The sequence below is a fragment of the Oncorhynchus keta genome, chromosome 1, assembly GCF_023373465.1.
Source record: "Oncorhynchus keta strain PuntledgeMale-10-30-2019 chromosome 1, Oket_V2, whole genome shotgun sequence".
NCBI classification, from domain to species: domain Eukaryota; kingdom Metazoa; phylum Chordata; class Actinopteri; order Salmoniformes; family Salmonidae; genus Oncorhynchus; species Oncorhynchus keta.
Genome location: NC_068421.1, coordinates 40,136,269 through 40,279,431, shown reverse-complemented (window position 1 = coordinate 40,279,431; position 143,163 = coordinate 40,136,269). Strand labels below are relative to the sequence as shown.

General features: G+C 44.6%; 7 protein-coding genes and 1 non-coding gene across 18 annotated transcripts in view; 7 read left to right on the top strand and 1 right to left on the bottom strand.

Moving 5' to 3' along the window:
- Positions 1–19,105: 19,105 nt before the first annotated feature.
- On the top strand, positions 19,106–39,023 carry LOC118385001 (smoothelin-like protein 2). Of its 5 annotated transcripts, none has more exons than XM_052524823.1 (10): positions 19,106–19,250; positions 19,700–20,686; positions 34,321–34,402; positions 34,518–34,760; positions 34,841–34,903; positions 35,015–35,081; positions 35,225–35,368; positions 35,682–35,802; positions 36,917–37,068; positions 38,007–39,023. In XM_052524823.1, exons 2-10 carry the CDS (start codon positions 20,156–20,158, stop codon positions 38,131–38,133), a joined length of 1,530 nt encoding a protein of 509 aa, XP_052380783.1. In that variant the 5' UTR covers positions 19,106–19,250; positions 19,700–20,155; the 3' UTR covers positions 38,134–39,023. The 5 variants fall into 5 exon arrangements, with proteins under 5 accessions (XP_052380783.1, XP_052380738.1, XP_052380760.1 ...); XM_052524778.1 differs by having other exon boundaries at positions 35,679–35,802; XM_052524800.1 differs by having other exon boundaries at positions 19,118–19,250; positions 19,705–20,686; positions 35,679–35,802.
- An 8,040-nt stretch (positions 39,024–47,063) lies between these two features.
- On the bottom strand, positions 47,064–49,461 carry LOC118384995 (transmembrane protein 199-like). The gene is made up of 6 exons (XM_035771754.2): positions 48,862–49,461; positions 48,695–48,768; positions 48,528–48,617; positions 48,353–48,395; positions 48,116–48,228; positions 47,064–47,871 (listed from the first exon to the last, which is right to left on the bottom strand). Exons 1-6 carry the CDS (start codon positions 49,043–49,045, stop codon positions 47,776–47,778), a joined length of 600 nt encoding a protein of 199 aa, XP_035627647.1. The 5' UTR covers positions 49,046–49,461; the 3' UTR covers positions 47,064–47,775.
- An 11,945-nt stretch (positions 49,462–61,406) lies between these two features.
- LOC118384988 (polymerase delta-interacting protein 2-like) lies at positions 61,407–76,538 on the top strand. Of its 2 annotated transcripts, none has more exons than XM_052524747.1 (11): positions 61,407–61,832; positions 71,386–71,467; positions 71,604–71,701; positions 71,829–71,928; positions 72,044–72,119; positions 72,384–72,491; positions 73,233–73,378; positions 74,208–74,234; positions 74,390–74,515; positions 74,751–74,830; positions 75,209–76,538. In XM_052524747.1, the coding sequence occupies exons 1-11, from the start codon at positions 61,651–61,653 to the stop codon at positions 75,321–75,323; spliced, it is 1,140 nt and encodes a 379-aa protein (XP_052380707.1). In that variant the 5' UTR covers positions 61,407–61,650; the 3' UTR covers positions 75,324–76,538. The 2 variants fall into 2 exon arrangements, with proteins under 2 accessions (XP_052380707.1, XP_052380714.1); XM_052524754.1 differs by having other exon boundaries at positions 61,409–61,832; positions 71,392–71,467.
- Positions 76,539–77,705: 1,167 nt separating this feature from the next.
- LOC118384978 (leucine-rich repeat-containing protein 75A-like) lies at positions 77,706–107,060 on the top strand. 2 transcript variants are annotated; one of them, XM_035771728.2, is made up of 5 exons: positions 77,710–78,554; positions 79,052–79,291; positions 86,636–86,773; positions 97,135–97,247; positions 105,008–107,060. In XM_035771728.2, the coding sequence occupies exons 2-5, from the start codon at positions 79,148–79,150 to the stop codon at positions 105,837–105,839; spliced, it is 1,227 nt and encodes a 408-aa protein (XP_035627621.1). In that variant the 5' UTR covers positions 77,710–78,554; positions 79,052–79,147; the 3' UTR covers positions 105,840–107,060. The 2 variants fall into 2 exon arrangements, with proteins under 2 accessions (XP_035627612.1, XP_035627621.1); XM_035771719.2 differs by having other exon boundaries at positions 77,706–79,291.
- trnaa-ugc (transfer RNA alanine (anticodon UGC)) lies at positions 101,215–101,290 on the top strand. The gene has a single exon. It is a non-coding gene; the product is annotated as a tRNA-Ala (tRNA).
- Positions 107,061–115,405: 8,345 nt separating the features above from the next.
- LOC118384947 (adapter molecule crk-like) lies at positions 115,406–121,380 on the top strand. Its single transcript, XM_035771670.2, has 3 exons — positions 115,406–115,946; positions 116,281–116,843; positions 118,350–121,380. Exons 1-3 carry the CDS (start codon positions 115,727–115,729, stop codon positions 118,485–118,487), a joined length of 921 nt encoding a protein of 306 aa, XP_035627563.1. The 5' UTR covers positions 115,406–115,726; the 3' UTR covers positions 118,488–121,380.
- Positions 121,381–124,117: 2,737 nt separating this feature from the next.
- On the top strand, positions 124,118–129,795 carry LOC118384956 (14-3-3 protein epsilon-like). 4 transcript variants are annotated; one of them, XM_035771698.1, is made up of 7 exons: positions 124,118–124,407; positions 125,615–125,814; positions 126,074–126,180; positions 126,538–126,744; positions 126,890–127,026; positions 127,492–127,539; positions 128,802–129,795. In XM_035771698.1, the coding sequence occupies exons 1-6, from the start codon at positions 124,344–124,346 to the stop codon at positions 127,497–127,499; spliced, it is 723 nt and encodes a 240-aa protein (XP_035627591.1). In that variant the 5' UTR covers positions 124,118–124,343; the 3' UTR covers positions 127,500–127,539; positions 128,802–129,795. The 4 variants fall into 4 exon arrangements, with proteins under 4 accessions (XP_035627591.1, XP_035627599.1, XP_035627583.1 ...); XM_035771706.1 differs by having other exon boundaries at positions 128,799–129,795; XM_035771690.1 differs by lacking the exon at positions 127,492–127,539.
- Positions 129,796–142,715: 12,920 nt separating this feature from the next.
- LOC118396381 (unconventional myosin-Ic-like) overlaps positions 142,716–143,163 on the top strand; it is a 70,211-nt gene continuing 69,763 nt past the window's right edge. Inside the window, exon 1 of one of the 2 annotated variants that reach the window (XM_052524615.1) lies at positions 142,716–143,134. In XM_052524615.1, coding sequence (XP_052380575.1) covers positions 143,045–143,134 — 90 coding nt within the window. In that variant the 5' untranslated portion in view covers positions 142,716–143,044. The remainder of the gene's footprint in view (positions 143,135–143,163) is intronic. The other variant, XM_052524625.1, reaches the window with a different exon arrangement.

The window sequence follows — 143,163 nt, the reverse complement described above, 5'->3', positions numbered from 1 at the left end:
AAACAACTAATGGAACGGAGGGGACTGTGAGAGAGGACACATGCAAACACACACTGTTTTATTGTTTGTATTATTTGTTTGTTGCAACGTTTGTATATAATTGTATTTTAAATGTGTGTGACATTCCTTGTCTATCAATGCTTTGTTACTTGTCATGTTCTGTGTTTTATGTGGACCCCAGGAAGAGTAGCTGCTGCTTCTGCAAAAGCTAACGGGGATCCAAATAAACAGATAAGTATACAGAAGACAACACGACCGGAGGAGTCAGTCTGTCAGGTATAAACATTTGCCAGAAGGATAAACAGAGTTTAGATGGGACCAGATGGAAGGGCTGTTGAGTTGCCCTCATCCCTGGTCCCCTGTCTACAAACAGTCTACCATGGGGCCTCTCTGCTGTTACTGAAAGTGCGTGTGGTGTGGCCCCTGGCTTGATCACGTATGTCAATGGAAAACAAACGGCACAAGATCTCACTGGGAGGTGGAAGAAGGTAGATGGAGGCTTGAAAATGAAAGCTAAGGCAGAAGAAACGGTGCTCTTGTTTTCCAGTGCAGTGCCAGACTTGGCTTTTCTCCAAAGCAGCCACCTGTGAACCTGCTGGTGGAGGGTAAAGCTTGTTCTGGGAGAACAACACTAAGGTAAATGATGGTAAATGTGCTGGTAGAGTAGCTTTACCGGAGGGTGAAATCAAGGTTAAACAACAGCAAACAGGCCAATAGGAAGGGAACAGAAACAGTAGGAGTTGTGCCAGTTGGCTAGGATTAAACTGACTTCATTGAACATCACTTGGCCAGTTTTTTGAGATAAGGGCAAGTCAGGTCTAGTTTAAGTCCACAGGCACAGTAGCAGTTTCGCTTGAGCTCAGTTATGCTGCTTGTGCAATCCCTTCGAATGCACAGATGTTGTTACACTAAATAAACAATTTGCTCAGGATAAGACCTCAGTGTTTATAAGAGGCTGCAGACGTCATGTGTACAAAAAGCCACAGCATTTTTACCTCCCCTTATAAAATGAACTTGCTTCTAGTATCCTTAACTGTTTTCATACGTCTGGCCTGGCCATAGCCTTTGTCTCATTTCTGTCCCCTTGTGCCTTGGTCCCTATGTTTCTGTGTGTCTGACAGACTGACCGTCCTCTCCCTACCCTTCCATTGCCTTTGTCTCATTTCATCAACTTGTGTATGTTTGAACATCATGTCACACACAAGGTGCGCGTCTGCCCTCTATGTGACAGGTAGTGACCCTGTCGCCATGTTGTCTCCCTGCAGACCTATGGAAAGCTAGAATGGTGTAATGTTGAGGTGAAGACCAGGGAAAGGCCACTGAATGTCAGAACTCAAGAGACACCAGGAGTAGCTTACCAGGCCTTGTGACCAAATCGCAGTCCATACACTTTAACTGGCGCTAACTTAATCACCATCCATGCAGAGCAAGTGGAAAGATGTGTGTGTGTGCGCGCGTCCGTCGTCTCTGTCTGCCTGCGTTCATCTGTCTGTGGCTGTTCTCTTATAACCCAATACTCATTGCCCTCTCTCCCCACGAGTAATCCTGCGGTTTCCTATTCCCAACTCAACTTCCAGCCTGTGTCTGCTGGGACCATTTTCTACTCTTTACTGTATGTTCTAAATACAAAATAACATTGTGCTCTTATTATGCAGTCTATAGAAGATAGAGTGAACCTGGCTACCCTCAATGCCCCGGCCTAATTCAGTTTTCAGACCTGTTGTGAAGTTTCAGGATAGCATTGTTGGCCAGATATTGTGTAACACATAGAGATTTGAACACAGTCCCAGCCAAAGGATCCTCCTTTCCCAGTGCTGCTTATCCACACATCTCTGGGCTGGGTCATGTTGCCTGAACTGGCCTCACCCAGACCTGGGTTCAAATACTATTTGAAGTCTTTCCAATACTTAGTGTTTTGCTTTAGTCTGCCTGAAGTGCCAGATGGGTGGTTTTCACAGTTTTGCTACTGTTCTATTGGTTTCATTGCACCAGGCAAGCTCAATCAAAGGCGGCTAAATTAATTTAAAATATATCAAATTTGAATTGAACCCAGGTCTAGCCAAGCGTGGAATAAAAGGTATAAATACAAGCAGTAGCTTGGAAGAGATGACATCATGCGAAAGACACATGTATCTGGGCACCTCCGCAAACAAGACACAACTTATCACCGTCTCCCAAACTACAAGCACCTTCCCCCTTCTCTTTCCTCTGTGTTTGTCTTTCCCTCTGTTGTCTTCTCCCTTCTCTCATTTAACAACTAAATAAATCAGTGTAGAATCCTAGCACCACCAGGCCTGCGTTCCAGAGCTAGGCATGTCTAGTTGCGCTCTATCCCCTCTGTGCTCTGTTTAAACATCCGATCCTTACTCACTGCTAGTTGTTCAGCAGGATCCACTCTGAGTGTTCTGTAGATGTGGGAGTCCTTTACGGCCTGGAGTACCAGATGGGGCGGGTTTCACAGTTTTGTGACTGTTCTATTGGTTCCTTTTGCGCCATGCAAGCTCAATCAAAGGCAGCTAAAGTCATTTAAAATATATCCAATTATATTTGAACCCAGGTCTGACCTCACCAAGTGTGTAATGAAAGGTATAATTGCAAGCAGCAGCTTGGAAGAGATGATGTCATGTGAAAGACACATGCATGGACTTTTTTCCCCTCATGTTGAAACATTGTGTAAGTGGCTATGGTATGATTCATACGGCTTTCAACAGCTAAACATGACGTTTGATCATAAAAACAAGCGTCAGAGTATCGTTATGTTCTGTGGGCCAATGTGAGTAAGAGTATGAACTCTCAGCAGCAAGTTAGACCATAAGAGGCTTCAGTTTCTAAAGAGTTTTTTATTTTTATTTTTTTAACCTAGAAGTGAATGTCTTTTGTGCGGCTCTGAGGCCAGGCTGAGGAGTTAAACTGTTAAGTACACCATGATAGATGGAAAGTGGAGATGGTGAAGACAAGCATTTCGAAAGTTTCAAGTTGTTTTAACTCCTGAGACTTGAGATGCGCATTTCATGTTGGGTAACAATATAACTGTTTACATGTTTGTTTACATGGATACTGAAAGGGATACACCGTCTGTCTCTTATGGGACAGTCCCCCGAGATTGAGTGGTAATATAACTCCTGTGGGGGGTAGATGTCGGAGTCCTCATTAGTGGGCTATATTCATCCAGGATCCAGTGACAAAGAAGAGGCGTCCAGACAGACACCAGGGAGGAAGAGGGGCAAGCAGAGGGGTCACATTATAAACATTATCCTTGTAACCAGATCTTTGGTGCATGTTGTTGGCTTGGTTTATGTCTGAAATACCCCCCTATTCCCTATCCTCTGAGAGCACAAAATATTAGGAACACCTGCTATTTCCTTGACATAGACTGACCAGGTGAAAGCTATGATCCCTTATTGATGTCACTTGTTAAATCCACTTCAATCAGTGTAGATGAAGGGGGGAGACAGGTTAAAGAATGATTTTTAAGCCTTGAGACATTTGAGGCATGGATTGTGCATGTTCGCCATTCAGAGGGTGAATGGGCAAGACAAAAGATTGAAGTGCCTTTGAACGTGGTATGGTAGTTGGTGCCGGTTTGAATGTGTCAAGAACTGCAACGGTGCTGGGTTTTTCACGCTCAACAGTTTCCCATGTGTATCAAGAATGGTCCGCCACCCAAATGGTCCACCATCCAGCCAACTTGACACAACTGTGGGACGCATTGGAGTCAACATGGGCCAGCATCCCTGTGGAACACTTTTGACACCTTGTAGAGTCCATGCGATGACGAATTGAGGCCGTTCGGAGGGTAAAACAGGTGCTAAACAGGTAAGTATAGGGATGAAATAAGTATAACACAAACATGATAAATAGCTCCTACAGCCCCCTATTCCCTATATAATGCACAGGTCAAAAGGAGTTCACTGTGAATAGGGTGCCATTTGGGATGCATCCTACGTGCTCAGTCATCTCGCTGAGTCTGGCCTTGGCCTCCCGGGTACCTCTGTCATCTTCTCTGTTTGAAGAAGCCATTCGTAGTAATTACCGTCTGACCATTTTCATCAGTGCAGCTTTGCTGAGTACTGATGTGAAGTCATGGTCCATGTAGGAGTAGATTCTCCAAGGGTTTGCCAGGAAATGTGGCCAGGTTTTTCCTCACTCCTCGGCACATTGCACCGTTTTTAAAGGAGAAAGTTGTCCGCTGAAAATGTATCTTCTAAAACTAGCTTCACCCCCACAAGGTTGAGTAATGGCGTTTCAAAAAGGCATTTCCCTACATAGCCATACTATAATTTAAAGGCAGACATCAACAGGCAAATTACTATTTAAGATGAATTCATATTGAAGGATGATTTAAGCAACAATGGATAGAAGTTGGAAGTCTGATGTGATGACATTAAGTCATCGTCCTTAAAATCGCTGGAACTGTTATTGAGACAGAGTTGAGGTTCAGTTTTATAACTGGTATATAGATAGATGGAATGGAAAACATTATTAAAACCCCTCCAAATTGATTTAATTTGTTCGAGGGCCAATGTGGGAGTCACAGGTCAGGATCAGACCACCTCCCCTAAAGCATGATATGGGAAAGGTCAGGGGGGCAGATTCCCAGCCAGTAAAACACCCCAAGTGGAAATGTGTGTGTCCTCCTCTCCTCTACCCTCAGCGGGTTACTGTCTATCCATCCCCCCTCTGGCTGTAGCGACAGGAAGTGAGGTCATGCAGACAGGGTTTTATCAGGCCTTTAGGGAGCCAGTAAATCTGTGTGTGTGCGCGCGGGTTTGCACATGTCTAGTCAGGGCATGCGGTGCATGACCCCGAAGGGTACATTAAGCTCTATGTAAGTACTTTGTGTGTGTGAGAGTGTGGGCCTCTTAGCAGCAGAGATCAATCAGTTATGCAGTAGTATATGGGAGTCCTCTACTGTTCAACAGTGAATTATCTTGGCACCTCAGCAAACGACACAACTTCTCATCGTCGCCCAAAGTACCAGCACCTTCCTCTTCTCTTTCCTCTGTGTTTGTCTTTCCCTCTGTCTTCTCTCTTCTCTCATGAAGAGCTAACTAAATCAGTGTAGAATCCTAGCACCACTAGGCCTGCGTTCCAGAGCTAGGCATGTTGTTGTTCAGCAGTTTTCAGTCTTCCAGAGGCTAAACATGAACAAATCTGATGTTTCCACTCTTAAAGGAACATATAGGACCATATTTTGGGTTAAACAGAGGCTGGTTCAGGCTGCTCGGAGGCTGGCTGGGTTTCTTCCCCATCCCAAAGCCGGTATGGCTCCACTATTGTTGCCCGTTTTCTATTGACACTTTCGAGCACAATCAGAACCAAAATCCTGCTCAATCCACTAAAAAGTAGCCACATTTTAACAGCTTGGTCTGTGAGCTGGGTGGGCTGGGTTTGTTTTCTTGCATCCCATTTTTTGGGGGGGGTTTAAAAATAACCCAATCTGGCAACACTGAGCTCTACCTCAATGACCACCAGTGGTAGGGAGGGTCTGGGGGAGGGGATAGTAGAGAGGGGCCAGAGGTGGACATGGAGGGGAGTAAGCGGAGGTTGTTGTGGTTACTGGTGCTTCTTCATTTGAACAGAGGTGTGGTCTCCTTGATGGCTTTCTCACACTCCTCTCTGGACTGTTGAAGCACATTAGGCCCTGATCTCTCCCCCTGCCTTTCTTTTCACTCCTCCTCTCAGACCAACAGCCCTTCACCTCTGTGTTGGTCTTCTGCTGTGGCAGACACACAGAAGGGTGTCTCCCCTCCTCTAAAAGCTCAGACACACCGGTAGGATTGCCAAACGTTTGCCTGCCGACAGTACTTAGCACCTCTGAACAGAATGTCGGCAGTCAATCTCTTATGTGTCCACACAGCAAAGACCTTGGAAGTTGTCAGCCACTCAGCCTTGTTAAAATACTCCCAACCAGAAGGTGGCAGTAGCGTTGTTTAGAAATGCATATATGTACGTATTGCGTATGGTCTAGATTCCAAGCTATCTACGCTTAATGTTGCTATTTTGTAGAAAGCCCTTGTTGATAGTAGCCAGATGGCCACAACTAGATGACTACCAAGCAAGAGGACGAAGAAACAATATAATTCACTCTCCATAATCCCATATTGCCAGTGCCAGCCCATAGCCAAATGTTTAGCTAGCTAGTTAATGTTAGCATATTCGCTAGCTAGCACAACATAGCCAGCTAGCTATGGACACTGCACTGCACAACTCGGCAGCTAACACAGGCAGCTGTTTCATGGAAACTAGCTAATCCATTGTGATTTCATTATAATGTCAATACTAACTACAGTGGTTAGCAGGCTTGAAGGAAGTATTTAGTGTTGTGTGCATTGCATCTGTCCACTTAGCTAGCTGTCATCCCTTAGCTAGCTGTCATCCCTTAGCTAGCTGTCATCCCTTAGCCTACAATGGATATGAAGTGTGACAGGCTCATCCGTGGATGTACGCAGAAAATGCTCTCTTTTGAAAAATACCAAATTAATTGTTAGCTCCCCCACATGGGGGTTCGTGCTCTCCCACATGGGGGTTCGTGCTCTCCCACATGGGGGTTCGTGCTCTCCCACATGGGGGTTGGGCTCTCAAGTTGTTGGCCACTGACAAGCATTGCTATTCTACAAGTAGAATCAGTAAGTTCGTCGCTACTGGGTTGGCACGAAGCAGGTACCGTTTTTGTTCTAGCAAGAGAAGGAACGGCCTCCCACTGTCATGGCCCGGTCCTAAATTACTTTGTAGAGAGGTGTGATGAATCACACTTGGTCCTCAATACCAACAAGACCAAAGAGATGTGCATATACAGACTTCACGAAGCAAACAACACCCACCTCTGCAACAGCTATCAGTTGTCAGAACATTGTAGATGATTACAAATGTTGTAGAGGAATACAAATATCTGAGTGTCCTCTTGCATGTACAGAACAGATCTACAAAAATAGTCAGCAGGGACTGTACTTTCTCAAAAAGCTGGGACCTTTTGATGTTGACTGTACTATACCGACTCTGTTTTACTCTGATTTCATTGAGAGTATTAACTTTTTGCGTTGTTTGTTGGTTTGGCAATGCCACTGTCAGCCAGAACAATATGCTGAGAAGGATTATCACCACAGCAAACAAGGTGATGAGATCTTTAAAGTCAGAGCCCTCAGCAAGACTCACAAAATAATTTTAGACCAAAGCCACCCCCTGTACCTGAACTTTGAACTACTCCCCTCTGGGTGCAGGTAGGAAAGCTGCTAGGAAAGCTGCCGTTAGGAAAGCTGCCGTTACCGTCAATATTACTCGCCAACATGCAATCATTGGACAATAAACTAGACGAGGTAAGATCACAAACATCCTACCAAAGGGACATCAAAAACTGTAATATCCTATGCTTCGCAGAATCGTGGCTGAATGACGACATGGATATTCAGCTAGCAGGATACACTCTGCACCGGCAGGATAGAATAGCACACTCCGGTAAGATGAGGGGGGGTGGTCTGTGCATATTTCTAAACAACAGCTGGTGCACGACATCTAAGGAAGTCTCTAGATTTTGCTCGCCTGAAGTTGAGTATATTGTGATAAACTGCAGGCCACACTACTTGCCGAGAGAGTTCTCAGCTATACTTTTCGTGGCTGTTTATTTACCACCACAGACAGATGCTGGCAATAAGACCACACTCAGTCAGCTGTATAAGGAAATAAGCAAACAGGAAACCACTCACCCAGAGGCGGTGCTCCTAGTGGCCGGAGACTTTAATGCAGGGAAACTTAAATCAGTCTACCAAATCTCTATCAACATGTTAAATGTGCAAGCAGAGGGGGAAAAATTCTAGATCACCTGTACGCCACACACAGAGACGTGTACAAAGCTCTCCTCCCCCCATTTGGTAATTTCGACCACAACTCTATCCTCCTGATTCCTGCTTACAAGCAAAAATTAAAGCAGGAAGTACCAGTGACTCGGTCTATTAAAAAAATGGTCAGATGAAGCAGATGCTAAACTACAGGAATGCATTGCTATCACAGACTCGAACATGTTCCGGGATTCTTCCGATGACATTGAGGAATACACCACATCAGTCACTGACTTGATCAATAAGTGCATTGAGGACGTCGTCCTCACAGTGACTGTACGTACATACCCCAACCAGAAGCCATGGATTACAGGCAACATTCTCACTGAGCTAAAGGGTAGAGCTGTCGCTTTCAAGGTGCGGGACTCTAACCTGGAAGCTTACAATAAATCCCGCTATGCCCTGCGACGAACCATCAAACAGGCAAAGCGTCAATACGGGGCTAAGATTGAATCATACTACATCGGCTCCGACGCTCATCGGATGTGGCAGGGCTTGCAAACTATTACAGACTACAAAGGGAAGCACAGCCGCGAGCTGCCCAGTGACACGAGCGTACCAGACGAGTTAAATAACTTCTATGCTCGCTTCGAGGCAAGCAATACTGAGGCATGCATGAAAGCATTAGCTGTTCCAGACGACTGTGTGATCACGCTCTCCATAGCCGACGTGAGTAAGACCTTTAAGGTCAACATACACAAGGCTGCGGGGCCAGACGGATTACCAGGACGTATGCTCCGTGTGCTGACCAACTGGCAGGTGTCTTTACTGACATTTGAACATGTCCCTGATTGAGTCTGTAATACCAACATGCTTCAAGCTGGCCACCATAGTCCCAGTGCCCAAGAACACAAAGGCAACCTGCCTAAATGACTACAGACCCGAAGCACTCACGTCCGTAGCCATGAAGTGCTTTGAAAGGCTGGTAATGGCTCACATCAACATCATTATCCCAGAAACCCTAGACCCACTCCAATTTGAATACCACCCAAATAGATCCACAGATGATGCAATCTTTATTACACTGCCCTTTCCCACCTGGACAAAAGTAACACCTATGTGAGAATGCTGTTCATTGACTACAGCTCAGCGTTCAACACCATAGTACCCTCAAAGCTCATCACCAAGCTAAGGATCCTGGGACTAAACACCTCCCTCTGCAACTGGATCCTGGACTACCTGACAGGCCGCCCCCAGGTGGTGAAGGTAGGTAGCAACACATCTGCCATGCCGATCCTCAACACTGGAGCTCCCTAGGGGTGCGTGCTCAGTCCCCTCCTGTACTCCCTGTTCACCCACGACTGCATGGCCAGGCACGACTCCAACACCATCATTAAGTTTGCTGACGACACAACAGTGGTAGGCCTGATCACCGACAACGACGAGACAGCCTATAGGGAGGAGGTCAGAGACCTGGCCGGGTGGTGCCAGAATAACAACCTATCCCTCAATGTAACCAAGACTAAAGAGATGATTGTGGACTACATGAAAAGGTGCACCAAGCACGTCCCCATTCTCATCGACGGGGCTGTAGTGGAGCAGGTTGAGAGCTTCAAATTCCTTGGTGTCCACATCAACAACAAACTAGATTGGTCCAAACACACCGAGACAGTCGTGAAGAGGGCACGACAAAGCCTATTCCCCCTCAGGAAACTAAAAAGATTTGTCATGTGTCCTGAGATCCTCAAAAGGTTCCACAGCTGCAACATCGAGAGCATCCTGACCGGTTGCATCACTGCCTGGTACGCAATTGCTCGGCCTCCGACCGCAAGGCACTTCAGAGGGTAGTGCGTACGGCCCAGTACATCACTGGGGCAAAGCTGCCTGCCACCAGGACCTCTATACCAGGCGGTGTCAGAGGAAGGCCATTAAAATTGTCAAAGACCCTAGCCACCCCAGTCATAGACTGTTCTCTCTACTACCGCATGGCAAGCGGTACCGGAGTGCTCCCGCACATTGGCTAACCTGGCTATCTGCATTGTGTCCCACCACCCGCCAACCCCTCTTTTACGCTTCTGTTACTCACTGTTCATCGTATATGCACAGTCACTCTAACGATACCTACATGTACATACTACCTCAGTAAGCCTGACTAACAGGTGTCTGTATATAGCATTGCTACTCTTTTTTTCAAATGTCTTTCTACTGTTGTTTTATTTATTTTACTTACCCACGCACACACACATACCTTTTTTGGCACCATTGGTTAGAGCCTGTAAGTAAGCATTTCACTGTAAGGTTTACAGCTGTTGTAGTCGGCGCATATGACAAATAAACTTTGATTTGAGGAATATAGAACACTCCCTGGCAGGTAAAACAGAATTAGATAATCATTTCTGCCAGGTGTGATATCCCTCCTAAACAGTTCGGGCTAATATTCCTATCCACCAGTAAAGCCAGCAGGCTAGTCTCTTTCATTGGTATATACTGTATGTAACATTATGAATTTTGTATTGTCCATTTTTTTGTCTTAAAAAATGTACGATGGGCCCCCCGAGAGGCGCAGCCGTCTAAGGCACTGCATTGCGGTGCTTGAGGCGTCACTACAGACCCAGGTTCGATCCCAGGCTGTGCCGCGACCAGGAGACCCGTAAGGCGGCGCACAATTGGCCCAGCGTCATCCGGGTTAGAGGAGGGTTTGGCTGGCCGGGGTGTCCTTGTCCCATCTCGCTTTAGCGACTCCTTGTGGCGGGCCGGGCACATGCATGCTGACTTCGGGCGCCAGTTGTACGGTGTTTCCTCAGACACATTGGTGGGTTAAGCAAACAGTGTTTCAAGAAGCAGTGCGGCTTGGCATGTTCGTGTTTCGGAGGATGCACGTACGGGAGTTGCAGCGAGGGGACAAAGCTGTAACTACCAATTTGGATATCACGAAAAGGGTAAAAAGTACCAAAAAATGTAATGATAATGGGGACAATAAAGGCAGTGAGATTCTCAGTGTGTTTCATGCTTAACAGACCCACCATAGACACAGTGTCAACACTGCTGTCTGACCACTCAGCTTCATCTCTGTAGAAACATCTTATTCAGACCTAAGACATGGGCTGTGTTCATATACTCATACTAACCATACTAACCGTACTATTTGTGACGTAAATTGAGTACATAGTATGCTTATTGGTCATAGTATGGATATAGTTAGTATGCCAACAGTTCCCGGATGTCTCCCCACTTTCGACTAAATATGAAGTATACAAACAGTGGACATTATTTCCGTGGTTTTAGGGCTCATCATACAATACTTCAGAAAATTGCCGTGGCTTCACATTTTCAGATTTTAAGAAAATGTCGGAAAATATGCAGCCGAAGTCCGAGAGCGGATTCAAATTCATTGCTTTAACTAATTATGACAAATGTTAAGAAAATGTTGAGCAATGTAATAAAGTAATTACTTTTCAAATAACTTGCCTTACACATTATGCTGGCTGACAATTTGTTAGCTACGCTATCCTTACAAACCACATAGCATATCATTACAGCAGTTTGTACAGGTTTGTTAGCTAACTATCTAACATTAGTTGGCTACTAATACATCAAACTTGCCAGTATATTAGCTATATGCTATCTATCTAACCCCCCAAAGTTTATTGACTTGATTATTCCTGTCATTCTTAGCTAAGTGGTATAGTTGTTGTGCGTTCTCAATGGGCATTGTTTATTCTGGCTATCTACTCCGATTTCAGAGCACTCTGGTCTCGTCTGTCTGCCGGAGTGCAGAATAACATACATTTACGCTCAAAACCAACAAAATATCTGCGTAATTAAATTGTTGCGCACTCCAGATTGAAATGATGAACCCACCCAAAATCATAAAATGTCTGGCTAGTAATTTGTTATGCTAACAAACAAGCGAGAGGTTGCATATAGCAACAGCATCAACTGTAGACCGGTGAAGCGCTAGTACGCTCAACTGAAACGCTCATTTACAGTATACTAAAATTAACTAATAGTATGTAGATTGTGGTATATACTCATTAAGTATGTAGTATACAGTATGTTAGTATGGGTATTTGAACAAACACAGCTATGTAGAAAGCTCAGTGATGTGGCAGTAACCGGTAAAAACACATTCCTGTATTTCATTACAAACTGTAGTTTATTGTAACATTTCAACAGGAGCTCTCACCTGTGCCACAGACATATGTCATATGTTCACCATACCCCCTCCCCCACCACACACACACAAGCACACAGGTCAGCTGAGGCACATCTGTCTTACAGTAATCAATCTCCTCCTCAGCAACACTCATTAGGAGTTGGCAGAGGCAGTCTGCCTCATGTGCGAACACACACACACACACACACACACACACACAAACCGCTGGATTCACAGCAAATCAAAAGCCTTTTTTGGGGGTGTGAGTGAGGAGGGATCTTTGGGTTCTTTGCCTCTCCTAGCAGCCTGCCATTCATCACTCAAGCTGTTTCCTGACTCTGCTTCATGCATTGCCAAAAGAAGTAGCTATGTTTGTGCTCAGACAATCCTACATTTCACTCTCTCACACACACACACACACACCACTCACCTGCACTGCACAGGCCCCAGAAGCACTGAGAATACTGAGCCTCAATGGGCTCTGAGTCACTGCAGCAAATAGCTAACGCCATAATGAAAGGTTTTTAATTTGAGTAGCTGTTTCCCCCTGATGTAGCTTTGTCAAACTGTGGAAGTTTATTTAGTGGTGAAAGTCACGCTCGATCATTTTAAGGTTCAACTGCCTCGGTAATCGAACCAGCTTCTCTATGGTGAAGGGGTGTTTTATAATGACACCATCCGTTATATGGTGTGCAAGGACTGAACGCACATTGGTGCACTTCAGAAATGGACCGAGATAAAAAGAGAGATTGTGGGTGTCTTTATGCCAACAAGGGTGTGATTCCAGAGTTTCTACAGGGGTAAGTAGCCTTAGATAGGTCCTTAAAAGAACCGATCTTGTGTATCCTTGCCACAGCGCTACTGTGTCCTCAAGCAACTCCGAGAGAGGGAGGGTTTTTAAAGTGGACAACTTCAACGAAAAACCATTCTCCTTTTTCCCCCTGTGAATGCTCCAGTAGACAGACCTTCATTGCCAGGACAAATAGTGATGTTGTTTCCAAACCTCACTTCAGGGTCTTTAAGTGAAAAAAGTTTGTCTTTGACAGACGGACAACCTTTTATTGTCCTGCTCATCTTCTCTCTATGTCCGTGTGTGTGTGTGTGTGTGTGTGTGTGTATATGTGTGTGTTCTTAAGGGCCCTGTGGTCACAGAAAGGCGAGGGTGATGTCATGCTGAATCAGGGCCTGTCTGGCTGCCAGAGAGAGGCCTGGGAGAAGGTTGTGAGGTTTCGATATAGGAGAGGAGATTGTGGGGAACAATTGATGGATATGACAGAGATGTGTTTTGGCTCGGCCTGGGAGTATGACATCAGCACTGCTCACTTCCTTGACAATCCATCATCACTGAAGTATCCGTTTTTGTTGAAGCTGCACACAGACTGATAGCGTTTCAGCATGTGTGTTCCTGTGCGTGTGTTCCCTTGTGTGTATCATGGTCTTTCATATGCGCTCCAGCTCTCACAATTGCATCCAGCCTCTTGGAGACAGTACACTGTGTGTTGATAGTAGGGTTTAGTCTGTTTCCCCTTGTGCAGGCCCAAGGAGGTGACATTCATGATTTTCCACTGAGCCTGTGTGTCTGGTCATTGTCTTTTCCTGTCTCTGAGGATGTCTTAAACGTGATGTGTATTTGTATTAATTGTGCGTATGACAGAGCGACGTGTGTGTGTGTGTGTGTGTGTGTGTGTGTGTGTGTGTGTGTGTGTAATGGACATTGCGCTGACTGCTTAGCGAATACCACTTCCTCCTGATTCAGCTCACATCAAGGCTTGAACTCCCAGACCTCTGCCTTGCACTTCCGAAGCATTTTACCAGTCAGCCCCACCGAAAACGTAACAATTCAGCTGTTCAAGTGGCGACACTTCAAGCTGAGGAGTACGTTTTACACATCCCCATGCGCTACACGTGCATGTGTGCAATCTTGTGTTTTTGCTAGCATGTCAAATCAAATGAAATTTGTATTTGTCACCTGTACCGAATACAAGTGTAGACATTTTCTTGCGTGTGTGTTTGCGAGCATGTGTTTGCGTCAATGTGTGTGTCTGCATGTGTGTGGATACGGGCTCAGTCCATCCTGACTCTGGGAGCAGGGGGGGTGTAATTATCCGGAGTCAGTGATCTCAGGAGGTTGGCTGGGGTTTGTGCCCCCCCCACTTATTTCTCTCCTCCACACCTCCTCCACTTCTCATGGCATTTCTCTATGCTTAAGTTCTCCCAGACCACCGGTATCTCTCTGGTAGCATATAAGACAGTACTAGCCCACTTATCTTCAGGCTATGTATGGCGGATATGTGACAATATTTGCTATTTTAGATTAAGTTAAACTCCCCTATAGGGATCTGATTCTATTTGTCACCTTCTCATGCATTGCATACGGGGATGTTCAGTGTAGAGGTGTTTTACAAGGTTGGAGTTATGCATCCCATGCCGTATAATGGTAATCAGCCAACCTCTCAATCCAACTCATCACGGGATGTCTCTGCACCTAGCTCAGAAACCGTGCAATAAACATTCAACACTGGTAACATGAAATACATTTTATTAGCATACTTCTCTCTCTCTCTTTCTCACTCTTTCTATCTCTTTCTCTCTTCTCTACACTCTTAGAAAAAAGGGTTCCAAATGTTGTTTTTTTTTTTGCTGTCCCCAGAGGAGAACCCTTTTTGGTTCCAGGTAGAACTACATGGTACCCAAAAGAGTTCTACCTGGAACCAAAAAGGGTTATTCAAAGGGTTATCCTATGGGAACAGCAAAATAACCCTTTAAGGTTCTAGATAGCACCTTTTTCTGAGTGCATCTTTCTCTTTCTCTCTCTTGCTCTCTGTCTTGGCTCTATGTGCACTTAATTACATTTACTTTGATGTGACAATGACATCATCAGCTGCCTGTTATTATTTTTGGGCTGCAGGGTTCCCATGGAAACTCTGATGTCATCACATCCATGCAGGCTTATTTTCGGGGAAACCACAGCACAGCCAACATGGTAAAGAGAGAGGGCTTTTGTTTTGGAAGGATGGATCAGCAGGATCCAGTCTCTGTGGTCAAAATGCCAGCAGGTATTTTATCTTTTCCCAGGAGACAGGAGAGGCAGCCTGGGACATTCCTTCAGTCTCTTCCTCCCTACCTAGTGAGATTGCCCTGTCAATCCCTCAGTCAGACGTCTGGGGCACGTTCGGTAGGCAAACGTTATGGAACATTGCCGATTTAGAAATATCATGAATAGAGCTGACGTGATCCCTTACATATCAGAGAGGCATGTTTGTTCATATACAGTATTTGGGTCCGAACGTTCCACAATGTTGTTCCGTGCTGAGTGCATGCACCTCTAGGCCTGTATTCACAAAGCATTTCAGAGTAGGAATGCTGATCTAGCATCTGTTTTGCTCTGTAAATCATAATGAATAAAGGCTCTTGAGTGGCGCAGCGGTTTTAAGGCTCTGCATCTCAGTGCTACAGACACCCTGGTTCGAATCCAGGCTGTATCACAACCGGCTGTGATTGGGAGTCCCATAGGGAGGCGCACAATTGGCCCGGGTTTGGCCGGGGTGGGCCGTCATTGTAAATAAGAATTTGTTCTTAACTGACTTGCATAGTTAAATAAAGGTTACATTTATTTATTTTTAAATAAGAGGGGGGACCTGATTCTAGATCAGCACTCCTACCCTGCGACACTTCGTAAATACATGAAGACAAAGGGGTGCTTGCATGGCATTTTCTCTGGCTGAGGAGGGCTTGTCTAGTTCAGAGACTAGTGCTAGCCTCCATGTGGGCACTGGGAGTTTTAACGGGAGGTTGAGTGGAGGAAGAAAGAGAAAGAGAGTGGACAGACATGTTTGTGTACAGTTTTAATAGCGTAGTGACGCAGCCCTGCTCTGTGGGCGAGCTTCAGCGGTCCTCGTTAATGTTTACAGCTCAAAACCATCACTTAGAGGGGTGGGGGGAGGAGAAGGGAGGAGAAGTTACAGGGGACATAGGAATGGGGTTTAGCCTGGCACCCTCTGAAGAGATTGATAATGTTGACACTACACGCCAATTACTATACTTACTAACCTAATCTTAATGGGCAGACTACGTAATCATAAATGGTGCTGGAGATCTATCTTTATACTATGGCCACTGGTAGCTAACGAGCAGCAATAGTTCCGGTGCTTGGGTTTTTCTGTCACTGGTTATTTGATTTCGCTGGTGCTGGTGCTGGTGCAAGCATCTTTCGAATTTCAGAAGGGGAGGGGACAGTCGGCCCATAGACTTTCCCGCAAAGAGAGAGGGTGGAGATCCTCGTTCCGCTCCTCGTTCTAGCATCTCTTCATCTCTTCTTTGAACACGACTGGATCCAGAACTTAATTGAGCAGCTGCCGAATCACCTGAGACTTTAGTTATGGGTTAACCCGAGGTTATTACTAACTTAATGAATCGACCGTTGTGATATGTTGACTGATACATTGACGTGGTGATGTCAAGAATAGAATAAGCAAAGGTACTGTAGAAACTGACCTGCTTCCAGTACTCTGAGGTCAGAGATCATCATACTTTACCCCTCGAAACTCACAACCTCTTTCCTCTGTCCTCTCTCACGGATCCCCAGACTGACATGGAAATCGAAATCTTGACTGTTTCCGCTCATGCTACTGAATCCATGTTATGTTTCACTATTGTTACCCTAATAGTGTGGACTCGGTTAGGGTTCCAAGGCTAACAGAAACTCTGTATAAGACAGCGTGCAGCGCAGACACTATCTCCGGATCCCACCGTCTGGATAGCATCACCAGGAGTTGGTCACGAATGACACACGTTATACAGCAAGTGTCATCATGTCACATGGGGCCCAACATGATTCCCTGAAATGAAGCCAGTGCAGACTGTAGGAACAGGCGTGTGACTATGCATGCGTCACGTTTTTTTTTTTTTTGTCTCTCTGACTTCCTGCTTTTGTCTCACTACTACTGGATTGCGCAATACTGCTGGTTATCGCTATCGGGGATCTCGGTTTTACATCAAAGAGCCCTTTCTTCAGCAGCCCGGTGAGGTCCAGAGCTGAACCACAAACATCCGCGAGTTCATTTCGTCAAGCGCCATGCACCACTCGCAATGACTTCATTGGGCCCCTCTCTCTCTCCATACTACACTGATACGGCTGAAAGCAAGCAGAAGCACAGCAGACTAGAGGGTTAGGGGGATTCAGGTACGATAACAAACACTTGTCGTGGATAAGCAGAGCTCAACAAAGTTTGTGAACTCACCTGGTTCGTCCCACTAGTCCCGTCTGACATTTACGACCTGAGCAGAGCCGAGCGGCGCTGCAACAAAGCTGGCGTCCCCCCCCAGGAGCTCAGTCATATTTAGTAATTATGAAAACACCGTAAGAAACAGCTGCTCTTGGCCCAGCGACTCTTCGAATGAGACGCATTGTTTGGAGAATGGCAAGTGGATTTTGCTCATTAAATCAAATCAAATGTTATTTGTCAAATGCGTGGAATACAACAATATTTCACCTTAAAGTGAAATGCTTACTTACAAGCCCTTAACCAACAGTGCTTTAAGAAGTTAGGAAAAATAATAATAAGTTTTAAGTTAAAAATAGATAAGAAGAAAATAGAAAATAAAAGTAACAAATAATTAAACAGCAGCGGTAAAATAATAAGTGAGGCTATATACAGGGGGTACCGGTACACAGTCAATGTGGGGGGGGGGGCACTGGTTGGTCGAGGTAATTGACGTAATATGTACATGTAGGTAGAGTTAAAGTGACTGTGCATAAATTATAAACAGAGAGTAGCAACAGCGTAAAAGAGGGGTCTGGGTAGCCCTTTGATTAGCTGTTCAGGAGTCTTATGGCTTGGGGGAGGAAGCTGTTAAGAAGTCTTCTTCGACCTCGACTTGGCGCTCTGGTAACGCTTGCCGTGCAAAGCAGCCCACTAATTCATTTTAAAGGATCGGTGAAGTAAATGTATTTGCCATGATTTATCCAGATATTCAATTAACACACATTGACACTACAGGAGTTGTTGGGAGTTCTCTTCTTTCTCACCCCTGCAGATCTAGCCTGGATAAAGCACCCTGAATGCAGCACTCAAATGAAACAATGGTGAGCACCACATGCAGTCGTCTGGTTTAACCAGGCTACAGTAGACTGTGGTCCCTGTGGTGGCTGGCTGTTGTGTCTCAGCCAAGCAGACTTACATACTTTGGGTATGAAGGAGGGATGGAATTAGGGATGGAGGGATGTCCAGGGTGGACAGTCAGTCTGCCATCGTAAATCACCCCCCTCCCAAGCCACCTCTCCAACCCCCCCCTGTGTTTACAGTAAACAGTGGGGTGGAATGTAAAGTTATTTGTGTCTGTTCGTCTGCTCTCTTTGTGATGGTGGTGCAGGGCAGTGTTCGTCCCAGCCACCCATCCAGCCAGACCCCCACTCACTCACTCACTCACTCTCCAATCTGATATGGAATGTTTGCTCTGCTAGGGTCCTGTTACGTGGGGGAGGGGAAGAGAAGAGGGGTGCAGCCCTTCACCCTTCAGTCACCAGGCTCAAACCCAGTTACCCACTTTGACAATACAATTTGACAATTTGACAATCACACCACAATACAACTATACAATGGAATACTGACAGAGACAGGCATTTTCCACTACTTGGATGTTCTGTTTCACAGATTACCTGAAGTCAATCATTATCTTGCCCGTCAATCTCTCTCTCATTAAAGGTAATCTCACAAGTTTACTTGTCCTGTCTTATCTCTCTTATTTTGTCCACCCACCTATAATGATACAATTAGAGAGAGACAGAGAGAAAGGGAAGACAGAGGCATGGGGGGGGTCAGTTTCCCCCCTGATGTATGACAGCACTGCTAAAAGGGGGAGACAGCCAGCGTGATTGACAAGACTTGGAACCGAAAGAAATTAGGACAGAGAGAAAGATGGAGAGAGAGAGAGAATGCTGCTTGAACGTCCTGCTGTTAAAAGTTCACTCGTGAGAGAATGACACAAATACACTAGGAGGAGGAGGAGGAGGAGGATGGGGGAGAGGTGGGAAAGGCAACATCAACACAGATGATTCCTTCCAACAGTTCACCGAGTGCTGGGAGGGATAAAGAGGAAATCTAGCCCGCCTCCGTCTCTCTCTCTCTCCCTCCCTCCCTCTCACTTTGCCTCCCTCCTCTCTCCTCTGTGTGCCTGCTCCCTCCCCCTGACCAGTGGAGAAGAGGGAGATTAACCTGAGTGAGTGTGTGAGAGAGAGGAGTGTTTAAAGCTGGGCAGAACAGAGCAGACGCTCATAGTTGGCCAGCGCTGAGGGGGAATACTATATTGGAGCTCGAGAGGTGAACTTACGTATGGGTTACTACGATCTCTGTCTGTCTGTCTGTCTGTCTGTCTGTCTGTCTGTCTGTCTGTCTGTCTGTCTGTCTGTCTGTCTGTCTGTCTGTCTGTCTGTCTCTGTCTGTCTGTCTGTCTGTCTGTCTGTCTGTCTGTCTGTCTGTCTGTCTGTCTGTCTGTCTGTCTGTCTGTCTGTCTGTCTGTCTGTCTCAGACACACACACACTGTACACTCACGGAAACTAAGTTACAATTACCTCACTGGTTTAATTCTCAACAGCCTTGTCACATGCCTGGCTTCAACACAGATTGTGTCTTTTTACTTTTCTACTGATTCACTTCACGTCTTTCAGAGTCTGTCATGTTTGAGTAGTGTCTGCTTTTCGAGAGACCTCCTCCGTATGGTCATCCAGTGTGTCGGAGCAGGCTGATAAATGTGAGCTTTGACTCGGCAGGATAGAGGACACCCTGAGGGACCTCCTGGTGCGCATGGGACCTGACGGTTCAACTGCAGCTCACAAGACTGACTCCTCCCCAATCGCCATTCAAAGTGTGTGTGTCTGGGACACTCAGACAGGAGGAGGGAGCGGCCCCAGAGAGAGCAGAGAAGACCCAGAGAGAGCAGAGAAGACCCAGAGAGAGCAGGGAAGACCCAGAGAGAGCAGAGAAGACCCAGAGAGAGCAGAGAAGACCCAGAGAGAGCAGAGAAGACCCAGAGAGAGCAGAGAAGACCCAGAGAGAGCAGAGAAGACCCAGAGAGAGCAGAGAAGACCCAGAGAGAGCAGAGAAGACCCAGAGAGAGCAGAGAAGACCCAGAGAGAGCAGAGAAGACCCCGTGAGAGCAGAGAAGACCCAGAGAGAGCAGAGAAGACCCAGTAAGGAACACAGGAACTGGAGGCAGTGGAGCAGAGATGGATGCAGGTCCTCTGACAGCCGAGGGAGAGGGCTCCTCTCCGGAGGGCGAGACGGTGTGCTCCGCGCTCGCCCGCTACGAAGCCACACTGAGGGATGCCGTGCGTGAGATCCACGTGGACGTAAGCACCTTCAAGCAGAGCGTGGAGCGCCGTCTGGTGGAGGCGACGGCCCACGCCAGCGAGGGCCCCCTAGGCCTGGCTGTGGCCCAGCTGCAGCAGGAGAACCGGCAGCTCCGGAGCCAGCTGGAGGCCCTTAAACATCAGGTGGAGCTCCTCACTGGGATAGTGTGCGACAGAGGCGCCCTGATGACCAACAACAACCAGCACCAGCCAGCGTCCTTCCAGGCCCAGACACACAGCAGCAGCCAGGAGAGGGTGAGCCCCCAGTCCCCATCCACATCCCCCACCTGCCCTGCTGGTGGCCCCAGTATGGGAGCCCTGACCGGGTCAGCCTTGGGCTCGGCCTCCAGCCCCACTGCCACCCGCTTCTCCAGCCGAGCTACCTTCGCTGTGTCCAGCAAGACTAACGTGAGTTTTTTTTTAAATTGTTTTTTATTTCACCTTTATTTAACCTAGTAGGCCAGTTGAGAACAAGTTCTCATTTACAACTGTGACCTGGCCAAGATAAAGCAAAGCAGTGTGACAAATACAACACAGTTGCACATGGGCTCAACAAACGTACAGTCAAAAACACAATATAAAAATCTGTATACAGTGTGGGCAAATTAAGTAAGGAAGGTAAGGCAATACATAGGCCAATAATGGTGAAGTAATTACAATTTAGCAATTTACACTGGAGTGATATATGTGCAGATGAGGATGTGCAAGTATAAATACTGGTGTGCAAAAGAGCAGAAAAACAAAACAAATATGGGGATGTGGTAGGTAGTTGGTTGGATGGGCTATTTACAGATGGGCTGTGTACAGCTGCAGCGATCGGTAAACTGATCTGACAGCTGATGCTTAAAGTTAGTGAGGGAGATTTAAATCTCCAACTTCAGTGATTTTTACAATTCGTTCCAGTCATTGGCAGCAGAGAACTGGAAGGAAAGGCGGCCAAAGAGGTGTTGGCTTTGGGGATGACCAGTGAAATATACCTGCTGGAGCGCATGCTACGGGTGGGTGCTGCTATGGTGAACAGTGAGGCGGAGCTTTACCTAGCAAAGGCTTATAGATGACCTGGAGCCAGTGGGTTTGGCGATGAATATGTAGCGAGGACGAGCCAACGAGCATACAGGTCGCTGTGTTGTGTAGTATATGGGGTAGTATATGTAGACTGTATCCAATTTGCTGAGAAGTTTTGGAGGGTATTTTGTAAATGACATCGCCGAAAGTAAAGGATCGGTAGGATAGTCAGTTTATGAGGGTATGTTTGGCAGCATGAGTGAAGGAGGATTTGTTGCGAAATAGGAAGCTGATTCTAGATTTAACTTTTGGATTGGAGGTGTTTAATATGAGTCTGGAAGGTGAGTTTACAGTCTAGCCAGACAGCTAGGTACTTATAGTTGTCCATATATTCTAACTCAGAACCGTCCAGTGTAGTGATGCTAGTCAGGCGGGCGGGTGAGGGCAGCGATCGGTTGAAGAATATGCATTTAGTTTTACTATCATTTAAAAGCAGTTGTAGGCAACGGAAGGAGTGCTGTATGTTGTTGAAGCTCGTTTGGAGGTTTGCTAACACAGTGTCCAAAGAAGGGCCAGAAGTATACAGAATGGTGTCGTCTGCGTAGAGGTGGATCAGAGACTCACCAGCAGCAAGAGCGACATCATTGATATATACAGAGAAGAGAGTCGGCCCGAGAATTGAACCCTGTGGCACCCCCATAGAGACTGCCAGAGGTCCGGAAACAACAGGCCCTCCGATTTGACACACTGAACTCTCTCAGAAAAGTGGTCATTCAGCTTTATACACTGGGGAGACTGGGTTGGGGTTATGGCGAACATAGAGATACATTAGAGCAGTAGATTATTTGTGAACCTCCAGAAATCTAGAATGGGCTGATAATGGCAGCCATCTTGGCAGGGATAAATGAAAGGGTTGTATTTAATTATGTGGTGGTGACAGTATGTGGTTCTGAGAGACTGTCAAGATTGTGCAATGATTCATCCAGACTCCAGAGTGTGTTTATACTAAATCATGATATTGGGGGTTGAACAGACTTTCTTGGCCACTTCACAGAGATGATGTCAGAGCTTTGACAGCAGTGGGGAAACTCGGGTCATATTCAACTTAATATTTAAACACGCAAGCGGAGTAGATACCAGATGAAAGCAATCAGGATCATTTCCCATCGCTGAACATTTTTGGTAGAAGTAATTGCTTATATTAATGTCCGTCCAGCCTCTGCAGTCTGAGAAAGAAGCTGTTCTTGTAGTGTTAGATATTCTCTTTCCTGGGAGTGATAGATCATCGGAAGAATCTCTCTCTCTCTCTCTCTCTCTCTCTCTCTCTCTCTCTCTCTCTCTCTCTCTCTGTGTGATGAATGGTTCTTCTGCGCTCATATACTGCTATCATGCTGCTGACAACATGTCGCTGGAGAATCTTCTCCGGCTATTCTCTTTGTTGAGCTTACGCAACCTTTTTGAATGGACTCCATCGTGTCCTTCAGCTTTACGAGCAACAATAAACACAGTACATTGTTTCTCACTTACACGTATCCAGACATTCATTGGGACATTTGAGGGATTGAAAGACAAAACACGTGTACTTTGTTACAGTTGATGAAAAGCTAACGCTGTGGTAGTTGGTCAGTTCTAAGGTCCAGTACAGTTTGACACTTGTTGATGAGGTTTGGGTGGGAACTCAGTGATAAGTCTGGGAAAGTTACCATCTTAGTCCTTCGTGTAATTGTAAACCACAGTAGTGTCTGTTTGAAAAGTTTGAGGTTTCTTTTGACTGTATCCCAACACAAGGCCCTAAGACTATGCTGCTTTGGAAACTACAACAGTAACATTCACCCTTTTATAAGGTCAATATTCAGATTTTCTCTTTTATTTGATTCCAAATCTTTCCTCTTGGCTCAGAGGTTCTTTGTTGTGTCTTGGTTGTAAACTCACAGCTGCTTACTGCAAACTAACCCTTGACTGTCTGGCACTGAGGTTGACTGTTAACTGTGACTGCTCACCCACACAACAAACACACACAAGTACACAGCGTGTATGCAAATGACTGATGTCATGCACCTCATCTTAACAAAGCATGTTGTAAAGCATCAGAGGATTCTTATCTGATGTAAATATGTCGGTTAGTATGAAACAGAGGTTCTTTGTTTCTCATAACAGATTGTTGGACATCCCCCTTTTTTGTGGCCAAAACCTTTTTCTTCAAATTTCCAAACAACCAGACAGAGATTGGATCATAACACTGTAGAAAACTAATGTGAGTTCCTCATCTATTGATCCAATTCATTCATTCTAGTGAATATTTACATGTACCCGGAACTCAACAGGGAAACACTATCCTGTTCAGATTTCCCCTACAGCCCCATCAACACCTTTCAGCCTTAATATCCATGTCTACACTTGACACTTACATGCGACTTCTGCTATCAGAGTACGAAGATTGCATTGAAAAGACAGGTCTAGGCGGAGAAAAGTCGCATTAGGTCTCCCTAGCCACCTCAGGAGGTGGTCAGGGAAGCATTGTGTGCGCAAATCCTCGGTCTGGACGCAATCAGGCTACTGAAAACGCATACAGTGGGCGATGTCATCAGCTCTCCACCCACAAGTCTCCAGAAAAGAGGACACTTTTTCATTAAACGTTGGAGGAAATACATTCCTAGCATGTGAGGAACGTGTTTGCTGACCTCATAAATGCTAGCCAGACAAAAACGATGTTTTGCTAACGTGTTTGCCATCTCTTTAGCTTTGCTAGCTAGCTTGAGGTTAGCTTCAGTAGTTGGCTACTGCCATCCCAGTTGTTGTTGTTGTTATGTAATCAGATTTAGCCTGTTCCGCCGTTTGCAGAATGCAAACTGCATTTGAATATAGTGTGGGAAAAGGGAATCCGGACACAATGTGGACACAGTAGAGACACATTTAAATGTAGGTGTAGACGTGTTTGGAATTCCATGATCAGAATACAAAAGCTGCATGAACTGTCAAGTCTAGACACAGCCAATGAGAGTAGAGAAAGACTGTACAGTATGTTGACTTCGTAAAGTCCGATGGGGCTGTTTCAGCAGGTCTGAGGGAGGGAGTCGATTGCGCTGGGGACCTCCAGGCACATCTGAAGATGGTTTTGCAGCTCTGGAGTTAAGCGTTGCCCCACTGAGAGAGCACAGCCAATTGGGATGTGTGCGGGCCTGCACGTTCACTATAGGATTGGTTACAGTACATCTCCCCCTGTGCTTGACTGTGCCTTGGACACCTGACACTCTGATGCAGATAGATATGAGTCTCTCTCTCTCTCTCTCTTTCTGTGTTTTTATGCAGTCTTACGTGGCTGAACACGGTTCATCAGAAGTTCCCCTCAGTCCCTTTGAGCACACACCAGCTCCCCCAGAGTCTGAGGAGGACAGGCAGTGGGTTTCACTGGGATCATTTGATACTCTCAATAGAGAAACTATGAGCCTCTACCACTGTGTTGGTCAAGGCTGCTGCTCTGACAATACTAGACAGGAATCCTCCTCCCTCCTCTTGCTCATCCTCCACGGCCACCTACGTCAGTCAGTCTGTCCGGTCTCTGCCGAGGAGTCCCACAATGCTGCCTGTCGCCAATTACTCCACCATAGCTGCTGTCTGAAAGGGCTATTGTGTCGACATTCTGCCTCATTTGAAGTACATTGACCGAGGAGGGGATTTAGAGGAGAGGGTCACCCAGGACCCAGCCACCCCCAGACTCCACACTCTAGGCTTCAGGAATGAGTCAGTGCCCCCTCCAACACTCCCCCATTCCCTCCTCCCTTCCTCCCCTTCTCTCACAGACCTCTTCACCTCTGCTCCACTTGCAGCAGGCATCAGAATTCACTCAAGTACTCAGACACAGGCATACTTTCACAGACAGACCACACCTGCACACCTCCTACCTCACATTCGCTACATTCCTCAGTGTACTCCCTTTGAGGAGAGAGCTCCTGTTCCCTAATAGAAGATGATCTGGATAAATTCCGCCCAGGTCACAATGTTATCTTTGACAGTTAACGTAACTACATAACACAGGACCACAGTGTGAATCCTTAGGTCCTCACTGTCCTTGACTGTCCTCGCTGTGCTGTGTGTGTGTGTGTGTGTGTGTGTGTGTGTGTGTGTGTGTGTGTGTGTGTGTGTGTGTGTGTGTGTGTGTGTGTGTGTGTGTGTGTGTGTGTGTGTGTGTGTGTGTGTGTGTGTGTGTGTGTGTGTGTGTGTGTGTGTGTGTGTGTGTGTGTGTGCGTGCCTGGTTGCATGCATGTGTGTGTCTTCTCTCAGACTGAGGCATCTTCAGGGCATGTGAACCGATGGGGGGTGGACTTTATCAGTGGAAACTCCGTCAGAGCACGCTCACACTGTCACCGTGAGCAAACACAGACACACACCGCGCATGTACTGTACAAACAACCCCCACAGCGTCCTGCCCTCAACACACCTCCAACGGTAGGATCCCATTGCATACACTGAACACACTCATACTATTATACAGCACACACGGAGAGGACTTCTAAAGAGGAGCAGAGCACAGGTTGTATTATCAAAACGCCTCAAATCAGCTGAAAGCCAACGCTCCCTGTCACTGCTACACACACACACACACACGCAATACACCATCATCATATACTCTCTCCGCTCCTTACCATACAGGACCCCCGCCATTAACATTACTCAACCACCGTCTTCTGCACTGCTGCTCAAACATGCATTTACTAATGGACTGCTTGGTTTACCTTGCAGTGCCATAGGTGCGTGTGTTCGTCACAGTCTAGTATAGTCTGATGGATAGATTGTATGAATGGGGGGGAAGCATTCATCCTGCTCCATACCAAATGACTGTTTGTGATGGTTGGCTCACGATGTGCACCTATGCACACAGCAGTGAAGACTGCTGAGGGGAGGAAGGCTCATAATAATGAAATGGCATCAAACACATGGTAACCATGTGTTTCATGTATTTGATACCATTCCTCTCCACCTCACATCTCACACTCCTCACATTGATTTGGTGCTTGTTGTTCTCCTGATGAAGATCTGTGGACAATCGCAGGAGGTTGGTGACACCTTAATTGGGGAGGACGGGCCCGTGGTAATGGCTGGAGTGGAATGGTATCAAACACGTGGTTTCCATGGTTTCCATGTGTTTGATGCCATTCCATTCGCTCCATTCCAGCCATTATTATGAGTCATCCTCCCCTCAGCTACACTTCAACTATGACAGACAAAATGAGAGAAAAAAATCCAGAAAATCACATTGTAGGATTGTAATGAATTTATTTTCAAATTATGGTGGAAAATAAGTATTTGGTCACCTACAAACAAGCAAGATTTCTGGCTCTCACAGACCTGTACTTCTTCTTCAAGAGGCACCTCTGTCCTCCACTCGTTACCTGTATTAATGGCACCTGTTTGAACTTGTTATCAGTATAAAAGACACCTGTCCACAACCTCAAACAGTCACACTCCAAACTCCACTATGGCCAAGACCAAAGAGCTGTCAAAGGACACCAGAAACAGAATTGTAGACCTGCACCAGGCTGGGAAGACTGAATCTGCAATAGGTAAGCAGCTTGGTTTGAATAAATCAACTGTGGGAGCAATTATTAGGAAATGGAAGACATACAAGACCACTGATAATCTCCCTCGATCTGGGGCTCCATGCAAGATCTCACCCCGTGGGCTCAAAATGATCACAAGAACGGTGAGCAAATATCCCAGAACCACACGGGGGGACCTAGTGAATGACCTGCAGAGAGCTGGGACCAAAGTAACAAAGCCTACCATCAGTAACACACTACGCCGCCAGGGACTCAAATCCTGCAGTGCCAGACGTGTCCCCCTGCTTAAACCAGTACATGTCCAGGCCCGTCTGAAGTTTGCTAGAGAGCATTTGGATGATCCAGAAGAAGATTGGGAGAATGTAATATGGTCAGATGAAACTAAAATATAACTTTTTGGTAAAAACTCAACTCATCGTGTTTGGAGGACAAAGAATGCTGAGTTGCATCCAAAGAACACCATACCTACTGTGAAGCATGGGGGTGGAAACATCATGCTTGGGGGCTGTTTTTCTGCAAAGGGACCAGGACGACTGATCCGTGTAAAGGAAAGAATGAATGGGGCCATGTATCGTGAGATTTTCGTGAGATCAGCAAGGGCATTGAAGATGAAACTTGGCTGGGTCTTTCAGCATGACAATGATCCCAAACACACCGCCCGGGCAATGAAGGAGTGGCTTCTTAAGAAGCATTTCAAGGTCCTGGAGTGGCCTAGCCAGTCTCCAGATCTCAACCCCATAGAAAATCTTTGGAGGGAGTTGAAAGTCCGTGTTGCCCAACAACAGCCCCAAAACATCACTGCTTTAGAGGAGATCTGCATGGAGGAATGGGTCAAAATACCAGCAACAGTGTGTGAAAAACTTGTGAAGACTTACAGAAAACGTTTGACCTCTGTCATTGCCAACAAAGGGTATATAACAAAGTATTGAGATAAACTTTTGTTATTGACCAAATACTTATTTTCCACCATAATATGCAAATAAATTCATTAAAAATCCATCAATGTGATTTTCAGGATTTTTTTTTTCTCCTTTTGTCTGTCATAGTTGAAGTGTACCTATGATGAAAATTACAGGCCTTTTAAGTGGGAGAACTAGCACAATTGGTGGCTGACTAAATACTTTTTTGCCCCACTGTATATAGCAACGAATTGGCGAAGGCACTAGAACAGTCTGCAGCACTCGGCCTCACCCTACTAGAATCTGAAGTCAAATGTCTACTGTTTGCTGATGATCTGGTGCTTCTGTCCCCAACCAAGGAGGGCCTACAGCAGCACCTAGATCTTCTGCACTGTCAAAACTTGGGCCCTGGCAGGAAATCTCAGTAAGACAAAAATAATGGTGTTCCAAAAAAAAGTCCAGTTGCCAGGACCACAAATACAAATTCCATCTAGACACCATTGCCCTAGAGCACACAAACTATTCATACCTCGGCCTAAACATCAGCACCACAGGTAACTTCCACAAAGCTGTGAACGATCTGAGAGGCAAGGCAAGAAGGGCCTTCTATGCCATCAAAAGGAACATAAAATTTGACATACCAATTAAGATCTGGCTAAAAAATACCTGAATCAGTTATAGAACCCATTGCCCTCTAAACCTTTGTGAGGTCTGGGGTCCGCTCACCAACCAAGAATTCCCAAAATGGGACAAACACCAAATTAAGACTGCATGCAGAATTCTGCAAAAATATAAAACGTAAAACACCAAATAATGCATGCAGAGCAGAATTAGGCCGATACCTGTTAATGATCAAAATCCAGAAAAGAGACGTTAAATTCTACAACCACATAAAAGGAAGCGATTCCCAAACCTTCCATAACAAAGCCATCGCCTACAGAGAGATGAACCTGTAGAAGAGTCCCCTAAGCAAGCTGGTCCTGGGGCTCTGTTCACAAACAGACCCCACACAGCAACACCATTAGACCCAACCAAATCATGAGAAAACAAAAAGATAATTACTTGACACAATGGAAAGAATTAATAAAAGAACTGAGCAAACTAGAATGCTATTTGGCTCTAAACAGAGAGTACACAGTGGCAGAATACCTGACCACTGTGACTGACCCAAACTTAAGGAAAGCTTTGACTATGTACAGACTGAGAGCATAGCCTTGCTATTGAGAAAGGCCGCCATTGGCAGACCTGGCTCTCAAGAGAAGACAGGCTATGTGTACACTGCCCACAAAATGAGGTGGAAACTGAGCTGCACTTCCTGACCACTTGCCAAATGTATGACCATATTAGAGACACATATTCCCTCCGATTACACAGATACACAAAGAATTTGAAAACAAACCAAATTTTGATCAACTAGCATATATATATATATCCTTCCCCCCCCAATAGAGATATATATATATATATATTGGGGGGGGGAGAGAGAGAGAGAGAGAAAGAGACACACAGAGAGAGAAAGAGACACAGAGAGAGAGAGAGGTCAGGGGTGAAGGGGGCTTGAGAAAGGCATGTGAGCAGGGCTGGGCTGGCTTGACTGGCTGGCCGCTCCTCCCAGGCTGCCCCTGGCTCTCCTAATTACTTCCAGACAATGCCCTGTATTTCCCATCGCCGTGGTTACAGGTTCCACCGCCCTCTACATTCATTGTTGGCCGTGGGTCCCGTGGGGAGAGGGAGGGAGGGAGGGAGGGAGGGGGGAGGGACTCGGAAAGAGAGAGGGAGAGAGCGGGAGGGAGAGAGGGAGTACTCAGAGGGAGGGAGGACTCTGAGAGGGGGAGGGAGGACTCAGCGAGAGGGAGGGAGGGAAAGGGAGGACTCGGAAAGAAGGAGGGAGGGAGAATGAGGTAGGATTCGGAGAGAGAGGGAGGGAAGACTCGGAGGGAGGGAGAGGACTCGGGAGGGAGAGAGAGGGAAGGAGAGGGAGGGAGGACTCGGAGGGAGGGAGAGAGAGGGAGGACTCGGAGGGAGGGAGAGGGAGGGAGGACTCGGAGGGAGGGAGAGAGAGGGAGGACTCGGGGGGAGGGAGAGAGAGGGAGGCCTCGGGGAGGGAGGGAGGGAGGGAGGGGGAGGGAGGGAGGGAGGGAGGGAGGGAGGGGACTTGGCGGGAGAGAGAGGGAAATAGTGTTTGTTTTGTTATTATTATTTATTATATATATATATATTATATTTTTACATTTTCAAACAGACAGACAACAACAGCAAAAGTTTAGTGGGAATTAGTGTTTGTATTAGACTTGTTTGCACTGGTTTGACTCAACACTTTTCATGCAGCCATACTGTACGGACTAGAGGGTGTGCTGTTTTTCGGAGCACGTGTCCTCGCACCTCCTAACTTAGCTGATTGAATCATCAGACAGTCATGTCATATCACCAGGTTTTATCGATTTGTTTTGGTGTCGGGAGGCTGGGACACCGATGTCTTGCACAGCTGGTGCCTTGTAACCCGAAAGCAGACTACTAAACCTCTTGGATCTTGGAGATGTCGAAGTTATTGGGTGCCAACTGCTGTCCTGGGGAGTCGGTCCCATCTCCCTTCCCTCCCCTTACGCTCTCTCAATCTTACATGACCTTCCGCATCACACACACACACATCCTACATGTCTTTCTGCGGAACGCACGCACAATCTTACATGACCTTCCGCATCACACACACACACACACATCCTACATGTCTTTCTGCGGAACGCACGCACAATCTTACATGACCTTCCGCATCACACACACACACACACATCCTACATGTCTTTCTGCGGAACGCACGCACAATCTTACATGACCTTCCGCGTCACACACACACACATCCTACATGTCTTTCTGCGGAACGCACGCACAATCTTACATGACCTTCCGCGTCACACACACACACATCCTACATGTCTTTCTGCGGCACGTACGCACAAGCTTACATGACCTTCCACGTCACACACACACACATCCTACATGTCTTTCTGCGGAACACACGCACAATCTTACATGACCTTCCGCGTCACACACACACACACACATCCTACATGTCTTTCTGCAGCACGCACGCACAATCTTACATGACCTTCCACATCACACACACACACATCCTACATGTCTTTCTGCGGAACGCACAATCTTACATGACCTTCCGCGTCACACACACACACATCCTACATGTCTTTCTGCAGCACGCACGCACAATCTTACATGACCTTCCACATCACACACACACACATCCTACATGTCTTTCTGCAGCACTCACGCACAATCTTACATGACCTTCCACATCACACACACACACATCCTACATGTCTTTCTGCAGCACTCACGCACAATCTTACATGACCTTCCACATCACACACACACACACACACCCTACATGTCTTTCTGCAGCACGCACGCACAATCTTACATGACCTTCCGCGTCACACACACACACACACATCCTACATGTCTTTCTGCAGCACTCACGCACAATCTTACATGACCTTCCGCGTCACACACACACACACATCCTACATGTCTTTCTGCAGCACTCACGCACAATCTTACATGACCTACCGTGTCACACACACACACACACACATCCTACATGTCTTTCTGCAGCACTCACGCACAATCTTACATTGCCGCATGCGTCACACTCTCAACGGTACATGGTCTTCCGGGACATCCAGCCCCTGACCGGAACATAAGGTTATCTTATTTGTACGCCGGTGACATTGGGGTGTATCTATTCTAAACCTTTGACAGTGTTTTATGGACCCTGCCTTGTGACTGAAACCCTGGAAAATCCCAGTGAAAGAGGAGAGATCCTGAAGCAGGTTTATAGGGGGATTAGAGGTGGGAGGCTCTCTGAAGCCCTTGTGAAGGGTATGCGTGCCCAGTTAGTTTAATACAAGGGTGTGTGTGTGTGTGTGTGTGTGTGTGTGTGTGTGTGTGTGTGTGTGTGTGTGTGTGTGTGTGTGTGTGTGTGTGTGCGTGCTTGGCCAAACAGCCTCGCTCCCACTAACACCCATCAGATAAGGCAGGGGCCCCTGTAGTCAGGTGATGTAAAGAAAGTGTTCAAAGGGCCCCCCTCGTTTCTGTAGGACCAAGACGCCGACCAGGGTCTCCCTGTTAAATTGCAGGCTTTGTGGGTCTTTTGAAAGAACAGGTGGTTTTGTGTGTCTCTCCCTCCGTGAGGACTTACCTGTTCTACAAGGAAATTACAGAGCAAAGACCCCTTTTATAGACCTGTGATGAGAGGCCCACTATAACTGTACTGTCTGCTTGCTCTGAACAGCTCTGATGGATGTACCTTTTAGTCCCAATATATTTCTATCCCTCTAATTGTCTTCTTAAATTATCATGGTGGTACATTGGAGGCAGGTGTTTGCATGCTGTTCGCCATAGTCGACTGTAGCATTGTTTATTACATAGATATTTCCTCCTTATTGTGTTAAGAAACCGAGACCGCTATGCTGTTCATAGAACAACGTCCTGTATTGGAAAGGATTGGTATGTGATCAATGGAAAATGTCAATATTCCTATTAGTGAGGCTTATTGTATGGAAGGGTGGTGTTGTCCAGAAGAGCTGGCTATCTTTGTTTCTGTGACCAACACTGTGCCCAAAATCCCGAGTGACAGGATTTTGTCATACCCCCACCCCACTCAACCCCCCCAGCACAGTTCTCTCACAACATGCCCCCCATTGTCTTCATGTTCCATTCCGCAACCACTCAATACGCTGCACCCCTTCATTGAAACGTCATCGAAACTGCAAGACTCGCAATATAACAATCCACTTGGATTATCTTGTGTTTGCACATCAACATTTCTATGGCATGTTGCCAGGAGGGACATGGGAAAGCTGTGATATTTACACCCACATGAAAGTGCCATGTGCCTGGGAGAACCCACTGTCCCACTCTACTTCCACCACCACCTGTTACCATCTGTATTCAGCCTCATACCCTTGAATGCTGTGTTGGCCCTGATGCTTTTTGTCCGTACGCTGCTGAACCAGGTCGGAGAGAGGGAGAGGAAGAGGGGGAGGGGGGCGTATAGGAGTGGGGTTACAGTCCTGCTGAATGGGGAGATTCTAATGTAGTTATCCACTCTCAGGTCAGGTGTGCCTCCGCAGGGAGAAGAGAAAGTGGAGGCTCCTAGAAAGGCTACATTGTTGATCCAGTGTGCCCACTAGCTCTGCTTCTAAGACAATAAGGGCATAGAGACTGAGGAACTGAACACACAGGACAGGGAGTTTCATCTTTGAAGGCCAAGACTGACCAACCCCCCCTTTCTCTCGTGAGTCTGTGTAGCAGACTGAGGGCTTTTCCACATTCCCTACATCATTTCACGATTTCCTCCAAATACTTTATAGTTCCCCACTGATAATTCAATGACTCACTCCCAGGGACCGGGGGATTTGTTGTTCCAGTGTGGCGGAGAGAGGGGCTGTTGTGTGGTCCTGCCTGTGTTGTGTGGAGAATTGGTGTGCGTTGCTCTGTGGGGTGTCCCTTGACTCCTGGTCATCCTCTTAAATATAGATTTGAAAAGGGCCTTCCTACTATTTGACATTAACTTTGGTCCGAGATCAGATCAAACCGAGGGTACCCTCTACGTTCAATCGCTACTATCCTAAAAGATTTGCCTACTTTTATCTTCAGGCCCAGAGCACCACAGTCTCACACACACACATGTCTGGTGGCCCATTCAGACAGGAGGAGAAGCGTGGCTTAGTACAGAACGTTTCCAGGGCTGGGACACACCAAGACAGGAGGAGCTTGGGTTTCAGCCAGAGCATCAGGGTTGATCAGGGCTCAGGGGCTTCCATGGTTGACTGGGGGAAATTTGTCTCCCCCCATCACCTTCTCCCAGTGGGACAGTCAGCTGTTCCCAGCTCCCTTCGGCCCTTCTTAATGCAGTCTCACTCTCACTCTCTCTCTCACTCTCACTCTCACACACACACACAACCCAGCAGCAGCAGCATTCCTCTCTACTGAGGTCACCTGGCTCCTTTCTCTCCTACAGCTCAATTACTGACTTTATTTTCACTGGGAGGAATGTACCCTTTCTTTGATAATAACTGTATACAATAACTTGTATTGTATGTGCATACATGCATGTGTGAGAGCAAGAAAGAGCAAGTCAGAAACATTACACATCCTCCACAGACAAATCACACAACCCTCAGTCACTTCCTGGTTGTCTTCCTGAAAGGCCCCTCTGTGGATTGGCTGGTTAGTCAGGCACACAGTGTACTGAGCCCAGTCACGTACTAATGAAAGTAGTAGATGTGGTGCGGTAGTAACGTTGTGTGTGTGTGTGTGTGTGTGTGTGGGGGGTTAACGAGATAAAAATGGAACAATAATGTTCCTTGGCCATGGGAACTTGAAACATGTCAGCACTCTGAAATGACTTGATCTGACCATGTATCGGATAACATGCTTATTTTGGCATCCAAAAGTTGTTCACATGTTTTAAAGGGCCTGTCATCAAAATAGAAGACACTGTGACACCTGAGTAGTCTGGGGTGGGGTGTTCATGTGAATCTCTCTCTGTGTCCTGTAGAGTATTGAACGTGAGGAGCCAATAGAGGTGGATCCAGCCCCTGTATCCCCTGCACTGGAGAATGGACACTCTACTACCCCAGGTAATGACTGTTCTATTCTCTACCATCTCAGCTACAGTAGAAATACAGCCATACTTACCATCCCATGTACTGTATGAGGGGATGTACTGCATTTTCTCAATGCTTGTCCAATCAGAAAACTCGACTGTGTCACATGGAAAAAGCTCGCCAGCCAATAACAACGTCCCGTATGAAAGCACGGCCCCTGTTGCCATGCGGATGCCCCACCTACCCATCACCGCCACAACCAAAACGGCTGACCCCTCAATTATGAAGAGCGAATCTCCCACCAGTCCCGTACGTTCTCTGCCCTCGCCTGTATCAGAGCCTACTGACAACAACCAGCCTCAAACCATCCCAGAATCCCCCATTCAACCAGGTAAGAGGCACCAGACATCAGCTAAAAGCTCTGTAAGCCATAATATCCTTTGAAACACCTTTTGTCTTTTTTCTGTTTAGTGTCTTCTATGAAGACATGGACCCCCAGTCTCAGCCGAGGTCTGGGCTCTCCTCGCCTGTCAGGTAAGAGGGATCTATCAACTCGGCCCTGTTACTAGAACTGGAACTAACCAGACTCACACCATGTTTTATTCCCACAGTTTCCTTATCTGTTCTTGGATTTGTTATTTGCAGAAAAGTCCTTGTCCGCTCCCCCGAAGTCCGTGACTTACTCTGGCCTCATCCAACACAACACAGACGGGTGAGTGAACTATTCTTTACTCAGTCCTAGAGAAGTGAGATAGTCCATGCTTTAACCCACATGCCATAACCCACTTGCCATTTCGAATGTCCTCATTGTGGCCCAAGTTGATGTGTGACACTCCTCTGTCCTCCGACCCGCAGGGTGGAAGATGTGGGCGGGGTCCTGCCCTTTGGGAGGGGAGTTGAGCGGAGGCGGGAGCTGGTGAGGTCACAGACGTTGCCGCGCAACATTGGCGCTCAGGCCCGCTGGTCCATCTTTGAAAAGCTGGATTCTGAAGCCAGCAGGTACCACCGTCTCTCCTCCCACCATCATCTCTCTTTCTATGCCACCCGTCCCTAAACTGATAGGTCCTCTCCTTTTCCCTTGTATTATCCCTCCTTTCTCCTGGGTAATTCTTAACTCATACTTTGGTTGCGTCCCAATTCTCTACACACTCTCACTCTCTCTCTCTCTCTCTCTCTCATTTAACAATGGTGGAAAAACACCACTCAAACACGGGAAGTCTGCAAGTGTACACTTCGGGAGAGAATAGGGACACGACCTCTGTCATGTTTGCTGGCTCATCGTGTTGACCCCTGTCCCTGTTCCTCTCAGTAGGTCCAAGCCCATGGACTCCAAGCCCAAGCTGAAGCGTTCTCAGAGCTTTGGTGTGTCCAGTGCCAGCAGCATCAAGCAGATTCTTCTGGACTGGTGCCGTTCCAAAACCATAGGATACCAGGTGAGACCGTGGTGACAGAACACGGCTACACACCGGAACAGAGTCCTGGGCCGTATTCACAAAGCAAACTCAGAGTAGAGGCTGATCTAGGATCAGGTCCACCTGTTATGAATACACCTCTATAGTGGCCAGTAACAAAGATGATGAATATGGAACTGTCATCGGGTCACCTGAAATGTGTCCACTACACAGGATCAGTCTTTTGTCATTTTTGCTAGCTCCTGAAGAGGTCCTTAAAATAACTCTCCTGGTTTCTCCATGGGTTAAACCATTAGCACATAGCAGAGCGTTGATGTGTTAATGAGAAGCAACTTGCCATGGTTATGCTGCATACTGAACTAAGCGTACTATTGTAGTATTGTGTGTGTGTGTGTGTGTGTGTGTGTGTGTGTGTGTGTGTGTGTGTGTGTGTGTGTGTGTGTGTGTGTGTGTGTGTGTGTGTGTGTGTGTGTGTGTGTGTGTGTGTGTGTGTGTGTGTGTGTGTGAGAACATGCATATCCGTGTGTGTTTGAGTTACGACTCATTGCTTGGGCTGTTGGCTTCACTCTGCCATGCACTCTGCAGCAGCTGTGCCAGTCTGTCCATGTGGCTCTGGTTAAACAGAGAGCTGACACGGGCCAAGGCCGGCCCCGCAGAGCAAACAGCACCGGCCGATTCCCGCAGGCAGTTCCTCCTCACACTCAAATTAGAGACCTGACTGGCGCTCAACAAACATGACTAGTTGTATTTTCCCACCGACACACTGAGATTTTTATAGGCTAAAGGACACAAAAAACGTGAAATTACACAGTTCTGAAATCATGTCCAATTGGAGAGAAACTGAGCGAGACGCAGGTAGAGGAATTGAGGATAAAGAACCATTCAGGATTCCTCCTCTGTTTTCCACATTATGACAGCGGGGCCGACAGAGAAACCTGGGAGAGGTAATTTCATAAAGTTAGAATAGGTCGTTTTTTTTGTCTGTCTGGTTTATTCTTACGTCTCTTTTACGGTACCTCCGTATCCCCCTCCCCCCGCTAAACACATGTGCAAATACACCACGCACACTCAGAGACATTTACAGTCCAGACACACACACAACCACACACTCCTAACTCTGTCTCTCCGTCCCCAGAACATAGACATCCAGAACTTCTCGTCCAGTTGGAGTGACGGCATGGCCTTCTGTGCCCTGGTCCATTCCTTCTTCCCCACTGAGTTTGACTACAACGTGCTGACGCCTGCCGACCGCAAACACAACTTTGAGCTGGCCTTCGGGACAGCAGAGTACGTGACTTTTACATTGTCACACGCGTTATGTATACGTTCTGTATTTCTGAGCATTGTACACACACCCATATGCACCTCTGTCTTAAATAATGTTGGAACGATTCATCCATTCATTATGTCGGAACACTGTAAGATCATATCAGTGGGACAACACTTTATGTATCGGGCCTATTCATGTGCATTTCCAATGTCGCTCTCCTCTTGGTTTGGTGAAGCTATGGACACTACAGTGCTGTGCTTGATATGAAGGCGATCCCAAGTTACCTGTGTAGATACATTTAGAGTCCCAGTGTCCCTGGCCACCCACACAAGGAGAAATAACATGAATGGAATCACCTTCAGATTCCATTAATAGCGTTGATACGTGGAACATTGTAGCACTGAGATGACCTTACAATGTTTCTGTTGCATCTTGGTAAATAGTGTGTCCAGCCCACACGTTAAGCCAGCGAGGCAGCCGCTGCCAGAGAATACCCTCTCCCCTCCCCGGGTCCCCGCAGTAACCTCCTCTTCCCTCTGCTCTGCTTCCATCCGCTCCCCTCACATTCCTCCAGCCTGACCTCCCCACTGAGAACACAGCTGCTGCAGCACAGCGTCTCGTAGTCCTGCTGACACATGGATGCATGCAGAACACTGACACAGTATAGATCAAAACCATGTGTGCCTCTAGCCACATACAGAGAGAGTTCTAACACATGAGCTTCTGTACAATACCACAAATTAGTCAACATTGTTCCATGTGATCTATTTGCCTGGTTCCGGGTCTGTTTGTCTTGTCTTACCAACCACTCCGAATTATCATAAATATGAGTTGGGGAAAACAGTTGAAACAGATCTGGGACCAGGCTAATGAACGATCAGCCCCTTTAACTAAGGAATGACATAAATAGCCCTAGTCTCCTCCTTACTTGTGCCGTGCCCTCTGTCTGATTCAGGGAGAAGGCAGGCTGTGACCGGCTCATCGAGGTGGACGATATGATGGTGATGGGGCGCAAGCCGGACCCCATGTGTGTCTTTACCTACGTCCAGTCCATGTACAACCACCTGCGCAAGTTTGAGTGATGAACGATGACCTGGCAGCTACTCGACAACATCACTGCCCCACCACCACTACCACCACTCTCTTGCCTTCAGCGACAGCAGCAATGCACACTGAGAGACGACACTCCCCCCTGCTGTAACAGACAGAGTATTACATGTATTTCTCCAGTTTGAGAGATGTTTCACTCTGCCATGTTGAGTGCTCACAGCTATTTCACAAGTACAAAAGGCTGTGTTATCTCTGTTTATGTATGAGTGGCTGGGTAATTATTCGCTGAAAGTTCTGTGTTATGTTTCAGAGAGAGGGGAAGGATCTTTTCCCCCCTTTCTTTTGGTGACCGACCATGTTTAAGGCTTATATTGGCACAGTTGCTGTTTGAGAGAATGGGACAGGTTGCTGAATCAACTCTTCGCTGGGGAGAAAACCTAGTCCCTTTTGAAGAAGCTGCAAGATGACTTGAACAGTAGGCCTATAACACTGGACCAAGGACAAAGGACTGTGGATCCAGAGGATTGACCCTGTGGATCAGTCTACATCCGATGTTATCATCATTTGGTTCCTTCTAGAGTTGTATTTGTTCAGGCCTCATTTACTTTATTGTCCCACTGTGGTTTCTCAGACCTGAATGTGTCTACAAAAGGCCTTGCATTGCAGCACAATAGAGAAGCTATACCAAAGTGTGCCTTTACATCAGCCGAACAGAGGAACTAAAGTACACTCACTATAAAGTTGAAGGGTATGCCATTTAACGAGCTAGAACTGCAAAGATTAACTGCACATATGTACCCACTAGATGCAAATGTAAAACGGCCTATGTTCATAGTGTTATTGCTATGGTTGTGATTTTTATTTCATAGACAAAAAAAAGGACAAAGAAATCCTGAATAAATTGTTACTTGTTTCACACACACCTTTGTTTGGGTTGTCAGTTCATTAATTAACCTGAGTTAACTTTTTGTCATTTTAGTGCACAAAAAAAATGTATCATGATTATTCGTCTGAAAACATCCAAAATACATAATCTATATGTGTTAAAGAAAATGTGCTTTATCAATTTACCAGATTTTGAATACCATTACTTTGGACAAAATGTCAATTCAACTTGAACTCAACAAAACATTTCACCATTCGTTGGATTTAGGTCAAAAGTTAGGTGGAAAAAAATATGAAATGCCCTTACATTGATTACTTTTTGCAAATCCAGTCAGTTTTGCACAATATCATCACAGATTTTTTGGTTTGAAATGACTTGGTAACAACGTTAGTTCAACCACTTTTTTGCCCAGTAGGTTGTAATGCTTTTTGTACAAATACAAATCTTAAATTAGAGCTCCAATTAAGCAAATTAGGCATTTGTGATTAATCTGATTAATCGACAAATCCTGCAATTAACTTGATTAAATGTTTTTATTGTTTGACAGCCCTATTTAATATATATACAGTCCCTTGCGAAAGTATTCGGCCCCCTTGAACTTTGCGACCTTTTGCCACATTTCAGGCTTCAAACATAAAGATATAAAACTGTATTTTTTTGTGAAGAATCAACAACAAGTGGGACACAATCATGAAGTGGAACGACATTTATTGGATATTTCAAACTTTTAACAACTCAAAAACTAAAAAATTGGGAAAATTATTCAGCCCCCAAAATTATTCAGCCCCCTCAAGTTAATACTTTGTAGCGCCACCTTTTGCTGCGATTACAGCTGTAAGTCGCTTGGGGTATGTCTCTATCAGTTTTGCACATCGAGAGACTGACATTTTTTCCCATTCCTCCTTGCAAAACAGCTCGAGCTCAGTGAGGTTGGATGGAGAGCATTTGTGAACAGCAGTTTAGTTCTTTCCACAGATTCTCGATTGGATTCAGGTCTGGACTTTGACTTGGCCATTCTAACACCTGGATATGTTTATTTTTGAACCATTCCATTGTAGATTTTGCTTTATGTTTTGGATCATTGTCTTGTTGGAAGACAAATCTCCGTCCCAGTCTCAGGTCTTTTGCAGACTCCATCAGGTTTTCTTCCAGAATAGTTCTGTATTTGGCTCCATCCATCTTCCCATCAATTTTAACCATCTTCCCTGTCCCTGCTGAAGAAAAGCAGGCCCAAACCATGATGCTGCCACCACCATGTTTGACAGTGGGGATGGTGTGTTCAGGGTGATGAGCTGTGTTGCTTTTATGCCAAACATAACGTTTTGCATTGTTGCCAAAAAGTTCAATTTTGGTTTCATCTGACCAGAGCACCTTCTTCCACATGTTAGGTGTGTCTCCCAGGTGGCTTGTGGCAAACTTTAAACAACACTTTTTATGGATATCTTTAAGAAATGGCTTTCTTCTTGCCACTCTTCCATAAAGGCCAGATTTGTGCAATATACAACTGATTGTTGTCCTATGGACAGAGTGTCCCACCTCAGCTGTAGATCTCTGCAGTTCATCCAGAGTGATCATGGGCCTCTTGGCTGCATCTCTGATCAGTCTTCTCCTTGTATGAGCTGAAAGTTTAGAGGAACGGCCAGGTCTTGGTAGATTTGCAGTGGTCTGATACTCCTTCCATTTCAATATTATCGCTTGCACAGTGCTCCTTGGGATGTTTTAAAGCTTGGGAAATCTTTTTGTATCCAAATCCGGCTTTACACTTCTTCACAACAGTATCTCGGACCTGCCTGGTGTGTTCCTTGTTCTTCATGATGCTCTCTGCGCTTTTAACGGACCTCTGAGACTATCACAGTGCAGGTGCATTTATACGGAGACTTGATTACACACAGGTGGATTGTATTTATCATCATTAGTCATTTAGGTCAACATTGGATCATTCAGAGATCCTCACTGAACTTCTGGAGAGAGTTTGCTACACTGAAAGTAAAGGGGCTGAATAATTTTGCACGCCCAATTTTTCAGTTTTTGATTTGTTAAAAAAGTTTGAAATATCCAATAAATGTTGTTCCACTTCATGATTGTGTCCCACTTGTTGTTGATTCTTCACAAAAAAATACAGTTTTATATCTTTATGTTTGAAGCCTGAAATGTGGCAAAAGGTCGCAAAGTTCAAGGGCAATAAATGCACACATTTGAGGACCAAAATATGATTTGATTATTTTGCATGATCCCTTCACATAAAAGGGAAAAAGGAATGGGGTGGGCAAGTCAATTGATATCATTACTAATTGGCTCATTAAAAAATAAGATCTGGAGTTGGTTTTTTGTACAATGTGTATTCCTCTAAATCCTTCCAGCTTTGTTCAGAAATGTACATTTTAGGATTTGTGTACGTTGGTGTATTTAGAGTTTTTCTCAGAAGTTGTACGGCTGTTAATGGGAATAGAAAACGATCACTAGGCTAATTGACTTCAATACACAGGAAAAGAAAGTGTGAAACCAGCCTTTGAAGTTGCTAGGCTTTTTCCTGTATAAAATAATAGTTAGGCTATAGTAAACTACTTACTTTTACTTTTCGTTCATCCTAACAGCAAATGGAGGGCTAAATAACAAATATGACTCTCGCAGTGAACATGGTAGAATACATTAGGCCTGTACAGATTGACTCTGCTTGGTGCGTCCAACAAGGTCTGCCTGCCCTGCGGCTCTAACCTCCACGGGGTTCCTCTTAGCAGTCGATTGCCCTGGGATGAGATCTGACAGTCTGACACAGGGAGTGTCAGACAATAGCGACAGCGGAAACAGCGGGGTTATACACCATTGCTGCTTTCATCTGTTTCTTGTCAATTCGTGGCAACGTCACCATCTGCAATTCAGGATTAGAGAGGTGGGCACTAGGCTCCACTATAGGCCTATAACACCTGAACGTGCCCAGATTAATTTGGAGTGGACCGTGGGCGGTTTGTGATTGAGATGGGAGTTCCCGCTATAAGAGGGCACCGCTACCCAGCAGTGAGCGCATCATTTACGTATCAACAGACCGAGCTGTAGAATTATGTCTCTCTTCATCAATCATGAATTCACTGCACACAGACTGACTGACCAGAAAGAGATGGATTTTACAGCACATTTTGGAGACCAAGGTCAGTGTAAAGGTAGGCTATGTAAATAGTTTTCAAATGTTCAGGCTGTAGGCCTATGAGTAAAAGCTTACCATCAACGTAAAAAAAAAATGTTACAATAGTGACAGTTATATTTGTTTATCGACTTTTATAGTGTCCTTTATGATTATTTATTATGAATAGCATTTATTAATTAAATTGTCAATATTCTGTCTAGATGTAGCCTAAAATCAATAGAGCACAAAGAAACAAACAAAAACAAAGAATATCATAATATATAGAAAGATATCCATTGACATGAACAGGAATGCAGATGAAAACAAAACAAAAACATACGGTACATTTCTTTTAATAATTGTGTTGAATAATTTTATAACACTATACCGGTATTTTGGACTACTTAAATAATCATCTATGAACCATATGTTTGGCCAAATTTTAATTTCAATTTTCAATTCTCACATTTTTTGTTTTTGTTGTTGTTAAGACGTGAGGAATGACAATGGACTTTCATCACCTGAACCCGAGAGAAGCGCGTGTACAGAGGGCCAAAGGAAGCGCAAAAGAACCATCTTCAGTCACGCACAATTGTCTGAGTTGGAACAAGCTTTCGCGCGGACGCCGTACCCAGACATCACTCTCCGTGAACGCTTGGCCGCACATACGCATCTACCTGAAAGCAAGATACAGGTTTGTGCAGTGATTATAACTAAAAGTTAGTTATTGACAATTGATGTATATATCTATGCATTTAGGCTAGAACAACATATTTACCTGACTCTACTCATTGTTCATAGGTGTGGTTCCAAAACAGACGGGCAAGAAGTATCAAGAGTGGAAGACTCACCAAATCAACTCAGCCTACTTCTGGAAGAGGAGGTGCAACATGCCAACCTCTCCCAGTGGTTCCCTCCCCTGGTCCCTCCTTCACTCCAACCACAATGGGGGAGATGTTCCGACCAGACCAGATTCAGTGTGACGATGGTCAGCAGTTCTACTCCGACTGGATCCGTCTCTACAGCAACCCTGTCTCTCATCAGCCTACACCCGTCTCCCCAAACCTGGCAGAATCCCTACTGTGGGAGGAAGACTGCCGATCTCACCTGGGATCTCTTGCTACTACCACTGCACCCATTGGAAGGCAAGCACACGCCACACGGCCATACCGGGATGGGTTCAACCAGCCCTGTGTGGGCACCTCAGGGTATAGGAACTTTAATCTACAGACTCTAGCTGTCTCACAGGAAAGATATAGTCATCAAATCTCAGTGGACCAGGTTGTCACCTCCCATCCACAGCAGATGTATTGGGATGTGACTCAAGGACAGGGTCATCATCCTCAGGTGGGCCCCCAGACCTCCATCGGATACATCTCAGACCTGATCTATAATGCTGCTATTGTCACCAACTTCCTGGAGTTCTGATGTCCTGTCCCTGCTTACCTATAGCCTGATTGTCCCAGCTCTGGTGGTGCTGTCTTGCCATGAGGTGGCAAGACAACACAAACAGATGTGGGACCACTAGGCTATACCGCCTGCCCAATACAGTACCTTCTGAAAGTATTCACACCCCTTGACTTTTTCCACATTTTGTGTTTAAGCCTGAATTCAAAATGGATTCATTATTTTTCTCATCCATCGACACACGATACCCCACAACGACAAAGTGAAAACATGTTTTTAGACATTTAAGCAATTTTATTGAAAATGAAATACAGAAATATAACATTTACATAAGTATTCACACCCCTGAGTCAAAATACTGTAAACTCACCTTTGGCAAGGATTACAGCTGTCTTTCTGGGTAAGTCTCTTGAGTTTTGCACACCTGGATGGTACAATATTTGCACATTATTCTTTAAAAAAATCTTTAAACTCTATTCAATTGGTTGTTGATCAATGCTAGACAGCCATTTTCAAGTCTTGCCATAGATTTCCAAGACAATTTAAGTCAAAACTGTATCTATACCACTCAGGAACATTCAATGTCATCTTGATAAGCAACGTCAGTGTACATTTGGCCTTCTCCTGTGAATTTGTCTCCCAGGTCTGTTGGAAAGCAGACTGAACCAGGTTTCCCTTCAGGATTTTTCCTGTGCTTAACTCTATTTTGTTTTAAAAAAAATCCAACGTAAAACTCCCTAGTCCTTGCCGATGACAAGCATACCCATAACATGATGAAGCCATCACCATGCTTCAAAATATGAAGAGTGGGACTGAGTGATGTGTTGTGTTGGATTTGACCCAAACATAACGCTTTGTATTCAGGACATCAAGTACATTTCTTTGCCACATTATTTGCAGTTTTACTTTAGTGCCTTATTGCAAACAAATTCATGTTTTGAAATATTTTTATTGTCTAATGGCTTCCTTCTTTTCACTGTCATTTAGGTTAGTATTGAAGAGTACCTACAATGTTGTTGATCCATCATCAGTTTTATCCTATCACAGCCATTAAACTCTGTAACTGTTTTAAAGTCACCATTGGCTTCATGGTGAAATCCCTGAGCAGTTTCTTTCCTCTCCAGTAACTCAGTTAGGAAGGACACCTGTATCTTTGTTGTGACTGGGTCTATTGATACACCATCCAAAGTGTAATTAATAACTTCACCATGCTCAAAGTGATATTCAATGGCCGCTTTTTTTTTACCCATCTACCAATAGGTGCCCTTTTTTTCGAGGCATTGGAAAACCTCCCTGGTCTTTGTGGTTGAATCTGTGTTTGAAATTCACTGCTCAACTGAGGGACCTTACAGATAATTGTATGTGTGGGGTACAGAGATGAGGTAGTCATTTAAAAATCATGTTAAACACTATTATTGCACACAGAGTGAGTCCATGCAACTTATTATGTGACTGTTAAGCACATTTTTACTCCTGAACTTGAGGCTTGCCATACATAACAAAGGGGTTAAATGACTCAAGACATTTCAGCTTTTCATTTTTAATGAATTTGTACAAATTTCTAAAAACATAAATCCACTTTGACATTATGGGGTATTGTGTGTAGGCTGTAACACAACAACATGTGGAAAAGATTAAGGGGTGTGAATGCTTTCTGAAGGCACTGTATGTGTGTTGTCTGTCTCTCCACATTGGCAGAATCTGTGACCAATTGACCAATTTTGTTTGTTTTTATTTTGTTGTTAAATGTGTGAATCTTATGTCTGCCATTAGCTTGTGAATAATCGTAATAATCGTTTAATTCATCCAAAGAGGAATATATTGATGTATTTCACCATAGTAATGATTGATTAGAAGTTTTATATGACCTTTTTTAAGAGTTAAATAATATAATATATGGTTACAGAGATAGGATTACCTATAGGATAGCCCTCTCGTAGTTTTATTTTCTAGGGTCTTTGATGGACAAGCAGCTCTCTGTGGAGGACAAGAGGACCCATATGCATTACATACTGTAATGTTACATAGTTGTTTACGGAGGTATTTGTATTCTACCTGACATAGAATCAGGTCTCATAGATCCATTTGGTCTGTTATTCATTCGAGGCGGATTTGATTCAACATTTAATGTTTCCGGGAGTATTATCTTTCAAAATATCCTGATTAAAATGATTTCTTGTGTCAAGATACCATGACAGAAATAATTATTTTCCAAATAAAAACTTTTTTTTCTCCAATAATATGGGTTGGACAGAGAAAAAATGAATAATAAGAAATAAATTAAAACTGAAGCTCAGCGTCTATCAGCTTACCAGCTCTTTAATTCTAGCTGGGTTTAAGGTCTCCAGTGAAGTATTACATGTGAGTAATACAGTCAAGATAGGACAAGAGCACTATGACAGTTCACCCCGGCCTGCTGGACAGTGATCTCTCAATATCATAATCATCTTTAATACCAAATAATCTTTCAATAAACCCTTAATCTGGGTGTCAAATCTCAGATCTTTGAGATACTTTTTTGTATTCCAGATGTAGTTACATCCTTTAATCTTTCAACCGATAGGAAAGGAAATTGTCCAGAGATACAGTATAGGTGGGGGAAAAGTCCTAACACAAGCCAAAGTCAGATATCGTAGTAAAATGGTTGTGAATCATGAAAAGAGATACGTGTTGTCATGGAACAGATTTAAGTACTACACAGCTCCCAGGGTAACTATAATTGGTTTGTTTGTTTGTGGCCTGTAAAATCCATCTTGCTCTCTAATTCACCTCGAAACAGATAAGTGCCGATCGGCAGTTGAAGACAATACTGTCTGCCACATCTGGAAGCAGGATGCTAGAGCAGGGTTTCCCAAACTCGGTCCTGAGGCCTCCCCTAAGGGCACGTTTTGGTTTTTGCCCTAGCACTACACAGCTGATTCAAATAACCAATTCATAATCAAGCTTTGATTATTTGAATCAGGTTTGTAGTGCTAGGGCAAAAACCAAAAAAATTCACCCAGGGGGGCCCGTGCTAGAGAGCTGGCTGGAATAATAACTTCACTAGTCATAAACAACCGTATTCTCCAAAGACACTGCCTGTGAGTTTTTCTAGCCCAATTATAGGCTACTACTGGCATGAATAGAAGTGATAAGCCTTTCATAGTGTGAATGTGTTAACTGTACTCAGTCTGATGTGAGACAATTGTTACTCAAAGTTTACCACTTGCCTCAATTTACTGTAAATGGACAGGTACAATGGACAAAAACAACTTAATCTATTTTATTTCTAATAGAACATGGAATATCCTTAATATTACCAGGGCTAATACGGTCAATGTAAGGGTAGAGTGAGACAAGAATTGTTATGAAGCAGCTCAAAACTTCAATCCTAACCATAGAGGGGGGTTTGTGTACACACACACACACACACACACGTTTTTCAGTCAAAATAAAGAAAAACCTTTGAATGAGTAGGTGTGTCCAAACTTTGGACTGGTACTGAATGTATGTATGTATATATATATATATATTTTTTTTTTTACATTGAACCAAACTGATCTTAGAGGTTGTAATTACATGGCCGCTAACTTTATTGAGTAGACAAACAACCAATATTTACTACACAGAAACACACTGAAGGAGTGTAAAGTACAGTATGAATAAACTATTGTATGGAAAAATCCCTGATACATCCTAGTAGGAATTGATCCTACATTTTCTTTTAAATGGGGTTATTTTAACAGGCCCTATGAAAGCAAAATGGATGGAAATAAATAGCTAAATATCCCAACATGTTTAGTGCACATTAGTAAATAAACAAGTTGGGAAACACGGAGTCAACGTCATCATGATAGAGAAGAGATGGTAAAACACAAGCAACTTTTACATCTGGGTCACATTCAAGATCTTCACACTGATCTGTTTTCAATTCATGAATAATGTGGGACAATTCTTATCACTAGTTTTGGGGTTAAGTCAAAGCTGTACATCGACTTCCACTCAGGTAGCCTAGCGGTTATGAGGTTGGGCCAGCATCCAAAAGGTTTCTGGTTTCGATTCCCCGAGCTGACTAGGTTGAAACATTTGTTGATGTGCCCTTGAGCAAGGCACTTAAACCCAATCTGCTCCTGTAAGTCACTCTGGATAAGAATGTCTGCTAAATGACTAAAATGTCATGGAAATTTAACCCCTTTGATTTCCGTTTTTGAAGTCCACTGGTCGTTCAGGTAAGGGCATAGTTCTCCAGCAATGAGTTGTTGATAAGAACACTGACTGGTGCTATGGTTCTCCTAGCTCTCCCTCCATGGTCCGTACCAGAACATACAGCTCTGCCAGGCCGACGACGGACGCAGCAATCACTGCAGATATCACCCTCTGAAACACACATTCAAACATGTCAACAGAGATACTGATTCTTAAACGGGGTTTTGAAATGTACGTTTCTTCATGATTACATTTTCAAACAAGATTTTTGGTCATTTACAACACAATGCAGTACGAGCTGAATCATCGCTTATCACACAATCGAGGTTTAAGTGACACTATTAATCTCGTCAGGCAATAGGGGTGAACGCTTGCCCAGCTTGTACGAGTGAGGGATCTTCGTATGAATTCTTACCGCCGTTGTCTCTGTGAAGAGGTATTGACTGCCGAGATAGGAGCAGGCGAACGTCGCCACCACTGTCACTAGGAAGTTTAAGACAGTCACAACAGCAGCTTTGGCTGAGCGCACTAGAGACAGACCACACACACATGTCAACATTAGAGGAGGGAAGGTTGAGGAAAAGGTAGATGGAGACGATAGTGACAATCTTAAGAGATTGATTGCATGCAACTGTTTAAAACCCATAGTAACCTTCTTTCCCAAAGTCCGCCAATGTCTCACGACGATTCATTTGCTGGGGGAGAAGTACTCGCATGAATCAACAACAACCAAAACACTAAGCGCTATCATGTATTTAAGCTGGTGGCCATATGTCAATCCAATACGTACAGTAGGCTACATGCAGAGTGTGGACTGTGCAATTCACCTGAGTGTTTACATTCCGTGTGATCCTGTTGTATTCTTCATTGGCCAACTTGGCTCTGATTCGCTCCAGACGAGCCACGAGCACAGGGTTCTGTCACAAAGAGGGCATAACGCTTTAGTGTAGTCCTCATGATGGGTGTCAAATTAAGGGGTCGAGATCTCACTTACTCTGGGGGGCGTTTCAACCTCAGGCAGGTGCAATGAGCTGTCCTCCAACAACTCATTAAGGTAGAAGGGTTGGCCTGAGAGGAAGGTAAAGTACACATAGGCTAGTACTTCATTCGTGAAATGTAAGACCTGTGCCACTGTGCTTCTAGAACTATGTTCGTACATACCATTGTCGAGCAGACATTTATGAAGTTTCCTTGCAGTTCTGAAAGACAGAGTTGATGGCTGTTCCCGTTGAAGAATATCTTCCAATTCTTTCTGTAGTTCTGTTGGAACTGAAGCCTCATCCTTCTCCAGCAAGTCTCTTACCCTCTCTCGAAATGTATTTCCAATCACAAATGACGACGCCATTCTCTTTAGCTAACGTTAAGTGTCAGACTTATGTAGTTAGTTACAATGAAATGTGCTGACAAGTGGCTGGATTAGCTAGCTGTTGTTCGCCCGTAGCTGGCTGGGCAGAGTTAGCCAGCTGATCTAGCTAGCTTCAAGAAACTAATGCTCTGGCTTCATGTATAGCTAACAACGTTAGCAAGCAAACCTACGACCAGGAGCAAACGTTGGCAGTTTATAAAGATGATCCCTTCCCAATTCTTCCCAAATGGATACATTTAGTATTAATCTAATCATCGTATCAAGTACCCATTTTAAGTTGTTCCGATAACGATGAGAGTTTAGCTAATTTTACAAATCTAGAAATAAATACAACCGACAGAGAAAGCTGTCTTGGAAGCGTCTATGTTCACCTTGTGACAGGATCTGACGTACGTAGCTACTTCCACTAAAACATAATAAATAATACTGTGTTACTAAACCTTAATACATCCAAAATATTCACTATCAACAGAAGTGTACGGCCTTTTATTCCTTTCCGTAATGAAACGTGTATCCCTAGATATTCTGGATAATGTAAATCCTCATGGCTTATCCATTTTTAACAGAGAAATCAGAATGTCCCAACTGGCTGATGACACTACATTTTTTTTTTTAAGACAAAAGACCAGGTCGTCCATGCCCTTAATGCTATAACTGCATTCTCTATTGCAGCTGGATTAAAACGTTTCTAAATGTGAAATCGTATTTTTGTATGATTCTGATGATAAAGAAATAGACAAATATTCCTGTACAGGACTGTGTTAAATATTTAGGAATACATTTATAAAAAAAACACTTAGTCAGACAACATATGAATTTCTCTCTTAAAATGAAGAAAACCAAAAATATATTTAATACTTGGCTACAAAGAGATCTTTCTATACTTGTACTTCTGTCCAAGGCAGAGGGACTGTCTCGCTTTGTGTACCCCTCATTATCTTTATGTGTAAATCCCTCTACCTGTAAAGAGATCAACAAGACCTTTGACTTCATCTGGAAAAATAAGTCAGTCCTCTCAAATAAAAGAGCTGAAGGAGGTCTGGAAGTGTTGGATTTTGTTGACAAGATCAATTGGTTGAAAAGATGTTTGATCAATACAACATCAATTTGGTATTTCATTCCAAACGATGTTTTTAATAAGTTGGGAGGTCTTCAATTTTTACTGAAACGTAGTTATATTCCTGAACGATTACCCGCTAAATTGGCTTGGTTCCACCAACAAGCTTTAATGTCCTAGAAAATAGGTTTCCTGCACATTTTTTTCCCCACATAAAGCTTTTTTTTGTGTAATAATTCAGATATAACTGTAAGGAATAAGTCATTGTTCTACCCCAGCAGGCATGAGAGGAATATTGACTTTGTTCTTGATGTTTTTGACAATAGGTAATATTCTTGCATATCAACATTTTATAACATTGAATGAGATTCCAATACCTTTAAGAGAGTTTATTTCTGTTATCAAAGCCATTCCCAGTCGTCTAACTACACTAATGAAAACTCATCTTAGCTTTGGTGATGATCATTGTTTGGAAGGCGTGGACTTACTTGAGAAATCTTGTTGTAATAAATACAAAAGACAAATTTTCCATTCACGGAACCATCTGACATTGTCTGGAAAAAAGCTTGCTTGATGCCTTACAAATATTGTATACCAAGCAAATTTAAGGAAATGCACTTTAATATATATCCATGTAATTCTATGTTGTCCAAATTTGTGGCTACTGATGATATCTGCGTTTTCTACGAAAAAGAAGGCGAAAATCTGACTCATTTGTTCTATGAATGTCAATCTGTGATATATTTTGTGGAAAACCTTGCAGAACACTACCCATGTTTTTGACATGAAGGATATAATATATGTTAATATTGCAATGATAACAAGACCATTGAAATTATTGTGATTTTTTGTTAATTCTTGTTGCCAAATACTTTATACACAAACAAAAATTCCAGAATTCTATACCAAAATTACAAATATTTTTGATTGAATTTAATCATCTTGTTAAGACAATATCCTTAGTGAATAACAAAAATAATAACATCTTCCTGAATATTTTTTTCTGAGTGAATAAAATTGCACTAGAATTGTCGTTATTTTTTACACTTATTTCTCATATATATTTTTGGGGTTATTTATATATCTTATTTTTTATATATATTTATTATTTTCTTGTTTATACCTGTGTTTTGTTTTGTGAGACATGTTTGATGTAGGAATGTCAGTTGTAGATCATTTCTAATTATAAACAATAAAATATATATATATATATTACATAACAAAAAAATTTATGTGTGTGTGTGTATATGTATGTTTTTTTGCTGAAGTTTACTGAAACCGGTCATATTCCACAGGTGTTGCACGTTTGTAAATTCCTCAGTTATTCTGCGCTGTGGTACACTCAGACGAGATTGCTCTGAAATCGGAGTAGATAGCCAGAGTGAATTTATGAACGCACCCTTTACCAGGTAAAATTCCCTCCAACACCACTTCAAGTATCATCTGGTCTCCCATCCAGGGACTGACCAGGACCTATTTAGCTTCAAAGGCAAGCCAGCACTGGGGTGGTACATTCTGTTCTAACTGTTAAGAAAACTTTCTATTAAAAAAAACACAAGAAAACTTTAGTTAAGTTCAGAGAACATTCTAAATAATGTTATTTAAAAACATACAGATGTTATTCTCAGCATAAACAAAACTTTCTCTGGCCTCTTTCTCGTTAAGTGTTTTCAGGTGTGCTGGCCTCGCCACTAATTGGCTACACCTCATCTTAATAAGTTATTGTTTCCTTTGAAAAGAGGTCTGTTGGACAGACTAAAACGAACAGCATTGAATGAGTAAAGAAACAAGGCATGCTAGCTCCATCTTGGTGCCGCAGTGGACTAATTCCCAGTGGTGTAAGTTATTTAAGTCAACATACTGAAGTAGTTTGGGGGGTATCTGTACTTGACTATTTATATTTTGGACAACTTTTACTTTACTACATTGCTAAAGACAATAATGTAATTTTCACTCCATACATTATCCCTGACACCCAAAAGTACTCGTTACATTTTGAATGCTAAGCAGGACAGGAAAATGGTCCAATTCACACACTTATCAAGAGAACATCCCTGGTCATCCCTATTGCCTTTGATCTGGCGGACTCACTAAACACAAATGCTTAGTTTGTAAATTATGTCTGAGTGTTAGAGTGTGCCCCTGGCTATCAGTAAGTAAAATGGTACTGTCTGGTTTTCTTAATATTGGGAATTTGACATGATTTACACTTCTACTTTCAATACGAAGTATATTTTAACAATATTTACTTTTCATACTTGAGTATATTTAAAACCAAATACTTTTACTCAAGCAATATTTTACTGGGTGACTCACTTTTACTTCAGTAAAAGTAGACATACCTTAATTGAAAATTACTCAAGTATGACAATTGGGTACTTTTTCCACAACTGCTAATTCCATGGATAGACAGAAGATTATAGGTTCAAATTTCACAGATGCTGTCAAAATAAACAAATGTATTTGTTTTCATGATTCATGTCTAAGGAAAATAATTTCCATGTGTCCTATCTGTGCTTGGAGAAAAAGAAGAAGAGTTTGCCCAGAATAAGCTAGCAGTGTTATTAAAATACTTTTTGAAACATTTAGTGAAAGTTAAGGAAGTTATTAAAAAAACAAATAACCTATACATTTGTTCTCAGAGTGTTAATAAAACCTCCCAGCAAAATTTTAATAGAACCAGAGTAAAACATTTTCAGAACCTACCTGCAACCTAAAAATAAACGTTCCCAGAACAGGCAAAATGTTAACTTCTGTTCTTAGAACGTTCGGTTTTACTGGTACGGAAACTTCTGGCTTTGTTCCCAGAACCAATGGGAAACCAAAAACGTACATTCCCACAACTTCCAAGGAATCAAATTTGCTAGCTGGGTATCTTTTCAAGTTATTATTTTAGAACTCAAGCTCTGGAAGGTAGAACTTCTTCACATTAAAAGGTAGTTCTATTCTTATCCTTACAAAATATGGACTGATGTGACTGATGGTACTTTTAAAAAATTCTATGACATTTTCCATGATCAGACACTTTATCCAGATAATAAATGAAACACATCTGCACCAAAAACAATTATCAATTACATATGATAAGGACAGACAATCACAAGTAATATAATATTCATAAACAATAACTTTATTAAAATAATAAGGTTAGGGGAATATATTGTCTCATTCAAACCTGAAAACAAAGTGCATGTTAGGGCCTACATTACTATCATAACCATATCAGGCCCTACACCCAAACAAGGGCACTGCGTTCATCCACCTCTGGCCTGCTCGCCTCCCTACCACTGAGGAAGTACAGTTCCCGCTCAGCCCAGTCAAAACTGTTCGCTGCTCTGGCCCCCCAATGGTGGAACAAACTCCCTCACGACGCCAGGACAGCGGAGTCAATCACCACCTTCCGGAGACACCTGAAACCCCACCTCTTTAAGGAATACCTAGGATAGGATAAGTAATCCTTCTCACCCCCCCCCCCCCTTTTAAGATTTAGATGCACTATTGTAAAGTGACTGTTCCACTGGATGTCATAAGGTGAATGCACCAATTTGTAAGTCGCTCTGGATAAGAGCGTCTGCTAAATGACTTAAATGTAATGTAAATGTAATACATTAGGAGTTAGCAAGCCCAGGCGAGAGGGATCTGGGACCAGGCTAGAGCATTTTTACGACCTGCACCACCAGTTTAGCATGTGCAGTAGCCACCTCTGTCAGCATCAAACTAGAAGGGCTAGGGGGGAACTAGTTCAGCTGCTTCTCTGCCAGTCGATGTTCACCTGCCTGTCCTGTGTATGTGTGTCTGTGTCTCAATCGCATACTCTTTGTCCTCAAGTATCTCCTCCTTGTCATTTTGCAGGCCTTTCATCAGCGATGACCCTTTAGCACATAAGAAATGGGATCATGAATGTAAGGGAAATGTGTAGCTACAAGTTATCTGTTTGCAAGGTGACAAGTTACTTTTTAACCCCCCCCCCCACACACACACCATGATTTTTGTTTTACATTTTAATATCCGACAGTCCATAACTTAAATATTTATGCTCATGTATGCCTGTAAGTAGTAAAGTCACAAACCAACCAGCTAGACCAGGCAGTCATGTGATCTATTATCATAGGATTAGGCAGTACACAGACAAAATACCTGAAGTGCTGCCTGATTCACTGGTGAAGAAGAGGCAGGATATTTTTATGCTGAAAGACAAATTCCTGAAAAATAGGTTAGAGTTAAATATGTATTCATTCATTCATCTTCTGTAGCGAGTTATTGCCTGTTGACGGATGCAACAGTATTTCAATCGAGTATATACTTAACTGAATGAACAACAGAAACAGAATACAATATGGACATGTCTTAATGGGGTATAGCCACGTCTCCGATGAATGCTGATGACAGATGCTGGTAACCCTTTGCTGGGACACAGAGTAAAACGCTTAAGTTAAACGATTAAGTTAAATGACCAGCCTATCTGATTGAACTTTCGTAAACTACATTAAAATTCACCAGCTGAAAAAACAAGTCACGGAGGTTGCCTGATCAAGACGTAACCTGCTTCCAGCCGAACTAAGCACGGGCAATGCAGACACAACAAGATAACTAGCTAGATGAAAATAAAATAAATACTGTAGCGACCCGCACAGACAGCTGTGTGTTATGTGTTAGGCTAGGAGGTGATTGTGTTGTACTGACCAGTACCCGGTGTTCGCGGGGTCCGACATGTCAATCAACCTGCTATCTGCCAATCACGGGAATGCCTGGAATGTTCTGATGCCGGGCATCCTGGTGGTTGGCGGAGTGGCGTGGAGGGGGGTTGGGCAGGGGGGTGGAGCATTGGAAGTTAAGACCAGGTTCAGCCTTTGTTCTCTCTCTCTCTTACGTCTGGGCTTCACAAGAGAAGGTCACGATTGGCTTGTGGGTTATCTGTCATCTATTTGGCGTGTGCTACGGCCCAAACAGTAGCCTGTGTAAAGTTGGTTTAATAAACCGTCAATTCGCAAACTCAAACCTCTGTCTGGACAATTGTTCATTTATGATCTAGTCAGGTCATTACATTGGTGTCAGAAGTAAAAACGTTGATACAAGTTAGCCAGCTAGCTAGCTGACTTATGTGGCTAGCTACCGTAGGTGAGAACGGGGATTGAAAATGCTTCGAGGGAATCCGAAAGTGAAGGTGGAGGTAGGGGACGATTATGGCCAAGGAGGTGCGTGTGAATGGACGTCGGGGGCTCTGTCTGAGGAGATCGCCAGGGCGTCGGAGCGCAGAGGCCGCTTGAGGGAGGACGTTAGAGCGATGGCGGCTGAAGCGGGCATGAGTGCTTCGTCGACTGTATTTCGCGCGGATTCTGGTGGGCGGACCGAAGTGGTGACGTCGACGCGGCGTGGCGAGGAATCTGGGGCTCAGGATGTAAACAAACATGGCGGCGCCCAGTTCCCGGCTGCGTCCGTATCTGTTAAGACCCCGAAGTATTCCGGTAAGGCGGATTGGGAAGCTTTTCATGCTCAGTTTGAACTGTTAGCTCATTTTAGGGGGTGGTCGGATGAAGAAAGGGCACTGCAGTTGGCTTTATGCCTCACGGATGAAGCTCTGGCCTGTTTGATATTGATTAGCCCCGAGGACAGGCATGATTATGGTGCTTTAGTGGGAGCACTGAGGAGGCGCTATGGACAGTGTGTACAGCCCGGGCTACTGCGCTCCAAACTGAGTAATAGACGCAGGCAGCCTGGAGAGCCTCTACAGGTGCTAGCTAATGACATTGAGAGCCTCTCTCGGCGGGCATATGCTCACATGCCCCCCTCCGTGCAGAGCGAGCTAGCACGAGACCAGTTCATACAGGCGCTCTCTCCTACGGAGCTGCGCATACAGACCCAGCTGGCTCATCCTGAGTCATTGCAGACAGCCTTGGAGATGGCTTTGGAGAGGGAGCTGGTGTGGGCTGGGGCTTCAGCTGGGGCTTTGGTGGGGGTGCAGGGAGACACACCCTCTGTGCGAGCTGGGGGCAGAGCAGCCCGGAGCCGGAAAAGCCTGCTTGGGTGGCCGAAATGACAAAACTCATTCGTGCTGTGTCGCTATAGGCGGAACGAAACACACGCCCTGGTCCCAGGGTCTGCTGGGGTTGTGGCCAGCCAGGCCATCTGCGCCGAGATTGCCCCATGTCCCCCAGAGCTCAGGGAAACGGCTCGGGGTCCGCATAGACCGGGTAGTGCGGACCCCTGGCTTTCTATCCCAACCACCATCATCTTCAGGAGGAGCCCACCGGCACAGACGGGAAGCAAGGCTCCACTTCCCCCAGAAGCAGACGAGGGCAAGCGGATGGAGCCTGTTGTTGTGGTGGGCCGGACCTGTGTTGGGGACTTTTGTCATGTCCCTGTCACTGTGGAGGGGGTGCCCTGCTCCGCCCTGGTGGACACTGGGTCCACAGTAACCCTGGTGAGGCCAGATATTGTGCCAGGTTGGACTCAGTGTGAGCCTACAACTGTGCAGCTCCGCACAGTCACAGGTGAGCTGGCACCCATGAAAGGGAAGGGAATAATGACTCTGACAGTAGGGGGCAGGACTGTGCGTCATCCTGTGTGGGTGGCGGCTGTGCAGGACCCTTGTATCCTGGGGTTGGACTTTCTTAGGAGCACAGGCTGCCAGTTAGACCTAAATAGGGGCACACTGAGCTTCCAGGGAGGGACGGAAGTCACCATGGCCCCCCCTAATGTCACATTCACTCAACCCAACAAACCCTTTACTCCAACAGTTAAAGCAGCAGAGACTCATGGCTGCGCCCCCTCCCCCACAGCTGTGTGTGACTTTTCCCCAGTCCCCCTGTCACCTACGGCGGTGTGTTACATTCCCCCAGCTACCTCCATGACACAGCCCTCTGTGAGCCCGGGCCGCACCCCCAGCCCAGCTACCCCAGATGGGAGAGGAGAGGACACTGTCTGCAGTGAGGGAGATATGGGGAGGAACTGTGTTGGTCTTGACCCTGAGCAGCAGGAACGGTTGTGGCAGTTGCTGTTTGAATTCAGAGACAGCTTTGCGTTGAGTGAGGAAGAGGTGGGTCAGACTCATCTGGTGCAGCATGAGATCGACACAGGTGATGCTCGACCCATCAAGATGCGTCCCCGCCGTATCCCGCTGGCACGCCAGGAGGCGGCAGACAAGGCTGTGTTGAAGATGCAGCGGGCAGACTTCATTGAGCCCTCAGACAGCCCCTGGGCGGCGCCAGTCGTCATGGTTCCGAAGAAGGGGGGCAAGCTGAGGTTCTGTGCGGACTACAGGCGGCTGAATGAGGTAACCAGGAAGGACTCATACCCCATACCATGTATCGATGAGTCGCTGGACCTGGTTAGGGGGTCCTCCTGGTTCTCCTCACTAGACCTCCGCAGTGGCTACTGGCAGGTGCCCCTCTCCCCAGAGGCCAGAGCCAAAACTGCGTTCTCCACTAACAGAGGACACTGGCAGTTCAAGGTCCTGTGCTTTGGCCTGTGCAACGCTCCAGCTACTTTTGAGCGTTTGATGGACAGGGTGCTGGATGGCATCCCCCGACAGCAGTGTCTGGTAGACCTCGATGACATCCTGGCCCATGGCAGCTCCTTCCAGTCAGCCCTGGGGGCGCTACGGCGTGTGCTGGAGAGGGTGGCTGCCGCAGGTCTGAAGCTCCACCCCGAGAAGTGCCACTTCATGAGGAGAGAGGTGTCCTTCTTGGGCCACCGAGTGGGGAAGGAGGGGATCAGCACCATGGAGGACAAGGTAGGGGCTGTCAGAGACCGGCCCACCCCCACCGACCAGCGTCAGCTGAAGAGCTTCCTGGGCCTGGCCTCGTACTACAGGAGGTTTGTACGGGGCTTCTCAAGCGTTGCTGCTCCACTGAACCGCCTGCTGCCGAAGGACAAGGCTTTCACTTGGACAGTGGAGTGTGAGGAGGCGTTCAACACCCTCAAACGTGCACTGATCGAGGCCCCCGTGCTCGCCCCCTGACCTCACCTTGCCCTTTATCCTGGACACAGACGCGAGCAATGTGGGCATGGGTGGGGTGCTGGCCCAGGTGGGGCCAGAGGGGAGAGAGTGGTGGCGTACTTCAGCAAAACATTTGACAAACATGAGCGCCGCTACTGTGTCACCCGGCGGGAGCTCTTGGCTGTTGTGGCTTCCGTCAAACACTTCAAGTACTACCTGGGTGGTCTGCCCTTTACTGTAAGGACTGACCACTCTGCTCTCCAGTGGCTCATGTCTTTCAGAGAGCCAGAGGGGCAGGTGGCACGCTGGTTGGAGGAGCTTCAGCCGTATGACTTCACGGTGGTGCACAGGGCAGGGGCACGCCACTCCAACGCCGACGCCATGTCCCGTCGGCCCTGTACTGCAGACGGCTGCCGCCACTGTGAACGGAGAGAGGGACGGGAGAGAGAGCTGCGGGCAGAGGAGGGTGTCTGTGCCACAGTGTGTCGGGCGAGCGGGCCTGTCTGCTGTGAGCTGCAGACTGTCGACGTGGCTGAATGGCGGCAGCAGCAGGGACGGGACACAGACCTACAGCCAGTGCTACAGTGGGTAGAGGCGCAGGTGAGGCCACCATGGGAAGAGGTGACAGCGCTCTCACTCGCGACCAAAGGGTTGTGGTCGAAGTTTGAGAGACTGCGGCTGGCTGATGGCGTGCTACAGCGGGCATGGAAGGAGTCAGCTACGGGAGAGGAGAGGTGGCAGGTGGTGGTCCCAAAAGCATTGCGGGAGGCTGTGCTCCAGAGTACTCATGGGGGGTGGGGACTGGACACTTTGGGGTCACAAAAACACTGCGCCGTCTCCGTCAGGGCTTCTACTGGGGGCAGCACAAGAGGGATGTGGAGGACTTTTGTCGCCGCTGTGACAACTGCACAGCGAGAAAGGGCCCCCAGGCCGCTGTCATGCTCAGCTCCAACAGTTCCCAGTGGGGGCTCCCATGGAGAGGGTGGGAGTGGATGTAGTTGGGCCGTTCCCCACCACAGACAGTGGAAACCGCTGGGTGCTCACGGCCATGGACTATTTCACAAAATGGCCCGAGGCCTATGCTCTGCCTGACCAGGAGGCAGAGACCATCGTCGACGCCCTGACAGCGGGGATGTTCAGCAGGTTTGGAGCTGCAGAGTCCATCCACAGCGACCAAGGCAGAAACTTTGAGTCCCGTGTGTTCGCCACCATGTGTGAGAGGCTGGGTATGCACAAGACCCGCACTACTCCTCTCCATCCTCAAAGTGATGGCCTTGTGGAGCGCTTCAACAAAAAACGCTTGGACAGCAGCTGGCCATCGTCTCTTCCAAACACCAGCGTGACTGGGACAAGCACCTGCCTATGGTCCTCATGGCATGCCGCTCCGCTGTCCAAGACTCCACTTCCTGCACGCCTGCCCTCCTCATGCTGGGGAGAGAGATCCGCACCCCTGCGGAGATGGCGTTTGGTCGGCCCCTGGATAGCCCTCATGTTCCTCCGGGGCCGGAGTATGCCCGGAGACTCCAGGACCGCCTGGAGAAAGCCCACACCTTCGCCAGAGAGCAGCTGGTGAATGCAGGTGTGAGGCAGAAAGGAACTATGACGTGCACACCCGGGGAAGGCACTTTGTGGCTGGGGAGCTGGTCTGGGTCTACAGCCCCCTAAGGAAAAAAGGCAGATGCCCCAAGTTGGACAGTCACTGGGTGGGACCCTGCAGTGTCCTGGAGAGGGTAGGGGAGGTTGTGTACCGGGTGCAGCTTCCTCCCAGGGGGAGAAAGGTGGCACTGCACCGGGACAGGTTAGCCCCATACAGAGGGGCCTCTTCTCCCCAAACCCCAGGAACCCCCACAATTCCCCTCTCTGGCAATGACATTCTCCAGGCACCCACCCTCAGGTGCCGCAGACAAGGCTCCAGACAGCCCACTCCCCTGTCTCCCCCTGTGTCACCGCGTGGTTCCCAGAGCCACGGACTGTATTACCCGTTCCCGCTTCCTTGTCACCCATATCCCTGCCTTCATCCCCTGGGTCCCAGAGGGGCACTCTGCGACCATCACGGCCACGCAGGCAAAGGAGACCTCCGGGTCGCTTCAGAGACTTTGTTTGTTCCTCGGGGACGAGGGACTTTGTGGTGGGGGGCTGTGTAGCGACCCGCACAGACAGCTGTGTGTTATGTGTTAGGCTAGGAGGTGGTTGTGTTGTACTGACCAGTACCCGGTGTTCGCGGGGTCCGACATGTCAATCAACCTGCTATCTGCCAATCACGGGAATGCCTGGAATGTTCTGATGCCGGGCATCCTGGTGGTTGGCGGAGTGGCGTGGAGGGGGGTTGGGCAGGGGGGTGGAGCATTGGAAGTTAAGACCAGGTTCAGCCTTTGTTCTCTCTCTCTCTTACGTCTGGGCTTCACAAGAGAAGGTCACGATTGGCTTGTGGGTTATCTGTCATCTATTTGGCGTGTGCTACGGCCCAAACAGTAGCCTGTGTAAAGTTGGTTTAATAAACCGTCAATTCGCAAACTCAAGCCTCTGTCTGGACAATTGTTCATTTATGATCTAGTCAGGTCATTACAATACATATAACTTCATAATTACCAGTTAGCTGGATTTGAGTTGACTCACTGAGTATTGTGCATTGTGAATACGGAGTTAGCGTAACTATGCGTTCAAACAGGAAATGTTGAACATGAAAACGAATGGGCATACAATTCATTGTTAGCTTCAAGCTTTCAAGCAAGACATGGCAATGGACAAATAGTATCTGAGAAAAGCTGAAAGAACTGACCCCTTCTGGCGCAAACTTTATTTTTGTTCCGTGTTACAACATATCGTACGTAGTTTAATATAGAAAAACAGCGACCTAGCTCTACTTACTGTGTAGCCAATGTTGGCTAGTTAACGTTACAGTAATAATAGCCTGTTTGCAGTGGTAGAAAAAGTACCCAATTGTAAAAATAAAAAAAACTTGTAAAAGTCTCCTAGCAAAATACTACTTGAGTAAAAGTCAAAAAGCACTTGGTTTTAAATATACTTAAGTTTCAAAGGTAAATGTAATTCTCAAAATGAGTACATTGAGGTCGAAATAACACTCTGGAATTTTGTGACTGCACTGGGCCTTTAAATTGAGATACTTTAAACACAACAGAGTACCTGATGCTAAGGTTAAACTTTTTAGACCCAGTGCAGCCAAAAACATTATATGTATTAATATTTCCACACTGAGGTTGGCATACTACTGGGAAATTGCGAAAAGTATGATAGTGGTGGTATGGAGTTTTGGCCTGCCTGTTGACATCAATAGACCAATAAGAAAGATTTCCAAACCTCCGCCAAAAACAGCTAGTTTTCAAATTTTCCATCGCCACTCAGAACACTCCCAGACAATCCTAGCAAAATTTTTGCTTGAGAAATTTCTCTTTGCTAGGAATATTTTTTGACCATTTTAATTGAAAATAATTACAGTAAGGTACTTTGTTACCCAGAAAGTATTTGATATTTAGATAAAAACGGCTACATTGGACCTTTAAATCAACTTTTTAATTCGCCCGCTTTTATACACGTCAGCCTCGGCGTGCTTGTGCAGAAGTAGAAAAGATGGCTGCTTGTGCAATACGACGAGGCTTTCTGACTACCGTCAGTAAATACAACAGGAAACACACACATAGAATATTGAGTATTCTTGAAGGGAGTAGTGGACTTGAGGCGAAGAGACCCCGGTTGCCGTGTTTAGCATGTGGACTGCCCAACATTCAGCAGACGAGGTTTATGTCGTCACGGTAAGGGCTACCTTCTAAGCTAATGCGACCTAGCTAGCTAGCCAGTTCGCCCACTGTCTTGAATGCTGCCCAATGATGCATCAATAGCAGCCACGTTGTATTCCTTCTCGCTTCCATGCGCTCTCCTCCTCTCACCTCTTTCCTTCGCTTGTGGAGTTCTATGCATGTGACCAGGCGGGGGAAAAACGGCCTACATCGTTGTCACTATATTAGCTAAAGTAACGTCATAGTCAGCATAGCTAATATAACTAACGCGTTAGTAAACACTGTACAATCATACAGTAACGTTAGTGTACATTCAGTAAGCATTTACACCGGTGGGCCCCGGTGGAAATAAATACATGTGTAATACCAACAGCTTACCTTGACTTGGAAGACTTCCAGTGTGGTGTTGGAAAGTCGCAGCCAGCTAGCTAACATAACGTCCCCCTGTTTCTGTAGGCTAAACCAGCTAGCTACATTTGCTAAGTATGTGATGATTCTCCATCATTTTGGAAGTAATGTATTTGTTAAACTATTGTCTTTCTCTCTCTTTGAGTCAACTACTCAACATTTTATGCAGTGCTAGCTAGCTGTAGCTTATGCGTTTAGTACTAGGTTAATTCTCTGATCCTTTGTTTTGACGGACAACATGTCAGTTCAGGCAGCAAGAGTTCTGATGGGCTGTAGGATGTCCTCTGGAAGTTGTCATAATTATTGTGTTAGTCCATGGTAGGGGGTGAGAACCATGAGCCTCATATGTTTGGTATTGACGTAAATGTACCCAGAGGAGGACTGAAGCAAGCTGTCCTCAGGCTACATACACCATGGCGCTACCTAACAGAGTGCTGTTGAAGCTACTGTAGACCTTCTTTACAAAATAGTATGTTTTAATCAGTTATTTGGTGGTGTGATTAAATGTAGTATAGTTTTATCTAGAAAGTATACATTTAATATTTTAGCATTTTATTTTTATGAAATTCACTAAAGAGGGTCCTCCCCATCCTACTCTGAGGAGCCTCCACTGATATACACTACCATTCAAAAGTCTGTGGTCACTTAGAAATGTCCATGTTTTCCATGAAAACATACATGAAATGAGTTGCAAAATGAATAGGAAATAGTCAAGATGTTGACAAAGTTATAAATAATGATTTTTAATTGAAATTATTGTCCTTCAAACTTTGCTTTCATTAAAGAATCCTCCATTTGTAGCAATTACAGCCTTGTAGAACTTTGGCATTGTAGTTGTCAATTTGTTGAGGTAATCTGAAGAGATTTCACCCCATGCTTCCTGAAGCACCTCCCACAAATTGGCTTGATGGGCACTTCTTGCGTACCATACGGTCAAGCTGCTCCCACAACCGCTCAAAAAGGTCCCTCGGAGTGTGGTGTCAGGAAAATAACCTCACACTCAACGTCAACAAAACTAAGGAGATGATTGTGGACTTCAGGAAACAGCAGAGGGAACACCCCCCTATCCACATCGATGGAACAGTAGTGGAGAGGGTAGCAAGTTTTAAGTTCCTCGGCATACACATCACAGACAAACTGAATTGGTCCACTCACACTGACAGCGTCGTGAAGAAGGCGCAGCAGCGCCTCTACAACCTCAGGAGGCTGAAGAAATTCGGCTTGTCACCAAAAGCACTCACAAACTTCTACAGATGCACAATCGAGAGCATCCTGGCGGGCTGTATCACCGCCTGGTACGGCAACTGCTCCGCCCTCAACCGTAAGGTTCTCCAGAGGGTAGTGAGGTCTGCACAACGCATCACCGGGGGCAAACTACCTGCCCTCCAGGACACCTACACCACACGATGTTACAGGAAGGCCATAAAGATCATCAAGGACATCAACCACCCGAGCCACTGCCTGTTCACCCCGCTATCATCCAGAAGGCGAGGTCAGTACAGGTGCATCAAAGCTGGGACCGAGAGACTGAAAAACAGCATCTATCTCAAGGCCATCAGACTGTTAAACAGCCACCACTAACATTGAGTGGCTGCTGCCAACACACTCATTGACACTGACCCAACTCCAGCCACTTTAATAATGGGAATTGATGGGAAATGATGTAAATATATCACTAGCCACTTTAAACAATGCTACCTTATATAATGTTACTTACCCTACATTATTCATCTCATATGCATATGTATATACTGTACTCTATATCATCGACTGCATCCTTATGTAATACATGTATCACTAGCCACTTTAACTATGCCACTTTGTTTACTTTGTCTACATACTCATCTCATATGTATATACTGTACTCGATACCATCTACTGTATGCTGCCCTGTACCATCACTCATTCATATATCCTTATGTACATATTCTTTATCCCCTTACACTGTGTATAAGACAGTAGTTTTGGAATTGTTAGTTAGATTACTTGTTGGTTATCACTGCATTGTCGGAACTAGAAGCACAAGCATTTCGCTACACTCGCCATTAACATCTGCTAACCATGTGTATGTGACAAATAAAATTTGATTTGATATTTGATTTGAAAGGTTGAGATCCGGTGACTGTGCTGGCCTCTCCATTATAGACAGAATACCAGCTGACTGCTTCTTCCCTAAATAGTTATTGCATAGTTTGGAGCTGTGCTTTGGGTCATTGTCTTGTTGTAGGAGGAAATTGGCTCCAATTAAGCGGCGTCCACAAGGTATGGCGTGGTGTTGCAAAATTAAGTAATAGCCTTTCTTCTTCAAGATCCCTTTTACCCTGTACAAATCTACCACTTTACCACCACCGAAGCACCCCAGACCATCAGATTGCCGACGCCATACTTGACAGATGGCATCAAGCACTCCTCCAGCATCTTTTATTTTTTTATTTTCTAATGAATGTTGTTCTTTGTGATCCGAACACCTCAAACTTAGATTTGTCTGACCAGAACACCTTTTTCCAATCTTCCTCTGTCCAGTGTCTGTGTTCTTTCGCCCATCTTAATCTTTTTTTGTTGTTGTATTGGCTAGTCTGAGATATGGCTTTTTCTTTTCAACTCTGCCTAGAATCATAAAACACGGGACGAGATGTTAATGTTATGCATCCCGGAGTCACCTCTTCACTGTTGACGTTGAGACTGGTGTTTCGCCGGCACTATTTAATGAAGCTGCCAGTTGAGGACTTATGAAGTGTCTGTCTCAAACTATACACTAATGTACTTGTCCTCTTGCTCAGTTGTGCACCGGAGCCTCCCACTCCTTCTATTCTGGTTAGAGACAGTTTGCACTATTCTGTGAAGAGGGTAGTACACAGCGTTATACGAGATCTTATTTTTTTTTGGCAATTTCTGGCATGGAATAGCCTTCATTTCTCAGAACAAGAATAGACTGGCAGGGTTTCAGAAGTCTTTATTTCTGGCCATTTTGAGCCTGTAATCAAATCTATGGTGTACTTCCGACTTTAACCATACAGTCCCAGTCAAAAGTTTGGGCACCTCATTCAAGGGTTTTTCTTTATTTTTACTATTTTTCTACATTGCAGAATAATATTTAAGACAAACTGAAATAATGCCATGTAGTAACCAAATAAATGTTAAACAAATAAAAAATATATTTTAGATTCTTCAAAGTAGCCCACTCTTGCCTTGCCAAGAGTGTACAAAGCTGTCATTCTCTCAACCAGCTTCACCTGGAATGCTTTTCCAACATTCTTGAAGGAGTTCCCACACATGCTGAGCACTTGTTGGCTTCTTTTCCCTCACTGCTTTCCAACTCATCCCAAATCATCTCAATTGGTATGGGGTTGACTGATTGTGGAGGCCAGTTCATCTAATGCAGCTCGCCATCACTGTCCTTGGTCAAATAGCTCTTAAATAAAAAATAATAAATAAATATATGCCATTTAGCAGACGCTTTTATCCAAAGCGACTTACAGTCATGTGTGCATACATTCTACGTATGGGTGGTCCCGGGGATCGAACCCACTACCCTGGCGTTACAAGCGCCATGCTCTACCAACTGAGCCACAGAAGGACCACAGCCTGAAGGTGTGTTGGGTCATTGTCCTGTTGAAAAACAAATGATAGTCCCACTAATCGCAAACCAGGTGGGATGGTGTATTGCTGCAGAATGCTATGGTAGCCATGTTGGTTAAGTGTGCCTTGAATTCTAAATGAATCACAGACCGTGTCACCAGCAAAGCACCACCACACCACCTCCACGCTTCACGGTGGGAACCACACATGCAGCGATCATCTGTTCACCTACTCTGTGTCTCACAAAGACATGGCTGTTGGAACTAAAAATCTCAACTTTGACCGATCGACCGATCAATCGGACCGGCCGATATCAAGTTTTCATAACAATCAGAAATCGGTATTTCTGGACACCTATTTGGCAGATTATTATTATTTTTTTTTTTTTACACCTTTATTTAACTAGGCAAGTCTGTTAACCCACCGTTCCTAGGCCGTCATTGAAAATAAGAATGTGTTAACAGACTTGTTCAGGGGCAGAACGACAGTTTCACCTTGTCAGCTCGGGGGATCCAGTCTTGCAACAATACAGTTAACTAGTCCAACGCAAGTGTAGCATTAAACTTACCTTGTAAAAAAACAATCAATCATAATCACTAGTTAACTACACATGGTTGATATTACTAGATATTATCTAGTGTGTCCTGCGTTGAATATAATCTGACTTGAGCATACAAGTATCGAAGTATCTTACTGAGCGGTGGTAGGCAGAAGCAGGCGCGTATACATTCATTCAAACAGCATATTTGTGCGTTTTCCCAGCAGCTCTTCGTTGTGCGTCAAGCATTGCGCTGTTTATGAATTCAAGCCTATCAACTCCAGAGATGAGGCTGGTGTAACCGAAGTGAAATGGCTAGCTAGTTAGCGCGCGCTAATAGTGTTTCAAACATCACTCGCTCTGAGCCTCCACGTAGTTGTTCCCCTTGCTCTGCATGGGTAACGCTGCTTCGATGGTGGCTGTTGTCGTTGTGTTGCTGGTTCCAGCCCAGGGAGGAGAGGGACGGTAGCTATACCGTTACACTGGCAATACTAAAGTGCCTATAAGAACATCCAATAGTCAAAAGGTTAATGAAATACAAATGGTATAGAACGAAATAGTCCTATAACTACAACCTAAAACTTCTTACCTGGGAATATTGAAGACTCGTGTTAAAAGGAACCACCAGCTTTCATGTGTTCTGAGCAAGGAACTTAAACGTTAGCTTTCTTACATAGCACATATTGCACTTTTACTTCTCCAACACTTTTGTTTTTGCATTATTTAAACCAAATTGAACATGTTTCATTATTTACTCGAGGCTAAATTGATTTTATTGATGTGTTAAAATAAGTTCATTCGGTATTGTTGTAATTGTCATTATTACAAATACATTTGAAAAAATCTGCCTTTTATTTTTATTTTATCGGTATCGGTTGTTTTGGTCCTCCAATAATCGTTATTGGCGTTGAAAAATCCTAATCGGTCGACCTCTACTCTGAACAGTTGCTGTTAAGATGTTGGTTACTTGAACTTTATTTATTTGAGCTGCAATTTCTGAGGTGCAGTTAACGCTCGGCAGCAGAGGTAATTCTGGGTCTTCCTTTCCTGTGGCGGTCCTCATGAGAGCCAGTTTCATCATAGCGCTTGATGGTTTTTGCGACTGCAGATGAAACTTTACAAGTTCTTGAAATTTTCCGAATTGACTGACCTCCATTACTTAAAGTCATGATGGACTGTCGTTTCTCTTTGGTTATTTGAGCTGTTCTTGCCATAATATGGGCTTAGCCCTATTTGGTAAGATACCATATTCTGTATACCACCCCTTCCTTGTCACAACACAACTGATTGGCTCAAACGCATGAAGAAGGAAAGATATTCCACAAATGAACTTTTAACAAGGCACACCTGTTCATTGAAATTCATTCCTACTCATGAAGCTGGTTGAGAGAATGCCAGTAGTGTGCAAAGCTGTCAAGGAAAAGGGTGGCTACTTTGAAAACTAATACAAATATTTTTGAGATTTTTACACTCTTTGGGTTACTACATGATTCCATATGTCTTCACTATTATTCTACAATGTAGAAAATAGTAAAAAATAAAGACTGAGTAGGTTGATTGCTCAACACGTGTCAAGAACTCAGCTTGGATAGAAACTTGCAGAAATGGGAAGGTTCCTAGCTATTATCTATGATGGATAGATATTTTGGGAAGAGCTACAATGATTGGCACATTGCACAAGCTCCTGTTGTCAGACAAGTCAAGTTGATTTTAGTATATCCCAACTTACAAATCAAACAGTGCCATATGTTGGCACTTTGTTGCATTTGGTAACACACAGCTTATAGATGGAACTTAACTTGCAGGCAAATCTGTGCATATTTTCAGTGTTCATAACGAGACATACATTTTCAAGTTACAAGCCATCAGACTGCTGAACACTTGAACTGGACTGACCACCTGCTCTGACTCTGCACCTTAGCACACACAAACACATACTGTACATTCATGCTACACTCACATTGTGACTGTTCCTACCAGACTCTTATTATACTGCTCAATTTATACACTTGCCCCCCTTCCCCAATACACGTGTAAATATTGGATTCAAAATTGTGCCTTCCTGTATTATACGTATGCAAAAATTGTTTATTTTATTTCTCGTTGCATTGTCGAAGGACCCTGCAAGTAAGAATTTGGTTGGATGACGTATACCATGCGTATCTCCTACATACAACTAATAAAACTTAAAACAAGTGTTGTTTTCAATATCCAGGCAAGACATGGAAACTAGCCAAAGAAAATAACAAATGTTGTGGAATGTTACTATGTGCTGCAAGTAGGGCTGTCCCTGACAAAAAAAAACAAATCTGTAGAATTGTCTAAATTTGTAAAGAGATATTTCCATATATGTGTAAATCAAATAAATGATTTATACTGAGCTTCTCTGGTGCTTTCTTAAGTACAGTTTGAACTTAAGACACAAATGACTAGAGGGAGTCCGACCGCAATTGATTTGATTGTGCCAGGCCGGGCTCAGACTGCGCTGTGTAAAATGACAGCGGTTGACTGCGTGACTATCGCCCGTTGGTCTCTCCTCCATGTTGCAGGGACCACCACAGAACAGCAACCGTGTCTGTTGCTGAAGCTGCAACATAATTACAGCCATTTCTGACTGAAAAGTGCTGTTACCGAAATCCCTCATTTGTTTAGGGAAAAACATTCCATACTCCCTCGCAAGCAAAGATGAAATACTGCTGAATTTGAGAAATTGTTTAGCCGACTTGTTGTGAGGCTTGGTGCTCACGGAATCAGTAGGCTATTTAACAAACACTCACAGGCAACAGAAGCAGGATCTGTCTTATTTCTGTAGATGTATATGGATGATTTATAAAGCCAGGCACATTTTAACATTAGACTATTGGTTATAGATCTAATTTAAGTTGGCGTTTCCTCTCCTCACCTTTCTTAGACAATGAAGGCAAGGGCTGTTTTCTTGTCTCTAACTCCGCTCCTGCCTCCACCGCATTGTTCTCAACACCAATATGCTGGTTAACTTTGCTTCTATGGACATGGCAACATAGTCTAGGAAAAGGTGCCAATTCAACAGCGCACTGATGGGTTTCAGAACCACGGACAGCAACCGCTATCCAATGTGTGAGAGTGCATTTGTTAAATATTATTTGCACCATTTGTTCATATAACCATATACAATTTCACGAGCACGTCTTAGCTTAATGGACCGTGCCATCCTCACGGCCCCAACAATGGATCAGTCCACTCAGACCGATGTCTTGTATACCATGATTTATTTTTTGTTATTGATCGCCTAAAGAAATATCGGTCAACCAACAGCCTAGACCAGTTTACTAAATGGGGTCAGCCCTAGCTGCAAGTCTGGTTGTTTTCAGACCGGTCAAAGTGGGAGTTGTAGTAGAGGTCTTCTCATGTCCTAAAAGTTGGCCCCGGGACCCGAGAGCAATCGCACCCAAACTTGAATGCACCCGACCCGTACCCTTATGGGTCCGAGCCTAGACCAGACCCAATTACATTTATCAGCCCTGTTGCTTTTCTGGTTAATGAATAGATATTTTATGTTGGCTCGGCTTTCTGTAAGTCAATAAATTAACTTTTATTAGTGTAAAATACATATGCTATAGACCCAACGACAGCGCTGTATAGCCTATCAGCTGTAGATCCATAGTCCTAATGACAATCAAACAGGACCTGACCAGGACCCGAGGGGAAAAATTAGACATTTGGACCCGGGTCTCCGGTGTTCGGGTGAACCTGTGAAGACCTCGAGTGTCGACTTACATAGACACTAAGCCACCTATCGAGGAAAAAGTGACATTGAAACACTAGTAGGAAGTTGGCAACATATTTGACCTATTTTAGCTAGTTCACTTTTTGTCTGAGTGGAAGAACGTAGAGCACTTTGGACCCATCTAAAAAAGCCTGATCTGCTGTTGATTACATAAGGGTGCAGGTTGGCTTGAGCCAGCAGAGTAATGACTCCTATTTATTTGCCTCCCTCGTGCCAAGGGAATAAATGTAGAGTGGGTGGAGGGCTTGGGTTGACATGGACCCCACGATGTTAGCAATTGGAAGACCGATCCAGCACCAGCTTGTAATTCTGTCTATACTTTATGTAAATCTTGTAATGTATTGCTGTTCTTTCTCTCTTAATGATAACCTCCATGAAATGAGGAAACATTGTTACCGATCTGACTCTCCGTTTTTAACAATGTATTTGTTCTGGTATTTCACCAGCCTGGTTGTTGATTTCTTGTCAGCCACCGTATTATAATCCAAGGGTCAACCTCTGCCAGTAATCCCCAACATAGCTGATGAACACGCAAGCCTTTGGTCAGATCTCTTCCATATCATCTGCCAATAATATGGATATTTAGAGGAGCCACGCAAAACTAAATCCCCCATCAATATCACCCCCTCTATTTGAAAAATAGATCTGTCCAAGTATGAGTGACTTGAACACAGCCAGCTGTTCACAATACCTTGTTGATATAATACTGCAAAGGGATTGACAAAGATTAGACTTGGAATTTTTGTTTGTTGAACTTTGATAAATCTAGGTGTTTTATTCAATTTGTCTGATTTTTGAGATGAAGCTTTAGTCCAAGGGGGATGACTATGAGATGACATGTCATCTCCGTGCTCATGTTGCGTATTGTGTGCACTAGGTTCCATTTCCAAGCTGCTACAACAGTTGGCTAGGTGAGACTAATGTAGTTCTACAGTGTGATGTAGAGGTCTTCTTGGCTCCAAAAAGTTGGACCCGAAGACAATCCAACCCGAACGGACCCGTTCATAATCAAAAAAAATATTTAAAATAGGGGGACCCGAGAACAATCGGACCCGACTACAACCATACCTAGACCCAACCCATACACCAACGTGTCCACGTTTACACCAAACCCAATTGGACCCGAGTGAGAATGTTTGTCAGCCAAGTTGCTGTTCTGGTTAACAAATAGGATCTGGGTCGGATCTCAGGTATTCAGGTTCGGGTGGACCCGTGAAGAACTCTAGTGTGACGTGATTTTGTTCCTGGTTGTCATAGTGTGGCCTGTGTTTTGGCAGGAACAGGCCAGAGGGGAAGGTTCTGGAGACGGTGGGAGTGTTTGAGGCGCTGAAGCAGCATGGCAAATATGAAACAGGCCAGGTAAGATGGGCAGCGTTGTGCGGTTTACCCACCCAGACCAGAACTATTGGTCCTGCCCCCTAGCCTATACTGTAGTTGCCCTTGTCACAAAGGGTGTTTCCAACCTCAAGCCTGTTTCTCCATGTTCTCTCCTCAGCTCTTCCTTCATAGTGTGTTTGGCTACAGAGGGATTGTGTTGTTCCCCTGGCACGCCCATATCTATGACCGAGACGTCATTCCTCCCATGTCTGACAGGTGCATATTACATCTTAGTTTGTTTTTAATGGTTATATATATATATATATATATATATATATATATATATATATATATATATCATTTTAAAATATATATATATTTTACACCCATGTCCCGTCCTCAGCAAGCCAGAGCCTCCTGGTTCACACGGGTCAAAAGAGGTGAAGGGGAAAACTCATACCTACTACCAGGTCCTCATCGACACGCGGGATTGCCCTCACATAGTACGTAACCTCTGAACACAACCAATGCTATGCCATTGTTCTTACCGACTAGGCCTAAATGATGACGTATACCAGACTGCCAGTCTTCTAGTTGTTTCTCCTGTTGTGTTGACAGTCTCAGAGGTCTCAGACAGAAGCAGTGACGTTCCTGGCGAACCATGACGACAGCAGAGCCCTCTATGCCATCCCAGGTAAACAACACATGATCCGCTGCTCCCTGTGTAGTAAATGGCTACGTGCTTTGATATCTTTTCAAACGGACCATTTGAATTTTCCCACCACCCACAAAAATGCATTGAGTTCTTATCAGGAAATGGTACTGTCCGTGTGCGAATAATCTTGGCTGCCACGTGATTTTGTATAACTAACCTAGTTACTTCTTTGTACTATTTCTGTCACTGTCATCCTCCTGACTGACTGGGCATTTTGCCTGGCTGTCAATGTGTGTGTTTCAGGTCTGGACTATGTGAGTCATGAAGACATCCTCCCCTACAACTCCACAGAGCAGGTCCCCATCCAGCACGAGCTGTTTGAGCGCTTCCTCATGTTCAACCCTGACAAAAGTAAGCGCCAGCCACTCGCTGCTTTCCACTTTCCATGTGTCATTTCATTGTACAGCATAGTACACACTGAGTGTACAAAACATTAAGGACACCTTCCTTATATTGAGTTGCACCCCCCTTTGCCCTCAGAACAGCCCCTGTTGTTCGTGGTGTTGAAAGCGTTCCACATGGATGCTGGCCCATGTTGACTCCAATGATTCCCACAGTTGTCAAGTTGTCTGGATGTCCTTTGGGTGGTGCACCATTCTTGATACACAAGAGAAACGGTTGAGCGTGAAAAATCCAGTAGCGTTGCAGTTCTTGACACAAACCGGTGCGCCTGGTACCTACTGTAATACCCTGTTGAAAGACACTTAAATCTTTTGTCATGCCTATTCACCCTCTGAATGGCACACATACACAACAAAAATCATTCTTTAACCTGTCTCCTCCCCTTCATATACACGGATTGATGTGGATTTAAGAAGTGACATCAATAAGGGATCATAGCTTTCACCTGGTCAGTCTGTCATGGATAAGAGCCAGTGTCCTTTGTTTTCTACACTCTGTACATTTCCAGCCATTTTTTGGAACATTCACAAATTCCAACTTCTTCCAACTTAAACATTCAGTAGTACTATAAAGTGTTCAAAGATTTTTTTTTAATTCACAGGTACTGTAAAGTATACAATATATCCAGTTACTTTGTGGGCATTCACGTGTGTGTAACAACTGTGTAAACTGAGTATCCTGTGTGTCCAGCCACCCAAGCTCCCCCGTTCAGTGCGAGGGACACTCTGAAGGCATGGCAGGAGAAGAACCATCCCTGGCTGGAGCTGTCTGACGTGCACAGAGAGACGACTGAGAACATCAGGGTCACCGTCATCCCCTTCTACATGGGCATGAGGGTAAGGATGATGTCGCTGTTTGGACTATGAGGCTCTTTCTCAAAAATCTGCCCTCCTTGTAGCTTCTTCTTATTTGTTATTTTGTGATATCCAATTGGTAGTTAGTCTTGTCCCATCGCTGCAAATCGCGTACTGACTCAGGAGAGGCGAAGGTCAAGATCCATGCGTCCTCCGAAACACGATCCCGCCAAGCCGCACTTGACCTTCACACACTGCCCACTTAATCCGGAAGCCACCAGCACCAATGAGTTGGAGGAAACACCGTACAACTGGCGAGTGAGGTCAGCTTGCAGGCGCCCGGCCCACCACAAGGATTCACTAGAACGTGATGGGACAAGGACATCCCAGACGGCCAAACCCTCCCCTAACCCGGACAACGCTGGGCCAATTGTGCGCCACCTCATGGGTCTCCTGGTCGCGGCCGGCTGCGACACAGCCCGGGATTCAACCCGGGTCTGTAGTGACGCTTTTAGCGCTGCAGTGCCTTAGACCACTACGCCACTCGGGAGCTCCCCTTGCAGCTTCTTTTTTAGTGCTCTGATCTGAAAGAACTGACCAGGTTCTTCCACCATATTGTTTTCACCTAAAGTCTTTTTCAATCAGTGCAGGTGACTGGGAGGACAGGTTAAGACATTGAGAGAGCCTCTGTTTTTAATTGTCAGTTGCTATCAAATAAATATTATACAAGGTACTATGAGCTCTTTCCATAACTCAACCCTTTCAATAATGTTCTGCTCGTCCCTGAGTCCTCCCACTCTGTCGTGTGATACTTATGATGATCTTGAATCTGCCCGAGCACAAAAAATAAATACAGTATTTTCTTTCTCAGGATGCTCAAAATTCTCATGTGTACTGGGTAAGTAGCATTTACTTTTTACAATTCCCTGAAAAAGGACAAATAATTAGAACTTTTACCAATATATGATGTAGGTCTATCCAGTCAAGGGTACGAATGTAGACTGTAAGAACGGCAACATAATGTGTACCCGATGCTTATATGGCGTGTGTCAGTGGCGGTACTGCATCCGCCTGGAGAACATGGGCAGTGAGGTGGTGCAACTGAGGGAGAGACACTGGAGGATCTTCAGCCTGTCAGGCACCCTGGAGACGGTCCGAGGCCGGGGGGTCGTAGGTCGGGTCAGTAGTACAACCGCCACCACACAACGGAATTACAAACTCTCAATGCCTGTGTTTGAACCTTACTAAATGCCAAAACACTTAATTCCTCTGTCCTTGTATCCTCAATTCCTCTCTGAGCTCATTGGCTGAGAGGATCTATGGTCAGAGGAAGCATGTATTTGACACAGCCACTCATACAGTATGTTACTTCCACGACTGAGTCGAGGCTATAACCTATGGTTTTTGTCTCCAGGAGCCAGTCTTGTCCAAAGAGCAGCCAGCCTTCCAGTACAGCAGCCATGTTTCCCTTCAAGCACCCAGTGGACACATGTGGTAACTACTTCTACACAGAGTAACATGACGTTGGAGCTGCATTATTAACATGAGTTAAGAGTATTGCAGCAGACACAGCAGTACCTGAAATGCAGGTTTATGGATGTTCTGGTCTGAGAATTACTTAATAAACTCTTTTTTTTTTCTATTTGAACCTGGTCCTTGCCCGTGAACATAAGCTGGGGAAACATTAAAATATTAATTGACGTTTGAGTGAATCTTGCACAGATTTACAAGCAAGTAATCAAACGATCGAAAACAGACGGAAACGCAAGAGTAACTCAAGCTTTCCAATATCAAAAAAATAACATCAACCTTTCTCCCATTTTAGTACAGAGGTGTGATGGTCAAGATTCTAATGATGCTCTCTCTGTGCAGGGGGACGTTCCGCATCGAAAGGACGGACGGCTCCCACTTTGATGTTCGCATCCCCCCGTTCTCCCTGGAGAGCAACAAGGACGACAAGGCTCCCCCTGCTGGCTACACCTTCTGAAGCAACGCAGCAGCAGGGCCACGTCCCTCAGCGCAGTCGAACAGCCAAGCCATCCTTAGGAACGGATCAAAACCCTTCCTCTGCTACTTTTCCTCATTTGAGATTAAGAAACATATTTAATCGAGCACATTGAAGTTAGATTTTCAATGAAAGGGGACAAAACATGTCCTACCAACACTGTTGTAGCTAATGACAACTTCAGCTTTTTAGTGGAAAGGAGAAGGACAAGCGATCCGTCACAGAGGTTGTTGATTGAGATCGTTCTGCGTAGGCAGAATGGCTCGGTGAGCACTGATGGTATTAGCTTGTATTGTTATGAGTGGGAATAAAATATGCCAATTGTTTCTTTCAGCTGTATTTGCTTGACCCAGAGGTAGACGTCTGAAGCCAGTCTCCCTTGTATTTTATTGGTGTTTTTTAAGTAGCTCAAATTAGCGGACCCGGTGGGAAACCATTTGGAAGGACTTTACTAAATCCAAATAGAACGTGTCCAATAGTAGCCCTACTCTTTAAGAGTCTTCAGTCAAGTCTAGACCTCATGTTGCTCTCTGATCTATAGTGTTCTGCAAATTCCTCTGAGTGTTTGGCTTGTCTGTCACTTCTGTGAGCCTCCGGGATGGGGCCTGTGGTGAAACTTAGAAAAGGGAAAGAACCTGTGGCCGTGTCTCAAATGGCACCCTATTCCCTATAAAGTGCACGGGCCCTGGTCAAAGTGGTGCACTGTATAGGGAATAGGTTGCGGTTTGGGATGAAACCTTTGAATGTAATAAGAAAGTGAATACAGGAGAAATAGTGACCCACATTGATGTTACCAACTGTAGGTTTGGCTGATGTGAGGGCTGGGTTCAGAAGGGTGCAAATGGTCTGTTTCAGATAGAAATGTCATGCATAGAGCAGACATGGTTCCTCATTCTACATGAGAGAATCATGTCTGTTCCACACAATGCATTTATCGGAACATTTCATGTTGCACCCTACTGAATTTCACCATGGTGAGGAAGGTGGTGTCTGGGAGACTGACTGGCTGTGATGCTGTCCTAGTCTGTAGTGTCCATCCCTTGAGTCAGTTCTGTGGGTTGAAGTCTCAAACTTAGATTTTGCCTTGTTAAAGGAGCAAACTAACGTTTGGATGGGTGTTGTGAAATTACTGTCTAATGATTGAATGATGATCTGTAAAATAAAGTTGTAAAGAGAAATAAACATCCATTTCAAAGAGATTGTCCATTTGCTGATTGAGACCCGTGACTGTGTTAGTCTACCCCAGGTTTTTATTTTTTACTTGGTGCACGTTTTTGTTTTTTGCCCGAGCACTACACAGCTGATTCAAATAATCAACTACTCATCAAGCTTTGAAAAGTGGAATAAGTTGAATAGTGATGAGGCAAAAACCAAAACGTGCAAGGACAGAGTTGGGGAAATGCTGGTCTATCCTTGCAGGAGAGTGGGGCATTCGGCTGACGCTGCAGCTGAGAGAGCTGTGCGCACTCAGCGTGTTAGGATAGCACAAGGTCATTACGTCCCCCCTCCCCCACCCCTCTTGCTGTTCATCGAGAACTCATGTCAGAAATCTAGTTCCATAGTAACCAGTGGCAATCACTCGGATTTGAGTTTGAAGTCATCATGGGTCGACACAATGAAAGTTAAATTAATAGTTTCTAATGCATTTGAGTAGGGCAACCAGCTCAGCTGACGTATCACACATACTGTTGCTATACTTGTAGTTGCTTTCAAGGGAAGGTTCGAGTATACAGCTGGTGAATATTATTAGATTATGCTGAAGCACACTGCTCGACCAAACCCCTACAAACATGCCCCTATCTTTCCTGTTGTATCTGACCTGTAATTTTGTTCTTGCGCATCTCAATCATTATTGTGAGATCCGTTTTAATGACTGAACATGACATGACAATGTCATTTGATAATCAATATACTATAATTTTTACTCCCATTTCAAATCTAACTGATGACAGTGAGTATATTATTTTTAAATCTGAGAAATAGTCTAACATATTTACAGAAAAAAATACTATAGTTTAATATTACACTATAATGCTATAAAACAACACTGGCCCTAAAATAAAGTATGTCAATCCACGCCGCCAACACCAGAGGTCAATATAATGCAATTCAATGATTTGCACTTCCCGTGAACAGTCCAATGCAGCAGATTTATGTCATTTGAAATACTGCAATTACGAGACTAAAAGTTGCTGTTGAACTCGTTTTTGCAATGTGGTTAACGTACAAGCCAAGGTCATATTATCTACGTATTTGCATGTCATAGTACTGTGTTATTGAAGTGTTATTATAGGTTATTGTAGACTGCCTCTAAATTAGCCTACCCAATCCCCATTCACCGTTCAGAAGAAAAGGCAAAGGATGTTGACTTAGCTATAGTCCTTGCGATATCCTCTTAGCAGGACGTATTTGTAGTGGGGAGCAGTCTGCCCAACCCATTCTCAGTGCGAGGACTTGAGGAGAGAAGCGCTGTACACACCGCGCCTGCTCTGGTCGGCTCCTCCGACAGTGCGCAGCCTATATTCAGTCCCAACAAGAGACACCTTCAACCAGGTCGCGGACTCTACCTCGGCCACCGCCGAGGCCGTTCTAACAGGACGTGCTTCGAAGAGCGAATCATAGAATATAGGAACAACGAAGCCAATATCTTGCCAAGGAAAAGGTTGACATCACGTGTGAATGATTTGGAGAGGCAGAGGGGAATAAACAAACGGAGCAGATAAAGATGTAAACATTACCATGTCCTGTCTCCATCGCCACCACCACATACGTTTAGCTTCCCCTTCTTTTTCTGCACAGACGCAGAATGCGTGGCATTGTTGATTAAAAGGGAAGAGGAAGAGGAATCCAATGTGGACGGGAGGAGAGGAGGCACGCGCAACACTGACAGTCACATCAATTTAGTAGCGGCCCTTCAGAGGATAACTGTTCATATTTGAAGGACAGAAATGAAGTCGTCTCCAGGATAGCGCTGTGAGCGAATGCATCCGACCAGCAGTTTGCTGGCGATCTGCGGGACTGCTGCTCCCCTTATTTGCGGCCATGCTGCGGGAATCATCCTCCGAGCACTTCCCGACTTGAGGGGCTTTTACCAGCCGATTGTTAAAACAGTGCAGTCGTTAAAATGATTTCGTTGTCAAGAAGACGGATAACCCCAAGGCTTTTTTGCAACGTTTGTTTCATATTTTGCTAAAGAAACCTGCGCAGAGATAGGTGATCATATTTCACTTAGCTCTTTAGCTCTGCCAATTTTATCCTAACAAAATTCTGTGGAAAACATTTAATTATTTATAGGCTATGTTCCGCGAATTACATAACAAAAGTTTTGGGTTGTGTTCCGGGTTGAGTGCGTGTCTGTTTGTGTTTATAGTAGCACACGTAGCAGCCAATTCGCTCAAGCTTATTGTGCGAATTAGACATTTTATTCAAATCTGAACGCATGTGTTGGAGGTTGTTTCCCCAACTGGTATTGCACTCTTAACAGCTGGACAGTGCACCATTCACTAGAGGACAGGTGTGTTGTCCAACTGGTCAGGTGGGGAACGAACCCAGAGGTCCTACCCACTTTAAGGCCTCTTGACTTCGTGTACAAGGTTTTAATGTTTAGTTAAAAAGAAATATTTTTATGCAAGTCAGCCTTGCGTGACTGCCTGGGGGAGCAAGTCATTTCTTACAGCAGATTCTAACATCCAAACATGGGCACCAAACAGACCAAAGGTGTTGGGGGCCAAGAGGCTGGGCCCAGCCCACAGCACGGGTGGAAACGGACCCCTACCAAGGAGAGGGGTGACCTCTTCACCTCCTTCATGTTGAGGTCAGGGGACCGGCTGAGTCGTGGAGGGTCCCCTCCGCCCTACCAGCGCCGGATAGGCATGATCCAGGAGATGATGCTGATGGCCAAGCAAGGCAAACAGGACAAGGCCACAGAGATGCTGCAGACACTCCGGCAGGTATGTGTGTGTGTGTTTATATGTAAGTGTGTGTGTGTGTGTGTGTGTGTGTGTGTGTGTGTGTGTGTGTGTGTGTGCGTTTATGTGCGTGTTCTTGACTGTGTGTGTGTGTGTTTGTTTGTGCACCTGTGTGCTCGTGTTCATGTGTGTGTGTTTGCCTGTGTGTGCGTGTATTTGTGTGTGTGCATGTGCATGCACAGGTGTGTTTAATCTACTATAACCCCAAATCCCATGTCAGTTCACTGCAAATCCTAGTCTGAGTCTAGATTACATCAACTCTGATAGAAGTCCTTCACTAGGCCAGGAAGACACAGCTGGGAGGGAGGTGAGCTTCAGAGGACAGAGGAGGTGAGCTTCAGAGGACAGGGGAGGGTAGACAGATGGACTGATGCAGAGACAGACAGATGGACTGATGCAGAGACAGACAGATGGACTGATGCAGAGACAGACATATGGACTGATGCAGAGACAGACATATGGACTGATGCAGAGACAGACATATGGACTGATGCAGAGACAGACAGATGGACTGATGCAGAGACAGACAGATGGACCATCTGCCCCAGCACACAGGGACAGATAACTCGAGGGACTGGCTGTCTGAGTGAGGAGAGGATGTGAATACTAAGGACTGGGCAGAGGCAGAGACAGACAGATGGACTGAGGCAGAGACAGACAGATGGACTGATGCAGAGACAGACATATGGACTGATGCAGAGACAGACAGATGGACTGATGCAGAGACAGACAGATGGACTGATGCAGAGACAGACAGATGGACTGATGCAGAGACAGACAGATGGACTGAGGCAGAGACAGACAGATGGACTGAGGCAGAGACAGACAGATGGACTGAGGCAGAGACAGACAGATGGACTGAGGCAGAGACAGACAGATGGACTGAGGCAGAGACAGACAGATGGACTGAGGCAGAGACAGACAGATGGACTGATGCTGAGACAGGTAGAGAGGTGTGGTCATCAGAAAGCTGGTTGTGTGTTCTCTCAATTAGTTTGTGATTAGCTCGACCACTGACACACTGACACCATCTGCCCCAGCACACTTCACTTTAAGGGACTAACATAACTCGAGGGACTGGCTGTCTGAGTGAGGAGAGGATGTGAATACTAAGGAAGACCAACTCAAACTACACCTCCATTCTATGTCACTCCAGGGTTGTTTTCACTAGGCACGAAAATGAAGAAAATAGGAAGAAACGGGGAGGTGTGACCTGAACTTGTCCAATATGAAACAGTCCAATATGAAGTGTTTTTCTACGGTGTGCCCTGATGAATAGGACCCAGCATTTGAATACAGTCAAATGACCAAAGGATGTTAGATCAATTTAGATAGACATACATTTACACCAACAGCTATCTACAGTATCTGCTGTTGTTGTAATACCATAACAAGCAGATGAGATGCATCCTGCAACTCTCCCGTGTCCCGCACCTCCTTTCCCCCACTGTCCATGGTTTTTGTGAGAAAGTATAACTCATCCTGGGCTGTGACATGTTGTTGAAACAGATGCCCAGAGGCTCGTCTCGCCTTCACTGCTGCTGTAATTAGAGGAGTGGCAACAATTTATGGCACCTCCGTGATGCCATTCAGCCTGGCTCGATCGGCCTGTGGGAGGATGGAGAGAGAGGAGGAAAGAGAGGTGAGGAAAGGAGGGAGAGAGGTGAGGAAAGGAGGGAGAGAGAGGAGGAAAGGAGGGAGAGAGAGGAGGAAAGGAGGGAGAGAGGAGGAAAGGAGGGAGAGGATGAAACAAGGGGGGGAGTGGAGGAAATGAGGGGAAGAGAGGAGAAAGGAGAGAGATGAGGAAAGGAAGGAAAGAGAGAGAGGGGAAGGGGGTAGAGTGGATTAAAGAATAGCTAGAGAGGAGAAAAGAGGGAGGGAGGGAGGAAGGGAGGGAGGGAGGGAGGGAGTTTGGAACAAGAGCTACTCCTACTAATGTATTTTTACCTCATAACATTTATCTCCAGACCAAATTGAGAACGATAACTTAACTATGCATGCAACTTTGCGATGTAGTTTAGGCCCACATGAAGCTATATCCACCAGATCTATACACTTTATATTGAATATCGGACATGATTTCATCAATTGGTTCATTCCTTTTGTTGATATCACTCTCAAGGGTTATCGATTTTCATTACTAGGTATAATTTGTTACGATCAAATTAGTCTGTCATATTGTCACATTCCCTGTATACATTTTGAGCTTAGCCAAAATAGAAGCCTGGACATAGAGGCTATGTTCCAATCAATCCATCCATGTAGTATCCATTCTTAAAGGATGGAGGTTCCAGGCGCCGGCTGTGGAAGCTTACATCTTAAGGGTTATCCTGTGGGTCATAGTGGTGAGGTCAGACAATCCTCACCCTTTAATTTTTTCCATTATTTTACCAGGTAAGTTGACTGAGAACACGTTCTCATTTACAGCAACGACCTGGGGAATAGTTACAGGGGAGAGGAGGGGGGATGAATGAGCCAATTATTAGGTGACCGTGATGGTTTGAGGGCCAGATTGGGAATTTAGCCAGGATATTGGGGTTAACACCCTTACTCTTACAACAAGTTCCATGGGATCTTTAATGACCTCAGAGTCAGGACACCCGTTTAACGTCCCATCCGAAAGACGGCACCCTAGACAGGGCAGTGTCCCCAATCACTGCCCTGGGGCATTGGGATATTTCTTAGACCAGAAGAAAGAGTGCCTCCTACTGGCCCTCCAACACCACTTCCATCAGCACCTGGTCACCCATCCAGGAACTGACCAGTACCAACCCTGCTTAGCTTCGGAAGCAAGCCAGCAGTGGTATGCAGGGTGGTATGCTGCTGGCTTAATGTTGTTTGCTGCCCTCATTGATCGTGTCCCCGCTTATAAATATCTTGTCATCTGGATGGACAAAAAGCTATCTTTCAAAAAGCGTGTTGATGAGTTAGAAATGAAGAACTAAAATAAGCTTCCTCTTTAGGAACAAGTCTAGCAGAAAACATATAATTCAATCAACATTCATTCCGCTTATTGACCATACCTTGACGAGTTTAATAAAGGTTAAATCATAAGTCAAATATTGACTATGGCAATACAGTCTATGTGAATGCAGCTGCCACTGTATTGAAGCCATTGGCTGCAGTTCATCATAGCGCCTTGTGCTTTATTACGGGCGATAGGTTCCGTACGCATCATTGCATTTTGTATCGGAAAGTAGCCCGGCCCTCTTTGAAGTCTCCTATATCGATGCATTGAGCTCTTTTTGGCTATAAAGCCCTCTTGCATAAACGTCCACCATACCTTACCCCATTGTTAACCTTCAGATGTATAAGTTACCTGACCCAGACTCAGGGATGGCTAACCCGGAGATCCCTTCTTTCTCTAACGAGTTAAGTAAATCTGCTTTGAGTTTTTTTGCACCTCATGTGGAATGATACCCACAATTCCTTAAATATGTATAGTGTAATTGATGTGTTTATAGATATGTATAGTGTAATTGATGTGTTTATAGATATGTATAGTGTAATTGATGTGTTTATAGATATGTATAGTGTAATTGATGTGTATATAGATATGTATAGTGTAATTGATGTGTATATAGATATGTATAGTGTAATTGATGTGTTTATAGATATGTATAGTGTAATTGATGTGTTTATAGATATGTATAGTGTAATTGATGTGTTTATAGATATGTATAGTGTAATTGATGTGTATATAGATATGTATAGTGTAATTGATGTGTATATAGATATGTATAGTGTAATTGATGTGTTTATAGATATGTATAGTGTAATTGATATAGATGTATATAATTGATGTGTTTATAGATATGTATAGTGTAATTGATTTGTATATAGATATGTATAGTGTAATTGATGTGTATATAGATATGTATAGTGTAATTGATGTGTATATAGATATGTATAGTGTAATTGATGTGTTTATAGATATGTATAGTGTAATTGATGTGTTTATAGATATGTATAGTGTAATTGATGTGTTTATAGATATGTATAGTGTAATTGATGTGTTTATAGATATGTATAGTGTAATTGATGTGTTTATTGGTGTGTTCTGCGAAAGAGACTGGTCTCAGCATGACTCCCTGCTTAAATGTTTAGAAAAATCCCTGTTGGTTGTTGTTCTGAGATCAGAGCCTCTGTTTACAAAGCATCTCATAGTAGGAGTGCTGATCGAGAATCAGTTTTGTATTTTCGACCAGACTGAATTAGATTATATGGACAGGGGGGATCTGATTCTAGATCAGCACTCCTACTCTGAGACACTTTGTAAGTTTAGGCACTGGCTGAGCTTAGCTGAGATGAGGCCAGGGAGAGACAAACAGTGTATTATCATGTCATTATCAATCTTCCAGCTCTGGCTCTGCACTCTCAGAAAAAAATTGTTCCAAAACGGTTCCTCGGCTGTCCCCATAGGAGAACCCTTTTTGGTTCTCGATAGAACTCTTTTGGGTACCTTTTTTTTCTCAGAGTGCAGAGGGTTCTCCTAAGGGGACAGCCAAAAAACCTATTTAGGTTTGAGATATCTCCTTTTTTTCTAAGAGTTTGGCCCTCAGTTTCAACACACACCTGCACCACTTAGGTGATAATTCCCTCGAAGCCGGAGTTTGGAGGATATATTGGCACGGGTGTTGTTAGGCCCGAGACGAAGTCCAACCGTGCCAATATATTCTCCAAACACCGGCTTTGGGGGCATTATCACTTTTACACAACGGGTTACCAACATATTCAAATAATGATTGACATATTTTTGATAAAAAACACTTTTTATGAATTTATTTATACTGTTTCATCCTTCCGTGAGATATAGTCCCGACATAAATCTAGGGTTGCTACCCAAGCCGGCTAGTCGTTCGTTCTATTGGTTCGGTTGCCAGAGATGCGACCCTATCGTTAAGTATTTTTGTTCTGTATCTATGGATGCGACCAAGTCGTTTGTTCTAAGTTATCTACTGCCATACTGGCTGGCAACATTCTTATCCCTTTGCTTGCTAGCTAGCCAACTACGGCTAACTTACAGTCACGTCAAACAGTGCAGACAGAATAACAGCAAAGTAGCTGCATTTGCGTTTGTTTAAGCTGTTTTCTAGTGACATTTATTTGGAGACATCCATGACAAGGAGCTAAATGAGGTGCGATTTCGCCTGGTATAGAAAATGTGCTCACTCATCAGGACACTGTTGTTCAGAGGAGCTAGCCAACAACACAGCTAACACAATCACTTCAAACTGAAGCTGGAAAGACTGCATCTCGCTACATTTCGTTTAGTTTGACCTATATTCTATTGACATTCCTTGCTATATATATCCGTAAAAATGATGCCAGCTGATTCATGATTTCGAATGGCTGAGAAAAGCTCTCTGCCTTTCTGTCTCGTTCCGACACGTTCATTACTATGGGACAGCTGGAGATCGAATTTCTACATTGAAACAATGTTGCAAAGTGTCAGTGAAAAAGTCAGAAAGGTTTATACAAATCTCTGAGTATACAAATCATGCCCTGAGTCCACACAGCAACAGGTTGATTAGAAACTAAACTTTTAGTTCTGATACTGTTTGTCCTGCTAGTTGATTTGGGGGTAGACAGGGAGAGTGCCTGTTCTTCGAAAAAGACGGACAGACTGAGAGAAGCATCTCAGTTCTCTGGCAACCAGGTGCACCCCGTTGTTGCCCGGATACCATGAAAATTCACATTAAATGGGAATTGATGAATGAAGGGGCAGCTCTATTAACACCTAATGTATCCGAAAAAGTCTTCATTTCTCCTCCTGAGTCCATATTCAGTTTTTTTTTTTTAACATGGAGCACACTGCTTTGATGTTGAATGTGGCTGATTTATGTGGGAGGAATACTCCCGGATAAATTGAAAGACAATTATTGTCCTCACAACCCTCCCACTCACGGCCGCCATCATCACCAGCACTTTACAGTTCAAATAATTTTGGGACATGAGTTGTCATAGTCATTCATTTTTAATAACAGACTACTGACATAAAAAAAATGCAAGGCCTTTTCTTTACTAGAGGATATTGCTCCTCAAGTCGTTTATTTTTCCTGTCCTTTCTCTCTCTCCACCTCAAAGTGTCGTTCTGCCTTCACTATGTTGTCTTTACCTTGGCTCGAACCACCGCCCCTATCCCCCGCCAATTAGTGACCAATCTGGAACTGCTGTGTCCTGAAGATAACACTCAGAGATGGCAGATACATTTCCATTGAGAGGTAATCTATTTGCATAGCGGCTTGATTTCTCGAAGCTCGCTCGCCGGGCACGGGGAGAATTGGATCCCTCATGTCCTGTGACTCATCCAGCTGTCACGAACACATACACATGTTAGGGAACCTATAGGCAAATTGAAAGTCTTTGCATGAGTTGACAAAGACTTCCTGTGTCTGATGGAAAAGCTTCAGGCTTCTGACATACAGCAAGCACAGTCTCTTCCCAGGTGCCGAAATCTACTAGCTGTTAGTATTTGAGTCAACAGCAGATTTAAGTGTTACGTTTGCTTTAGCAGTGGTGCATTTGTGAGTGTTGACACTTCTGCTCATCCCACCTCTGAGTACAAGTCAATAAGGATGTGTGCTTGTGTCCTGTATGTCCGTCAGTCACTGTCACATAAACTAATGCAATGTTGATATATTATGCAGGAGATTAATTATGTGTATTATGTAGAGTTTGCCCTGACAACGTGGTATAACCTAGGAAAAACCCAGGGCCTGAGTTATAGGCGATAAGTAGGAAGCAGGAGTTTTTCCTGGTCCGGGTCACATGGTTGGTGAAAACCGTTGTTGTAACCCGGTTCCACATCTCTCCTGTCTCTCTCTCTCTCTGTGTGTGTGGGGATGGAGTCCACATCTCTCTCTCTCTCTCTCTCTCTCTCTCTCTCTCTCTCTCTCTGTGTGTAGGACTTGGGGATGGAGTCCACATCTCTCTCTCTCTCTCTCTCTCTCTGTGTGTAGGACTTGGGGATGGAGTCTCTCTCTCTCTGTGTGTAGGACTTGGGGATGGAGTCTACATCTCTCTCTCTCTCTCTCTCTGTGTGTAGGACTTGGGGATGGAGTCCACATCTCTCTCTCTCTCTCTCTCTCTCTCTCTCTCTCTCTCTCTCTCTCTCTCTCTGTGTGAAGGACTTGGGGATGGAGTCCACATCTCTCTCTCTCTCTCTCTGTGTGAAGGACTTGGGGATGGAGTCCACATCTCTCTCTCTCTGTCTGTGTGTGTAGGACTTGGGGATGGAGTCCACATCTCTCTCTCTCTGTCTGTGTGTGTAGGACTTGGGGATGGAGTCCACATCTCTCTCTCTCTCTCTCTCTCTGTGTGTAGGACTTGGGGATGGAGTCCACGTCTCTGGATGACGTGCTGTACCGCTACGCCAGCTTCAGGAACCTGGTGGACCCCATCACCCACGACCTCGTCATCAGCCTGGCCAGATACATCCAGTGCCCCCCCAAGACAGGCCCGGTAGGACACCGAAACACTCCATGCGCACATCAACGTGTTAACTCAACACGTGCACACGCGGACACACACGTACGTGAGCACACACACATATATACATACGCACACGCGCATGTGAAGTGCGTTGAGACCCAGTAAAAAGCGCATGTAAACGCAATGTATTATTGATCCATTATTACATGCTACTCACAGATACGCTGCCCCATCACAATATTACCTCTCTGCCTGATTTACTTCAGTGTGTTGGTGCAATGAGACCAGATCCTATCCTCCAGTCTTTGGCCGGGAAATGAGGTTATAAATGTGCTCGAAGTGTGGTTGTGTATGTAATGGTGTGCATCTCGGTGTGTGTATATCATATTCGTGTGTGTGTGTCTGAGAGAGAGAGAGAGAGAGAGAGAGAGATACACTATATATACAAAGTACACCCCTTCAAATTAGTGGATATGGGGGCTTCGTGAAATCACCAATGCCAAGCGTTGGCTGGAGTAGTGTAAAGCTCACCTCCTTTGGACTCTGGAGCAGTGGAAATCTAGGTTTGGCAGATGCCAGGAGAACGCCACCTGCCCCAATGCATATAGTGCCATCTCTAAAGTTTGGTGGAGTAGGAATAATGGTCTGGTGCTGTTTTTCGTGGTTCTTGGCCAATCTGTAACTCCAGATACCTAAACCTGCTGTGTCCTGAAGATAACACTCAGAGATGGCAGATACATTTCCATTGAGGGGTAATCTATTTGCATAGCTGCTTGAGTTCTTAAAGCTCGCCGGGCACGGGGAGAATTGGATCCCTCATGTCCTGTGACTCATCCAGCTGTCACGAACACATACACATGTTATTCGATGATTAAATTTCTCTAAAACAGGTTATAGGCTACATGTGCACCACCAAGTCAGAACAGTAGGTGAGATTAAGAGTTGAAAATAGACCAAATTATTAGGGTGAGGCACATGGGCTACTAACAGCTTACTACACAACATACACTTAGTATTACTTTCTTAGCTACAGTATACAGTGCCTTCGGAAACTATTCAGACCCCTTGACTTTTTCCACATTTTGTTACGTTACAGCCTTATTCTAAAATGGATTAAATAAAATAAAAAATCCTATGTTTTTGCAAATTAAAACAGAAATAGCTGATTTACATAAGTATTCAGACCCTTTGCTATGAGACTCGAAATTGAGCTCTGGTGCATCCTGTTTCCATTGATCATCCTTGAGATATTTTCACAACTTGATTGGAGTCCACAAGTGGTAAATTCAATTGATTGGACATGATTTGGAAAGACACACATTTGTCTATATAAGGTTCCACAGTTGACAGTGCATGTCAGCGCAAAAACCAAGCCATGAGGTCGAAGGAATTGTCCGTAGAGCTCCAAGACAGGATTGTGTCGAGGCACAGATCTGGGGAAGGGTACCAAAAAATGTCTGCAGCATTGAAGGCCCCCAAGAACACAGTGGCCTCCATCATTCTTAAATGGAAGATGTTTGGAACCATCAAAACTCTTCCTTGTGCTGGCCACCTGGCCAAACTGAGCAATCGGGGGAGAAGGGCCTTGGTCAGGGAGGTGACAAAAAACCTGATGGTCACTCTGGTCACTCTCTAGTGTTCCTCTGTCGAGTTGGGAGAACCTTCCAGAAGGACAGCCATCTCTGCCGCACTACACCAATCAAGGCCTTTATGGTAGAGTGGCCAGACGGAAGCCACTCCTCAGTAAAAGGCACATGCCAGCCCGTTTTGAGTTTGCCAAAAGGCACCTAAAGGATTCTCAGACCATGAGAAACAAGATTCTCTGGTCTGATGAAACTAAGATGGAACTCTTTGTCCTGAATGCCAAGCGTCACGTATGGAGGAAACCTGGCACCATGCCTACGGTGAAGCATGGTGTTTGCAGCATCATGCTGTGGGGATGTTTTTCAGCGACAGGGACTGGGAGACTAGTCAGGATCGAGGCAAAGATGAACGGAGCAAAGTACAGAGAGATCCTTGATGAAAACCTGCTCCAGAGCGCTCAGGGCCTCAGACCGGGGCGAAGGTTCCCCTTCCAACAGGACCACGCCCCTAAGCACACAGCCAAGACAACGCAGGCGTGGCTTCGGGACAAGTCTGTGAATGTCCTTGAATGGCCCAGCCAGAGCATGGACTTGAACCCGATCGAACATCTCAGGAGAGACCTGAAAATAACTGTGCAGCAACGCACCACATCCAACCTGACAGAGCTTGAGAGGAAGTGCACAGAAGAATGGGAGATATTCCCCAAATACAGGTATGCCAAGCTTGTAACATCATACCCAAGAAGACTCAATGCTGTAGTCGCTGCCAAAGGTGCTTCAACAAAGTACTGAGTAAAGGGTCTGAATACGTATGTAAATGTGATATTTCAGTTTCAACATTTTTTATAAATTAGCAATAATTACTAAAAACCTCTTTTTGCTTTGTCATTATGAGGTATTGTATGTAGGTTGATGAGGTAAAAACAATTGAATACATTTTTAGAAGGCTGTAACGTAAACATAAAGTGAAGGGGTCTGAATGCTTTCCGAAGGCACGGTACATATTTCCCTGGCATATTAAATCATTTATGCAGAAGCATACAATTCATTTTTGGACTCACCTTGTTGTGTTTGTTGTCACGGCCGTTAAGGGAACTGGACCAAGGTGCAGCGTGGTGAGCGTACATATCCCCTTTGATTTATTTCTCTGTATTTATGGTGCTTTCAAGACAACTGGGAACTCGTATAAAAAACGAGGTTGAATCACGATGATGTCATTGATCTTCTGGTGGTAGTGTGTAGTGTTTTTTTTCCCAGAGTTCCCAGTTATCTTGAACTCAAGTCAGATTTCCCAGCTCTGAGTTTCCAGTTGTTTTGAGCGAGGCAGAAGTCATGCTGGATTGACAGCATGGCCAAATGTTGAATGTTTTATAATTTTAAGCTTGGAAAAGAGAACCTTAAACCCAGACTTGGACCACACACCCATTCCACTGAATAGCAGGCTAATGATTGCGTTGCAATGCTTGCAGTTAGCCACTGATTCCTTCCAAACCACTCATTGTTACATTTGTGATTTCCAACTTGTCCTATAATGTTTATGTCCAATGGCCGATGAGCACCGATACATTTTATCTATAATTTCTCTTCAATATTTCTCTCCATATGACAAGGATTAAAAATGATTTGCCAGTAGATTGTCGACTTGATTCATGACAATGACTGCTAGCTAAGATTTTTAAAATTGTGATGTTGACATGATCAGTCCAATCAAAGTTACTGTAGATATAATGTGATTTGACATTGTTTTATCTGTGGCCAATGACCTGGAGCCATTACCAACCCCTACGCTCCGTATTTTCCGCTGGCTGCCCCACCACCACAGGAAGCACTGAGCTTGGTTGCATTTTGGAGCTGCCTTTCTCAAGAAAGCAAAAGAGACCATGTTTGTATGGAGACTATTAAACTCAATTGTTATTATTTTTCTTACATTGTTTGCAAACTGATACGTGACACGTATTAATGCCAAAATAACATGCAAAACAGGCTACCCCCTTTTTTTGTAAAAAATGTGAGCCTCAAAACAGGTGGGGCTCTGCCCCACCAGCCCTGACTGACGGGTCGCACTCACATGAATGCCCGTAGGGATGTGAGGAGTCTCTCTCTCTCTCTCTCTCTCTCTCTCTCTCTCTCTCTCTCTCTCTCTCTCTCTCTCTCTCTCTCTCTCTCTCTCTCTCTCTCTCTCTCTCTCTCTCTCTCTCTCTCTCTCTCTCTCTCTCTCTCTCTCTCTCTCTCTCTCTCTCTCTCTCTCTCTCTCTCTCTCTCTCTCTCTCTCTCTCTCTCTCTCTCTCTCTCTCTCTCCCACCTGTTCCTCAGTGTCAGAGATTGAATTAGACCGACTCAAAACTCCACATGGCATAAATAACATACCATCTCTGCATTTATCCACATACTGTATGTGATTAATAACAACACAATCATGCCCAGAAGGATTCAAATGACCTACCGTTGAAAAACAGCCTCCCATAAGGATTTCAATCTGTTTTAGTTGAATCTATATATTATTATATTGAGATAGTTATGATGGATAAAGAAGGATTACACCTTTTGATTACACCCATGCCTAATCCTAAGCTTTTTCTAACAATCATGCTTCGGTCTTGCTCACTGAGCGAGATGATGAAAGGAGTTAGCGGTGGAGAGATGGATGTGGCAACTAGGAAAGAGAGACAGATTTCACTAGTCATTATGGAAGGAGAGACGCATGTCTTGCAGGGAGTGATAGAGAGAGATGGAGGGAAAGACGGTGGGAGGAACGACAGACAGACAGGCAGGCAGACAGACAGACAGCAGGGGGAACGGCAGACATACAGGCAGGCAGACAGACAGACAGCAGGGGGAACGGCAGACATACAGGCAGGCAGACAGACAGACAGCAGGGGGAACGGCAGACAGGCAGGCAGACAGACAGACAGCAGGGGGAACGACAGACAGACAGGCAGGCAGACAGACAGCAGGGGGAACGGCAGACAGACAGACAGACAGACGGCAGGGGGAACGGCAGACATACAGGCAGGCAGACAGACAGACAGCAGGGGGAATGGCAGACAGACAGACAGCAGGGGGAACGGCAGACAGACAGCGGGGGAACGACGGACAGACAGACAGACAGCGGGGGGAACGACGGACAGACAGACAGACCGAGGGGGGAACGACAGACAGACAGACAGACAGCGGGGGGAACGATGGAAGGACTGACAGAAAGACAGAGGGGAAAACGAAAGACAGACAGACCAGCGGTGCCTTGTTCTCCTGTATGAGTCACACACTGAAAATACTGGCAGCCTTCCAAGCCTCAGTGCTGCTGCTACTGCTCACAATGGAGCGAGTCCAGCATAATATTACCACACACACACAGACGGTAAACATCTCTATTTTTTGTCGTAACCAGTGGTCTTTATTTTTCTATATAGTACTACTGATATTGATTACTGCATTGTTGGGAAAGAGCTTGGAAGAAAGTCCTTTCACTGTAATTGTGCGCTTGATAATAAAACTTGAAAGTTGTAGAAAATGTGTCTGAAAGACTGATTCAGCCCACATTCCTCCTCTTGCTGCTCTGCTTGGCCACAATTTGAACTCAAACCTTAAAAAATAAATAATAGCTTGGCAGATTGTGAACCCAGGTGTTTATTGTCAACTTCTCTTCTTCTTTCCCAGACTGCTGCCGTTTTCAGCCCTGTAACAATTGACCAAATTCAATTCAATTCAAAGAACTGTGTTTGTACTGTGAGGGAACTGCTTGTGCTGAGTGGTTCATGCAAGAAAACACAGTTAGGCTTTGTGGTGAACAGTAAGGATGAGCGATGGAAGGTTGTTATTGATAACACCATGACGACGCGTAACACCATGGGGAAACTAGTAGTCCACCTGCACTACAAAGAGACCATTTTGTTTCTGGGTACAGATGAGAGAAACAGATTTATGTGTTGGTGTAGTGGAGAGAGAGAGAGAGAGAGAGAGAGAGAGAGAGAGAAGAAAAGCAAGAAAGCACAGAAGGTAGGAAAAAGGAGGGAGAGTAGCTGAGAGATCAATCCTGTGGAGGGGTGGTGTGGGAGGAGGGAGGGAGAAGAGGGAGAAGAGGGAGAGTAGCTGAGAGATCAATCCTGTGGAGGGGTGGTGTGGGGGGAGGGAGGGAGAAGAGGGAGAGGGAAGAAAAGCAAGAAAGCACAGAAGGTAGGAAAAAGGAGTGAGAGTAGCTGAGAGATCAATCCTGTGGAGGGGTGGTGTGGGGGGAGGGAGGGAGAAGAGGGAGAGAGAGTGTGTCTTCGTGTACACTGTAAAAATAGAAAGTCTCAAAACGCCCTGATTGTGTAATGAAACCATGAAAAGTAGTGCACCTAAGCTGAGATCTGGTGTTTGGAGGGTGTTTGAATGTAAACCCAATGGAAGTGTTCTGATACACTGAATGGGTTTTAAAACAGAGCTGTCTCAATAAAGTGTCAAAATACCTCCAAATATCTTCTTTAAAAAAATACAAAATTTATGTGTGCAAGTCGTTTCAATGATTTGTTAATTTCATTTGACCAAAATAATATGTTTCTCAAAATGTAAGTATATTTCATGAGGATAACAAAAGAGAGAGACAAGGGAGTGATTGAAGTCCCTGGAAAACTTTGGTTTTAATTAACATGCATTTCCTATCTTGCCACATCACTCTGTTTTTAGAGGATTGTGGCCCCCAATTTTTTAGAGGACTTTATGATTCTTTTACACAATGTTGTAAGTATATTTCTATATTCGTATTAAGCTTGTTGTGCCATGAGGTGTAATGGATCAGAGCTATCAAAGTCGTCAGGCAAACTGAGGTTCAGTGAGGACAGCACCCAGTCCCACATTCAGGATTGTCAATGGAAGAGGCAAGTGCAGAATCCTCAGTTCTTGCAGTTCAACCTCCAGTTACTGCTGATGGTTTGAATACTGTGCTTGACAATGCCTGCCGAAAGGTATGTTAATGGCAAATGATCAAATATATAAAACGATATTAAACATTAAAACACTCCAGAAAAAGTATGTCCTTCTCCACTAAATGGGATTTAAAACATCATAATGATGTTGAGAAGCATTAGAGTAAGGAAACGGCACCAAAATTCTGCACAAAACACGGAACACCAAAATAGTGTTTTCTACCTTTTCTGTTGGTGCTCCCAGTCCCTGGCAAGGTGTTGCACAATACTTGATGAAGTGGTCTATGTAATGTACTGTAATGTTTCAAAACATCTCAGGATGATGTGTTTCAATACTCCAGCAGAGTTGGTGGCAGCTGTCACTGTAGAGAGGAGAGGAGAGGAGTGTAGAGAGGAGAGGAGTGTAGAGAGGAGAGGAGTGGAAAGAGGAGGAGAGGAGTAGAGAGGAGAGAGGTAGAGGGAGAGGAGTGTGGAGGAGAGGAGAGGAGGAGAGGAGTGTAGAGGAGTGTAGAGGAGGAGGAGTGGAGGGGAGAGGAGAGAGGGGAGTGGAGTGTAGAGGGGAGAGGAGTGTAGAGAGGAGAGGAGTGGAAAGAGGAGGGAGAGGAGAGGAGGGAGAGAGAGAGGAGTGTAGGAGGAGAGGAGTGGAGAGAGGAGAGGAGTGTAGAGAGGAGAGGAGTGGAAAGAGGAGAGGAGTGTAGAGAGGAGAGGAGTGGAGAGAGGAGTGGAGAGGAGAGGAGTGGAGAGGAGAGAGGAGTGTAGAGGAGAGGAGAGGAGTGGAAAGAGGAGAGGAGGAGAGGAGTGGAGAGAGAGAGGAGGGAGAGGAGAGGAGTGGAGAGGAGGGAGAGAGGAGAGGAGTGGAGAGAGGAGAGGAGTGTAGAGAGGAGAGGAGTGTAGAGAGGAGAGGGAGAGGAGGGAGAGGAGAGAGGAGGAGGAGTGTAGAGAGGGAGTGTAGAGAGGAGAGGAGGGAGTGGAGGGGAGAGGTGTGGAGAGAGGAGAGGAGAGGAGTGGAGAGAGGAGAGGAGTGTAGAGGGGAGAGGAGTGTAGAGGGGAGGAGAAAGGGAGAGTAGAGGGAGAGGAGTGGAGAGAGGAGAGGAGTGGAGAGAGGAGAGGAGTGGAGAGAGGAGAGGAGTGGAGAGAGGAGAGGAGTGTGAGAGGAGAGGAGTGTAGAGAGGAGAGGAGTGTAGAGGGGAGAGGAGTGTAGAGGGGAGGGAGTGGGGGAGAGGAGTGTAGAGAGGAGAGGAGTGTAGAGAGGAGAGGAGTGTAGAGAGGAGAGGAGTGTAGAGAGGAGAGGAGTGGAGGGGAGAGGTGTGGAGAGAGGAGAGGAGAGGAGTGGAGAGTGCTGTGAGGCCCAACGGTGAGGTGCTGAGTTTCTGATGCCTCTGTCAGTAGGGGACTGCAGCCTGTCTGCAGGGACAGAGAGCAGAGCAGCTCTGCCCTGTGTCACAGTGACACTCTCGCACACACAGACACACACACAGCTATATATATACACTCACACAGCCAGCCATACCACACAGGGGAATGCATACTGACCGTACTGCACTTCCTTTGAGATGGTTTTGATTGGGTCTTAGGAGAGGAGACAGTGGGGAGTCTGTAGGTATTGAATTCATTATCTATCCTTGTCATGTTTATTGTGAAGTAGTAGTCAAATAGAACAGAACCGGGAGAGAGGTTTACAGTGCAGATTGCATCCCAAGGTGTGTGTGTGTGTGTGTGTGTGTGTGTGTGTGTGTGTGTGTGTGTGTGTGTGTGTGTGTGTGTGTGTGTGTGTGTGTGTGTGTGTGTGTGTGTGTGTGTGTGTGTGTGTGTGTGTGTGTGTGTGCGACGTTTCATTTTGATAGGGTGCTATACAACTGGCTGATAGCAACATGACTGAAGGAAAACCAGAGCCCCATATATATGTAAATAGATGTCTCTGAGGAAAAGCATAGCCTCTCCCTTCCCTACTACCAGAACAGTGTTGTTCTACAGTACAGTGTCATCCTGTACATGTCTATCTGTCTGTCCTGTCCTGTCCTGTCTGTGTGCCAGTCTGAGACAGAGTCTGCTGGTTGCTGTAGATATATCTAGGCCAGTGGACACAGCATGGAGAGGAATCCCTCGGTAGCCCAGCATACGCTGCTAGCCTGCTGCTGCCTGTATCAGATCAGTGGGGAGAGGTTGCATCCCAAATGGCACCCGGTTCCCTAAGTAGTGCACTACTTTTGACCAGATCCCTATGGGCCCAGGTCAAAAGGAGTGCACTATGTAGGGAATAGGTTGCCATTTGGGACATGGTGAGTTAGTGCAGAGTATTGATGATCAGTAACAGACTGGTCGATACCTCCTGTTCCCCTTCTCCCACAGACTACTGTTCAGACAGAGAGACACCACAAACAGGTTTATCACACAGCCAAACTGAGATAGATACTTCGAACGGCTACCAACGAATGACTGTAAATATCTCATATTTGATCAATATGTGTAACCATATTGTTACAGCTAGCACTTGTGGGACCACATCTGCTCAAAGGAAATTGCAAGAGCTATAAAATCCTGTGTTACTGTACTACAGGCATCCACACACAATCATATAATCCACAAGATGCGTATTTGGCGGTACACATGCTTGGTATAGTTACCACGTCAGTAGGGCTCGCTGAACTAGTGGAGGAGAAAGTGGAGACATTAATAATGTAATATGTCTTACCTCCAGAGGACACAGGCAGGGAGCTGGAAACAATAAACACACACACACACATAGAAACACACACACACACACGCTGGGAACAAAGCAGCAACAGGGCAGACCCTTGAACCTCTTACCAATCTCTCCCTGAATAAGAAACCTAAGTGGCCTCATATAATGGCTTCGTTTTCATTCCTAGGGATCTTACCACCAACAGCACGTACTGGCCTTCTGGGACGATGACCTAGGCGCAGAATAGCAGAGATTAACCAATAGCGCGTCGATATGACCTCACAGACAATAATGACCTGTATAATATCTTTGCATACCCGTGCCACCCTTCACTTTCTTCCTCTGGCGGCCATGGTAAGAGCATTCCATGTTCTCCGTAAAATGTGTTATATGTCTCTGTGGGTTGTGTTACCTGTGTAGCTGTTGTGAAAACCTGGCGTCGATACGTAAGTGCTTCTGAAGAGAGGGAGGGAGGGAGGGAGGGAGGGAGGGAGAGAGAGAGAGAGAGAGAGAGAGAACATGGTATAACCCAGGGCCTGAGCTATAAATCAAATCAAATGTATTTATAAAGCCCTTCTTACATCAGTTGATATCTCAAAGTGCTGTACAGAAACCCAGCCTAAAACCCCAAACAGCAAGCAATGCAGGTGTTGAAGCACATTGGCTAGAAAAAACTCCCTAGAAAGGCCAAAACCTAGGAAGAAACCTAGAGAGGAACCAGGCTATGGGGGGTGGCCAGTCCTCTTTTGGCTATGCCGGGTGGAGATTATAACAGAACATGACCAAGATGTTCAAATGTTCATAAATTAACAGCATGGTTAAATAATAGGTCTGGGACAGGTAGCACGTCCGGTGAACAGGTCAGGATTCCATAACCGCAGGCAGAACAGTTGAAACTGGAGCAGCAGCACGGCCAGGTGGACTGGGGACAGCAAGGAGTCATCATTCCAGGTCTCCGCCACGGCACAACCCAAGGTGGGACGCCAACCCAGACAGGAAGATCACATCAGTGACTCAACCCACTCTAGGGACGGCATGAAAGATATAACCCAGATATAACCCAGTCCCTCAGCTCCTCTCCTGTCATCACAGACGAAGGAAGAAGTGTTTGTGTGCTACAACTCAGCTTCTCTGCTCCCCTGTCAGCCAATATTAACCTACGCTGTCTGTTTTTCTCTCTTTCCCTCTTACGTTCTTTCTTTCCTTCTCTCTCTCTGTCAGGGGGAGGATTCTCTGGGTGCCATGGAGAAGGTGTGTCGCCAGCTGACCTATCACCTGAGCCCACACTCACAGTGGAGACGGCAGGGCATACTGAAGAGGAAGCCGCAGGCATGGTGAGGAGACAGGGGACATGTTGTGCGTGCGCACCTACGTGTGTGTGTGTGTGTGTGTGTGTGTGTGTGTGTGTGTGTGTGTGTGTGTGTGTGTGTGTGTGTGTGTGTGTATCACATGGGTATGTGGTACCCTCTGATGGGTCACTAGAGCTAGAGAGAAAGTTTGGTCAAAGGCAGCATGCACACACAGAAGAAGCTATGATTATTTATTTATATGTGAGAAGTTTTGTCAAATGTACGTTTCTCATTTCCTAATGTAATTCTGGGTCAGTGTGGACTGGCGCACTCTTTGGCCTACACGCAAGAACTGCAGGCTTGCACGGGGCAGGCCTTTTTTGTTGTTAATCAATGTGATTAGTTTGTGCAAATAAAAGGCTTGACGTGGCGTCTTGGGCCGACGGATCGGACTGAATCATCGTTTCACCTGGCATCCTCCCTGATTTCCCAGTTCCTTCCTCAGTGGTCAATGCAGAGGAAGTCACGAAAATGCCACATAATCTGGTGTATGTGTCTGTCTTGGTCCAGTCTAACTCGACTAAAACAAGACATGCTATGTGTCTGGCTTGGTCCAGTCTAACTCGACTAAAACAAGACATGCTATGTGTCTGGCTTGGTCCAGTCTAACTCGACTAAAACAAGACATGCTATGTGTCTGGCTTGGTCCAGTCTAACTCGACTAAAACAAGACATGCTATGTGTCTGGCTTGGTCCAGTCTAACTCGACTAAAACAAGACATGCTATGTGTCTGGCTTGGTCCAGTCTAACTCAACTAAAACAAGACCTGCTATGTGTCTGGCTTGGTCCAGTCTAACTCGACTAAAACAAGACATGCTATGTGTCTGGCTTGGTCCAGTCTAACTCGACTAAAACAATACATCCTGTGTGTGTGTGTGTGTGTGTGTGTGTGTGTGTGTGTGTGTGTGTGTGTGTGTGTGTGTGTGTGTGTGTGTGTGTGTGTGTGTGTGTGTGTGTGTGTGTGTGTGTGTGTGTGTGTGTGTTTCTGTATAAACCTAATCTAGAGCAAATCTGTGTACACGCGCGCCTTATCTCGTCTTTTTCATTCATCATGTACTCCCAGAAGCCTTCACTCTGCCCCTAGCTCTAACTGTTCTACCCATGAGTACATTGATGAATGGGAGTCATATTTACTCAGCTAAGTGAGTCAGTGAATGACAGCACCACAGATGGGTGTGTGTGTGTGCTGCACCCTCCCCATCAGTGCTGCAGATCTTCTAACTGTCATAGCTGTGCTGTATATGGCGCAGCTGCTGCACAGTATACAACTGATGATGTAGTGTGTGTGTGTGTGTGTGTGCGTGTGCATGTGTGTGTGTGTGCGTGCATGTGTGTGTGTGTGTATGTTCCTGTGTAACAACTTCTAAAGTGTGTTATGGTATAACTGTTTCCATAAAGCGTGTAATGGGTCCGTTGACCCCGGAGGTGGTTATTACAGGGGCCCAGCGGTGGTGTTTATATCCCCAGAGCTCTTGCCTGAGCCTGTTCTCTCAGTGCCACACCACACACACCACACTCACCACACACCACACACCACACACACTGGGGTACAGATGTTCCTCAGCTCTCTCTCAGTCTCCAGTCTAGTCTCTCTTACCTTTACAGCTCTGAGCTCTACTATCGCCTGCTATTGTTCCACAGCGTAATCACCATAGAAATAGGATCCGTAGAAGGGACAATACTACGCCTACGCAGTAGCCCAGACAACAGGGTTCTAATCACGTTAGCACTGTACACGGCTCTGACCATAGAAATATAATTATATTTATATGTCTCTGACAGGACAGTGCGATTACCATATCATTAAAATGATGACTGTTCTGGTCATTGTACTTCTACGGTAATCACAATGGACTTTGGAGATTTATGTACAGTGCTGTGATTAACACCCCTGCTTCTGTGACCTACCTCGTGGGCGTCCTTCCTCTGCACGGTGTCTGTGTGTCTCTCTCTCTCAGGAGAGATGCGTTCTATTTGTCCGTTCTACTGTTTGTCAGATCGAGTCTAATGTCGTTGATTATGGACTGGGTTTTGGACTGGGTGCATAGACCACTAAGGCCAGTTTACTGTCACCCATTTGAGAAGGTTATTGTGACACCAGTAGAAAACTCCTTCTTGTATGCACACATGACTGGTCAGTGTCAGTGCCTGCTTTGTAGATAAACTGTGCATGTCAGCTAAATGTGCATGTCAGTGCCTGGGTTCTATATTATATTATTATTATCATTTGAGAAGGTTATGCCTGGGTGACACGGTTTGCATAGTGATGAAAATGTCTCCTTTCTTGTCAACACTGTGCATGTCAGTGCCTGGGTTCTATTGTGCACTGTGCATGTCAGTGCCTGGGTTCTATTGTAGAGTAACACTGTGCATGCCAGTGCCTGGGTTCTATTGTAGAGGAACACTGTAACACTGGTCATGTCAGTGCCTGGGTTCTATTGTAGAGGAACACTGTGCATGTCAGTGCCTGGGTTCTATTGTAGAGTAACACTGTGCATGTTAGTGCCTGGGTTCTATTGTGTGTGCATGTCAGTGCAGTGTGCATGTCAGTGCCTGGTTCTGTGCATTGTAGAGTAACACTGTGCATGTCAGTGCCTGGGTTCTATTGTAGAGTAACACTGTGCATGTCAGTGCCTGGGTTCTATTGTAGAGTAACACTGTGCATGTCAGTGCCTGGGTTCTATTGTAGAGTAACACTGTGCATGTCAGTGCCTGGGTTCTATTGTAGAGTAACACTGTGCATGTCAGTGCCTGGGTTCTATTGTAGAGTAACACTGTGCATGTCAGTGCCTGGGTTCTATTGTAGAGTAACACTGTGCATGTCAGTGCCTGCCGGGTCCTAATTGACTCCACCATTCCATCCGTAATTACAGAGGTAACTAGAGGAAACCTCTTTCATATCTCCACCTCACTGCATATAATCAGACCAAGGCTTTAAATACTTTGACTGTTTGCTTTAGTCTGCCTGGACTGACAGGTGGCGGGCTTTTGGGACAATTGGGACTATTCCATTGGCTCTATTGCGCAAGGCAAACTCAAAGCGAGCCTAGCTAAAATATTTGAAATGATTGCAAATAGTATTTGAACCCAGGTCTGCATATAATGTGTTCTGTGGATCACTTTAGCTTTATCTCCCTGACCCTGTCTCCGTGACCCTGTCTCCGTGACCCTGTCTCCGTGACTCTGTCTCCGTGGTGGAGGAGTCGGGGCCATTAATGCCTTTTGCCATGGGTTACATTAGCCCCTAGCTAATTAGCATGGGGGACAGGAGCACTGGAGGAGAGGGCTCATCTCCTCCTCCTCCTCCTCCTCCTCCTCCTCCTCTGCCGTTGCTGTCTCATACACTCTGCCTCAGCTCTGGACTGGTCATGACCTCAGCACCCCCCCCCGCACACACAAACACACGAAAGGACACGCACACGTTTAGATGGACACACACGTATGGAGACACGCATGTACACAGACACACTGCTTCTTGCAGGGGGAACTGCTTGACTGAGTTGTGCCAGCCCCTAAGCCCCATTTCCAGTTCAAGTGGTTATTGGTTAAAAGAAAAAGTCCTAGGAAACCTAATGAGTGAACTTCCCCTAGTTAGATACTGAATCATAGTCTTGATGAATGTTGAGGATGGCTTTGTAATTGGGCAGTGGCTGACTCAGCCTTAAACAGGAAATATAATTTGGCCTCCCGAGTGGTGCAGCGGCCTAAGGCGTTACTACAGACCCGGGTTCATTCCAGGGCTGTGGAACACAACCGGCCTTGGCCGGGAGTCCCATAGGACGGCACACAATTGGCCTCAGTTGCAGCAATGAGACAAGATCGAAAATTGAGGAGATTTAAAAAATATATATATATTGGAACGGATAAGGAATGTCAAGGTATGAAATGTTGAAAGAGGACTCTAATAAATAGAAACGAGATGTGGTTTTGCGTGTACATTACCCTCCTTAAGGTCCCGTGTGGCTTAGTTGGTAGAGCATGGCGCTTGCAACGCCAGGGTTGTGGGTTCAATTCCCACAGGGGACCGGTACGCAACGATACAATATGATATGCTCTCACTACTGTAAGTCCCTGTAGTCCCTTACAGTATGCTAGTATGCTAATTGATAATGTTCTTATATGAAGAAAAAAAAGGATACTAGCTGTTGTTCTTTAGAATTGAAAGGCTTTAAGCAGTCTACGCATTGGATTGAGGATCAGCTAACTAGAAATAACAGCGCTGTTCCCTGCAGCAAGACTGTTTTGAACTGACAGTGATGAGAGAACAGATGCTTAGCCGCCAAGTAAGCAACTGTCAAATTAAGACGTGTGTGTGTGTGTGTGTGTGTGTGTGTGTGTGTGTGTGTGTGTGTGTGTGTGTGTGTGTGTGTGTGAGGCCTACACAAAACAATGAGTGGCCACTGTAATGATCTGAGAAGTAGAGTTGAATGTGGTAATAGAGATAATGACGCAGTAATGGAGGGCCAACCGTAGCTCTGCCCGTCTCCCATAGAGACAGATGACCAGGATAAGGTGAGACACACACAGGGGAAAAGTGATATCATCTTTGCTGCCAATGGACTAGCTGACACCTAAAGTGTCATTTAATACCACACTCATTATATTGCAATGGCACTGTGCTGTCACTACGGTTGCGTTATGTCACTGAACAATGGTGTCATCAGGTCACCAAGGGTCAGTGATTTGTGTGAAGCTCACTCGACAGGGATTTTAGGGTGGATCTGCAGACTGGAGCTACTATACAAGGGATCATCTTTAATAATGAAGCACTAGTCACTGAAATAATGTTTACGTAATGTTTACATACTGCTTTACACAACTCATATGTATATACTGTATTCTGCTCAATGTAATATTTATATCCTAATTCAATTTTTTTACTTCTAGATTTGTGTGTGTTGTTGTGAATCGTTTTTAGATACTACTACACTGTTAGATACTACTGCGCTGAGTTAGGAACACAAGCATTTCGATACGCCCGCAATAACATCTGCTAAATATGTCTATCTGACCAATAAAATGTGATTTGATTTGATTTGAGATATAATCTATTGTCTCTCCTTGAGGGGTAAAACAGTGATTTACTCTTATTATCATAAACACACATTCATGTGATATAGTTTGTTTGTTATTGGGGTTAAACAGATGAAGTGTGTTTTACATTTTGAAACTAGGTTCAAATGAAAAGAAAGGATTAAACTGTGAGCAAAATGTCTTGGTTGGCTAGATCGGTCCCCGTGTGGTATGTAGTATGTGGAACAAGCATTTCGCTACACCCGCAATAACACCTGCTACATATGCGTATGTGACCAATAACATTTGATTTGATCTAAGGACTCCTGTGTCTGAGAGGAAGAGACCTCGACTCTTGCGTTGCTCTAGCATAAAGCGTGGGATTTAATGTGTGTTGTGAGTCGGATCTTTGTAGTATCTGTTGCTCCAGTCTAAAGCGTGGGATTCTGGTCGGGAGCCAGTCTGATAGTGTGGGATTGATGTTCTGTACACCAGTTTCATCTGTTTCTATTTACGTTTTGCTCTGCTTTAAAAAAAATATTTGTTAGTTAAAACTATCAGGGGAGAAGTCACAGGGAGAATGCTGAAAGGGAGCCAGAGATTCATCATGAGGTCATAACCCAGGGACCATTGACTTCAACTCATAGACAAATAATAAATGGAACGGATATTTCAGTCAACGCTCCGTGTTGGGTGGGCCGTCAGCCATATTGAGTGTAAACATGACTGTACTGTCAATTGTACACTGTCTGAAAGATGTCCCCATTCCAGTAATTCCATTTGTTTGCCACGACCCAATTCCCATAAAAATCCATTAGCTTGAGAGAAGTTATAAAACTTTTAGTTTTAAGTAATTAATACCAAAACAAGATCTGGACTGATTTAGCAGCATAAGTGGGACTACACCATGTCTCAATGTTGTTGACGGATTTGAGCGGAGTGCTTGACCCCATAGAATTAGAATTATAACGGATATTCACGTTCAAGTCAATGTTCTGTGATTACTCCCTTCTTGTAATTCTATGCTTGGACCAACTAATAAATGGGTTTCTTTGGCTCACATCCTAGCACTACACAGCCATTAGGAGGGAGATAATAATAATTGGGGTCCAGACCTAATTCTGCCTCACATGCATTGTATTGTTTTCATTTGTACCTGGAAGACATTCAAGTCTGATCTCACTTTAGCCTTTTTATGGCATAAAATGCAGAGCAGGCCTTTGTTCAGTTGAGTTTATTCACTGCCAAGCACAAGACTTCTGCTGTGCTGTGAGTGTATTTTCACTTTGGAACATGTTGTTTTTCTTTATCTGTCCCCCCGAGGTCTGGATTATCTGGACTCACTCCTTTCTTTCTATTTACCTCCACTTTCTTTCTATTTACCTCCACTTTCTTTCTATTTACCTCCACTTTCTTTCTATTTACCTCCACTTTCTTTCTATTTACCTCCACTTTCTTTCTATTTACCTCCACTTTCTTTCTATTTACCTCCACTTTCTTTCTATTTACCTCCATTCTTTCTATTTATCTCCACTTTCTTTCTATTTACCTCCACTTTCTTTATATTTATCTCCACTTTCTTTCTAGTTTTCATTTCATTCTGTGGTGATTTTTAGGTTGAGAGTCTCCAAACTGAGCAAACAACATTGCCAATCAGCGTTTTACTTCTTGTTGTAAAGTAAGTCGCCTTGGCTTGTGCAAGCTGAAACAGCTCATAGGAGTGGCATCTCCTGTTTCTATAGCATGAGGCGGCTTGATGTACAAGTACACCCCCCTGGGCAGCGAACTAGTCTATCGCAGGGCCTTACCCCCAATCTATTTCCCTAATGCTGAGTGCCAAGCAGAGACGCATCAGGTTCCATTTTTACAGTCTTTGGTATGACTTGGCATTGAACTCCCAAACGTCCAATCTCTGGGCAAATACTCTAACCACAAGGCCACTGCATTGTCTACTGCTTGTTGACTGGTGTCAAAAAAGACCCCTCTTTATCTCCTCCGAAATCATCCAAACTCACATCATAGTGACCAAATTGAAAGACACTCCACACCTGAGTGTCAACCACAGTATTAAGAAACAAGCTTATGCCAAAACGCGTGAACTCTCTAGCTGTGCCACAGAGAGCCACTTCTTTGTTTCGGTGAGGTCGGCAGAAAATCTCCCTCAGTTCACATCTCATCGCATTTGTTTGTTTGGATCATATGGACAGGTTTGCAAACTGAAACGCAACACGGAGGGGCAGACTACTAATTATGCAGAAACTTAAACATCTCTCTTTCTCTCTCCCCATCTCTCCTCCTCTTATCATCTCTCTGCTAACCTTCCCATGTAAGTGGGTGAACCCATTTCTCACCCCTCTGCCCCTCAGCACATGAAGTGTCAGGAAATGGTGAAAACAACCGTATTACAGATAGTAATGTAATGAATCTACCTACCTGTCGCTATGCCTGGGGCTCCATGCTCCTGCTGTCCTTGTCTCAACACAGGCTCTTCTAACGGTCTAGTAATGTAATATCCTTCCTGTCAGGGGTATGTTGCTCTCGGAGATAGCTCACCCTGATAGTTTTATTGACTGTATGATATGTGGACCGTTACCATGTTTTGTGCTTGGGAAATGTACAATTTGCATACACATTTTGCATTGGAGATATTAAATAGATTTACCTACAGTTTGGTCAACACACATTGTGACATGTATCTGATTACTTCTCCCTCCCCTCCTTTCCCTCCCAGTCTCAAGGTGATGCTGTCGACGCCTCCCCCTAACGGGGCGCTGGACCTTTCGGGCATCCCCCTGACGGTGCGTGACATGGAGCGCCTGTGTGCCTACCTGCAGCGCCACGCGCCCATCATCTGCAGCCTGGAGCTGGGCTTCACCGAGCTCACCGATGACGCCTTCCTCCTCCTCCTGCCCACGCTGGGTGCGCTGCCCCGGCTGGAGACCCTGGCCCTCAACGGCAACCGGCTGACCCGTGCCGTCCTCAAGGAGCTGACGGACAGCCTGAAGGACCCGGCCAGCTTCCCCAGTGTCACATGGATCGACCTGGGCAACAACGTGGACATCTTCTCCCTGCCCCAGCCTTTCCTGGTGAGTCTGAGGAAGCGCTGTCCCAAGCAGGGCAACCTGCCCACCATCCTGGAGTTTGGTGAGAGCCAGGCCAGCGAGCCCGAGGGGAGGGTGGGGGATGATGACGATGACAGGGATGACATCAACAGGACAGAGAGCATGGATGAGCTGAGGTCGGAGGTGGAGGGGGAGATGGACGGAGAGACTGAGATTGAGGAGATGATGGAAGAGTTGTTGGACTTTGACCTGGAGGTGCAGGGGAAGGAGGACGAGATCGAGGACAGCATGTGGACAATGGAGGAGCAGAGGAGGGAGGAGACACGGGGACAGGGAATTAAGAAGATGGTGGAGAGGGCGGAGCTCGAGGAGGAAGACACACAGAGTCAGTCTTCCCACTTGTCGTGCTCCAGCCAATCGCAGCATTCTTCTGGAGCGGTTGAACTGATGAAGGAGGAAGAAGGAGAGGAGGGGACTGATCACTTAGACCCCCTGACCTGAGCAAGAACCCCGGTCCACTCTGCTTGGAACTTCCCCTCCCACGATTTGTCTAGAATGAGAAGAGAGCAGTACCAGCAAGCAGTGAACGTTCGTATAACGTTAGGTAACGTTCTTGGAATGCATAGGTAACCGGAAATTGTTTCCTGGGTTGGACATCTGGGGGAGGGGCACTGTCATCTCAACCGACTGGAATGGTTCCGGAATAACCAACCGATCTGGGTGGACTGTTCGTCCACAGATGCACAGTTTAGGGAGATGACAATCCAGGTTGAAAGCGGACGTTTGTGATAACTCTTATTGTTGTTTCATTATGAATTAGGATTATAATCCTCTGTAGTAAAGAGTAATAGATATATTATATATCAAATGTAGAAAACAAATAAACATTTTCTTATGTACATGTGGCTGTCATATCTGTCACGAAAGAGATATTTCGTTCAGGTTTCACCCCCTTACTAACCCTGTCCTATAGATGGATGAATGCCTATGTGCCTGTCACTTGTTCCCCTCTTGGTGTAGAGACTGTATGTCAGAGAGAGAGACAGACAGATGGCTGACGGAAGGACGGATGGACAGACAAACAGACTGGTAGAAAGACAGAAGAAGAGCGGTAATTCCCTCTGATACTACAGTACGTCTGTCTCTCTATCTCTCTGACCAGCACTCTCTTCACCAATCCTACCTACCCAGTATTTTTGTATGCATATGCATGCTCCAGTGTGTCGATTTCAGATGTGATCTGAGTGCAGCGCGAGTACCTTTTAAACAAGTGCTATTGGCGGAAAGAATTGATGGAAACCAAAAAAAAAAAGATTGGTTGTAAGGCGGGTTAAAAGATGCTGACTATAAGGCTCATGATTGTAAAGCATGTGAGGGAGGAGTCTGTTAATGTGACGAAAAGCACCGTTTAGGCTAAGGGAAAGGGCATAGTTGCTACGGTGACCGGCGCTACGGCGACAGGAGCTATAACAACCCATCTTTAGCAGCCTCACTTGTTCCCTTTATCCCTGCCAGTCATGTCAAGTGCACGTATCACTTATAACCGTTGTATCAACACGTTTAATGGGATTTTGTTGTGTGGTTACGACAATGCCATCTAACACGGACTGTCTCTAGGCTACGGCTATAGAACATTCCCTCATTCTCAGTAAATATGTAGCTCTCGCACAGCGTATGTTTCCCCATTTGTAACAACGGTCTAATAAAACGCTTTGAGAATTAGGATTATGCGCTTCATCTCCTTTGTCAATTGTGTATGTGAAGTACCTTATGCCTTTAAGGGTTATGTGTCAGCCGAGGTGAATGCAATTGGGTCCAGATATTCAATGTCAGTTCTCAGAAGTGTAATTCCTCAAAACTATTATCATCCCCCAAACAGATAGACATTTGTGCTGATAATGTGGTTACTACACTGTAAATGAGAAGAGTGTGTATTCTGTTCACCCGGGCTACTCCTATCTGAGACATGTCTTATTCATTCAAGTCTTTCTGATTTCAGGGAGAGTCCAGTTGAACACAACGTTGTGTGTATGTGGGCCTGTAGGAGATGTCATAGACGAGTTCACTGTCTGTGTTCCACTGTGTCTCCGATGAATTTCTCTGTGCGAGTGCTTTGTCTGTCGGGGTGCCGTCTCTTTTGTCTCGGTGGCTGGTTTTGGGAGTACAGACTCAACTGCTTCCTTAGGCCCCCCAGACGGTGTGTAACAGTCACAATAGACACTGTTAACAGTGATGAGAATTGGAAGACGTTTCTCTGGAACTCAGTACATATTATCTGTCATACTGAGGAGATGTGATAATGCAGTTTCTTTGTATACTACCGGTAAAAACTTTTAGAACACCTACTCATTCAAGTTTTTTTTTGCGTGTGTGACTATTTTCTACATTGCAGAATAAGGGTGAAGGCATCACACCTATGAAATAACACACATGGAATCATGTAGTAACCAAAAAAAGTGCTAAACAAATCCAAATATATTTGAGATTTGAGATTCTTTAAATAGCCACCCTTTGCCATGATTACATATTTGCACACTCTTGGCATTCTCTCAACCAGGTTCACTTGGAATGCTCTTCCAACAGTCTTGAAGGAGTTCCCACATATGCTGAGCACTTGTTGGCTGCTTTTCCTTCCCTCTGCGGTCCGACTCATCCCAAACCATCTCAATTTGGTTGAAGTCGGGGGATTGTGGAGGCCAGGTCATCTGATGCTGCACTCCAACACTCTCCTTCTTGGTAAAATAGCCATTACACAGCCTGGAGGTGTGTTGGTTATTGTCCTGTTGAAAAACAAATGATAGTCCCACTAAGCCCAAACCAGATGGGATGGCGTATCGCTGGAAAATGCTGTGGTGGCCATGCTGGTAAAGTGTGCCTTGAATTCTAAATAGATCACAGTGTTAACAGCAAAGAACCCCCACACCATAACACCTCCTCCTCCATGCTTTACGGGGGGAAATACACATGTGGAGATCATCCATTCACCCACACCGTGTCTCACAAAGACACGGCATTTGGAACCAAAAATCTCTAATTTGGACTCCAGACTAAAGGACACATTTCTACCAGTCTAATGTCCATTGCTCGTGTTTCTTGGCCCAAGCGAACCTCTTCTTATTATTGGTGTCCTTTAGTAGTGGTTTCTTTGCAGCCTTTTGACCATGAAGGCCGGATTCACACAGCCCCCTTTGAACAGTTGATGTTGAGATGTGTCTGTTACTTGAACTCTGTGAAGCATTTATTTGGGCTGCAATTTCTGAGGCTGGTAACTCAAATGAACTTATCCTCTGCAGTAGAGGTCAGTCTGGGGCAAACTACCTGCCCTCCAGGACACCTACAGCACCCAATGTCACAGGAAGGCCAAAAAGAGATCACCAAGGACAACAAACACCCGCACCACTGCCTGTTCACCCTGCTATCATCCAGAAGGCGAGGTCAGTACAGGTGCATCAAAGCTGGGACCGAGAGACTGAAAAACATCTTCTATCTCAAGGCTATCAGGCTGTTAAACAGCCATCACTAACATATAGAGGCTGCTGCCAACATACACACTCAAATCTCTGGCCACTTTAACAAAGGTATAAAGGTATCACTAGTCACTTTAAATTTCGGCACTTTAATAATGTCTACATACCCTACATTACTCATCTCATATGTATATACTGTATTCTGTACCATCTACGGTATCTTGCCTATGCCGCACGGCCATCGCGCATTCATATATGTATACATACATATTCTTATTCATCCCTTTACACTTGTGTGTGTGTAAGGTAGTCGTTGTGAATTTGTTCGATTACTTGTTAAATATTACTGCACTGTCAACTAGAAGCACAAGCATTTCGCTACACTCACATTAACATCTGCTAACCATGTGTATGTGACCAATCAAATTTGATTTGATTTTGGGTCTTCCACTCCTGTGGCGGCCCTCATGAGAGCTAGTTTCATCATAGCGCTTGATGGTTTTTGCGACTGCACTTGAAGAAACCTCCAAATTTCTTGACATTTTCCGTATCGACTGACTTTCATGTCTTAAAGTAATGATGGACTGTAGTTTCTCTTTGCTTTTTTGAGCTGTTCTTGCCATAATATGGAATTGGTCAATTACCAAAAAGTCTATCTTCTGTATGCCACCCCTACCTTGTCACAACACAACTGATAAGCTCAAATGCAATAAGAAGGAAAGGAAATTCCACAAATGAACTTTTAAGAAGGCACACCTGTTAACCTTTTGCGACGAGCAATCCCGGATCCGGGAGCGTAATCCTAGCCTCAAACGAATTAGCATAACGCAGCGGACATAAATACCCCTAAAAACTTTTCCTATTCATGAAAATCACAAATTAAATTAAATAAATATATTCAAACACAAGCTTAGCCTTTTGTTAACAACACTGTCATCTCAGATTTTCAAAATATGCTTTACATCCAACGCTAGACGAGCATTTGTGTAAATGTATCATTTCATAATGCTATGCTAGGCTCTGCTGGCAGCAGGCAACATTTTCATGAAAATAAGAAAAGCAACCAAATTAAATCATTTACCTTTGAAGAACTTCAGATGCTTTCACTCAGGAGACTCCCAGTTAGATAGCAAATGTTCCTTTTTTCCAAAAATATTATTTTTGTAGGCGAAATAGCTCCCGTTTCTACATCATGCTTGACTGAGAAATCGACCGGAAAATGCTACAACTATAACGGCAAACTTTTTTCAAAATTTGCTCCATAATATCGACAGAAACACGACAAACGTTGTTTAGGATCCATCCTCAAGGTGTTTTTAACATATATATTCGATAATATATCCGTCGAGGCAATTGGTTTCTCATAAGAAGCGATTGGAAAAATGGCTACCTCAGTATTTTACGCAAGATTTTCTGCGGGAGACACCATGTGACCACTTCTTATATATGGTCCCTTACGGCTATTCTTCAATGGAAATGTGTAAAAAGACGTCACAATGCTGTAGACACCTTGGGGAATACGTGGAAAACGTAAGCTCATTCGTAGCTCATTCACAGCCATATAAGGAGTCATTGGCATGAGGCGGTTTCAAAAAATGCGGCGCTTCCTGGTTGGATTTTTATCTGGGTTTCGCCTGTAACATCAGTTCTGTGGCACTCACAGACAATTTATTTGCAGTTTTGGAAACGTCAGAGTGTTTTCTTTCCAAAGCTGTCAATTATATGCATAGTCGAGCATCTTTTCGTGACAAAATATCTTGTTTAAAATGGGAACATTTTATCCAAAAATGAAAATACTGCCCCCTAGTTAGAAGTTAATTGAAATGCATTCCAGGTGACTACCTCATGAAGCTGGTTGAGAGAATGCCAAGAGTGTGCAAAGCTGTCATCAAGGCAAAGGGTGGCTATTTGAACAATCTCAAATGTAATATATATTTAAGGTTGTTTAACATTTTTTTGGTTACTACACGATTCCATATGTGTTATTTCATAGTTGTGATGTCTTCACTATTATTATACAATGTAGAAAATAGTCAAAACCCTTGAATGAGTAGGCGTTCTAAAACTTTTGACCGGTAGTGTATACTTGTTTGTTTGGGAATCTTTGTTTGTTTGTTTGGGAATCACTGGCAACTCTCTCCTAACTGTCCACAGTTACTGCCCACAGGACTGCAATTCCCCCTCTCAAACCAGTGGATGATTATTAGTGGAATATTAAATCAAAACAAGCAAAATGTGCCTGGGTTTAAAAAAAAATCAAAAATACAAATAAACCAAAGGTGTGTACTGGAATTTTTTAATTCTCTCTCTCTCTCGCTCTCAAGGGAAAATGAGTTATTTTCTCTGTCTCTCTGTCTCTCTCTCTGTTCCTTGCTCTCTCAGTTTAGGTGATGAATTGGAAAGGAAACTTCTGTGTATTTCCATGAAATGAAAACCAAGTGACTTGCTGTCTTGCCAATGCGATGAAATAAACATATCTGTTTCTTCTTTTTCTGCATGTTTTCTTTATTATACTATCAGTCTTTCCCCTCTTCTTGGTCTCATTATATTGTAACAGATTATGAATAAAATGCCTGAGCAGTGAGCTGCAGTAAATAATCCCTAATTCTCTGCCTGAAAATATTTTGGAATGTTGCCTTGGACTTCAGCTCCAAATTTCCTCCCAAAGCACTTTTTTCCCAGAATAACTTAGCATTTTTCCCATATATGGAGTTCCAGTGCTATTTCTTGGATCAATAACTAGAGCAGTCTGTCTCTCCCACTTGCACAGACAATGAACAAACAAAGACTTAGACGCATTGAGTTGGTAACAGAGTTGGAGGTGGACACACAGATGGGGCGTGGGTGCTGTTCTGCTGACCCCCTAGCAGACCAGTTGTTCTGTGATTCTCTGCACGATCCATCCAGAGTCCAGAAGATGTAACACAGTGCTCCAGAGTCAGGGTTTTGCCAGGCAATCTGGGTCGTCTCACACTAGGTAGCCACAATAAATGTAGCTCGTTTCCATCGCATCAGTCCAGATATGCAAATTCAGGAAAACCCCAGATGCCTAAGACATATATTCAGGAAAACCACAAATGCCTTCTTAATCTTTTTTTAGTGAGGAGCGAGGAAGAAAAGGTGGTTGGAAATGATTTTTTTTAACTTAAAGAAGGTACTTCAAGGGACATTTGTGAGTGCCACTTCCTAGGGAGCTATTATTCCAACTGAACTACACCAGATCCAGTTTTGATTTTTCTAATGATACCATTGGAATGATGCCCAGAAAATTATATTGAAAACACATTTTTTTGGCACTCTTTTTGGGTCTCTGGTATTAGACTGACATCTGGTGGTCACTTTTGGAAACATCACAAAAGTGAAAACAAAGAGCGACTGCCTCTGGAAAGCAGCATCTTGTTTTGAAAATGTCCTGTGTGGCATCGACATGACTCAGAAACATGCTTTCTAGTGTCATTTATTATAGCTCTGCATGCGACCAAATCGTAATGCACATGGTCAACTTGGTTTGACATTTGATGACATCCCTATGGGGCAAGTTAAGGATTATCAGTCAATTATTAATGCCAACACCTCCAAATTTCAATGACAGAAAACCTTAAACCTACCAAAAATGTTATAAATTCATAAACAAATATTGAATGCATTTAATGAAACAACTAAAAGGTGGGCAACTTGAAAATGTTGTCCCATTTACACTTTGTAATATATTGACGTTGCCTAATTAGCCACTGAGATAGGCTATCCAACGTCAAACCAACCTTACCATGGTTGCACACCAGCTGGTTGAATCTAATTGGGAGAGTGAATGTACAAACCATAGGCTGCTTGCCACGTGCAGACACACACAAGAGACACGCACATTAAACCTCCCCCAAGACAACTCTTGTTTCTTTACCATGACTGCTGCATTTCAGCTCCCTTTCAAGTGAAATAAAGTCAATTGAGACCAAGGGGCCAGAGTTCTGGTCTAGAAGCACAGTTTCGACATCTCCTACAGACTTGCTTCGGTATTACAGTTTAACTGACACTCGGCCCAGAAAGACCATTTCCATAGACGGCCACATAGGGAAGTCAGATAAAATTCCTTAAAACACAGGAGCTGGTTGAAACACAGTGGTGGGAGTGGCGAGCAGTGGCTCCATGGCAGGAGCCGGTACAGTAGGCCCCACTACTAACTTGAGTACCATGGACTGAGCAGGCTGGATCTGAACGGCTGGAGCACAGTGGAGGGGTGCTCCATCAGCACAGTGGAGGGGTGCTCCATCACCGGTCCAAGTCATCCACTTCTTGGGCAGCTTGGTGGCACAGCTCCTCGTTCTCCCCCTCGGAAACATCTTTCAGGTGTAAGAGGAGACAGCTGTTGAAGGACTGTCTGTGACAGTCAGGTGACAACTGGCAGTGTCCATCAATGAAGTACTGGCGATGGTTGTCAGGTGGTCTGTAGGAACCTTCCGTTTTCCTTACTGCTTCAATTAGCTCATCAGTCTCGTCATTCTGGTTGTGTAAACGCAGTGAGCCTTCCAGTCGTCACTAGCGGTCCACGCTCAGGTCGATTCTGATCCCGGTGATCTCTGGTCGAGATTCGATGTTGATCTTGCCAGTCCCTGGTTGAGGTTAGCCTAAGGTGGGAACCTGGTGAATTAGCCGCCGGTAAAAAGTCTGAGTCTCTGTCCTCTATTCTGCTGGTCAGCCTGGGTGATGACTCGGACCGGTGATGAGTCGTTGAAGGGGACTGCAGGATGTATTCCATCTCAAGTGCCCAAGAAAGCCCTCTAGCTGTTCCCCCTAGTAGGAGTGGTGTGCTGTTGTGTGTGGTGGTCTGTGCCTGTCTGTGCTTCGTAATTATCAAGATATTGTGGCAGGTGAGCTGGTCGTCGTGGACTGACCACATCTTGTGGAGGATTGTGTATGTTAACTGGCATCCTTGGGCTGTAGGAGTTACTGGATTCGGCTCCAAGGACCATGAAAAATATGTGTAGGTTGTCAAATCTAAGTACCATTCAAATAGGAGGGAAACCGTAGGTGCTGGGTTTAGGCCGGTAGTAACCACTACTGTCAGGTTAGAACAACAAGGAGGCAGTACTCCAGTTTAAGGGGTTTTAATGGACAGAAAATATCCACACACACACAGGTCTGAGCACTCTTGAAACTGACAGATTATGGATGTTTAGCTGCACACACAATAAAACATCAGAACAGCAAAGGTATGTGACCTCATGCAGGAGGATGAGTAGCAGGGGGGAAAATGCAGTGCTTGTCAGGATAGGGAAAGAACATGTCTGACACCTGCCCTGTCAGTGCTGGGGTCTTGTCCCGGGAATCTAGGTTGCTGATAGGCTAACATAATAATAATTGGCGTGACCTTGACCAATAAGAACTAAAATACATTTCAGACCTTCTGAAAGGGGGCTGAGCTGCCTGACAACAACAGAAAACACCAGTAGAATGTGCTAGAACAGATTACTGAAGCTGGCCGTTTGAACAAAACCCATCACTGTGATGTATCAATCCATTGACTGGCCATCCCTACATGTACGATGTCAAACCCACTGCCTCACAATCATATGCAAATCCCCCCTCTGCAAGACCCCCCTTTATATCAGCTCACAACTAAGATTCCCCACCACCAACAGCAACCTGAAATCCAGCAATTATATAAACCTGGCAATCCTCAAGTCCCTCATATCTTTGTTGAAACTGATTTTCAATTCTCCGCAGCTAGAGTCTGGACCATCCTTCAAAAAACACTGAAACTAAGCTCTTTTGTGTTCATTGGTACTTTTAAAAACAAACTGTCTGAGATTTTTAAGGTGCACTATGCAGAAATCGCTCTGCCTTTTCCTGGTTGCTAAAATTCTAATAGTTTGCCAAATTTCAGTTAATGTGACAAAACAACCAAGTATAGTGTAGATAATCATTGTACCATCTAAACCGCTGTGAAATATGTATTCTATAACCAAAAATATTGTATTTTCAGCTGTTTAAAGATGCAAAAATGAAACCTCAGAACATGAAGCATAGAAATAGCCACATAGAACATATCTACTGCTTCTTAGACTTGCTTTCAACTCAATTGCCAGATCTATAACTCGCATTTCTAGGTGAATTTGGTTTGGTCGCCCAAAAAGTTACATATTGCAGCTTTAACTGATAACTGCATGTTTCCCCCTGCCTCTTAAATGCTGCCTATTGCTGAATGTTTTACTGACTGTGCATTATGTGTATTTTGACTGTTGTTTGTATGATATTGTTTTACCTACTTGTGTTATATGTGCTGCGCCCGCTCCCTGACAGGTCGTCATTGTAAATAAGAATTTGTTCTTAATTGACAAACCTGTAACAAATAAATGTAGTCGGGCATAATTGAAACCAGTGGCCTTCAGGCCTAAAGCACATCATATTTTCGATTTATGGGCCATCAAATAGACCACAAATTATATAATCCATGGGTTGGATTAATTAATAAAATGTATACTGTTATTATTATTATTTTATAGCCTATCAAAAATAAAGTAATGTTTGACCTTATCAACATGGACACCCTCATCTGACACGTTGCTACGTAATTTATAGAAACGTCATATCCGGCTAATGGGGTCAGTTTTGTTTCCCCGGATCCGCCATTTCATTTTTTGAAGTTACTTGTGGCAAGTTACAAGGTATTATTCAAAATTATACTGTTTTACAACTGGGTTGGGTAAGTTATAATCGACATATCATTTCAATCAGGCGATCAGACACGTTTTGTACGAGGACCGGCTTGTGGATTTTAAATTGATGGGCATAAGCAAGTTGCGAATGTCGCCTATTTTCCAAACGTGTTCTCCGCGCTAAAGTTTTTGTATGAGTTGAATGCTGTTTGCGGATAAGGGGAGGCAAAGGGAAGGCCCGTGAAGCCTCGACTTTGGAGTGGGAGTCATGGCCGGAAATTTTGACGCAGAGGACCGTGCAAGTTGGTACTGGGGTAGATTAAGTAGACAGGAGGCAGTTTCACTTTTACAAGGACAGAGACACGGAGTGTTTTTGGTGAGAGACTCGATTACAAGTCCAGGCGACTACGTGCTGTCAGTTTCAGAGAATTCCAAAGTCTCGCATTACATAATCAACAGCATCAGCAACAACCGGCAGTCTGGCGCAGGTAAGAGAGACATGTTTTGTTTTGGGGCTGCAGAATAAAGAAGCCCCCAGGGTATCCGCATGCAACCCAATGATAAAAGATGAATCCAGCAAGACACTCTACGTTGATTTGGCTTTATTTGGAACATAACTTTAGATTAACTTCCTACACGTGAATCAACCAAACAGTGAGGTTTGGATTAACCAGACGTCAAATATCTAGTCGACTGCCTTTTATGGGCCATAAATGTGGTAATTCACATGGCAATGAATAAGGCCTAATACCTTTGGCCAGTGAAATGGTTTCTGTTATTTCCTTTTCTACTCATCCCTCTTTCCCCACCCTCCTCTCCCAGGCCAGGTACCTCCACAGTTCCGCATAGGGGACCAGGAGTTTGACGCCCTCCACTCGCTGCTGGAGTTCTACAAGATCCACTACCTGGACACCACCACTCTGATAGAGCCCATCAACAAGGCCAAACACTCTCTCTTGGTCAGCGCAGGTGCTGGCGGCCCGCCGCAGCGGCTGGAAGACGAGTTTGTCCGTGCCGTCTTTGATTTCCCAGGCAACGACGATGAGGACCTTCCTTTCAGAAAGGGCGACATCCTGCGGGTCCTGGAGAAGCCTGAGGAGCAGTGGTGGAATGCTCAGAATTTAGAGGGGCGTGCCGGGATGATCCCTGTGCCCTACGTGGAGAAGTACCGACCGGCCTCTCCCACCTCGGGGGGCCCTGGGGCAGGGGGTCCCGAGAGGGTGGGCTCTGTAGATGGCTCCAGTGTTCAGGGCCCTCCTCTGCTAGACCCGAGCCAGTACGCCCAGCCCACACCTCTGCCCAACCTGCAGAACGGACCCGTCTTTGCCAGGGCCATCCAGAAAAGGGTGCCCAATGCCTACGACAAGACCGCCCTTGCCTTAGAGGTACCTACCTAGCTGTCCTCTCGTCTCCTCTTTCCCTTTTTTCATCATCCCTCTGTCAGATTCTTTGATCCTCTTCATTTTGTCATGGATTTTCCTTTGTCCACAGCCTTCAGTGCAATGAGGCTAATCATTATTGGTATTGTAAAACATAGATTTCCTTTGGCATTATGTCAAGATTGAGGCCAGGGAATCAAATCACTTTTTTATTTATTATGCCTTCTGTAAAGTCATAATCTAGAGAAGTCCCTAGGTTCCCTCCCAGTAGGTCATTCCAAGTTATGTCTTCCATTTCCGTTCACTGCTGGAAGGAATGAAGGCCTTGGTATGTGGCCTCTGTGACTCGTTGCCTGTGACTTCCTCCTCAGCTTCTTAACCAGTTGCATGCCCCTCCGTTTCCCAGTCGCTAGGCTTGTTAAAACAAGCTAGTCTGGTTCATGTCCATTAGTCACCAAACAGAAGAAGACAGACTAAAACCGGGAGGGACTTTCAAATGCTTGTTTTATTTTTCCATTATAAAACGTTTTGCTACGGGCGTGCCCTAATGAATACGAACCAGTCTATGGGGAGTGGTGGTCAGTCAGTGAAATCAATAGCCAACTGCTCTGAAGTTCATTAGAGAAAGCTGCCAGAGGCTCCCTCCCTGGCTGTCTTTAACGAACTGTCCGGAAGGGGAAAGAGGGCTTCCAAAGTGGAGATCGTTGTGGGAAGGAAATACTTTGTGTAGAGGAACATTTCCTTGAATTTCTCTAATGACATTACTCTGAGCCAGAGCGGCCTCTGGGCAACAAGCCAGCAGTCTCAGCTGCTCCCCTCTCTCTTTTTTTTTACCTGCTTGGAGAGAGGGAAGAAGGGACAGTGAAACAGATGCATGATGTTCACTTTCTGTCTTGACGGAATCAGCTACCGGGTGGAAGTAGTCTGTTTTGCCTCTGTCTTTTGAAATACAAAAAGTAATGTCAGACTTTTTGCCAAACTTTTATATACTTTTGGGTCCCAGAGTTTAGATTTTCTATTCACCCGAGAGTCTGTCAGCACTGCGCTCCGATAATCACCAACAAGATATTTACCCTCCATGAAGGTGTTTGCCAGTGGTATGACTCAGGAGGTATATAGGTTTAATGATTAGCCCCCCGCACACACTTCCTGTTCACATCTTAGTCGATGAGAGTACTTCACTTTCTTTAGAAGAATGTAATGAAGAGGCCGACAGGGTGAACCAGCAAATGGACCTCTGCAGTACTGGTTTGTGTTTGCGAGCTGCTGCGATACAAAGTTTCACAAATGGCGATCTTGCTGCAACTACTGCAACAAGGTCATTACAGGGTGAACACTGTGTTCGTTGGGCACCAAGCGGACGGAAACGGCGAGCGTCTCCCTGGACTCGTCTAGTCAGAAAGGCCCATTTTTGTGTTTCGTTGAAAATTGTTTTGAAGTGTTTTCCCGTTTGCGTGCCGTAATGAACATGACCCAGGTCTGTCTGTTTGACGAGTCCTTCTCCTCCAACAGGTGGGCGACATGGTGAAGGTGACAAAGATCAACGTGAACGGCCAGTGGGAGGGCGAGTGCAAGGGCAAGCGCGGCCACTTCCCTTTCACCCACGTTAAGCTGCTGGACCATAATAACCCCGAGGACGAGGTGAGCTGAGAGTGGACACTGGGCTCCTTGGGCTCCTCCCATCCCTTACCCTGCCCTTAAATACACACACTCACTCCCTCTCCTGCCACCATCGCCCCTGTGCCAATCAGCAGCCTCCTCATGGCCACTTCCTGTTCCTCAGTTGGTCCCGTTAAGATAATCATTACGCTGTGTCATCTTCACTCACAACACCAGTATTTATACCACTTCAGCACCATGGCCAGCTCTATCAAAACACCCACATATACCCCTTCTAAAGAAAGACTCAGGCCTTGTCTGATGGGGACGAGGACAGTGACTATGTGTTACCAAGAGGAAGAGGGGGAGTGTGTGGACAGCTATTCAGGGAGAGGGAAAGCAAGGTAGAAATGCTCTCTTGGACTGGAATCGTACACACAGAGACCCACGGAGAAACACTTTCTCTGACTGTCAAGGAGAGCCGTTAGGTTAACACTACATTGTACCCAAAACTATCATCCTCGCTACAAATCCACGACCAAGTAACTAGTAGTCTTTTGTAAGAAAGAAAAAAAAGAACATATCCTTATGAAATTGTTGATGACCATTACATGCTAAAATCGTGTTTTTTTTTTTTTTCTGCATTGTTTTTTTGAGAAGTAACATTGCCAGTCCACCACTATTGCAGAGATCTCATCAAATGTGTCAGCTATGTTGTCTGTGTGAAATCTCTTGTTATTTGTTTGTCTGTCCAACATTGCTTGTCTGCTCCACTCCGAATCACTGAAACAACATTTCTTTTTTTTTTATACATATATTTTTTACACTGTTAACTTTTCACCTTGTTCTTGACAGTGGAGATGCCTATTTGTGTATGATCAGCCAGGGTCGCGCATATGTTCTGCCATACCATATAATACCATAGCCAAAGATAGACTGTTTAAACAACATTTTCATATGCGTTAATGCTCAATATTAGTATGACTTGGCTTTCTCCTTTGCAAGATTCAAAACTGATTACGGTAGCATCTACTTGTCCTCCTGTACACGTTGGTTACGAGGTCAAGGCAGGTCATTGACACGGACTGTTCTCACTTTTCTGTTCTAGATTCCAGTCATCCACTATATTTTGAGAATCGATGTCTGTCCGTATTAATTAGTGTAATAGAGCAAGCAAAAAAAAAACACTTAATTTGCGTGTATCCACAAACCACCATACTATTGTTAAGATTGTCAACTTTTGAGTAGGTGTTCTCTGTTGATAAGAGATCACAGTTAATTCCACCTGTTGACACATGACAATCTTTCCGTCTCTATGTAGAAATAGGACAACGTTTGCACCCTGGCACAGCATCACAAATGTTAGATGTAAAGGAGTTTACTGTGCACAGCAGATGAGTATCTCTGGTCCACTATGAATTAAACCTATATCTGACCGTTCTTACACTTTGCACCCCACTGAATGTGCCCCTGACATTCACTTGGATAACTTCACCTCCTAGAGTGCTTTCCCACAGATTTAGGAGGTGGTGAATTGAGAAGGGGATGACCTTGTCCTCTGTAGAACTGGCCACTAGGGTGCACTGCAACAGCATTAGGCAGAGAGGTTCTGGGAGAACCGAAGTGCTAGACTGCCTCTGAGCCTTAGCCCGTGTTGATCAATACAGTAGTCTGTGTTGAGGTTGCTATAGGTGAATTGTGTTTAGTTTTTTTCAGAATGCACTTCAAGCTATTTTATTTTTTAATTTTTTTTTTACAATTACTTATCAAGTCTGACCCCTCCCTTTTATTGCCTTTATTGTGCCAATATGTCATTTCTGCTGTGTTCATTGTCTGTGGCTTTTAAAAATATATAATGAAGGTAATTTAGCCCCCCAAAAAGCAGCAGTGAAAAATCTAAAAGCATTATCAGGGTGTGAAGTGTACAGAAATGATTATGGTAATACGAGTTAAACTCCAATGATGTAGTACCTCGTCAAAAATACACTGGGTGCTGGCCTTAGATGTAGGTTCTGGGTAGTTGATGTTGCATAGTCCAGATGAATAGAATATATAACCTTTTAACGATTGGATTGTCCGCAAACAAAAGGGGTTTTCCCATTGCCCACAAACTTGTACCATTTCTCTGTGTAATTGTTGTTTTGCCAATTAATGTCACAATCTATGTTTATGGGTTGGGTAGGTTACTTTCTAGATGTTACTAGTTACTAGTTACCTGTCAAATTGTAGTCAGTAATATCTTTTGGATGACTCAAACTCAGTAACATGATCTGATTATGTTCAGTTACTTTTTGAGTACTTTCCCATTTATAAGCATTTAGAAGCAGATAAAAAGGAACCGTCGAATGCATTTGGTGTGTCGTCATAATGGTCTCTGACTTGTGGTCAAACTCACTCAGGTGGAACAACCGTAAACTTGCGCCTTTTTTCAATGCTGATTTTAATGTCATTGAGAAAACAGAAAGCTGTCTTTTTTTCTTTTTTTTCACCAAAACCCTTTCTGAATTTCAAAGTAATCCAAGAAGCAATCTAGTTTTTCAAGAATATTTGTAAGATGGTTACAATATCTGTGCTGGTAATGTAAGTGATTACAGTTTTAGTTCCTTTTGTAATCAGCTACTCCAGTATTAACATTTGTTCAATCATGTCTGCGTTTTCCATTCATTTTCTCAGTGCATGCCTGTTGCTTATGTAATCTGCTCTTATTTTAATGCCTATAAATATTCTAAAGTATTGTATTTTTGTAACCCTGTGTAAGTCATTACCTTTCATAATGGGGCTTGGTTGGCAACCGCGAATGGAAATTGTGATATCAAAATGTGCCATTGTATTATAACACTATATATTCTTTTAAGACAATTGAAATGACCTTTTTTATTTTCTGTAGCATGTAATGTGTTAAGATATACATAGTAAATAAAGTCAAAGGATTGGCAAATGAAAATACTGTACCCTAGCAATCTTGTTGATTGTCATAAATTGATGAGATCAAATTGCACTGGCTTTTTTCATAATTTTCTCACTTGTCATGCATAACAGACTTACAAAAAGCCAGTTGCCCTACTCGTGTGTTTATTTGTATTTAAATATCCAGACAGCTGATTAACATTATTATTATTACAGGCCTTTCTACTAAAACTTGGTCCCAGACTTGTTAAAGATGTCACAGCCAGCCTGTTTCACGTGTTTTATTTATTTTTTATTTAACTAGGCAAGTCAGTTAAGAATAAAATCTTATTTACAATGACGACCTACCAAAAGGCCTCCTGTGGGGACAGGGGCATGGGATTAAGAAATATAGGAGAAAACACATCACAACGAGTCAACAAACACTACATAAAGAGAGACCTAAGGCGACAACAAAGCAAGGCAGCAACACATGACGACAAAGCATGGTAGCAACACAACATAACATGGTAGCAGCACAAAGCATGGTACAAACATTATTGGGCACTATCAACAGCACAAAGGTCAAGAAGGTAGAGACAATACATCACACAAAGCAGCCACAACTATCAGTAAGTGTCCATGATTGAGTCTTTGAATGAAGAGATTGAGAAACTGTCCAGTTTGAGTGTTTTTGTTGGAGCGACCCAGGGATGTGTGTGCTTTGGGGACCTTTAACAGAATGTGACTGGCAGAACGGGTGTTTGTTGAGGATGAGGGCTGCAGTAGGTATCTCAGATAGGGGGGGAGTGAGGCCTAAGAGGGTTTTATAAATAAGCATCAACCAGTGTCTTGCAACGGGTATACAGATGACCAGTTTACAGAGGAGAATAGAGTGCAGTGATGTGTCCTATAAGGAGCAATGGTGGCAAATCTGATGACTGAATGGTAAAGAACATCTAGCCGCTCGAGAGCACCCTTACCTGACAATCTATAAATTATGATTCTGTAATATAGCATGGGTAGGATGGTCATCTGAATCAGGGTTAGTTTGGCAGCTGGGGTGAAAGAGGAAAGATTACAATAGAGGAAGCCAAGTCTAGATTTAACCTTAGCCTGCATCTTTGATATGTGCTGAGAGAAGGACAGTGTACCTTCTAGCCATACTCCCAAGTACTTGTATGAGGTGACTACCTCAGGCTCTAAACCCTCAGAGGTAGTAAAGAGGGGCATTCTTACCAAACCACATGACCTTTGTTTTGGAGGTGTTCAGAACCAGGTTAAGGGTAGAGAAAGCTTTTTGGACACTAAGAAAGGTTTGTAGAGCATTTAACTTGAAATCCAGGGAGGGATCAGCTGAGTATAAGACTATCATCTGCATATAAATGGATGTGTGAGTTCCTGCTGTCTGAGCTATGTTGATATAAATTGAGAAGAGCTTGGGGTCTAGGATTGAGCCTAGGTGTATTCCCTTGGTGACAGGCAGTGGCTGGCTGAGGCAGCAGATTTTCTGACATTATTTATACACTGCACTCTTTAAGAGAGGTAGTTAACAAACCTGGCCAAAGACCCCTCAGAGACACCAATACTCCTTAGCTGGCCCACAAGAATGGAATGGTCTACCGTATCAAAAGCTTTGGCCAAGTCAATAAAAATAGCAGCACAATATTGCTTAGATTCCAGGGCAATGGTGACATCATTGAGGACCTTTAAGGTTGCAGTGACACATCCATAACCTGAGCAGAAACCAGATTGCATACCCGAGAGAATACTATAGACATCAAGAAAGTAGGTCAGTTGATTATTGACATGTTTTTCCAACACTTTTGATTAACGGGACAAAATAGAAATAGCCATATAACAGTTAGGATCATCTTGATCTCCCCTTTAAATAAAGGACGAACTGTGGCTGCCTCCCAAGCAATGGGAACCTCCCCAGACAGGAGCGACAGGTTAAAAAGGTTGGAGATAAGCTTGGCGATGATAGGGGCAGCAACCTTAAAGAAGCAAGGGTCTAAACTATCTGACCCAGATGTTTTTTTGGGGGTCAAGTTTAAGGAGCTCCTTTAGCGCTTCGGACTCAGTGACTGCCTGCAGGGAGTAACTTTGTAGCGGTGCAGGGGGAAAAGGAGAAGCATCGGGGATAGTCGCATTAGAAGGGGTGGAAGATGAGGAAATGTTGGACGTGCAAAGAGGCAGAGTCAAATAGGAATCCTGACTTAATGCAGTGGTGATTAAAGAGCTCAGCCATGTACTTCTTGTCAGTAACAACCACATCATCAACATTAAGAGACATGGGCAGCTGTGAGGAGGAGAGTTTATTCTCCGGGTCTTTAACTGTTTTCCAGAACTTCTTGGGGTTAGACCCACAGAGAGAGAGAGAGACCTGCACCTTAAAGTAACTGACTTTGGCCTTCCGGATAGCCTGAGTGCACTTATTTCTCACTTGCCTGAACGATAGCCAGTCAGCTTGAGTATGCGTGTGCCGAGCCTTTCGCCAAATGCAATTCTTGAGTTGGAGTAACTATTGTAAGATCACTGTCAAACCAGGGGCTGAACCTGTTTTTAATTCAAATTTTCTTCATGGGGGCGTGTTTGTTAACAATACCACTGCAAATACCAAAAAATAATCAAGCTGATTCCATACCATTGTACAGATGTTCTTGATAAGAATATTGAGGAAGCCTTATCAGCTTACATTTTGTGTGTGTGTGATAATGCTCACCATGATAATAATAATGTGGGTGTAAATGTTTGGAATCCCGAGACACTGGTTGCCATGCCGTGCAAGAATGGGAGGGGGTTTTATGAGGAAGGGGTGATCCTCAGAGGGGGGTGATAGGTTCCCGGATTGAGATTTTCGCCATTTTTTTTTACTCCAGGACAACCGGTGGGGTGGAAACGCCACTGATCTATCCGTTGATTTCACAGGACCCGCCGACAGATTGACCTAGTAGCAGCAACTGTCGAGCATTTTTATCAATTTGTCAGTTTAAACTAAACTTCGCCACTCGCAACAAAATGGGCGACCGGGACGATCTAGTATATCAGGCAAAACTCGCCGAGCAGGCGGAAAGATATGACGGTAAGATATACAATTGTATTATTCGATGGAGGGACATGTTTGCCGTTGTCTCCCCCCAGCTAGCTAACGGTAGTAGCTTCCAACATAGCTAACACTTGCACTCACCCTCCTCCCTCTTGCAGGGGCGAGGATGGTGATGTCAGTGCGCTAACGTTAGCTAGCTAGCCTGAGCTAACTCATTGGCTTAACTATGGAGCCGTGTTACTAGCATTAATTAGCCAATACGATAGCTACTCAACTGTCCAGATTTGTTCAAAGATATGGATAATTTAAAGAGAATACAAAATGGCGGATTATCGATGGTGCGAGAGCTAGGTAGCTAGTAAGCAAGTGGTGGGGGGGTTAGCTAGCTAACTAGCGCGTTAGCAAACTAACGTTAGCTGTGCTACAGGACCTATGTGGGGATTACTTTTCCCGAACAATGTCAGCCAATTTAAGTTTATACTACATTACTAGCTATAATATAACATGAGATCACTATGTACATCTGTTGGCCAGCCAAATACCCACGTTAGCGAACATTCTCGTGGTCCAACGTTATAGCCTGCTATCTGGGTGTGACGAATCGACGGCTGACCTTAAATAAAACCGACGCCCCAATGATAAGCAATTTTGACGTAGTTCAGTTAGTGAGAGAACATGTCTGTCAATTGGCATGAAGCTGTTTTTAGATGTGTGATTACAAGGCATGATCATGTCGGTCAGATTACTGAACCCTGGCCACATGCAACTTTGATTTGCCCCGAAATAAAAACCAGCTTCATTTCACCCCCAAATCAAACGCGATTCTTCAGACGTGCGGCTTTCATTCTTGACATTGACGTAACTACCGGTTTCTTAAAGGTATGATTATGTACCTTGTAACTGTGTGTATGTTCATGCAAAATGTAAGCCTACATTTTGCAGCAGATGCAACCTCCCAAGATTGTATTATCCAGAACCTGTGTTCATAAAGCACATCAGAGTAGGCATGCCGAGCTAGGATCAGGTCTCACCTGTCCTTATAATCATATTAATGATGGTTGATTAGGCAAAAATGATTAGCAGAACCTACTCTGAGATGCTTTGTGAATACAGAAATTATAATCTGTAACTTCAGCATAAGAAAGGTCTGTAATGTGAAGTCCTCAAATGTTGTCCCCTAGTTTTACATTGGATCTGATCTTTCAGCACCAATTACTTATGACTTCCTCTCTGCCCCCCACAGAAATGGTGGAGTCCATGAAGAGAGTGGCCGGGTTGGATGTGGAACTAACAGTCGAGGAGCGAAACCTACTATCAGTGGCCTACAAAAATGTCATTGGGGCGAGGAGAGCATCATGGAGGATAATCAGCAGTATTGAACAAAGGGAAGAAAACAAGGGCGGAGAAGACAAATTGAAAATGATCCGGGAATACAGGCAAACGGTGAGTAAGCCCAGAAGGATGAGTCATTCTGAGTGCATTAGTGTAGTGCGAGAGAGATCTGACATGATGAGAGAGGCATTTGAGCTGCAGCCCTCTTAAAGCAATATGGTAGCATTTCCACTGGAGAAAATGTTGAACATTATAAAATCATTTAGGCTAATTCACCTGAATGATACCATTTGTGTATTGCTGTGTGTTGTGCCTAACATTGTGTCAGTGGCTGGTCATTCATTGAGTTATTTTTTTCTCTCTCCTGCAGGTTGAGAACGAGCTGAAGTCTATCTGTAATGACATTCTTGATGTACTGGACAAGCACCTTATTCCAGCTGCTAACACGGGAGAGTCCAAGGTCTTCTACTACAAAATGTACGAGCCCTCTGCTTTTGTTGTCGATTTGTTGTTTGGGAATAGATGCTTGATAGATGGTTATTGCAGTTTTTTAAACAACCAGATTAAAACCGTATTCCACAACTCTAATGGCTCTAGAATAAAGCATAGAACAGGGATTGTGGTTCTTCCTGCTAAATCAGGAATTCCTGCTTTTCTAACATTTACTCCATTCGTTGGTCATTGAATCGGACCCATCCCCTAGATGCTTTAGGTTGTCACGGCCCTGAGTTTGGGAACATAGTTGTTTTTCACATGGGCCCATGTTTTCACGGAGCCTTTGTCTTTTACACCATGTTGGCCCACTGATTCTTCTCTGTCTTGCTCTTCCCTCAGGAAAGGCGATTACCACAGGTATCTGGCTGAGTTTGCTACCGGGAACGACCGGAAGGAGGCTGCAGAGAACAGTTTGGTCGCCTACAAAGCTGCTAGCGACATCGCCATGATCGAACTGCCACCGACACACCCCATTCGCCTAGGCCTCGCTCTTAACTTCTCCGTATTTTACTATGAAATCCTCAATTCACCCGACCGCGCGTGCAGGCAAGTACCTGGCACCTCTCTCCTCGATAGACTTCTAATTTAGAGCTCTAATTAGGCTGTTGATCATGTGTGCTCAAACGGTTCAGTAAGTTGACTTATTTCCTTGACACGAGTGCGACATTAAGACCAGTGTTTTGTTCTGCAGGTTGGCGAAGGCTGCGTTCGATGATGCCATCGCAGAGCTGGACACGCTGAGCGAAGAAAGCTACAAGGACTCCACACTAATCATGCAGTTGTTACGTGACAACCTGACACTATGGACTTCAGACATGCAGGGAGATGGTAAGCGTGAGTGAGAGCTCACCCACTTGGATTTTTCCAATGCATGGAGGAAGTTGGTAATGTTATTAATGGGGAAATTGCTGTTTTGAGGGGACATGCTCAATTCCTTCATTTCTTCCAGTCTGAGGTATATTTACAATATTACAGCAGTTTGCCTCTGCTATTTTTTTTGTATGCCCATTACAACGTTGGTGAACGGATGCTATCCTACCAGAAAAGAGTAGCACTGTGTTTCCTATAGGTGTGTGCTGTTGGTAATTCGTCTCTTTTCAGAGCTGCTGACGTGGATCATTACACACACTCTTAACGTCTCCATCCGTCTCTAACCCAACCTTGTGCCTTTCGACCTTTCACTTCCTTCTGCATTGCTTAGTGGTCCCCTCTCTGCCCTCTCGTGCTGTAGCTTCTTTAACCTTCATCTTAATGTCCACAACTCATCTCTCCTCTCTCCTTCTATCTGTGTAGAGTCCTAAAGGAGCAAAACAGCTGTTCATTTCCCATAATCTGTACTTTGTAAGTGTTTTCTGCCCTTCCCTTGGTTTGAATCTTTTGTTCTGTCCCCCTTCACTACTAACTCACTGCAATGCCGCTCACCCATTTGGTTTGTGTCACCGGGAAAGTTGTATGTTCACACACTGCGTGTCTTATCAATCTGTCTTTCTACATAGGGATTTTTTTAGCCCCGGTGTATCAGTAATGCATTTAGTTTGAAGGTAACCTGGAGCGAATGTCTTTTTCTTATGATTTCCACATGTCTTGGACAGCTGACCGATTTATTGTTTTGTTTTTTATACTGGTGAGCGAGTATCGTCTTTCAGCTGGAACCATTTTAGGTCCAGTAAAGGACAGCTCTGTAGGTAACACGGTAACTATCTTTCTCTGTGGGGCTGCGAGGTGTCTCACCAAGTTAGAACGTGGGTTTGTGTGTAGAGTCGGGCGCTCTGTAGTCGCCTGCCTGATCCGTTGACGTACAGTGCTTGATCTCCGTAGCTATTGTCAGAGCCGTGTATTGTGGAGACCGGAGGACTTAACAGCATGGCACCAACTGTTGAGGCTGTGTGGGATATCCTGTCTGTCTTTGACTGGGTGACATACATCTACATCCAGTCCCATAATCGCTCTGCTCTGTCATTCTGTCTGCCTGGCGTCCTGTAGCATGACACAACTAGACAACTGTCTCACTAACGACGGAATGCCAGTACAATAGAGTGGCTTGTGTTGGAATAGAATACTGGGGTGCAGGTGAGTCTTGGGCAGATCTGTCGAGGGATTTAAAGATTGGATGTCACGGTGTTCGCTAGATGGCTTATAAATCATGGAATGAGTAGGCTATGGGGAAATTGGCAAATCAAACGCTTCTCAATTGTAAACGGAAGTCATCTGTCAGGTTGTCGTCAAGTAGGGCCTATATAGGACGTTTCATTTTATAGCTATTTAATAATAATTACTATAAGAGTTGTCTTTATTTGATTGAAGCGCTGCAGTAGTTCTTTTGATATGGCCTACAAGGTTGTAAATGGTGGTTGACGTTTCACTGCATGTGCTAAGATGTTTGACACTGAATGAAACCACTGCTGGGCTCACTTCGGCCTGTCCACCTGTAACTTTGGAGATTGTCGGTTAAAACTTGCACAGGAGTAATGCAATACTTCCACAGCATCTCAATATGTTTGATGTTTGGCCACTGAGTCTGATCACCTAGACAGAGGATTGTCTCTGGTGTACATAACCTGAAAGCCCAGCCCTCACTGTCCATTTCTCTTGTTTTCAAGCAGGTGAAGAACAGAACAAAGAGGCGCTGCAAGATGTGGAGGACGAGCCCCAGTGAGACATTATACAGCCAACCTGAGACCCCACCCCCACCCCCACACACAAAAAACTGTGGCCGCCACGCCCAAGTGACCGCGGCCCTCAGCAGCTCTCTGGCCACATGGTCTTAGAAATAATCAGTCATTGTTATTCTTTTTTTTTTTTTTTTTTTTTGCCCTTTAATTCAATTAAAATATAAATACCACTTAATTGAGACAATAAATACAATTTTGGAAAGGCAAAGAGTCCCTGGTTTATTTTTCTTGGTACATGCAGTTCTGAAAACATTCTTTGTTTTCATTATTGTTTTAATTTTGTTTTGTTTTTGCTCTTTCCTCTATTTTATCAGTTGCTGGATGTATTTTGAGATTTTTTTTTTTCTTAATGTAATTACAGAAATTAACTTTTATTACTGATATGTCTATTAGTTGTGGGAGCTGTAATATTTCTGTTAGTGAGAGATGCAAATCATTAATCCTTTTTAAGGGCAAGTCTAAACAAAGTCCTCTTTCGTGAACCTAGTTTATCAGAGGAAGTTGGCAAAATTCTTGATATCCACGTGGAGCAAAATGCTTAACTTTTACACCATAGTGATTCTATTGTGATGTTTTGGATTGTATGTTGTGCTAAATACTGTATTGCAAATAATTGCTGATTTCAGATGAGGGCTGGTAGCTGTAAAAATCAGGGGAAGCGTTGCGTTTACAGACAGTTCTCGACTGGCTTCTGTTGCAAGATGACAGGGTTCTAAATAGATGATTTCAAGCCTGCATGAGTTCATTAATTTTCTGCCTCTTTCCCCTCCTTTTATATAGCTCAATGTTTTCCTTTTCTTTTAGCTTCATTATGTGTAACTTACAGCTAATTTGTACTACTGGATATCTGACTGGAGCCACAATCTGTATTGTTCTTACTGAAACACAGCATGGAATTAACATTAAACAATCTAAATTAAACATACCGAAATGTCTGTTGGTGTTGATTACATCAAATGATGAATTCATGCTTCTTGATTTTTTTTTTTTGGGCTTTTCAAAAAGCACCGGAGAAAAGCCATTGGTATTGAGTAAAAAAAAAAAAAAACGTAGTTAGAAATGACTGACAAAATGGAAGCTTGTCTTTTGGCTGTATGCCCATTTATTTATGGTGTGCCATGTTAAGTCCCTGTCATTTGAGAAACACTGGTGGAAGGTTGGAGATAAAATCCCTAGTCTACTCACCACCCACAGGGCTCATGGTTGGTTGGCCCCCGACACCAAATCTCTCATCAGCGCTTTCTATTGAAAGGTAAAACATTTTGTAATGATGGATTGCATTGATTTGCTAGCAGTTGTCATATACATCGTGTTGTGCTTGTATACCAGTTAAGCAGGTTAATGCAGTGCATTTGTATTTAGACCCCTTGATTCTTTTCCACATTTTGTTAACTTTACAGCCTTATTCTGAAATTGATTAAATACATTGTTTTCCTCATCAATCTACACACAATACCCCATAATGACAAAGAACTGGTTTCAAGACATTTTTGCAAATGTATAAAAAAATTAACGACCAGAAATAGCTTAAACCTGTCGTAAATTGGACATGATTTGGAACGTCACACACCTGTCTATATAAGGTCCCACAGTTGACTGCGTGTCGGCGTAAAAACCAAGCCACGAGGTCAAAGGAATCGTCTGTAGAGCACCGAGACAGGATTGTGTCGAGGCCTTTATGGTAGAGTGGCCAGACGGAAGGCACCTAAAGACTCAGACCATGAGAACAAGATTGAACCCATTGCCTGAATTTTGTTACATTTAATTTTTCTACCTTTAGGTTGGCCAGTTGAGAACAAGTCATTTACAACTGCGACCTGACCAAGATAAAGCAAAGCAGTGTGACAGAGTTACATTAATGAATGCCAAGCATCATGTCTGGAGGAAACCTTGCACCATCCCTACAGTGAAGCATGGTGGTGGCAGCATCATGATGTGGGGATGTTTTTCAGCAACAGGGATGAACGGAGCAAAGTGTAGACAGATCCTTAATGAAAACCTGCTCAGGACCTCCGACTGGGGCGAAGGTTCATCTTCCAACAGGACAACAACCCTAAGCACACAGCCAAGATAACACAGAAGTAGCTTCAGGACAAGTCTCTGAATGTCCTTGAGTGGCCCAGCCAGAGCCCAGACTTGAATCTGATCTAACATCTCTGGAGAGACCTGAAAATAGCTCCCCATCCAACCTGACAGAGCTTGAGAGGATCTACAGTGAAGAATGGGAGAAACTCCCCAAATGCAGGTGTGCCAAGCTTGTAGCGTCATACCCAAGAAGACTCAAGGCCGTAGTCTCTGCCAAAGGTGCTTCAACAAAGTACTGAGTACTGACTTCAGTTTTGTATTTTTAATAAATGTGAAGAATTTCTTAAATTGTGTGTAGATAGATTAAGGGGGGACTATTTAATCCATTTTAGAATAAGGCTGTGACGTAACAAAATGTGGAAAGTCAAGGGGTCTGAATACTTTCCGAACACACTGTACTGTATGTGGGCCCACATTACAAGAATGTTGGCTTTGACACGTTTATTAACATGAAAGGGGACAAATAAGCCTAAAAACACATTGTCACCGTGACACCGATGACAGGTGACTGTAAGAACCTAACTAGGTTACAGGGCCCCCAGTATGAACAGCCACAGTGTCTATAAAGAAAGCCCTATCAAGTCTGGTACGTGAGATTGCTGGGCCGAGTACATCCCTTTGAGGTGCTGGTCTCGATTTTGTTCGAACACATGTACATCTTGAAATCATTAACAACAGTCTAGTCGTTGGAGGTGAAATGTCTGCCTCTTCTAAACGGTCCTTTTCACAATATTCCTCCATGTCGTCTTTTCCGAACAAACTTTCAGTTGTATTTCCAGTGTTGATAATTCAAGCGTTCATTTAAACAGTGTTCATTTGAAGTGTTGATTTAAATCTGTTAATAGTGATAACTTTCAAAAATATAAGTATATTTGCTGGTCTTTTCTTGATTGTTTCATTTATGTGAAAGTGTTTATTTTGTCATCTGACAGTTGGTTACCATGTGTCAAACACAAGACTGACTTAAACTAACGCAGAGTGAAATAATCTTTCAGACGGGGCACATGTTGCGCAGAATGACACACAGTCAACGTGTGATTTTTGCATCTGCTTTCAATCAATACCATCAGCCGCTGGAGGTGACATCTGCCATGTACAGGTCACATATACCACGTTCCATTCCCTGCAATACAGAGACACAGCCCGTTGTACGTGGTCTGTAAATTGTGATTCAATATAGAATTGTCCACAACTATTTTGTAACAGGATTATACACTTTAAAAGGATTTAGATTCTCACATTTCATCCTTAAACTAGTCAGTCTAACAATTGTTTCTGCTGGGTCGGTGACTGCTGGTAAGGGTTCCTCTCAGGCCATCCACTGTGGTGGGGGGAGCCACGTTACATGATGCCATTTGATTTGGATTTACCTTGAGAGAAAGCAGTCCATCTCTGTCCTTATCAAACTTCTCAAAGAGTCTCCTGTAGAGGTTGCTTCTTCGCTTACACACTCGACAGAAACCTGCGGAGATAGCCCTGTGGAGAGAGGCCTGGCTGGGACACACAGAAAGGCACAAGGGAATGACCTTCGAAGTCCTCGCACTTAATAATAATAATATATGCCATTTAGCAGACGCTTTTATCCAAAGCGACTTAGTCATGTGTGCATACATTCTACGTATGGGTGGTCCCGGGGATCGAACCCACTACCCTGGCGTTACAAGCGCCATGCTCTACCAACTGAGCTACACTTCCACCAAATGAATGAAAGATAGATCTCACATTCTGAATTGATCTGCGGCATATCCATCCAACCCATTCTCCAGCTGTCTGAAGTCCATTGGCAGGTCAAAGCGACATATCTTCTTGGATGGACACACCCTTGCCTCCATTGGTTGGTGTTTACCTCTCTGTTATTGGATGAATATGACTGTCAGGATTGTTGAAGACAGTGCCAACCCTTCAGTTAGGATTCAACGTATAATAAAGCAGTCATACAGCTCAGACAACTGTGTGCTTATGCTGTCCAGACTCTCCTGTTCTCTCCTCACCGGTTACAGGGTGACGCAAGAGCAGCTCCTTTAGCACCCCCTGGAGGACAAGACGTGTGCATACAGAGGCTGCTTCCACTGAAACTCAGATGAAACTACATTAGATATTTGAGATAGGAGATCATAGCTGATCCGTTGACTGTATGTACATTTACATTACATTTAAGTCATTTAGCAGACGCTCTTATCCAGAGCGACTTACAAATGTATATTGCATTGTGAGAAATAGAAAACAGGTAAGACATTTGTATCATGATGATCCCAAACTGGGAATATGTCTGACCTCACCTGAGTGTCACATATTAATGGACTGACGGGCAGGAGTTCTGCTGGGAATATATCTGACCTCACCTGAGGGTCACATATTAATGGACTGACGGGCAGGAGTTCTGCTGGGAATATATCTGACCTCACCTGAGGGTCACATATTAATGGACTGACGGGCAGGAGTTCTGCTGGGAATATATCTGACCTCACCTGAGGGTCACATATTAATGGACTGACGGGCAGGAGTTCTGCTGGGAATATATCTGACCTCACCTGAGGGTCACATATTAATGGACTGACGGGCAGGAGTTCTGCTGGGAATATATCTGACCTCACCTGAGGGTCACATATTAATGGACTGACGGGCAGGAGTTCTGCTGGGAATATATCTGACCTCACCTGAGGGTCACATATTAATGGACTGACGGGCAGGAGTTCTGCTGGGAATATATCTGACCTCACCTGAGGGTCACATATTAATGGACTGACGGGCAGGAGTTCTGCTGGGAATATATCTGACCTCACCTGAGGGTCACATATTAATGGACTGACGGGCAGGAGTTCTGCTGGGAATATATCTGACCTCACCTGAGGGTCACATATTAATGGACTGACGGGCAGGAGTTCTGCTGGGAATATGTCTGACCTCACCTGAGGGTCACATATTAATGGACTGACGGGCAGGAGTTCTGCTGGGAATATGTCTGACCTCACCTGAGGGTCACATATTAATGGACTGACGGGCAGGAGTTCTGCTGGGAATATATCTGACCTCACCTGAGGGTCACATATTAATGGACTGACGGGCAGGAGTTCTGCTGGGAATATATCTGACCTCACCCGAGGGTCACATATTAATGGACTGACGGGCAGGAGTTCTGCTGGGAATATATCTGACCTCACCTGAGGGTCACATATTAATGGACTGACGGGCAGGAGTTCTGCTGGGAATATATCTGACCTCACCTGAGGGTCACATATTAATGGACTGACGGGCAGGAGTTCTGCTGGGAATATATCTGACCTCACCTGAGGGTCACATATTAATGGACTGACGGGCAGGAGTTCTGCTGGGAATATATCTGACCTCACCTGAGGGTCACATATTAATGGACTGACGGGCAGGAGTTCTGCTGGGAATATGTCTGACCTCACCTGAGGGTCACATATTAATGGACTGACGGGCAGGAGTTCTGCTGGGAATATATCTGACCTCACCTGAGGGTCACATATTAATGGACTGACGGGCAGGAGTTCTGCTGGGAATATATCTGACCTCACCTGAGGGTCACATATTAATGGACTGACGGGCAGGAGTTCTGCTGGGAATATATCTGACCTCACCTGAGGGTCACATATTAATGGACTGACGGGCAGGAGTTCTGCTGGGAATATATCTGACCTCACCTGAGGGTCACATATTAATGGACTGACGGGCAGGAGTTCTGCTGGGAATATATCTGACCTCACCTGAGGGTCACATATTAATGGACTGACGGGCAGGAGTTCTGCTGGGAATATATCTGACCTCACCTGAGGGTCACATATTAATGGACTGACGGGCAGGAGTTCTGCTGGGAATATATCTGACCTCACCTGAGGGTCACATATTAATGGACTGACGGGCAGGAGTTCTGCTGGGAATATATCTGACCTCACCTGAGGGTCACATATTAATGGACTGACGGGCAGGAGTTCTGCTGGGAATATATCTGACCTCACCTGAGGGTCACATATTAATGGACTGACGGGCAGGAGTTCTGCTGGGAATATATCTGACCTCACCTGAGGGTCACATATTAATGGACTGACGGGCAGGAGTTCTGCTGGGAATATATCTGACCTCACCTGAGGGTCACATATTAATGGACTGACGGGCAGGAGTTCTGCTGGGAATACTTTCCTTCTCCTCACACTCTGTTTTCCTCTTCACTTTCCCATCCCCCCCTCCACCTGAGATCTGTTCATCAGACCTATAGGACGGCTGTAGATTATAGTTGACATGTAAAATAGGAGACTGATTTTATCATTAAGCATGTTGTAAATGGAGTGTACAAGACATTATGAACACCTACTCTTTCCATGACATAGACTGACCAGGTGAAAGCTATGATCCCTTATTGATGTCACTTCTTAAATCCTTGAGACATGGATTGTGTATGTGTGCCATTCAGAGGGTGGGCAATATAAAAGATGTTAAGTGCCTTTGAACGGGGTATGGTAGTAGGTGCCAGGCACATCAAGAATGTTCCACCATCCAAAAGACATCCAGCCAACTTGACACATCTGTGGGAAGCATTGGAGTCAACATGGGCCAGCAGCCCTGTGGAATGCTTTCGATACCTTATAGTGTCCATGCCCGACTAATTGAGGCTGTTCTGAGAGCAAAAGGGGTTGCAACTCAGTATTAGGAAGGTGTGTCTAATGTTTTGTACACTCAGTCGATGTATCTGATGTGCACAGTCAATACTTGAGTGATTCCTCTAATGTCCAGTCTATTTGGCTAACAGAAAACACATTTGAATGGAGCCTGATTAAAAGAGGCACTTCGTTCAGCTTTTTGCACTTGTTCTCTTTAATCTGCCTTTCATAACGCAGAGGAACACTCAAAGACCAGGCTCATCAGTGCTGGCAACACTTCTGCATTGGGACAAAAAATATATGCCATTCTTTCATACAATCATTATCTGGTATACTGCAGCACTAAAACATGCCTTTTCAAAAAGTTTGTTGAGTTTTAAAAAATTGATTTGACTATTCTTGATTTCTCAGCTTTCGTACTTCAGTCCTTCTCAAAACACTGTTTTTCCTTGTGTGTGTAATGTGTTGTTTACCTAGTGTGTATGGAGACTACTCACCTACAGTGGCATGCCAAAGTATTCACCCCCATTGGCATTTTTACTATTTTGTTGCCTTACAATCTGGAATTAAAATGTATTTTTGGGGGGCTTGTATAATTTGATTAACAGAACATGCCTACCACTTTGAAGAAGCAAAATATGTTTTATTGTGAAACAAACAAGAAATATTACAAAAAAACAGAACTTGAGCGTGCATAACTATTCACCCCCAGTCAATACTTTGTAGAGCCACCTTTTGCAGCAATTACAGCTGCAAGTCTCTTGGGGTATGTCTTTACAAGCTTGGAACATCTAGCCACTGGGATTTTTCAAGGCAAAACTGCTCCATCTCTTTCAAGTTGGATGGGTTCTGCTGGTGTACAGCAATCTTTAAGTCATACCACAGATTCTCAATTGGATTGAGGTCTGGCCTTTAACTAGGCCATTCCAAGACATTTAAATGTTTCCCCTTAAACCACTCGAGTGGATTTAATAGCGCTCAGTGGGATGTTCAAAGTTTCTGATATTTTTTTATAACCCAACCCTGATCTGTACTTCTCTACAACTTTGTCCCTGACCTGTTTGGCACGCTAATTGGTCTTCATGGGGTCGCTTGCTTGGTGGTGTTGCAGACTCAGGCCTTTCAGAACAGGTGTATATATGCTGAGATCATGTGACAGATCATGTGACACTTAGGTTGCACACAGGTGGACTTTATTTAACTAATTATGTGACTTCTGAAGGTAATTGGTTGCACCAGTTCTTATTTAGGGGCTACATGTGCACACAACACCTTTCCTTTTTTTTTAAAGAAGTTATATTTTAATTTCAATTTTTATTTTTAAAATCTATTTAAATTACAGGTTGTAATGCAACAAAATAGGAAAAACACCAAGGGGATGAATACTTTTGCAAGGCACTGTAGCTACCACCTCTGTTTGGCTTAGGCCTACAGTTGCTTAGTTGCTTGTAGTCTTCTTGAGCTGTACATTGGTGGCTTCTGGTTTTAATTGTTGGTGTGTGCTTTCAATCTTCTAACTTCAGCGGAGGCTTTAGAGGTGTGTGTACAGTAGATATACCATGACGACATCATTCATTTCCCATTCATTTTAAGACTCATTTGAGTGAATAAAGCTGTGTTTTTATCTGAAACCACCAGAGGGCAGCAATTGCTAGCGCAAGATAAAAAAGATTAGCTCTAATTGGCACGAGTTTGGCCCCATTCAAAGTTAAGGCAAAAATAACCTACCATAGGGGAAATGTAAGAAATATTTTTTAAATACAGCACCAAAATACATTGTCATCTAATTAAAATACACATTTTATTAAGTACGTTCTGAATATTTCTAGGGAAATGTAGTGTGAGGACAGTTCTTTGGGCTGGTGCTTGAGTGGTAGCCTATTTAGTGTCATGTGCTTTCCTGTGGAAACGGTGCTGCTGAATCCTGCGTTGTCGGAGGCTGATAACTGCTTTTGAACAGACTGAAGGAACAAACGGCATGGAAATATTAGGGATTTCCTTTTTAGTGTTAAAAATAGGAATGGCTATTTCCAGTCACCCCTGGGAGATAGCGCTAGCTTATTCCTGTTGGTTACTTCAGTAACTAGGAGGGGTGTCCCTAGGAGGGGTGCGTCACTTGAGTGGGTTGAGTCACTGATGTGATCTTCCTGTTGGGTTGTGCCGTGGCGGAGATCTTTGTGGGCTATACTCGGACTTGTCTTAGGATGGTAAGTTGGTGGTTGAAGATATCCCTCTAGTGGTGTGGGGGCTGTGCTTTGGCAAAGTGGGTGGGGTTATATCCTTCCTGTTTGTCCCTGTCCGGGGGTGTCATCGGATGGGGCCACAGTGTCTCCTGACCCCTCCTGTCTCAGCCTCCAGTATTTATGCTGCAGTAGTTTATGTGTCGGGGGCTAGGGTCAGTTTGTTATATCTGGAGTACTTCTGCTGTCCTATCTGGTGTCCTATGTGAATTTAAGTATGCTCTCTCTAATTCTCTCTTTCTCTCTTTCTTTCTCTCTCAGAGGACCTGAGCCCTAGGACCATGTCTCAGGACTACTGGGCATGATGACTCCTTGTTGTCCCCAGTCCACCTGGCCGTGCTGCTGCTCCAGTTTCAACTGTTCTGCCTGTGATTATTATTATTTGACCATGCTGGTCATTTATGAACATTTGAACATCTTGGCCATGTTCTGTTATAATCTCCACCCGGCACAGCCAGAAGAGGACTGGCCACCCCACATAGCCTGGTTTCTTCCTAGGTTTTGGCCTTTCTAGGGAGTTTTTCCTAGCCACCGTGCTTGTACACCTGCATTGCTTGCTGTTTGGGGTTTTAGGCTGGGTTTCTGTACAGCACTTTGAGATATCAGCTTATGTACGAAGGGCTATAATAATACATTTGATTTGATTTAGTATATTTTTTAACCTCTGCCATATCCCTCCTTGCCCTTTCTCGTTGCCATGCCCACGTGCCCTTTACTCACAGATTGGCCCCTGACTCTCACTCTCACACAAACAGGATGCGATTCCCTCTCTACTTCCTTTAAAGACTTCTCTGTCAGTGACAAGTTGTGTCCACGCCTAGTTCAGGAACACTGGCCCGTCGTGTATAAGTTCTCCCACTGCGCCTGGCTCACCTTGACACACACTACTGTAACAGCTGCAGGTTATGACACACACACACACCTCATATCACCCTGACAGTGTGAGTGGATAGGACATGAAAGCTAGTTTAGACCAGCATAGAGAGAAAAAGAGAGAGAGAGAGAGTTGGGCCTCCTTCGCCTTGTGTGTTGAAGGATGGACAGCATTGAGAAAGCTGAAGTGTGTGTAGAAACCTTCAGCCAGGAAAGGACCTTGAGCCTGTCTTCTGTTAATTAATAACTATCTTCTGCATTGTTTTTGGAAACTCACAATATCTTATCCGTGATCAGTGTAAACAACAAACTATATCCTTGAGCTTGAAAACCGTCTCAGAAAAGTACACTATTAGCGATCTTACTTTCAACGAACCACACCATATAAAGGCTTTATAGGGCATTCAATAAGTCTTCATAAACAATATGTAAATGCATAAGCAAGGTCATGCTACATAGAGGGTAATTCAAAAGGTCATTACTTTTGGTGTTTTGCCAAATTAATCTTTTTTCATGTCCATTTCTGGTTCTGGTTGCCTTATGTTACAGTTCTTACTCTTCCCCAGTATGTTTCAGGGACGTCAGTGTGTGTTCTCTTCTCTCTTCTCTCTTCTCATCCACAACAGTCTGCTAGGCTGAGCCCGGGCTGAGGTCTTGCTGCGTCAAGGCCACTGTTTCCTGTTGATGCCCAGATATCAGGAATACCTCGGGCGCATGTCACAGGTCAAAGGATGTGTGTCACTGTCACTTCCCATCTCAGCAGTCCCCAGACACTGTAGGAAGACATACACCAAGGGCCCACTACCACCACATGTACAGTGCTGCGGAAAGTATTCAGACCCCTTGACTTTCTTCCACATTTTGTTACATTACAGCCTTATTCTAAAATGTATTAAATCATTTCCCCCCTCTCATCAATCTACACAAACAATACCCCATAAATGACAAAGAAAAAAATGTTTTTTAGACATTTTGGCAAATGTATTAAAAAGAAAAAAACTGAAATATCACATTTACATAAGTATTCAGACTCTTTACTCGGGAACTTTGTTGAAGCAACTTTGGCAGTGATTACAGCCTCGAGTCTTCTTGGGTATGACGCTACAAGCTTGGCACACCTGTATTTGGGGAGTTTCTCCCATTCTTCTCTGCAGATCCTCTCAAGCCTAGTCAGGTTGGATGGAGAGCGTTGCTGCACAGCTATTTTCAGGTCTCTCCAAAGATGATCGGGTTGAAGTCCGGGCTCTGGTTGGGCCACTCAAGGACATTCAGGGACTTGTCCCGAAGCCACTCCTGCATTGTCTTGGCTGTGTGCTTAGCGCTGTTGTCCTGTTGGAAGGTGAACCTTAGCCCCAGTCTGAGGTCCTGAGAGCTTTGGAGCAGGTTTTCATCAAGGCTCTCTCTGTACTTTGCTCCGTTCATCTTTCCCTCGATCCTGACTCGTCTCCCAGTTCCTGCCACTGAAAAACATCCCTGCATCACGATGCTACCACTACCATGCTTCACCAAAAGAATGATGCCAGGTTTCCTCCAGACGTGATGCTTGGCATTCAGGCCAAAGAGTTCAATCTTGGTTTCATCAGACGAGAGAATCTTGTTTCTCGTGGTCTGAGAGTCCTTTAGTTGCCTTTAGGCAAACTCCAAGTGGGCTGTCATGCGCCTTTTACTGAGGAGTGGCCTCCGTCTGGCAAATCTAACATAAGGCATGATTAGTAGAGTGCTGCAGAGATGGTTGTCCTTCTGGAAGGTTGTCCCATCTCCACAGAGGAACTCTGGAGCGCTGTCAGAGTGACCACGGCCCTGCTCCCCCGATTGCTCAGTTTGGGCCAGCTCTAGGAAGTGTCTTGGTGGTTCCAAACTTCCTCTATTTAAGAATGATGGAGGCCACTGTGTTCCTGGGGACCTTCAATGCTGCAGAAATGTTTTGGTACCCTTCCCCAGTTCTGTGCCTCAACACAATCCTGTCTCTGAGCTCTATGGACAATTCCTTCGACCTCATGGCTTGGTTTTTGCTCTGACATGTACTGCCAACTCTGAGACCTTATATAGACAGGTGTGTGTTTTTCCAAATCATGTCCAATCAATTGAATTTACCACATGTGGACTCCAATCCAAGTTGTAGAAACATCTCAAGGATGATCAACGGAAACAGGATGCACCTGAGCTCAAATTCGAGTCTCATAGCAAATGGTCTGAATACTTATGCAAATCGGGTATTTCTGTTGTTTATGTTTAATAAATGTACAAAGATTTCAAAAAACCTGTTTTTGCTTTTAAATCCATTTTAGAATACGGCTGTAAAGCAACAACATGTGTAAAAGGGGAAGTGGTCTGTATAGTTTTCGAATGCACTGTACCAACAGCCATGCTCTCACACACATATCTGCATGTTCACAAGGCCGTACACAAATGGTGAGGAACACACACATCTAGGGAACACTGTGATGGAGGATAAGAAGGAACAGTAACACAGAAGTTACAGAAGAGACACAGCCCACAGCCCACAGCCCACTACACCACACACACTTTCCCCAAAACACTATTCAACACAACCACAATCAGTTTCTATACATATTCTCAGTCACCCTCACCACAAATCCCATCACTGACTGACCATATTGACGACCCAAAACATACAGTAATATAGAGCCACGTTTCCTTCGCCACTCATACACCCAGACCCAAGCTACAACTCCAGACTCAGCAGAACTCAATCTATCATTGATATTCAACCCATATCAGTGTTGATCATTCATTTTGTGCGGTGGCATTGCTGAGATCCCTGGAAGTCAGTGGTCCAGGGAGGGCAGCTTTTAAAGGGTGTGACTGAGAGGATGCTGAGAAGATGCTGTACGAAGGAACAAACAGGAACCTTGGGAGGGGTCACAGGGCACTGAGGGCAGTCAGTGTCACAGCAAAGATCAATGGGTTCGTCTGTGTGTGTGTGTATACAGTGCCTTGCGAAAGTATTCGGCCCCCTTGAACTTTGCGACCTTTTGCCACATTTCAGGCTTCAAACATAAAGATATAAAACTGTATTTTTTTGTGAAGAATCAACAACAAGTGGGACACAATCATGAAGTGGAACGACATTTATTGGATATTTCAAACTTTTTTAACAAATCAAAAACTGAGGAATGGGAAAAAATGTCAATCTCTCGATGTGCAAAACTAATAGAGACATACCCCAAGCGACTTACAGCTGTAATCGCAGCAAAAGGTGACTCTACAATGTATTAACTTAAGAGGGCTGAATAATTTTGCACGCCCAATTTTTCAGTTTTTGATTTGTTAAAAAAGTTAGAAATATCCAATAAATGTCGTTCCACTTCATGATTGTGTCCCACTTGTTGTTGATTCTTCACAAAAGAAATACAGTTTGATATCTTTATGTTTGAAGCCTGAAATGTGGCAAAAGGTTGCAAAGTTCAAGGGGGCCGAATACTTTCGCAAGGCACTGTATATATATATAATATATATATATATATAAATATATATATATACAATTCTGTCACCCCAGACAGAGATATGGTCACAATGTCTCTGCTTCCAGCCTCTGTCTGATGACCCTCTGACCATCTGCCTGTCTACATTAATTTGTGTACCACTTGGGAAGACGAAACCGAAGACACTAGACACACAAGAGGCACAAGTCTCTTATTTGTTTTTGGAGAGGTGGGGGATGCATGTGGCGTTTACGCGTGTCTCCCAGTTGTACAAGGGGCTTTACAAGTAGGCCGTCATTGTAGAGAAGAATTTGTTATTAAATGACTTGCCTAGTTAAATATAAAGGTTAAATGTGATACAAATAGCCAGGGGAAACGTGAGGAGAGAGAGTGGGTTCCTCTGGTGTTTACCCTGTGAACGTCCGAGACAGGATGCATGAGTCCAGGAGGAAGCCCTGATACCCGGGCCAACCCAGAGTGCATTGCGCCACAGCGATCTGGTGTGCAGGGACATCAATTATACTGCGGGGCCGGCTGTGGAAAGAGAGCCTGACACTGTGACCATCAACACATATCCTTTGCCTGCTAAGGGGAAATTCGCACTAGAGCACTCTGCACAGACACAGGAAACATCCTTGTGCTTTGACTGTCTTGGCCTCGTTAGATAACTGAGAAAAGAAGCACACATGTAAATCCCTGTATGTGCGGCCAGTAAAATCATATTTTTCTACTTTAGTTTTCATTTTCACTCTTTCTCTTGACAGTGTAACAGAAACTTCCCTATTACTCTCACCGACGTTAAGGGGAGGAATTTTTACAAACGTGCGAGGGGTGGGTTGAATTCATTGCTACGCCGTCAGAAGGACCCGAGTAAGTGGACGGAGGACAGAGAGAGGGAGAGAGCGACCACGATGGAGCTGAGGATCCAGTTGATCCCTACAGGTGAGATCATCCTGTCCCCTGGGAAGAATGGAGAGAGCTACTGCCACAGCTGCACCAAGGTGAGTCCATCCATTCAACCTGCTCACTC

What these genes read in the sequence shown, in the direction of transcription:
- LOC118385001 (XM_052524778.1), top strand. Translation starts at nt 20,156, where the DNA reads ATGGATGCAGGTCCTCTGACAGCCGAGGGAGAGGGCTCCTCTCCGGAG. An exon ending in GGGCTCTCCTCGCCTGTCAG is followed by an intron (nt 34,904 to 35,014) that starts GTAAGAGGGATC and finishes TGTTATTTGCAG; the next exon opens with AAAAGTCCTTGTCCGCTCCC. An exon ending in ATCCAACACAACACAGACGG is followed by an intron (nt 35,082 to 35,224) that starts GTGAGTGAACTA and finishes TCCGACCCGCAG; the next exon opens with GGTGGAAGATGTGGGCGGGG.
- LOC118384995 (XM_035771754.2), bottom strand. Translation starts at nt 49,045, where the DNA reads ATGGCGTCGTCATTTGTGATTGGAAATACATTTCGAGAGAGGGTAAGA. An exon ending in CACGGAATGTAAACACTCAG is followed by an intron (nt 48,396 to 48,527) that starts GTGAATTGCACA and finishes CTTCTCCCCCAG; the next exon opens with CAAATGAATCGTCGTGAGAC. An exon ending in TCTTCACAGAGACAACGGCG is followed by an intron (nt 47,872 to 48,115) that starts GTAAGAATTCAT and finishes TGTGTGTTTCAG; the next exon opens with AGGGTGATATCTGCAGTGAT.
- LOC118384988 (XM_052524747.1), top strand. Translation starts at nt 61,651, where the DNA reads ATGGCTGCTTGTGCAATACGACGAGGCTTTCTGACTACCGTCAGTAAA. An exon ending in AGCCCTCTATGCCATCCCAG is followed by an intron (nt 72,120 to 72,383) that starts GTAAACAACACA and finishes TGTGTGTTTCAG; the next exon opens with GTCTGGACTATGTGAGTCAT. An exon ending in CATGTTCAACCCTGACAAAA is followed by an intron (nt 72,492 to 73,232) that starts GTAAGCGCCAGC and finishes CTGTGTGTCCAG; the next exon opens with CCACCCAAGCTCCCCCGTTC.
- LOC118384978 (XM_035771719.2), top strand. Translation starts at nt 79,037, where the DNA reads ATGGGCACCAAACAGACCAAAGGTGTTGGGGGCCAAGAGGCTGGGCCC. An exon ending in GCCCCCCCAAGACAGGCCCG is followed by an intron (nt 86,774 to 97,134) that starts GTAGGACACCGA and finishes TCTCTCTGTCAG; the next exon opens with GGGGAGGATTCTCTGGGTGC. An exon ending in AAGAGGAAGCCGCAGGCATG is followed by an intron (nt 97,248 to 105,007) that starts GTGAGGAGACAG and finishes TTTCCCTCCCAG; the next exon opens with TCTCAAGGTGATGCTGTCGA.
- LOC118384947 (XM_035771670.2), top strand. Translation starts at nt 115,727, where the DNA reads ATGGCCGGAAATTTTGACGCAGAGGACCGTGCAAGTTGGTACTGGGGT. An exon ending in CAACCGGCAGTCTGGCGCAG is followed by an intron (nt 115,947 to 116,280) that starts GTAAGAGAGACA and finishes CTCCTCTCCCAG; the next exon opens with GCCAGGTACCTCCACAGTTC. An exon ending in AGACCGCCCTTGCCTTAGAG is followed by an intron (nt 116,844 to 118,349) that starts GTACCTACCTAG and finishes CTCCTCCAACAG; the next exon opens with GTGGGCGACATGGTGAAGGT.
- LOC118384956 (XM_035771682.1), top strand. Translation starts at nt 124,344, where the DNA reads ATGGGCGACCGGGACGATCTAGTATATCAGGCAAAACTCGCCGAGCAG. An exon ending in TCCGGGAATACAGGCAAACG is followed by an intron (nt 125,815 to 126,073) that starts GTGAGTAAGCCC and finishes TCTCTCCTGCAG; the next exon opens with GTTGAGAACGAGCTGAAGTC. An exon ending in TTCAGACATGCAGGGAGATG is followed by an intron (nt 127,027 to 128,798) that starts GTAAGCGTGAGT and finishes CTTGTTTTCAAG; the next exon opens with CAGGTGAAGAACAGAACAAA.